This window comes from Leiobunum rupestre, chromosome 4 (genome assembly GCF_980474605.1).
Source record: "Leiobunum rupestre chromosome 4, qqLeiRupe1.1.hap1, whole genome shotgun sequence".
In the NCBI taxonomy this organism is placed as follows: Eukaryota; Metazoa; Arthropoda; class Arachnida; order Opiliones; family Sclerosomatidae; genus Leiobunum; species Leiobunum rupestre.
Genome location: NC_143387.1, coordinates 56,686,048 through 56,787,266, shown reverse-complemented (window position 1 = coordinate 56,787,266; position 101,219 = coordinate 56,686,048). Strand labels below are relative to the sequence as shown.

The window sequence follows — 101,219 nt, the reverse complement described above, 5'->3', positions numbered from 1 at the left end:
TCGCCAAGATCATCGAGGACATTTAAGCGGTTATTGTGAACTTTAAAATTGTTATTATTATATAGTTGCTTGAATCATGACAGTGACAGTCTCAGACTCCTAACTTTTCAAAATACTTTTAAAAAAAATAGTACAGTGGAAGTTTGTTACTATATAGGAAAAATATGAGATTCTCTGAAAAGGTAAAAGTTGTTGATGGATACTTTCTTCTGTTGGAAGAGATAAATTACGTACATCTGTTACTATATAAAATATAGTTTTCAATGGCTTTTATAAATTTTATCAAAACTTCTTTAAAAAAGTTGTAGTATTTGTAAATATCATCATAAAAAATGTAATGCTTTGGTTTTCCAATAGATGGCGTGTTGGTATGGTAAGCTGATTTTTGTGACTAATTCTGGCGCGATATATAACATAAAACTAGAATCAAGGTACATAGAAAATGTCTCTTTCTAGAATGATTCTACGATGATTGTTCATCTAGACTATTTTAACTTGTATAGTATTTTGATTACTTTTTCCTTTTGTACTGTTTATTTACTCCATGGCTGCTTATAATGTTCATCTAGCCTAGTGGCTGTATATAGGTTTGTATTAATAATACTTTTTAGTATTAAAGCACTGAAATACTGCATTTTTCGTACTCTTTACAACATGACACAAGAATCTTGTTGTACAGTTGGAGGAGGACTCAAAACCTCCGCTGGAGGTTCTGTATAAACACCATCTAGCCAGATTCGTATAACATACAACCAGATTTCATTAGCATTACCTGGATTATAGGTATAACTCGTTTCAAGACCATGTTTCCGTTCTCCTCCTGTTCTCCATCTCATAGCTGCTGTTTCGCAGCTCAAAACTCTACCACCTGAGACAATTAAATTTATAATTTCATCAAGAAAAAACATTGTATTCCTTACCAGTAGCCCGAAGCCACTCTTCAATTCTCTGTTTATTTTTTGAAAAACTTTCATATTCATCACACCCCAATGTTTTAATTATGATCGTATAAGGCACAAAGTTTTTGCAACATAAATTCAATGAAGGAGCAACGCGGTCTCCAATTAGCGTTACGTAAGCAATACGTAAAATTCTAACGTAATAAGTGATTGCTTTTCCACGTTCCATATAAGTCATTCTCTGCGTATCCACTATACCTAGTAAAATATCAGAGTAATGGCACTTTAATATCATAGGACCTCAATAAAAATTAAACATAATTTATGTAACTGTCAATTTCAGAAAGGACCATAATACCATATATCATACCTGATTTCACTTTAACTTCAAAGGTTTGGGCGTTACAAAAACGAATCATGCGTTGTCCTGAGCACCAATGAGATGCGGCCCTAATAACATTTGAGAATGGTTCGTACGTTGCCATTCCAAATATACCACCATCATGGAGCATTGCGGGTTTGAAATCTGCAATACCTATTTCTTCTCGTCCTCTCTCCAATTTAAGATCAACGTGTTCAAAAAAAACACGAATGACCACTATAAAATGTATTGAATATTCTCCTCTTTGATACCAATACGTTTTGTCTGGGTCAAAGTTTTCAATACTACTAGCTTTCATTTCCTGAGTCTCAATAGTTATGATCCGACCTAAATGAAGAATTCAAAACTAAATTTGAAATGAACCATTTCTTATTAAAAAACCATACCAGGTAACGTATTTGGATTTTCTCTGGTTTTTTGATTTAACTCTTTCAATGTATTATCTAAGCTAGCAAACTGTGGCCAGCTGAATCCTTCATTACTTATTACTCTTGGCACTACATTAACATACCCTATTTGTTGCGGATGGTTTGCTTTACGGGGAACAAGCCATAATCTAAGGCCCCTGATGAAAGTGGTTCCGTACTTTCCATATTCTAAATACGACATTTTTTCTGGTTCAACAAAGGCACCAGCTTTACATTTAAATTCAATGCTCTCGCAAGTTTTAGCTTCCCAATATGGATTTTTCGCAAGAAATTGGTTAGCTCGAATTACTAAGACTCTGAAATAACAAAAATTGAATTAAATAATTTAAATTAAATTTGTGAAATAAAAAATGAAGTTTAAACTTACGAAAAAGTTTCAAATTTTGGGGAACTGAAAATACCCGGTTCTTTCAGCATTCCCGGTAAAAAATCTTGCACTTTCAAAAGGCCTCCAACAGATGAGTGTTCCGCAAACACTTCTTGATACTGTGGTGGAGCCTGTGGCAAATTGATTTTCAGCAAATATTTTCACACTTTGTACAAAAATTATTTTTTCACCACTTGGTGCTAGATCAATTTTGCCAATTGAGAAGTTGTAGAGCATCATCTGAAATATACGAATACCTTTGGTTCGATGGGAAAAACTTGAAAAATTGACAAGACGGGCTAAACTGGTTTGATAGCAAAGATTCGCACTCATTCGTGTATCATGGGAATCGACAAAAACCTCCAATTAAGGAATACCTGTACTAGTTTTAAAAAATGTAAATTTCACACACGCAGAATATTTTGCACGCTCAAAAACCGTATTCGGGTTTTATTAAAATAATACAATAATTTATTTCAAATACGCTAAATATTTGTTTACAAAGTGAGTTCATTTAAACCTTCATTCGCTGCAACGCGATCTTGAGCTCGGACAATCATATCAGCAAATGCACGCTCTATCATTTCTGGTGTTACTTCTTGACAAGCAATTTTAATTCTCCGGCGAAGTTCGGCTCTCGTTTCAATAGGAGTTGCGCTAACCCTTTCTTTCATAAATCCCACAGAAAAAGTTCAGAGGTATCAGATCGGGAGACCTTGCAGCAGGGACGTAGCCAGGCTAGGGCTTCTAACGATTATCTGAATAAGGCAAACTGATTACTATATCTCGTATCAGATATATATCCGATAAATAACCAGATTTCTATGGCTACCAGTATCCTTTTTTATCTGACCCGCGGCTATCGGTTTTTTTATTTGGTTAAATGTTTTTTATCCTTTAAAATTTTTGTATGGCAACAAAAAATTGGTTTAGTTCCACCAAGCCAATATAAAGATACACTAAAATAGTATATCCGCAGTTATCGCGGATTAAAGGTACAATTTAAAAAGCAGATCAACCCGTAAAAATCATTTAGGTTTGTCAGACAAGAGCAAAGCGTATCCGCGTACTGCCGTTAGAGTTACAAAATATGTTATCCGCTAAAGGTATCGGATTAAAAATAATCCAGTTAATCTTGGAAAGCAACAGATACCAGATCACCGTTAGAAGCCCTAAGCCAGGCTATATAGATGTTTCAGGAATTCAGTCACCTATCTGTGATAATGTGGTGGGACACCATCTTATTGAAACCAAATAGTAAAAAGTCCGACACTTAATTTTATAATTCTGAATTTATTAAAATATGTTTAATTTTTCTACATTCTTAACGTCACCATTGATTTCTTAAAACATAATAATAATAATCAGCTAGGCTAATACCCAAGGCACCACCTCAGGCCTAAGTCATCATGCTACTTTTCAAGCCATTAATTAATTATAGGAGGGTGGTGACAAGCCCTTCATGCCACGCGAGCCAACAGCTCCCTACACTAACTATTGCCGTTAACCAAAAAGGGGTACCACACGCGAACACGTGTCACCGGTTGTCACCAATTTCTACTACCGACTATCAACTACTAGCTTCCATCCATACAACTATACTTCGACCAATAACCTATCCACGTAACGCCTCTCACGGGCTTCCTTTGCCATTTCACCTTCGCCAATCATCAACCGAAGAATTAAGATCTTCCCAACTTAACCAGTGTTTCTTTCAGGCATCTCTCCGGGGGGGGGGCAAAGCCCCCCCGGTAAAAGTCTATCGCCCCCCCCCCCCCCCGGAGCTTCCCCTTTTTCCAACGCCACTGCCAGGCGTGCATGGAGTGCTACGCTCGCCACTGGATACCGGCACCCCGGATGTCTGGGAAACCCCCCCCCCGAAGAAAATTTTCTGAAAGAAACACTGAACTTAACTTAAACTTAAATTATTTCACGTGACATCCACGAAGAAATAAAAACCGAAGAGTTGATGAATTTGGAGTCAGAGAGTTCCTCGGGGTTACTGAGTGGAATCTAGGAGCAACAAACACAAGGAGAACGCAGCTAGCCTTTAAACACATGAACACAGTATTGTGTACAAATTTCATTGTACGAGCCTTTACGCTGAACGTTTTATGGGCAATTTCCGAATTTTCCCCTTCCGACAAGAAAACCCACGAGTTTTGACGGGTTGCGTTCTCCTTGTGTGTGTGGGGTGCTCCTAGGTGGAACTTGTAGGAAGGGTCCGGGTACGAGTAGTCCCGGGTTAAATACAAATGGCCGTGATTGTGAACAAAGAGTTCTGGCAGAGTTAGTAGAAGTTTAAATTATAAAAGACTTTAAAAAGCGAAGTAGATTCCGAGGCTCACGTACATCAGTCAACATGGCGGTACGAATCGAAGTCAGCTGGAGCCAGTCCATATCCACAGTCGCCATGCAACAAATTCCAGATCACCTGACACCGACCCAGCGATTATAGTGAACAGACTGTATTCATCTATGATCTTTGGTGAGCCAAAGAAAAGAAAGGCTTTAAATTCATTTTAGAGAGAGAGAGAGAGAGAGAGAGAGAGAGAGAGCCCGTGTAATGTCCCTTATATTTTATATAATATACGTTTGAATTACGCGCGCTCTTAAAAAATAACGCGAGATACCACGAGCACCGGTTGAGAAATTATGTCATTATTAAATATTAAAACTAAACCATGGAGGAAGCACGTGACTGATACTGCGTTCAGTCAATAGGAGCGGACATCTCCATAGAAGAGTTAGAAGAAACCACCTATGGACTGTGAGAAGGATGATAAAATACGCGAAAAAGTAGATTAGTCCATAATTAAAAGGGATAATATAGCTAAATCCTAAACAAATTTGAAGAAATTAAAAAACTTACTACTAACTCGTACCCAATAAGTCTTCGAGCAAAAAACGCGAAACTCGGATCAAATAGATCTTCGAGTAATCTATTTGATCCGAGTTTCGCGTTTTTTGCTCGAAGACTTATTGGGTACGAGTTAGTAGTAAGTTTTTTAATTTCTTCAAATTTGTTTAGGATTTAGCTATATTATCCCTTTTAATTATGGACTAATCTACTTTTTCGCGTATTTTATCATTCTCCATAGAAGAGGAGGGGTTCAAAAATCAAGTGGCTCTGCCGAACGGCGGAGACACCAACTGAGTCTAAGCGGACGAATTTTCGTGAAAATGGTTTTTTCTCCCTAATGCTTTTCCTACGGGAATTTGTTTTCCTAACTGTGTTGCAATTCGGAGACTTTTTAATAATTTTAGTGTTTGTACTCAACTTTGAATTTTTCATATGATTTTTAGTAAGTTTCCAGGTTTTATTTAAGACTACTTTCATAATTTTCCCTTAATTATTTCGCTCGTAATCTACTTTTAAAATCGACGAAAATTTTAAGGCGAGGAAATGAATTCCCCGCTTTGGGACCTGTATTTGTGCTAGGCCTCGGTATTGCGCAATGATTTTTAAATTCCAAACATTAAAACCGAGGCCTAGCACAAATACAGGTCCCAAAGGCAAACAAATATTTGGTTGCCAAACAAGCGCTCAACGACTACTTTTTACCAAAACGTAATGTAATAGTGGAAGAATACAAGTTCCGTCAATCGATCCAGTTAACGTACGAATCCATCGAAGAATATACTATCAGACTGAAGACGCTTGCATTGTCATGTGATTTTCATGACGCCAATAAAGAAATATTAGGTCACCGTATAAAAACATGTGTATCAGCGTCGTTACGACGAAAAGCCTTAAGAGAACCGAACATGTCTTTGGACGAATTCCTCACGGTGGCAAAGTCTTACGAATTAGCAGAAGAGCAAGCTAACTTAATGGTGCACAACAGCCTGACGTATATTTGGTTGCCAAACAAGCACTCAACGACTACTTTTTACCAAAACGTAATGTAATAGTGGAAGAATACAAGTTCCGTCAATCGATCCAGTTAACGTACGAATCCATCGAAGAATATACTATCAGACTGAAGACGCTTGCATTGTCATGTGATTTTCATGACGCCAATAAAGAAATATTAGGTCACCTTATAAAAACATGTGTATCAGCGTCGTTACGACGAAAAGCCTTAAGAGAACCGAACATGTCTTTGGACGAATTCCTCACGGTGGCAAAGTCTTACGAATTAGCAGAAGAGCAAGCTAACTTAATGGAGACTAAGGCAGAACTACTTGCAAATGCCATTCATCCGAAAACGGCTACCCAACCAACAACAACTACAACTAAACAACTGCCAAACCAACCACCAACTCAACAACAACCACTCCATTTTCCGACACCCCAACAACCATTACATCGCCCCCAACAATCTTTTCAATACCCTCAACAACCAACCAGTAGACAACAACCACAACGGTTTCAACAACACTATCCGACAACAACATCATTTTCACGACAATTCTTTCAGAATAATCCGTGAAACAATAATCGACGTACACCGAACATCCCTAACAATGCATATCATACATCAGCTCTCTGTTTCAACTGTGGAGGAAATTTCCCACATGCCCAAGGACAAAACAGTTGCCCCGCGAGAAACGAAATTTGCCCGTGGTGTGGCAAGCTTGGACATCGGGAAAGTATGTGCCGATCCAAAGCAAATGAATTGGGGCAAAACTCGGCCGCACTAGTAACAATGGATGAACCATACGAAGAATACGACAGAAACTATAACAATCAATCGGAACTAGAAGATTTTCACATTTGTACGCTGACATCAGAAAAGGAGACTATACCTCATATGTCCAACACAACTTGTAGCTTACCACCACCAATTCCAAACAAAATGGTGACGATATTCAATATTAGAAGTTTAGACATCCCCGCACTAAAGGATACCGGAGCAAGTATCAACATTTTGGATTACAAGACATACTCCAAAATGCTACCCACACCTAAGCTCGACGTCTCTACTGTCAGAGTATTTCCATATGCATCCAGGGAACCTTTACCGTTAATTGGACAGTTTAAGACAAGAATTCTATCAAACCACCATTCTATTGACGACGTTTTCACGTACTCCACCCAAGCAAGTCAGCATATAATATTATTGGGGCTCCTACTTTGGAAAAACTTAATATACTACCAAAAGCGCCCACAATTAACACCGTCACGAACAACAATATTGATGATGTACTCCAGAAATACACGGGTCTCACAAGTGGCTCTTATTACAATCAACTTGACCCTCCCACTTCTCAACCACCTCAAGTGACTTATCACACTAACCAACTCTCGATGAGCACTCTATACCCGCAACTCTCGTCTTCTGTTTCAAGCGGGTACAATCACATGACCTCGCACTCGCACTCTTACTTGGGTCAGCAACAATCCCAGCAACCACAGACTATGCCACCATCTCAAAGTCATCAGATACACCCTACTGTTATAAACCAAACAAGGGGTCCCAGTGGGTCTCTGTTAGTGCCAAATTCTCAGTCCCACTCTATATCAGGTGCATTTTTGGCAACTGGATCCATCACTCAAATGGACAATGCCATGGGTTCAAATTCAGTTTCTACAATGCCATATAGTAACAACTCAACAGGTTCAATCAGCAACAATAAAAATCCAAGTGGACACAGAGTGACTAACTCTTCACAAATGGGATCAAACTTCTTACAAAGCCGACCGCCATCCATTGGCTCCACAACACCTCAGACTCAACATTATCCTAATAATACCATATCCGCTTATCAAAATCGAGGTGTGAATTATGTACCATACAGCAGTCACATGCAATATTCACATATTCAGTATCCAGTAACTAGGATTCAATCTGCTGACAAAAAGTTGCCAAGTGAAACACCCTATAGAACGCAAGCACTGCATCCACAGGCATCTTCATCTTATGCTGTAAATAATTCAAGAACAGTGCAACCAACACTTAGTACTGACATTTATCAGATGAACTCCCACCATCAGAATCATTATCCAGCAAGTCGTGTTCCAACACCTGCTACAACGCAATCTGATATTGGTGGACCTCAAAACTTTGAGGAAGAGACGCAGGAAGAAACAAATCAGGAACCCGTTTACGCAGAACTTCAACCTGCTACCCAGTATCATCCACCTCCAAAAATTGAAATTCAACCTGTCTCTTCATGTCCCTATATACCAACTTCTCCCGCTTGTCAAAATCAGCTCCAAGGGATGATGGGACCTAATAGCGCTCCATCTACTACCCGACTTTTGGATGGCCCCAACTCACTTCCACCACCATCTTTGGACATAAATGATCCAATGTCTGGTTTATCAGGCATGCCGGATTATATGGATCAATCTCCGTATCAGTTTGTACCACCACTGTCAGTGGCTCCACCTGCTTTGATGCCAAAAGAACCAGCACCACCACCAACTAAAGGCAAAAAAGCAAAAGGTCCTCCTAAACCAAAGAAACCGAAAAATGCCAAGAATGTTCTACTGCCACCTTTACCAATTTCTCCTCTGTCTCAAATGCATCCTTCACCAATGTCCACGCCACCACATGATCTCGAAGTAAGAAACCCAGCAAACCCCCAAAGGAATCCAGATCAACAAAATATCAACTGTATGAACCAAAACCTGGCAAACCCCCAAAGGAATTCAGTTCAACAGAATATCAACCGTGTGAACGCAAAACCATCCTCAATTACTGCTAAAAACAGACGACGAAAAAAAAAACTCAAGAGTCCTCGACTGCGAAGAAACCAACATACATAGAAAGTTACGATAAAACATAAAAGCCCCTAAACGATACACTGATATTTGAAGCAGGTTACATCCATTATCAGCTACAGTTACTGTGGTAACAAACATAAATACACTCTAACATTTTTTTTCAAAATTTTTCTTGGTTAAGGGAGAAATGTAATGTCCCTTATATTTTATATAATATACGTTTGAATTACGCGCGCTCTTAAAAAATGACGCGAGATACGACGAGCGCCGGTTGAGAAATTATGTCATTATTAAATATTAAAATTAAACGGACGTTTTATTTCAAACCGCTAAAATCTAATTAAGCCTAACGTATTGAAAACATGAAAGCCCGCGTTACTCCCCACGAATTTAATTTGCAGGCCCAGTTTATTTTAGTGTCGTGTATATTTCATTTAAGTGCTTTTATTTTTATTCAAGTGTATTTGTTACCATTGGTTTTTATATTATATTACTTGGACACCCGACATCCGCGTACTTATTAATGTGACGTATAATCATACCTCTCGACATTGTTATATCCGGAATAGTATTGAACGGCCAAAACGAGAATCCTTCTTGCTTTTGCTGACGCTAGAATTCGAGCCCAAACAGCGCTGGAACTGAGCATTGTGATGATTTTCGTATCCCCTGTCGGGGTTTTCATCCTGCCATAGATGATTATTTTGATGGTTGAAAGGTCCATCTCTAGAAAAAGAACATTCGTCATAACGTCTTTGAAAATCCCCATCAATCAGTCTTTGTGGTATCTATATTTGCGTAAAATTTTCCAAGCAACCTAAATCGACACTAGCGGTCGCCCAACTTCCTCGAGGGTATGCGGCAAAATATGGAAGAAGTCGAAATTAGACTGACTCAATCAGCGGCAGCCAGTGGCGTAGCGAGGGGGGGGGCGGAGGGGCGGACCACCCTGGGCGCCACCATTAGAAGGGCGGCAAAATTGCCCCTTTTTACAAGGATGATTTTGGCGCGTTCATCCCTTCTACTTCGCCTCTCTTCCTATCCTCCTTGGACTTATGATTCCGCCCCGGGCGACAATAGCCCACGCTACGCCACTGGCGGCGGCGGAAGGTTTTTTTTTGGGGGGGAAGGGGGGTACAAAGAATCGAAAATGGGTGTTTGGGCGGTAGCCGATAGCGCTAGTTTTTTTTGTCGAGATATTTAATGCATATTTCCAGTTTCCAGTTTTTTTAACTTATAAGTTACCGATTTTAATCTAATTAAACAACTGGTTTATTAACTAAGTTAGAATCAAACGAGCTAGGAAGTCCGACTAAATCGGTTAACAGAATCGAACTAGCCAAAAATAATTACACAGAATATTCACACAAATTTTATTTTAACTCTCTTTATGAATGAAATCTGTAACTACCTCATTCATATCAATTTGATCTAGTTCATCTTGATACGCGTGTAGTATGCAGAGACTATTTAAGCGGTATTGTGTCATCGTATTTCTTAGGAACAGCCTGGTAAAGGTATGCAAATACCATTTTTAGAAGATCGAATCGAATATCAAATATGTTTTTTCGAGGCACGTCAAATACCAAATCGAATATTTAAAATGTCAAATAATTTGGTCGAATAATTTTGGGCAAAAATCCAAGCCAGTTAACTGATGAAATACCAAATATTATTTCGAATATCAAATAATTCAAGGTATTTGGTTTTCAAATAACCAAATAGTTTGCATATTTGTCAAAAAAAATAAAAAAATAATTGAAATAACGGGAGTATTTGCATATTTCTCCAAAAATATTTAAAAAATAATTGAAATCACTTGACGTTTTACTTGCAAATGGCAAAATAATAAAATAATTTCATTTAGGCCTTTGGATAAAATTATTGGCTTCTTAACCGTAACCTACAATAATAGAGTACATTTTAGTATCTTTTGTAAAATTTTAACTCAGTAATTTAATAAATTCTTGACTTAATATTCAAATAAGTTCAAAATGTTACACAAAATGCCGTTTTTTAACCACAAAGTTATTTATTATTAAATTGTTTTTGACTTGGTTTTAGTTTTACTTTGTTATTCCAGAAAATTAAAAAACAGAAAACAGTTCACGCCAATAATTTAGCTTTGTCTGGAGCAACAAACACAGCAGCCCACACAAGGAGAACGCAACCCGTCAAAAGTCGTGCATTTTCTTGCGTACATTTTCCATTGGTTAGACGCTTTAGCGTCTTCTGCCGTCAGAAGGGGAAAAAAACAAAATTGTCTTCCCCCCGCCCGTAAAACATTAAGCATAAAGGCTCGTCCAATGAAGTTTGTACACAACACTGCGTTAGCGTGTTTAAAGGCTAGCTGCGTTCTCCTAGTGTTTGTTGCTCTTAGGTGGCATAAAGAGGTGACAGAAAGAAGGACTACTTCAGAATTTTCATTGCGTTTTCCTTTGAAGGCCTTGAAACTCAACAAATTAGAAAAAGACCCGCGGTTATTCGAAGGGTTTGCAAACTATTTGAAAATACCAAATACTTTTTCCCTCCCTTTTCGAATTAAAAATTCATTTAGTAGAGAAGATATTGTCAAGAATGAAGTTATTTTAAATATAAAATTTGGGGGGGGGGGGGTACACATAAATACTTTGCAACAATTTTTCTAATTAGAGGTTTCAAAATCCTTTTCCAAGATTTTTAAAGTACCTGGCGACATATCAGCCCAGTTCACAAAAATAGAAATTCTTGAAAAATGGCTGATCCCATAAATCTGAAGTTATACTCGGTTTTTGGGAAGTCCTACCCTGAAAGCCAAAATGAACTCAACTATCTTCTCTACGTGGAAAACTTTGTTATACTAATTCGAACAAAACCTTTGGAGGTCCATTTTTACTCTACCGCCATCTATTTTAATTTCTAGTGATAGAGTTCCTTTAAAGGCCGACTACATAAATCTTCGGTTTACTCTGTCTTTCACTGGAACTAGGCTGACTGCATGGCACATGTGTATTGCAGTCAGCCGACTTCCAGTGACAGACAGAGTAAACCGAAGATTTATGTAGTCGGCCTTTAAGCAAAGGGAACGGTTCTAAATTTTCAGTCCAACTCGATGCACAGCCCCCTAAAAGCCTAGATCCCTTTAAAAAAGGTACGTAGTTCTTAAAAATATTGTAACATTATCAGACGTGCGATACAATAATTTCAACGGCATACTATATATAATTCAGACTGACCGTACGATAATTTTAAAATTTTCCGGAAATCAGGTTCAAATTTTAACTTTTAATATGATCATATGTAAAGTATTACCCCTAAGTATGACCCTTACTACATCCTTTCTTCAAGAACGATAAATCAGAAAAACGACTAGCAGCTCAGTAACCCGGAAGTTAAACCCTCTTTGTGATTTCAATTTTTCTATTGGTCATCCAAGTCAGAGTTCATATTCTGACAATCATAAAGTACTCGAAAAAAATTTCGTCTGCTGTGTTGCCTTCGAGCACCCGGCGAAAACGAAATTAGTGCGGCTAAATACGCATTAAGCCTAAAAAGGGCGGTATTCAAAATCGTGTGCCAAATTCTTGGAATATCACGTCACCGGAAGTTGGGTTAGAATAGTTCATGGCACATAAATGTTTTTAGCGTAACTGAGAATGATGTAGTAAAATCATTTCCCTATGTCATACTTTAACACTTAGTGGAATTATGTTTTATTAGTAATTATTTTTCCATACGCCGAACTTGACTTTAATCGTAATTTAAATATTTGATTTATCATAAATATTATTCCGAGAAAAATCCAATCTACCACCAAAGTTAAAAGTACCAACTTTATTTACTCTTTCTTAATATAAACAGTTCAGAGAAAACGCATTTTCATTTAAGTACAGCTCCGAAATTTCGAAAAAAAATGTTTCTTCGCGGTAGTTACACTTACTGAAAACAAACCCCTTTAAAATCATAACAGTAAGCTTAAAACTCCAAAAACAAATTAAAAAACTTAATGAAATTGTGCTTTAGTATTTAATTCCTAATTCGCAATTATTAAAATACAAACAGAACAAACGGTACATTAAAAAGCCTTCCAATAGCATGGCATTTAAACCAGACACATATACCAATGTATACAATGCCAAAAGTGAAGCTAAAATAAACACCAATTTGGAATAATTACCACCGAAATTTCGGGATATATGAAATTAAAACGATAAAGGAAACAAATATTTCGGGCCTTCTTTTACCGAATCAAGAATGTATTTATTTATACCTATGGAGAATGTCTATGTCGAGACGGTTTTTAGCCTTTCTCTCAATCCACCCGTTGGTCCCCCCAGTACGCTCCTCCGCTTAAAATAAAACGAATAGTCCCGGTATTTCATTGGCTGCTTAAAATTTACGTCACCTAACGCGATGGAAATCAAACGCCGGTGACGTTTTGTCTCCCCCCCCCCCCCGCGCGAGACGGGGGAAAGGCGTTCAACGTGCCCGGCAATTGTCGCAACATAATCATTCTTCCTAAATATAAATAAATACCTTCTTGACCGAATATCACTCAACCTACGATTTCTCAGAAACTGAGAAAAGCAAAGGTAAAACAAGAAAAACTCTGCCACCACAACTCAGGGGGAAATCCACTGAACTACTGAAAGCAGTACTATTTCCACACATTTCATTATTCACCACAGCGAGGTGCGATTTAATGGCGCAAAATTCAAACACGAGTAAAATGCATGATGGACTTATAAGTTTCAAAATAATGATTATGTGAATGATATAATTTAGGTCTTTTAGTATATCTTTGAATAAGAATAAGGCTTTCATTGTATTCTTTTTAGTTGGAATTAGCCGATTTTATCAAAGAGGGTGGACAGATGGACTTTTTGTCACAGCTAATAACCTTTAATTTTTTGATTCCGATTAGATAAATCACTCAATTTCTCACTGTCAGATGTCATTATGTATAAAGTTCTTATTAAACTATTTACTGACTAACTTGTGCATAGTACTAAATTAAAAAATAGTCACACCACTGTTACTGTTATTATTTTTCAATTTAATTTATAAAGTTCTTTATTACAATACTGATTTTTGATCATAAAACATTAAAATACCACATTTTTGGAAACCTTTATGACATGACGCAAGAATCTTGTTCTACAGTTGGAGGAGGACTCAAAACCTTTGCAGGAGGTTCTGTATAAATACCATCTAGCCAGATTCGTATAACGTACAACCAGTATTCACTGACTTTTGCCAGATTATAGGTATAACTGGTTTCAACGCCATTCTGTCGTTCTCCTCCAGTCCTCCATCTTATACCAACTGTTTCGCAGCTCAAGACTCTTCCTCCTGAGATAATTCAATTTATTATTTTATCAAGAAAAGAAATACGCTTCTTACCCGTTGCTCGAAGCCACTCTTCAATTCTCTCTTTAGTTTTGGAAAAACTTTCATATTTGTCACAACCTATGGTTTTATTTTTGATAATATAAGGCACAAAGTTTTTGCAGCTTAAATTTAATGGAGCAGCAACACGATCTCCTGTTACTGTTACGTAACCAATTCGTAAAATTCTAACATAATAAGTGGTGTGGGTTACACGTTCCATATACGTCATTCTCTGTGTATCCACTGTATTCCCTAAAAGATATTAATATTAGATTTATTTGAATTAAAGGGGAACGGCCAAGCTTTTCCAAATATGGCCTTATTTCCGTATCAAAAGATTAACAAGACGTTCAATATACTAACACGTACCCTTTTTTGTCTCGAAAAAATAGCTTTTGGCCCAAAAGGTTGAAACGAAAAATAACGTCAGGTGTTTGGGTTTGAATTTTCGTCGCCATCTTAGGGGCTGCCGCCAGCGCCCCTAACCCCGTATGAATGATTTGCGAACTATCCTAACTTTTAAAATCGCGCGATTTAGGCTTAAGTCTCTTATAACTGGAACGCGCCGCGCGTGCAAAACCAATTTTTTGCGTCATCAGCAGCGCGCGCTTTTGCGTTGTTTTTCTGTCTAACCGACTTCTCACCAGGTGTCGCGGTGGACGCGCGCTTTTCGATTTCCCGAAATTTCTTTATTTTATTAAAAATTAACCACTCAATATTTTTTTTGCGGTTTTCGCCATAAATTTTAGTTTTTAATGGGCTATCTACCTGGTTAAAGCTTGACCGTTCCCCTTTAACTATATTTTTTTATTATTATCTTACCCGTTTTAACTTTAACTTCAAAGGTTTGGGCATTACAAAATCGAATCGTTTTTTGTCCAGAACACCACTGAGATGCCGCCATAATAACATTCGAAAATGGCTCATATTTTGTTCTTCCAAATATCCCACCATCATCCAGCATTGCAGGTTTGAAATCAGCCACACCAATTTCTTCTCGTTCTCTCTCCAATTTAGCATTCGCGATGTGTTCGAAAAAAATACGAATGACCACGATAAAGTGTTTTGAAACCTCTCCTCTTTCATGCCAATATGTTTTCTCAGGATCAAAGATTTGGATCGTATCAGCTTTCATTTCTTGAGTCTCGATAGTCACGATTCGACCTAGATAAAAAGGGGATGCAAAATCTCATTTAGAACTTCCATTTTATTTATTTAAAAAACTATACCAGGTAATGCATTTGGATTTTCTCTGGTTCTTTGATTAAATTCTTTTAATGTATCATCTAAGCTAGCAAACTCCGGCCACCCCAATGTGTTATTATTTATAGTTCTTGGAACTAGGTTGACATAGCCAATTTGTTGAGCATGGTGGTTCGCTTTCCTGGGAACAAGCCATAGTCTAAGGCCCCTGATATAAGTGTTTCCAGTTTGTCCATATTCTAAGTATGTCATTTCTTCTGGATCAATAGAAGTATCAGGTTTGCATTTAAATTCAATGCTCTCGCAAGTTTTAGCTTCCCAATAAGGATTTTGCGCGAGAAATTGGTTGGCTCGAATTACTAAGACGCTGAAATAACAAAAATGTTATCGAATAATTTAGATTATATAACGAAAAAATCAGAAGTAAAGGCTTACGAGAAAGGTTCAAATTTTGGGGAGGTGAAAATACCCGATTCTTTCAGCATTCCTGGTAAAAAATCTTGCACTGTCAAAAGGCCGCCAACAGATGAGTGTTCCGCAAATACTTCCTGGTATTGCGGTGGAGCCTGCGGTAGATCAACATCCTTCGAGTATGCCATTCCTTAAATTCAAAATAAAAGTATATGTTTATTGGATGAATAAACATTCAGTGTGATATTTATATCGACTACATTACCTCCTTCGGGTTTTTGTTTCTGCAGTTGCCTGTACTTAATGCTGTACAATATTACGAATATGAAGCCAGGGGTACCTCCTTTGGTTTTTCAACGTAAAATAAATCTAATACTGTAAAAGTACTTTGATAAAATCTAGAAAAATAGTCATAAAAGTTGCGTATGTTGTTTCAGTAAGTTAGAAACATGTGAGAATGACGGAGTATATTTGGTTAACGATATTTCCCTGTATCCCGAAACAAAAAAATTGCGGTGTACGGGCGCTTCAATGACATACTACTACCAAAACATTGCGTAATGATTATAAAGTACAGAAATCAAGGTAAAAATTCATTTTGCACGTAAATATGTGTTGCCATGAGGTAGTGTCGCGCGCAAAAAACGTAATTTTAAAAACGGTCACTTGAGCTATGCATGTATGAAAATTTAAATTATAATTTTTAATTCAGATTATTTATTTGACATAAAAAAGACATACAAGTTTGCATAACATTTATGAAACAGCTAAAGAAAAAGCTGATAAATTCAATATATTGAATATATAAATATCCTAGTTTGATACTCTTTTGGGACGTCTATGATTACATAAGTTTACTAAGCTTAGTAGTTGTATATTTACTTATAAATAAATGCATTTTATTATCACAACAGGCGCAAAATTCAAACCTTAGTACAGAGTTCATACAAATGTGGAAAATCGATTTTCCGATTATTCCGGATGCAAGAGCACGTATGGTTTTAACATAAAAAAAACTAGGCTATTTGGAAATATAGAAAAAAATATCACAAATTTTTAATTTTTGGCTCGGGTGTGATTTGTCGCTCTGTAGTGCATTTAAGCAAGAATGTATTTATTTATACTCAGGGAGACTATCCACGGACACGTTGAGCCCCTAACCCCGTCACGCTAAGGGGGGGGGGGAGGGAAAAAGGAGGCGGTCTTATTTTTTGCGTCCTCGCAGCAGCGTTAATCGCATCGAAAAACGTAATTTCTAAGAACCAATGAGATTGCAGTATTATTTGATTTTATTAAAGCGGAGGAGCATACCGGGGGGCCAAACGGGTGGAATTGGAGAAACGCTAAAAATAATCTCGACATATTCATTCTCCCTGAGTATAAATAAATACATCCTTGATTTAAGCCCACATGATGGAAAGGGCTGGGCTACCAGAAATTCGGGCCTTCAATGATTCTTTGGGCCTTTAAACAAGTTACTTAAAATTTCCTGACTTTTTTTGTGAAGAATAAAATTCCCAGTTTTGTGCGAATAAAATGAGTATGTATTATCAGGAATACATACCTCGAACTTGGAACGGTTATATAGGCCGATTTCAGTCTCTATCTAGGGGATCTTTCATTTGGATGTCAGAGCATACGTGGTTTTTCTTACGAGTTTCATTGGCTTAAAACTCTCCTACCAAAAATATCCGAGTATAGTCGACAAAAAAGCTACAGTTGTAAAAACGGGAGTTTAAAACTCCTAAAGAGGGGAGACTTGCGCGAGGAGGGGAATTTATTTTCTCATTCGCATCACCGAAAACTGTCCCCGGGATCTTACCATAAGGAATATGGCTGGATAACCATTCCTAGTTCGAAGTATGCATTCCTGGTATTATATATTATTATTATATTATATATATCATTGATAAAATTTAAGAGCTTATGTGATCTTTAAAATTATAAATTATACACTTTCGTTATGTAAAGAGAAACATAGCGCTTAATGTCTTTAAATACTTTGATCAAAAACAATCTTTGGCAGCTGGTACCTTGAGTATATATTATATATATATATATTTCACAACACTATGTAGGATAAATATTTAGCGTTAACTACAATGACTAAACTAGTGCTACCCTTCTGGCCCAAGAATGTACTTATTTACAGTTATTAATAATGTTAAGCAGGGCGGACTGGCCCGGTGCGCACTATCCCACGGGGCCGCTACCAAATTTCCTTTGGTGGCCGGTAAACCAAATCTAATAAAAGTACTTTTAATAAAAAATTAAAAAAAAATAATAAACCATAAATATGAAGTTTTTAACAAACAGTCTACCCTGGTATTCATTCTCTAAAAAAGGTACGTCACGAGTCCAGGCTTATATGAGCGTAAGAAATAAACTAGCATTCATAAATATGGCCCGTTATTATTTTATGTTGCAGCAGGGTGCACGACGACAATATAGTACGAACGGACTGTACTCTGAAGCGATTTTAGTTTCGCAGAAATATTCGTATATTCACTTCTTTCATCTTTGTCACAGCAGAGGAGAACGCAACCCGTCAAAAGTCATCTATTTTCTTGTGTCAATTTTCATTGGTTAGACGCTTTAGCTGCCGTTTGAAGGGGGAAATTGTTTTCCCCCCGCCCGTAAAACGTGCGACGTAAAGGATCGTCCAATTAAATTTGTACACAACACTGTGTTAACGTGTTTAAAGGCTAGCTGTATTATCCTTATGTAGGGTGCTGTGTTAGTTGCTCCTAGAATTTTGTATACCTACCTGGTGTATTACGATTTACGAAAGCTGAAAAACGATTGATTTACCAATCGTAACTTCCCGCCAAACCCTCTGCGGCGCTTTTTACCGACATTATATCATTTTTATGTTATTTTTTGCTGAAGAGTGAAGCGACAGAGTCTACATTTAATCTGTAACTTTGATAAGATTGTTGGACAATATTTAAACAAATGTTGGTAGGCCAGTTTTGGTTAAAGAGAAAGACCGTAAAATATAATTAGGAATTTTGGATATAAGGTATTTTGTGTATGATGGTGTATCTAAACGAAAGTTTGACCGCCGAGCAAGCTTGAATAGCGTTTTTGAGGGCCACAAGCCTACAGTGCCCACCCGACGAAAACTACGCCGGTCCGCCCCTGAATTGTTAAGGCGATTTTTAGCGTTGCTGTTAATCGCCCTCATACATGAAAAACACTCTTCTAACGCAAAGAGAATGAAATCAGATATACCATTGGTCCCCTAAATCTTCAACCACACCGGTGTAGGAACCGGCGACGGGGGGGAAATGCCCCCCTCCCCGCAAACAATTTTCTGGGAGAGGAAACTAATGCCTCCTAACTTTATGATCGGTTGTAAATTAAAATATAAACTAAAGAAATATCTTCTATTTTTCTTTTAATCACCAATTTAAATCATCTATAAAATTTTCAAATGCAAAAAATTGCAAATCTGGTCCGTTTTTGGGTTTCAATTTTTTTCTTTTCACCATGGGCCTTCCCCTATCCCAGACCACTGGGTTAAAGCTGCTCTTCTTTCCACCTCAACTTCTCAAGAGTTCCTACACCACTGTTCAACAATAATGCCTAAGTACAAATAAATACATTCTTGGTATTACACAATAATACAATCAATTGCTCATTGTATATTAAAAGATATTATTTTAAATTACTCTAAACTAATATTTTACTATGATTACTCTCTTTTGCACTGTTTATTTACTGAACAGCTGCAACAAGCTTCATCTAGACTAATGGCTGTATATAGGTTTTAAAAATAACATTTTGAAGATTAAACCACTAAAATACCATATTTTTGGTACTCTTTACAACATGACACAAGAATCTTCTTCTACATTTGGAGGGGGACTCAAAACCTCCGCAGGAGGTTCAGTATAAACACCATCTAACCAGATACGTATAATGTACAACCAGAATTCAGTAGCATTACCTGGATTATGGGTATAACTTGTTTCAAGGCCATGTTTCCGTTCTCCTCCTGTTCTCCATCTCATAGCTGCTGTTTCGCAGCTCAAAACTCTACCACCTAAGAAAATGAAAGTTATGATTTCATCAAGAAATAAACGTGGTATTCCTTACCAGTAGCCCGAAGCCACTCTTCAATTCTCTGTTTATTTTTTGAAAAACTTTCATATTCATCACACCCCAAAGTTTTAATTTTGATTATATAAGGCACAAAGTTTTTGCAACATAAATTAAATGGAGGAGCAACACGGCCTTCAGTTAACGTTACGTAAGCAATACGTAAAATTCTAACGTAATAAGTTATCGCTTTTCCACGTTCCATATAAGTTGTTCTTTGTGTATCCACTATATTACCTAGGAACATACTTACTTTAATTCAAAATATCTATTTTAATAGATGTTTTTGGATTTGATAGACCTTCAACAGCTTCATGTCTGCTATGTAAAATAATAATATCTATCTATCAGGTGCTAAAAATAATCTTTAAAATCAACTAGGTTCAAAACATATTATTCAAACAATATATTATTCAAACAATATATTATATTAAACACATTTGCTGTATTTTTATCAAAAGGGTTATATTTAAATAGTTTAAAATAAGAAATCTTTCTACACAAATTAGCCATTGTAGGTCTATATCAAATTCACACGTACATCAATTTATCATACCAGATTTAACTTTAACTTCAAAGGTTTGTGCGTTACAAAAACGAATCATCGGTTGTCCTGAACACCACTGAGATGCAGCCTTAATAACGTTTGAGAATGGCTCATATTTCGCTTCAGTAAATAATCCACCTTCATCAACCATGGCAGGTTTGAAATCAGCAATGCCTATTTCTTCTCGTTCTCTCCTTAAATATGGATCAATGGAGTGTTGAAAAAAAATACGAATAACCACAATAAAGTGAATTGAATGCTCCCCGCTTTGATACCAATACGTTTTATCAGGATCAAAGTTTTCAATACTACCAGCTTTCATTTCTTGAGTTTCAATAGTTACGATCCGACCTAAATAAAGAATTCAAAATGAAATTTGAAATGAACAAATTCTTGCTTAAAAACCATACCTGGTAATGTATTTGGATTTGATCTGGTTCTTTGATTAAACTCATTCAAAGTATCGGCTAAACTAGCAAATTCTGGCCAGCTGAATCCTTCGTTACTTATTACTCTTGGAACTACATCAATGTAGCCAATTTGTTGTGGATTGTTGGTTTTTCGGGGAACAAGCCATAATCTAAGGCCCCTGATGAAAGCGGTTGCACCCTTTCCATATTCTAAATAGGACATTTTTTCTGGTTCAACAAAAGCACCGGATTTGCATTTAAATTCAATGCTCTCGCACGTTTTAGCTTCCCAATATGGATTTTGTGCAAGAAATTGGTTGGCTCGAATTACAAGGATCCTGAAATATTGAAAATGTTATTAAATAATTTATATTTACAGAAAAAAAAGTTTAAACTTACGAAAAATTTTCAAATTTGGGGGAACTGAAAATACCTGGTTCTTTAAGTAATGCTGGTATAAAATCCTGCACTGTCAAAAGACCTCCAACAGATGAGTGTTCAGCAAAAACGTCCTGATACTGTGGTGGAGGAAAATCTTTGGAGCATGCCATGGCTTAAGTAAAATTAAATAAAATTAGCTAGGGCTTTTAAGAAGAATTAATTATTCTTAATATTTATATATCCTAAAATTAGTATAAATAATTATACTTTACCAACCTTCTTAAATCTAAATTTATTCTGCACAAAATAGTTGTACAAGTAGCGTACAGAAAAAGAACAGTTGGTAGTTATTCAAAATTGTGATTTTCAGTTTTCCAATGATATCGATTGACAAAAACCGAACGACCAATAAACGAGTCGCGCCAAATTCAAATCGAAAAAAAAAAGTTTTACGCAAAAATGTTTTGGGCGAGTTATTGTAAGATTTTTTTACCACTGTTTTACACGTTGAATATCAACTAACATAATGATAAAATTATTAATAAATTAATAAATATAAACGTCAAATTTAACAATACACAAATGTATTTTAAGTGTTTTGAGTTAGTTTCTCCTGTAAATAGGCTTTTGAGAGATATAAAATAAAAATTGCATAAATAAGCTCTACCGCCTATGTAATATCTACCAACTAAGCTGAAGCTTCGATAATAATTCATAAATCGGCGGTTTGGTTGATAGTGTTTTAAAATATGTTGATATTTGGACTGTTTGGCTCTAACACAAATATGCTACCAAAAACAAGACTCAGTTGCCACTTGAGCGAGAGGAACTGGGCTTAACGTTGAGGGTGGGGGTTCTTCGAAGGGACCATCGAGGAAAATGCGAATAACGTGTACCCAATGATGTGATCGTCGAGAACTATTGTAAGTGAAACTAGTTTCAATCCCGAGTTTCTTTTCGCCACCCGAAGCCCACCTCATAGCTACAGTCTCGCAACTGAATACTCGAGCACCTAAAAAAAAATTGGGAATTAAAATAAAGTAAAAAGTCCTACGAAGGTAACCTAAAATTAATTATATACCTGTTGCACCAAGCCACTCATCAACTCTTTCCATTGTTTTTGATAAGGTCTCATATTCATCAACCGAGCCGCTATTGGTCCTGAGAGGACAAGGCACAAAGTTCTTGCAATTTAAATTAAGTTGTTGAGCCGTTCTAACAGCACATAGTTTCACATAAGCAATTCTTAAGACCCGAGCAAAATACACGGTTGAATCACCCAAATCGGTGTATGACATTTTTTGAGATCCAACCCTTTCACCTGAAAATAAATTTAGTGAGAAGGAACAAATTTGTTTAAGCCTTTAATATAACAATACTTACCCATTTTAGCTTTGACTTCAAATGACTGGGCATTACAAAACTTAAAATCGTTTTGTTGCGTACACCACTTAGAAGCTCTTACAATTACATTTGAAAAAGGCTCAAATTGGGACATACTGTACGTTTCAACATCACCATTCATATTGGCGGGTATAAAATCCATTACCCCAATCTCTTGAATAGCTTTTTCACAATACTCATCGGAATATATGTCATAAAACACACGAAGAACAAATAAAAAATGTATATCTCCTCTGCCTCCTTCAATCCAGGTACTTTTGTTTGGCTCAAATTTTTCAATTTCTTTTATATACATTTTTTGGGTTTCAATCGTAAGCACTCGACCTAAAATATATAATTTAATTATTCTTGAAAGCAATAATAAGCTTGGAGCCTCACGAACCTGGTATTAAGTCAGGATCTTCCCTAATTTTATTGTTGAAAGTATCTATAGTTTCATCCAAACTTTGAAATTTTGGCCATGATAAAAAATAGCTTCCTAAGGCTTGCGGGACTACATTTATATAACCTATTTGCTGGGGTTTTTCAGCCTCTCGTCTTACAAGCCAAAGCCTATATCATTTAATAAGTTATTAGATAAAGAAAAATGTTAAAAAATACTTTTGAAAACCTCAGTCCTCTAACCAACACGTTGGTTATGTGCTGTCCATGTTCAAAATAGGTCATTTTTTCAGAATTGATAAGTTCCCCATTCTTGCACTTAAATTCAACACTTTCACACGTTTTGGTTTCCCACTGCGGTTGCTGCTGAAGAAACTGATTAGCTCTCTCAATCAAAACACTGAAATGGTACCTCGTTTAGAGATAAATGTACACGAAATTAATGAAGAAAATTACATACGGGAATGGTTCAAACTTTGGAATACTGAAAACGCCGCCACTCTCAATGCATAATGGTATAAAATCCTTAATAATGAATCTAGGCTCTTGTTTAGCCATATTGATTGTGATGAACCAGCGTAGTGAATTAAGCTACTTCTCAATGAGAAACCCAACTAACACCTAAGGTAAATATAATTTAAACCCACATCATTTAAGCTGTTAAAAACTGTCCTTCGAATTACGCCTTAATCATTCTTAAAATGCTTCTTTCCTTTGTAATTTAAAAATAAAATTTATATTGCTGCCATTTGGGGTTGCAAATTGAGCTACATAGAAGTAGATCCAAGCAGAGTCCAAGGCTTAAAAACGAAGAATTTCATTTTTCATTTCAAATGTTTTCAATACACAGTGCCATCTACATTTTTTACAATCAAACAGACAAAACTAAATAATTGATTTAAAGTTATAATATTTAATGTCAAAGAGATATTTGCATATGAGAATACACAATAAACACAAAATTTTGTAAAATAAAATAATTTCTTTACAAGAGTTACTTTTTGCCCAAAAAAGCACTCATTGGGTCTTCTGGTCGCTGGCGTTTTAGGAAGTAAGCTTCCATTTCTTCTTCTGTAGGACCTTTCACTTCAAACATGCTGTTGTATGGTCGTTTACGTTCATCCATAGACAACAGGCGATCAGCTTCACGTTGACTGGCTTCTTCATTATCCAAAGCCTAAATCGCAAAAAAAATAATTTAGTTAATTGCGCAAATTCAAACAGTCTAAACTGGATAAATAAATCTCTATAAAAAGAAGACCTTTTTCAGTTTGGTTTCATCATCATCAGACTCTTCAGATGCAGAGCTATCAGAACCAGAAGATCTGTCCTTCTTAGCTAACCTCTTCTTAACACGATTATCACGTTTCTTCTGTTTCTTTTTCTGATTTTTCGTTTGTTTGCAACGTTCCATTAAAGCTTCAACATGCTGTTCAAGCAAAGATTTCTGAGGTTGTTCTTTAACTGGAGGTTCGTGTTGTTGAGATGTTCCAGGCAATTCTAGCATATCATCCGTATCAGGCATTAAAAGTTCTGATGACTAAAATAAAATTAAAAGTTACGTTAATTAAAATTAATGAAATATTATATCTACAGGGTGTTAACTAAAACGATACAAGGGCAATAACTCCAAATGTATTTTAGCTAGGAATTTGAAACTTTCAGGATACATAGAAAATGCAGGGAGTCACTTGACAATGGAAATGTCCATGACCTTGAACCATGTCTTCAAAGTCATTTACATTCTTTTTCAGAACCATTAGAGATACAAAGTTGGTTTCAATTAAAAAGTGTTCCCCTTCACATTTAGGTGTACATAACTTTGATCCTTCCTTATTGACCAATAACAAGTCGAAAGAATTTAGACAAAAACATGAAGGTTGTGATGAAAATAATGTACCACAGACTTTTCTAATTGAAACCAACTTTGTATCTCTAATGGTTCTCAAGATTTATTTTCAAATGACCTTGAAGATATGGTTCAAGGTCATTTAACCCTCTATGTGTCCTGAAAGTTTCAAATTCCTAGCTAAAACAAATTTTGAGTTATTGGCCCTGTATTGTTTCTTAGTTAACACCCTGTATATCAGTAAACTCACTGGAACACTGGCATCTTTTCCGGCTTCTCCAGTGCAGTAAGACTGTTTGACGAACGAATGACAACATTTATATCCCCAACGACCATCTCTCCAATAAGATCCCCAAACACTCTGAAAATTTTCAAAGTAAATAAAATGGAATGCAATATGGTAAATACTATAGTAAATACAAATTTAGGATTTTAAATTTACAGCGTGATTTTGAATGTAAATATCCTCTTCATATTTGGACCTTATAACTGGTTTTTCATTTCCTTTCAAAATTTGTCCATCTCTCGCATACTCAATGTACTCTTCCTAAAGATCACAAATATTTTAATTAAAAAAATTTCATATAAAAATAATCAGTCTAAATCAGAGTTTTTAATTACCGTTTGAGCGTAGATGAGTTCTTTGGGTGGAGCTAGAAGATGTTCTTCACCGCCGTATCTTTCCAAAATACTCTCTTTCATTTCCATTTTAAATTCTTCCTTTTTTAAACCAAATTCTTGGTTTAGAAGTTCGGCTTTCGTTGGTTCAGCTTGCAAATGTACATCTACTCCTTTGTCATAGGCTTGCCAAGCAAATACTGTAAAGTTTCATGGAGTTAACAGGAATACAGTCATATTTTGATAAAATTTAAATTACATTGAGCTCTTGAGTGATTTAATGTGTCTCCGGTATATCGAACAAAGTTATCACCCGCAAAAACCAACCTAAATTAAAAATATCAATACTGTCGTTAGTTTTTGAAATTGAAAAAGTCTTATTTACTCTTCTGGTTTCTGAGCTGCTGTTTTATATGGGTTATCTCTCATGGATCGGGTTTTGGGATCGTAATAAGCTGAATTTGGATCCAAATTTCTCAGGTACTATAATAATTTAATAATTAGTCAAAAAAAAATTGAAATTCAAACCAAATTTAAAGCAAAAATAAAAGCTTACTTTAGCAACATCCTCCCGAATCCTTAAGTTTCTAACAGTAATCCGTTGTTTGCTGTCCACTTTGGTACCAGGCATGTCAGCATCATCCGCATATTTGTCTTCGTCATCTTCACTACCACCTTCACGATTGCTCTGAAAAGGATATAATTAGAAGTTTTGTAAATTTTCTTATGAAATTATGACGCTTACGTACTTCAGCTGCTGCAGCCACTAAATCTTCCTTTAATTTATCCTCTTTTAATTGACGTTTCGCTTCTTCAACCTTGGAAAACTCATCTACAATAGCCTGATATGCTTCGGGCAGAAAGCCATTCCACCTATCTCTTTTGCCATCATAGTCCAGCTTGAGATCTGGAAGTAAAGCCTCATCTGCGGCTATATCATCATTGGAATATTTTGCTCCTATTTTACGTGGTCTCTCAACACAATCTTTCTTTAAATGAGTCAAAGCCCCGCAATTTTCACAGGCACCCTTTCGAAACTTTGTTGCTCTGTTCGTTTTCACCCCTCTTTGATAATATCCATCAATTGAAGTAAAATCTGCTTGTTTTTCCGGTTGGGGCCTTTGATGCTTAAGCGTTGGTCCCCTAGCTCCAAAGTACCATGGAGCGGAAGCAATGTATTGAGGAATATGTGGGTTTATGTCCTTTCCTTCTTCATCAACAGCAGCTGGTGCTGTACCAGCCTTACGAGCTTCTTCAAGTTCCTTAGCTTTCCGCCAATCTTCCCTCGTCCTTTTTTTCGGTTCATCAACTTCATTGTTTTTCAGAATTTCCGAAACGGGTTTATTATTTGCATTCATTGTAAGTTTGATGAGTAGTTTTATAGAGCAAACCAAGGCCTAACTTGTTATTCTTAGTCTTAACTTCACTGAAAAATATTGAAAATGAATACTTGAACGATCAGAAGAATAATATACTACACAAATGATCCAAATAGCGAATAATATTAAAATCCAAAGCATTTACCATAATTTTTTACACACAAATTTGTATCCAGTAAAATATGAGACGCAATAAGGGAGTAGGGACAAGGAATGAATGATATAAAAGCAGAATAGCAGACGATTCCATACATCTATTCCAAAGTAAAATGATAGTTTCGGCACGACCCGCTAGAGGCTGTTTGCGTCGCGTCCGCTAGCGACCTCCAGCGGGCTGTGGCCGTGGGTTCGGGAACTTTCAATAAATAAAAAAAAATGGAATCGTGTATGAGCGTAGAGAAAGAAATTGACAAAGTTTTGCATAAATTCAATGTATTTAATGAGCATTCCAAAACAGTTCTTGTAGATTTAATTGACTATACAAATCGTTTGCAAGAGGAATTATCAGAAGGTAAAGATATTTTCAGTTTGAACTAGAAGAGTTAAGCCTTGGGGAACTTGCACCAGTAGCCTTGGGCAGTTGACAATAAAGATAATTTTTGTTTGAATTACGTAGTAGATTCATCTAGCGAAATCACAGCTGCTCAAGCTTTAATTCTAACGCAATGCATGAAAAAAATTCGAGACACAGCCAGTACATTGGCTTCCGAACACAGAGATCTTCACGGAACAGTTTCAAAAGTTGGGAAAGCTATTGATAAAGTAAGTTACTCTTAAAATTATATTTCCAAATGTGACAAATGTCATCGTTTCAGAATTTCATATCAGACTTCTCAACAACTAGCAATGAAGAGGTGTTTCAAGGATCAGTTAATAGTGGTTTATTAAATCATGTCCTCACAGAGCATTTCCTAAGACAAGGAATGTTAGACATAGCAGAAAGTTTAATTAAGGTTCATTAACACCAAAAAATAAATGAAAATTCACTTTTAATTTTTGACCTTTATTTCAGGAAGCAAAACTAAATATGGACAGTAACAGAAAAGAACCTTTCTCCGAATTAAACACTATACTAGATGCTCTCAAAAGAAAAAACCTTAAACCAGCTTTAGAATGGACCAAAGCGAATCGACAGTTGTTGCTTGAACAAAATAGCTCCTTAGAGTTCAAACTGCACAGACTACATTTTATAGATTTACTGCAGCAAGGCGTTAGTAAACAAGAGGAGGCAATTTACTATGCTAGATCTAATTTTCAAGGGTTAGCGGCACACCACGAAAGAGGTGCTTTACAATGAATTCTAGAATTTAACATCTTAACTAACTCAATTGGTTTTACAGAAATTCAAATCCTAATGGGTAGTCTTTTATTCCTACGTCACGGTTTGCACAATTCTCCGTACAACTTCTTACTTGACCCAGTTCACTGGGCGGAAATATGCGATGTCTTCACGAGAGATGCCTGTGCTCTTTTAGGCCTTTCAGTTGAAAGTCCATTGACAGTTTGCATAAATGCCGGTTGTATGTCCCTCCCAGCTTTGTTAAATATCAAACAGGTCATGATGCAGAGACAAGTTACCGGTGTTTGGAGCAGTAGAGATGAATTACCTGTAAATATTTAACATACAATTGTGGTACCTTAATTTAACTTGATATTTTTCTTTTGAAGATTGAGATAGATTTGGGCCAAAAATGTCGTTTCCATTCAATCTTCGCCTGTCCAATTTTGAGGCAGCAAAGCTCAGAAAACAATCCACCCATGAGGTTGGTTTGCGGACACGTAATCTCTAGAGACGCGCTGCATAAGCTGTCCAGTGGAAACAAGTGTGTAGTTTTTACATTTAGCTAGCTCGCAACCAAAAAACTTATTTTAAATTTTCAGGTTAAAGTGTCCGTACTGTCCGATGGATCAAAACCCGACAGATGCAAAGCAAATTTATTTTTAAAAAGAAAAATATTCCTCCATCTTCACATACTTGTCATATTACTGGTGAAATAAAAACCTTCGGTTTAACGTTTCTAATAGTGTTGGGCTAATGATAGCTGATCTTATTTCTTTCTCATTTTGAAATTGTCCTTTAGAAAATGTGCTTGTACTTAATGCTGCCATCAAAGGATATAATCTATTTAGAGATTAAAACACTGCCAAAAGCTATATCTATAATCACCCCAAGTATTGGTTAATTTGCATTTTTAGGTGTATTTTAATCTTTCAGTAGTAGATTCCGCCATTATTAGCGCAACACTAGTTAACATTTTTCCTGATTTTAAATGATTTTTTGTATAAATGAAAAAGTTATTTATCAAATCTTATATCGATTTGCATATTAAAAAATTATATCGTATTAATTTAAAAAAACTTATCTGATTTTTATATGCTTCATCATAGCTAAATATTGTTTGGGGTTCAAACCAATATTAATAAGTTTTACCGATAAACTGGTTTGTAGGGGTGTGCGAATATTAATTTTTAACTACCGAATACTGCTTAACGAGTTTTTATCCAGTTAAACCTTGGACAAATTTTAAATTCTTAACTTTTGAGAATTGATGGACAAAGTTTTTATTTGAGTTTCTAGTCTAGTACTCTAACTAACTCGATTTAAGCGAGTGCTCGCACACCCCTACTGGTTTGCTTCTAAAATACTGATTTTACCTACGGGGTAGATGGCGCAGCTAACTTTAAGGGTAGTTGAAAATGAATAATTATAAAATAATCAGCTAGGCTTATACCCAAGATTGTTGAGTTTGGGAATAAAGTACTTTTAGAACCACAATTTTTATCTGCTGTAGCTGAGGTCATGAGGAACACTTTCTTGAAATAATTAACGAACAGAAACAGTTATCATTTGTCGGTGGCGTCACCTATTTTTCAAAGGAATTATAATTTTTCAAATGTCGTCTGCTTATATGAACATCATTACCACCACCTGTGCTAATCTGCAACGTGCGGTGCATTGAAATTCTGTTCTGTTTATATTTGTTTTATTTTGTGTGATTCTACCATTTGTACTTGGTTCTTCGGGTTTCTTTTTTGTTATTTTTCATATTGCCCCGTTATATCAAAGATAATATATAACTACTTACCCTAGATTCGAAATCACGGCGTTTCTCGATAGCGCGTTTTCTGTTGAGGCTCTTACTGAGTTCGCGCCGGAAGTTCGGAAAAATCGGGCTCCATAGCAGGGTGGGAAATAAGGAATTTCAAGAGATAACCCAAGATTATATTACTCACCTTTAGTTTTCTTTCGTTTAGAAACATTTTTAGAGCTACAGGAATGATCCATTATTGTTTTAAAACCATATAACGCAAAAATATCTGGTATCTTGAAAACCGCGAGTCAAAAACGACGGCGCAATTTTCACTAAAACTTTACGTTTTAACTATATGTCGGTAGCCCTGCCAGCTCCATGGAGGCCATTTTTTCCGACTTTCGCCGGGAACTCAGTAAGAGCCTGCGTTACGTTCAAGGAGCTTGATTTCCAATCTAGGGTACGTAGTTATATTATCTTTGGTTATATACACCAAAAACTGGTAACCTTTATTTCTTTTTCTTTTTTTCAAAAATAAGAAATGCTTTATTGGTGTATATGGCAGCAAAGACCTTCACACCATGTGCATCATACAGAATTAGTCAACAAAAGCATATACAAACAGTCACTGGTTGGTTTGTTTATCTTCCTATCACTGTGATAGGAAGATAAACAAACAAACCAAAAACCAACACTAATGGACTCGGTAAAGTTATCGAATGCCAAAGGCGCGGAGCAGGATACACACGTCCGTAATAATCGGTAGTACACCTCGAGAAAAGGCCATACGGAGACCCGATACAGAATGAATAAAGTAAGCGACGCCAAAAACGAATGGCGGGGACCTCTAGCAGTCCGACATTTAAAAAGGTATGTGGTGAAGCGTCTCTATCGCCGCGCACTGTCCGGATCGACACACCGAAAATGTTCCCAAGCGAAAACGGAAAAGCACCGCAGCAGTTGGAAGCCGTTCACAGTTAATACGTGCTACTAACGGGTCTTGCCAACGTGGCAACCGAAGACCCGCAATACAGTCCCGTGACGGATCAGTCTTGTACCACCCGAAACAACGTGGTTCCATGCAACCTGCCAAGAGTCGGTAACCAGAACCGAAACCCGTGTTTTAAGGTAACTTTTGGTGCGAGGCAAAAAAACCATCGGCCGCTTAGGATGGTCGATAGCCGCTACTGTGGGACATTTGCCCGCCATCTCGTTCCCTGGGATACCGGCATGAGCCGGACACCAAGTGACCAACAATAGTTGAACACTCCCGGGGTAACCGTGACAGAGGCTCCGGAAACGTAGCACTTGAGGGTCGGGGCTGTCCCCCAAAGTCATAGCCAGGGCCGATTGTGAGTCGTAGCATACGACAATGTTCCCGAGACCTTCACTGCGATCGAAGGCCACCGCCTGATTAATGGCAAAGAGCTCCACCGTGTTAATCGGGTGGCCCGGATCCACAACGAACGGACGAGCGACATCGCGATCAGGAATGCAGAAGCTGGCGCCGGCACAGCTGGAGACGTCCTGGACTCGAGGAACCATCGGTATATATGACCACGGAATCGCCGGCCATTGCGTGGAGCTCGCCATTATTTCGACCCCTCGTTCACGCTAGTGGTAGATAGCGCCACTGGCTTAAATTATTTTCACCACTAGCTAGCAGTAGATGACGCCAACGACTAATGATAACTGTTTTGATTCGTACATGATTTCAAGAAAGTGCCCCCAGCTATCATATACAAATTTTGACTCTAGAAGTACTATATTCCCAACTCAATGCCCAAGACACCACCTTAGGCTGATTTGCTGTATCGGTTTAATAAGATATCGGCTATCACTAGCTCTTTAAACAAAGGTGGCACCACCCAATCAGAACTAAGAAATCTCCCGCCAAACTTAAAATTCTAAATTGCACGTGAAAATGCCTTCCATAAAAGAAATTAACATTTTATCACATTTCTTTAATAAAAAAGAAAACAATTACACAAATTACTTAAATATTCATTCTACTAACAAACAATTAGTTTAAAACCACTACTTGAAAAGGGGTATGGGGAGGTAGTATCAAGAATGATGAAGATGGTTTTTGCGAAAAATATTTTTTTTCGTCAGTAGTTAATTTACTGACTGTGATTATCACAGAGTAACCTTTAATTTTTTTAACTTTATACAACCACTCATAGCATTCTTTGTTTAAACTAAATGGGACTTTATGCAAAACATTGAATTTCGTCTTAGTTACGCATCAATTTCTTATTTACAGGCAATGATGATGAGGAAATGGCTAAAAGCTGCTTTACTTTTTTTTATAATTTCCTAATAAAATATTTATTTTTTGACAATCTACAATTGCGCTGGCCCCTTTTAGGTTTGAAGAATAGAATTTAAAATTGGTAAAACAGTAAAATTTTGGGCTTCAGTTACAAGGTTTTACGTTACCATAAAACAAACTGAGCTAAGGATATATTACAAAAATTTATAATATGGCCAGTTTGTTTAAATTATCATAAAATGGACTAGTAAAAAAATATGGTCCCACATCTGGTTGCATTTTGGTCTGAAGCGGAGAAAATATACGTCTAAAGCGTTATACGACAGTTGAACAAATTGTTAAAGTCCGATAAACTTATATCAGGCTTTTGATTAAATTAAAACTGCTAGTTCTCAACTGCAGTACAATGACATTTAATGAAAATAATTAACTAAACAATATTAAGCTTGAAACTATTTAGAGTAAGATTGATAATGTTGCATTTCTTTATACATCATAGGGTAAATGTGTGGGGCAAGAGCGTACGGTATCTGTCCCGAAAGCAAACCACGTTCCACTAGTTCGCTGTAAGCGGCTAAGTTTTCATTCGGTGACCGTGGACCAGTAGGTAAAGGGGCGCTGGCGCGATGAGGGGTGGGAAGATGAAGCATCGACTGGTTCAGGGGAGGCCAATTACCAGACTGGTAAGTTTGTCCCGCTTGCCCGTTAGTGTACTGTTGGTAAGCCGCGTACTCACTGGCCTTTCTTTGCAATTGTCTCTGATGCTGGGCTATCAGTTCCGACTCTAAAGCGTACGGAGTTCTGGTTTCGTTCAAGGGTATCAGCAAGGGCGGTGAACGGTTTTCACTCCTGCGTACAGCGTTATTGGCTTGAGCTTTCTCCCCATTCACCGATCTGGTTAAATTAAGACTAGTAATTGGCGTTTTGAGAGGGGTTAATATGGTCATTCTCTCCGTCAACATGGGTTCGGTGGTGATTCCGCCACCGGGAGACGGCGGGGTGACGTTTTCAATCCCCCTAGCTTCGTCGCTAAGGGTCGTTAACGGCAGGGTTTCCACCTTTCGTTTCTTGACGCTCAAATCCAAACATTCGCCTTCGGTCACGGGTAAGGCTTCGTAAGTAGGCCATTCGCGCTCCATCGACGTCAAATTGGAAGATTTTCTCTTAACACTCAAGTCCAAAACCTCGGCCTCGCACGGATTCGTATCAGGTACTTTGTTAGCGTTGGAGGCTCTCGGGTAAATCGGCCTGGCTGGAGCCAGGGCCGTTGGTACTTGTATCGGTCTTTGGTAGTTTGGCAAACTATTAACAACTGGTAGACTATCTTGTCGCCTGGGGTACGCGCCAGAGTCCCGATTAGTTTGTGGAGCTCTTTCTTTAGGGTACGGCAATGGCTTGCTCATATTTTTACTCGATGGCTGCGGCTGTTGTTGGAAAAAACTATCGGGTAGGGCTCGAATGGGTAACAAACTGGGCATTTCTTTACGCGGTGTGACCGGTAACGATTCGGTTTTGGCGTAAATATCGGGGGCCTTGAGTTGGGAAGCTCCGGAGCGACTGGACGCGGAACTAGTTCTGAGTGACGCGATATCGTAACGATTTTTTGACGAGCCGTGATGGACACTACGAGATCTGGAAGATGAAGGAAGGTGGGGTTGTTGAATCCCCCGCGGCGGGATGGACTTGCTGCTGGACATATGGGCTGGCAATGGTTGAGAGCCCCCTGGCGGAGGCGATTGTATCTTCTCAGTGTGCTGGATGACGGAAGGTCTCGGTTGATTGCTGAGGGGGGAAAGTGACCGCGAAGAGATACGACCATTCGGATGAGGCTGTTCTTTGGCATGCTGCTGCTGCTGCTGCTGATGATGATAGGGAGATAATCGGTAAGTATTCTTGTCCGGAACTGGTTGACTATGGTGATAATTGACTTTGGTCGAATGCTGTTTGTTGACTGACGACTGTGGTTGGTTGGTAGTATTGCCAAAGGAAGGGCTGCAACAGTTGGGGTTGCGAATCCCGCACGTGATGTAGCCGCATCCGGCCGGAGAAACGCTGGCGATCGGCAACGGCTTCGAAGACTCGAGTTGGTTCAATGACGACGGTAAATGTCGCGGAATCGCGTGTCTGGACGCGCCGTGAACGTTCGCCGGCGCCGGAGAGAGAGACGGCGCTTTGCCCAATGACGGTTGCGCTGGCGCCGGTTTATGGTGCGCGTAATGCGCCGGTAAGTGACCCGGAAGATGGTGATGGTTGTTTTGTAATGGCATCTGAGAGTAGCCCAACTTGGCCTGCTCCAGATTGCAGTTGGCACAGTCGCCCGGTTGATCCGGGATGGTTGAAGGACCAAAGTGACGATGATTCTATACGACAAAAAAACTCAATTACCTCGTGAAATAGAAGATATTATCGCGAGTAAATCAATTACCGGTAATGGCGAAGTCGAAGCGCTCTTGCTGCCTTTCTTAATCCAAGTCCTGGCCATGGCGTTCTTCCTCCTAATTTCGTTCCAGCGTCGTTCTTTCTCGGAAAAGACATTGTCCCGAACGCGTTGCTGTAAAAAAACAAACAAACGTGATCTCTCAATCCTACATACACTCGCGCAATCATTCCGGGTCCCAGGGTTTTTTACAGGATGGCCAATTTTCGAGTGGGGTTTTCCAAATAGTCGGGTTTCCTGTATACGAGTTCATATTCTTTCGAAAATAGAAAATTTTATAACGCCAAAGAAATCGTCGCGTTCATTTTATTAAGTTAAGCTTCGTGCGTATATTAAATTTTCGTTACAAGCCTACCGACTGAGTTTTAAATTGAATACATGAAAGCTGTCTGCTCGTTCAAAATTCTCTTCACAACAGCTGACAATTTCAACCGGAAAACATGTAGCGTTTTCCATTTGACTGCTCTCGAGCGCTCTAGATCGCTCTAATCAACATATGTTCCATTTGTGTGCTCGGATCTGCTCCAATCAAGAATACCGTGTTCCATTTACTGCTCTCGGGTACTCCGAGATTGCCCAAAATCGATCTGCCGATTTCGACCGATCAACGGATCGAGATCCAGATTGGAACAAATTTTTGCGTGTTCCTTTTAGTTTTTACTTTTTTTGGCAAAAATGGCAGACCAAGGGCCTGTTGCAAAAGCCCTAGCCAAAGTGCTAGCCCATTGAATTTAACACGTGTGATTCTAGCAAAGCAGACTTTTGCAACAGGCCCAAAGACGCGGAAATTCAAATTACTAGCAGACGAAAAACCAAAAAGCGCGGGAATATGTTCATGGAATGTTCCATTTGCGGTTTTACTCTAGTCGATCGGGGTGAGATCTATGACGTCAGAGACAGATTCGGAGCGAATCTCGAGCAATCAAATGGAAAACGCTAATAGAAATTCAAAAGCCGTCTGCTATTTCTTCACATATTTAGTTGAAGGATATTAAGGCAGATGTTAGTTAGTTTTATCTTTCAGGAGGCGCGTGCGAAATTGACGCTTCAATAAAAGATACTCGGTTTCTACTCCCCTCTCCAAATTCCTCTCGGAAGGAGCTATTTCCGGTCGGTCGGTTAAACGGTTAGAATGGCTAGCCACAAAGTCATATTTAAGCCAATTGGAGACGCGTTTTTGCCCTCATGAGAATTTTGCGTCAGATAAGAAACGCGTCGGCTCACGTGTATAAGGAACATACTAATGTTTATTTTCGATAATATATTTTAAGGTAACATATATAATGTTTTTAAAACTAAGTATAAGAAGATAATATTATTATTATTATCATCCTCTTATGGTATAAATAATTAAAATTATATGCAATATTTTTATAATACCAGGCAATTTTAAAGCTTCTCATGGAGGCAGAGTTAATTCATTTCGTATAAAATTATCTTTTGGAAAAAGATGAAAACTCATTCCTTTAGAACTAAACATATTACTTTTGCGGTACGGTATGCAACAAGTGTTTCCTTTTAACCAGGTAACTTTTTTGGCATGTTAAGGCTTAGCAAAAAACTGATGCTACGTTCGAGAAAGTTTCCAGCTTTCTATTCACCAAGCACTATATAAATAATAACTTATGAGTCCTGGCTGTCGGAAATATTACTTCTTGGCAATTTCTGGGAAGATGTTTTATTTAAGCGCCTATTGAACGAGCCCTTCTGCATTGAAATATTAAGCAGCGCGCTTTAAAATATAACGCTTTTACAAGTATGTCTTGGTTCTCTGTATTACTACTTCTAGGCACATCGCTGAACAGGTTTTATTTAAGCGTCTATTGCCGCCGTTTGTCCGCGCATCCCCGTTGGCAAGACCCGGGCTATCCCCTAAATTTAAAATGAGTCTTGCTTACATGCCTCCGCCCCTATTGTATAATTAATTTATATTTTATAAAACGTTTTGAAGTTAAAAATATTTAAGTAGTCTAATTTATTAAAATATAATTTATTAGCTCTTTTAAAAAATAATTTATAGTAAACACCGACCCGACCAGGGTTTTCGAGTTTTTTTCTCTTTCCACCCGAACCGTAACCCGACCCCGACTAATATCTCAACCCGTACGATCCCCCCAAAAAGCGAAATAAAGCTTAGTACTAACCTTCTTTTGACCCACAATTTGACTAGCGAGGGATTCGGCCACTTTCTGCTCCTCCGCTTCCTTAGCTTCCAAAATTTCAACCTCCGAGTCTTGTTGTCCGCCTTGAGAGCAAGAATTCTCCAGCTTGGGCGCGCTGGTGACTGCCAGTTCCGCTTTACACAGTTCTTTCAAATTATGAACCTTTGGTAGGAAAGCCAAGGGTATATTGCCTTCGTCGTCACTTCCGGCCGATTCGTCGATGGAAAGCTCGGGCATATTTTCCTTCTTCATTTCGGGAACTTCCATCTTTACTGGCAACACCGCTACACTGGATTCCTTAATTTCCACGATTTCTACACTGTCCTCTTTGACACCGAGCGTCAATTCTACTATTTGCGGTATTTTTAGTTCGTCGTCCACTTCCGGTTCCGTTTTAACAACGAGGGACTCCGGGTTTTCAGGAGTATCAAACGCGTCTCCGTCGCCGCTCAAACTGCCTTCGATATCGTCGTCATCTTCGTCGTCCATTAAATCGTCGTTGGAGCCGTCCAAATCTTTCTTAGAGCGTTTCTTTGGTAATGGAGTCTTGTAGTCCTCGCCATTCAAGTGATTTTCGAATGGTAAAAGTAACCTTTAAATAGAAAACAACTTTGAATATTTCTAAGGCCTCACGAGGTGCAGTAAGCTATGGACTCATTAATACAGGTATTTTGAAGCTTCACTAAATACTACAAACGATTATAAACATCCCTCTACCGGCAAAAAATGAGCAAGGAGGATAGGAAGGGAGGCGAAGTAGGAGGGATGAACGCGCCAGCATTTTTGTAAGAAGTTTAGCGCGCGCTCGGCGGGAAAATTTCGGAAAAATGGCGGCAAGATTGCGGCCGCTACGCTACGTGTTGCCGCCATTTTTCCGGAATTTTCCCGTCGAGCACGCGCTAAACTTCTTACAAGAATGCTAGCGCGTTCATCCCTCCTACTTAGCCTCCCTTCCTATCCTACTTGAAATGAGTAATTTACTCTGCGCATGCGTTACGGCATCGCGATCCCGAAAGGTTGCCTTTGAAAAGTTTTTGCGTCCTCTTTTTGAATTCAAAATTGTGATATCGTTAAGAGCCGTAAGGTGACGTAACTTACGTTATTTTTAAACATGGCCGATAGTTGCGATACCTACGCACACGCGCAGTAACTGTTATGCCAATTTATGCCGGTAGAGGGATGGGAATAAGCGTTTGCCCGTTTGTTAGAGAAATTCAGTGGCACCCAGACGTTCCTGTATCTATTAGTAGAAGCGTGACTCGCCAAGGCCTAAAATATCGGACGTTACCTCTCGTAATGTCTTCGGGTACAAGTTGCGGCGCTCGTGCTACCTGGATTTCCTCCCATTTCATCGTAAACGTGTTTCCACATTTTGTTACAGGTAATCTTTGTACGTTTAGAAAAAAAAGGTTAGAACTCCAATTGTTTTGTCGAATAAAGGCGGGAAATCGTTAAAAATATGAATATTACTTTGTGGTATCCGCCCAATCTTTGGGCGTATTTGTAGAAAAAGAAAAGGTCAACTGTAAAAGAAAACAATGAAAAATCGTTTTAGTATAAATGTTTCGTAGGCGGAAGACATAAGGGGGGGGAGATACTATTTAAAGGAAAACTATTTATATTTAAAAAGTTTAATAAAAGTTAGATATGCGAGGTCAAATAATGGTTTACGCCCTTTTAAAAAACGATATTTTCAAGATAATATTCAGTTAAATACCAATATTCATCTTGGAGAAAAGCTAATTAACTCTTAATTGAAATATTTTTTCTAGAATCTAAGCTAGGAAGGCGCAAAAACTGGCGCTTCGTGCGTAATTTAAATTTTGGTCAGAAGTATCAGTATCGCCGCCTACCGACCGAGTTAAATAAATAAGAATTTTTTCAAGAGCAGACAGCTCTCGCACATTTTAAGTTCAGCCTAGCTCAGACCACTTCTATTCAACACAACTAGTAATCTTATTATAGTATGTTGCCATTGAGAAAAATTCTCATCGTAGTTTTGTAAAAGACGAGTGATGTGACATCTGTTGTCTGTTTCTATAAGCTCCGAAGGTTCTTATTAAATTAATGTTTACTTTAAATACTTAATATTTTAATGTTTACTTTAAATACTTAATATTTTAATGTTTACTTTAAATACTTAATATTTTAATGTTTACTTTAAATACTTAATATTTTAATGTTTACTTTAAATACTTAATATTTTAATGTTTACTTTAAATACTTAATATTTTAATGTTTACTTTAAATACTTAATATTTTAATGTTTACTTAAGTTATGAAATATTTTGTTTAGTTAAAATATTAAATATTTGATGTTTACTTAAAATATTAAATATTTGATGTTTACTTAAAATATTAAATATTTGATGTTTACTTAAAATATTAAATATTTGATGTTTACTTAAAATATTAAATATAACTAATTATAACGAATAATTATATTTAAAAGGCACCTTATAAGTTTAAATTAACAGACAAATGGTGGCGCCACCAATATATATTAACTGTCGTAAGGTGACGTTACGAGTCCCGTTGAATATGTAAGTGGTTTGGGATCCTAGAAGCATTTCAAATTTAAAAGTCGTCTGCTATTTCATAAAAACATATAGTTGACGGTTATTAAACCAGATGGCGCTATTTTTCTTCCATAAAAATCGGGAAATAAATCGTACTTTGTTTGAATCCTAAATGGGGAACCCTGTGAATCGGCGTGTCTCTCTCTTGCATGAACTTGAAAAGCTTATCCAGGAAGTCCTTCTCCTCTTCGGACATGTGCTTCTTGACGTTGTTGCCTTCGCCGTTGGACGGCAATTCCGAAGAAATCATCTTGGGGGAAGATTTGATTTCCTCTGACGTAGTGGACTCCGAGCCCGGTGATTGGCTCCTGGCCGACACAGCCGGCACGATATTCTTCAAGCGTTTCTTTTTCGCTCGATTTTTAACGCTGGGCGCTACAGAAAGTTAATACAAAAAAGTGTTACGTTAAAAAATGTTTATTGGACCATAAGCGTTTTTCTTTCGGATGGGCCTACTTGACAAAATTCAAGGCGGTTAAACGATACGATCGGTTCAGATATAACTAGGTTAAAACTTTACAATATAGGGGACCCGTTCGAAAGAATGAGAATTATCGATTACGAATAATCGACCGAAATATCGATTAATCGAAAGGGAACGCGTATTTCAGAAACAATACTTTCGGGTAATTATCGTTGAACGCGAAATAATGATAGGATTGAAAATGTGGCTAAATTTCCTTATAGCATTATTCCAGGTTTGAATTCGTTTCTGTCAAGAGTCAAGGAATTTTCTTGGGGCGAGAAATTCTTTCCAAGTACAGGTACATTGTCAATTAATTAATACTTTTCAATCCACTTTTCGTCCATTACGAATTAAAAGGGTACAAAATAAGCTATTGGTAAAAATATATTTCACACATTTTTCTATTTGATTCACATAAGGATTACACCTAAATTAAAATTTATTAAATTTATATTTTATTAAATTTATTGTAAACAAATAATTATTAATCGCAAATTTAATTGATTACTATAAAAACGCGAATAACATTTTATAAGAAATCGTTAATCGACCGTTCCAAATTAACTTTTTTCTAGTTAATCGATATTTTTATAATAATAAAAGAATTCCATATTTTTATAATAATAAAAGAATTCCATATTTTTATAATAATAAAAGAATTCCATATTTTTATAATAATAAAATAATTCCATATTTTTATAATAATAAAAGAATTCCATATTTTTATAATAATAAAAGAATTCCATATTTTTATAATAATAAAAGAATTCCATATTTTTATAATAATAAAAGAATTCCATATTTTTATAATAATAAAAGAATTCCATATTTTTAATATAATAAAAATTCCATATTTTTAATATAATAAAAATTCCATATTTTTAATATAATAAAAATTCCATATTTTTAATATAATAAAAATTCCATATTTTTAATATAATAAAAATTCCATATTTTTAATATAATAAAAATTCCATATTTTTAATATAATAAAAATTCCATATTTTTAATATAATAAAAATTCCATATTTTTAATATAATAAAAATTCCATATTTTTAATATAATAAAAATTCCATATTTTTAATATAATAAAAATTCCATATTTTCATTATAATAAAAATTCCATATTTTCATTATAATAAAAATTCCATATTTTCATTATAATAAAAATTCCATGTTTTCATTATAAAAGAATTCCATATTTTTATTATAAAAGAATTCCATATTTTTATTCTAATGAAATTCCATATTTTTAAAATAAAAGAATTCCATATTTTTATTATAATAAAAGAATTCCATATTTTTATTATAATAAAAGAATTCCATATTTTTATTATAATAAAAGAATTCCATATTTTTATTATAATAAAAGAATTCCATATTTTTATTATAATAAAAGAATTCCATATTTTTATTATAATAAAAGAATTCCATATTTTTATTATAATAAAAGAATTCCATATTTTTATTATAATAAAAGAATTCCATATTTTTATTATAATAAAAGAATTCCATATTTTTATTATAATAAAAGAATTCCATATTTTTATATATAAAAAAAATTCGAAATTTTATTTATTATAATAAAAGGATTCGATATTTTTATTTATCATGAAAGAATTCGATATTTTTATTTATCATAATAAAAGGATTCGATATTTCTATTTATTATAATAAAAGGATTCGATATTTATTTATTATAATAAATGAAATCGATATTTTTATTTATAATAAAATGAACCGATATTTTTATTTATAGTAAAATGAACCGATATTTTTATTTATAATAAACTTAGCAAAAACATTAAATCTAGTAAACATTTTATTATATTATATATAAGCTTAATTCGTTCCAAAGCTATGTACGGGTCATTAACCTGGGGAGGTTGCAGTAATTATCTGTTACTAAACATGGAAAAAATTCAACGTAAATTTGTAGATCAACTATATTATTTCTTTCTTCGAAAACACTGCAGATATAATTACAAAAATATACTTAAAGACATTGGATTAAATACCCTTTCCACCATTCGTGAGCAAACTGAGCTAATATTTATGTTTAAACTAACAAATAACATTACACTATGCTCAAATCTATTACCCTATATCAATCTATGTGTGCCTAATTATAAAACAAGAAATTTTAATTTGTATAAAACCGAAAAAAGCCAATTAAATCCAATTAATAGAGTACTAAACACTGTAAATAAATATAGTGGCAAAATTTATATTTATAATTGCAGAATTGCCCATTTAAAACAAGTAGAATATTAAACCTCTCATTTATATACTCAAAATACACTCAAAATACACTCAAAATTGTTTAAATTGTTTTGAAATTTTCCTTTTTTTTTATTCCACAAGTAACATGTATAATTTTGTAACTGTGTGTTAACTTGCTGATACAACCCTGTATTGTTTTAATGCACATTAAACCACTTTTTCATTTCATTTCATATTTTTATTTATTACGAAAAATATATTTCGCTTAATGATAACATTAGACTTACTATAAAAATATTTAATTTTTCAATATTACTTTTATTAATTTATAAATATGAAAAATATAAGTCGTTTAACGATTAATATCACAACTTAAACACTAAAATTAAACTTTCTATAAATAAATAATTTAAAATTGTGTTCTTTAATAATTACGTTGTAAATACGGGGAAATAAAGGTAGTAGTAAATCTATCGCGAGCAGTTCAAATGACGCGGCAATTTAAGCGAGAATGTAAATCGCGCGGGTCCAGGTCGTTCACATACTTGAAAGGCCGAGAGAGAAGCTTCACCCAAAAAGAGGCACAAACAATGCCACCGAGAAAACAACGCGCATATTTTTCAGGACTCAACAAAACACGCGCGATTTGGGGCTAAAATATTCGGAGCAGCTGTATTTAGAAATGTATCATTATTAAGAATAAAGTGGGCGAAAGCTGGCTATACGGTTTCCCTACAAGCCCCGGAATAAAAATTCATTCAACCCGAGTGCAATTTATCTTCATCAAGTCGCGAACCGATTTTCTCTCTTTCGCCGGTGGTCATTTATCCTTGACCGAAAGAAATTAAGCGCGTGTGTTGGAAGGGTTTTAGGCGATCCCAAACGGATACTAACACTTTGCGCTGTGGGAAATTAAGGGCTGGGTAGAAAATACCTTCGTCTAATCGTTGCGCGAAGTGTACCGGAATTACCCAGCTCGTATATTTATAGGGATTGAATGTAGCGCGATTGTTGCGTGTTCACGCGAAAATTCAATATTTCAATAAGAATTTAACTCCGTCTATGCGGAAGATGGCGCCACGCAAGATTAGGTTACGGACCATCCCTCGCTTTTATTAACGGCGCGCGACGCATTCTCGGTACCATGTTCTCGCGCCGTTATTAAATAGAAGCTGCCTCCTATTGTCGCGTGGCGCCATCTTCGACACAGACGGAGTAAAGTTCTTCCCCATTATCCTAACGAGGATGTCAATCAAGATTTAAAATAATTTTATTTAAATCGTATAGAGTATTTCAATTTAGAAATAACAAATGACGAAAAATACACATTTTAAAACACTTACTATACAAAATTAAAAGAAAACTAGGCCGTTGAATAGTAATTTATTTTACTTGAGATGTAATTTAATTTTATAATATATATTTGATAAAATATACCCATTATATTTAGACTGGAGAAAAAGCTATTGTTAAAAAAGTTTCTTCATTTTTATTAATATTAATTATTAATGAAAACCTAATAAGTGACAACCCTGTGAATCACACTCAAGCTCTTTGAAAACCGTATTGAAAAAAGGACAGTTGGGTGTGGAAATTCTAGGTAATCACTTAAATGTCCACCGAATAGTTGGAAAAACTCTGGCCAAATTTCAGTTAGCTCCTCCCCATCCATCATGCGACTCACGAATTCCTTCCCACTTCACAAAACAAGTGATTCTGTAGCCCCCCCCCCTGTAAAACTAACTTTCAATTCAGAGAAAATGCAATTAAATTTCATTATTAATAATTTAATAGAGATAAATTTACGTTATCGCTGACAGTCAAATTATTTAACAATTTGTCAAGAAAAACAGGCATTAAACTTCAAAAAAACCAACAACCCTGGTTTATACTTCCTCCAAACAGTAAACTCTAATCATAAATAAAAAATTTAATTTCCATGGGTTATGTTAATATAATTGTTTATTTACTAAAAGACAAATAAAACTTGGCATTGAAACAATAATGTACTTTATAATTAATCAAGTTTAATAAGTACCTAGATAATTACGTTTTAAATAGTAATTTATTTTAATAAACTGACTTTAAAATGGCATATATCGAGTGGTGAAAAAGATTGTCGAACTTACCAAGATGGTCGCAATTGTTGAGGTCATTGAAGAGAGCTTCGTGGTGGAAGGTTTCTCGGGAGAAGAGGACGCGGGTGTTCTTGGAGGTGACGGCGAAGCCCCCCAGAGCCTCGATCAACGAATTGGCCACCCATTTCTCCAATTGACGACCTCCCAGTCGCAGCATCAACGCTCGATAACGGCAGTAATGAGGGTACGACAGCACAATTACCGACGCCGAATCCATCCCGGCCGTATCGTCGTCCTTCATCGGACCTGCGAAAAACAATCGGACACTTCCGTAAATATATTGCTTTGAAATTCCCTTCGCAACTATCAAAATTAAATATCATAAATGAATGTAAATATTTTAACTTTAATCGTAGCTACCAGGTTTAACAGAAGCTAGGGGCAGAGTCGGGGGAAAACCAAAATCACAACCAGGGGGTTTTTTTGGTTTAAACTAAATAAACCTGATTTAAACCGGGTTTATTTAACAGGGTTCGTACAAAATTTCCGGAATAAAATTCCCTGGCATTTCCAGGTTTTCCCTGACTAAATTGCCAAATTTCCCTGACCATTTTTGTAGAATAAATTTATGTTTTGAGGTAAAATCTTGAAAAATGTTAATTATGTATTTTTAAGACATTTTTCAAAAATTTATTTTCCGGATTTATTTTTGGGGTAATTTTAAAATTCCCTTACTATTTCGGACCATTTTAAATTTCCCTGACTATTCCCTGACCATTGGGAATCATTTTCAGATTCTCTGATTTTTCCAGGTTTTCCAGGTATTCCAGGTCGTGTACTAACCCAGTTTAATATAGGCTGATAATATCAGCCGATATCAACAAAGTTATCTATCATAACTGTAATGTATGGGTATATGATAAAATAATTGTAAAAGACTTCAGTACACTGTCATACCATTTTATTCTAAATTTTCATGAAAAAGGTTTGCAAGAGCATATCCGAATGTGTTTATTTTCATTTTACGTGATACATATTTTCTATCACAAATCAAATATCGTTGTTTCTTATTTGTTTACACTCGTAACCCCCGGTCTAAAAAAGGTGTGATCTAGCTTCTGAAGTCTGGCGTACGAGGCACGGCGAATCAAATAAAATATTATTATGAGAATTTTCTTATTTTTAAATGTTTTTCTGAAAATATTTTACTAATACCGGTATCGGCCAATATCGGCTTCGCTTAAGCCGATATTGGCCGATATCGATATTAGAAAAATAGGCCGATATATCGTTGCATCCCTAGTTTAAATGTATTGTCTTAAATGCGTATTGTTAGGTTTGACCTGATACCAGGTATTTTAAATTAGCATTTAACTGAAAACAGTCGTGTACTATCCACGAAAAGCAATAATGCGTTAAAACTAATCGATTTTACGTACTGACAGAAATTGGTAAAAATAAACTGTAATAATGGTAAATCCTTTAAAGTCACTAAAAATGGCTAGTAAAAAAATCCCCAATTTAAAAAATAAAATATTGCTCCGCGGACCGGGCGGCACGGATAATCAATCGACAATAATCGAACCTTTCCCCCTCCCAAAAAGAACGTATTTATTGAACGATTATCTGACAAAGAATATTCGGGGTTTCGAGGGCTAATTTATTCCTTACGGCAAAGGCCCAAATTTGTTTTTGCTTTCTTTAAAGAGAACTTCTTTCAATTAATTCCTCGCACGTATTTTGGGCGGGTACCGACGGGGGGAGATTTTAAAATTCACCTAGTATCGTGGTCGAAGGTATGGCTACCTTCTACCCTACTTTAGCTCCGCTGTCGGCTGACGTCTGCGAGAGTTAATAATGATGGAAATGTTACCAAGTTAAATTACTGGTTTCCTTCCATGATTTTAAAAGGATTTTCGGAGCATATATAAATACATATATATAGGTTTTTTTAATATGAGTCGTTATTCAATATAGGCAAATGGCTACGAATATATTTTTGAGGAAAGAAAAAAAGTCCTTTTCACTTTTTGAAGGTTAATTATTTCATTAAAAAAGTTCTAAATGAGGAATGTTTAAAAAAATATTTTCTTTAATCGTTTTCCCGTTTTTAAGAATAATATTTTCCGTTTTTAGGAATAATTTCGCAGAAATATAGCCGCTTATATAATTTGACTTTTGCAAAGTTTTAATATTATTATTGCTTTCGTTAATTTTGAGCCTTTTGTCAAAAATTATGTTAAATTTCGGTATAGAAGGTTTTGAATAATTTATATATTATATATATATTATAATTAAAATGTTTAATTTAACAATTTGAATTTGCCTATTTTGCATTATTTGGTATAAGATTTTTAATACTTATAATCGTAAGAAAAATATAATATTTATTTTATGTTATAATTTATTCATTACGATTACAAATAATTAAAACGTTCCAATTGATATTTACAATCGTTAAAACGAAAAACTATAATTAAATTAAAGTCAACCTTAATACCTTAATACTGTTTTAAACGCAATTTTAACAACGAAAACATTTCAAAGTAACGATAATTAACGCTAATAGACTTAATTCTCGTTTGCAAATTGTTATGACTTCGCGAATAACAATTTGTGGAAAATAATAAATACAGGGTGATTACTGAAAAAACCTCAAAACATTTATGGGAATATAGGAGAATATAGGAGTATTATCTTTGATAATATAGGAAAATTTGCATAAATAAAATTGAAATTTGTTTTAATATAAAAGGAAGCGGACGACGATATTCTTAATTCCGATCAGTGCAGTTCTTTGGAGAAGCACTTTACATTTTATCTGCATGCATGATTTTTAAAACCTTGACATTTTATCAAAAGGATTTGGTACATCTGTATTACGAAAAGCGAACTAGGCACGAGGGAAATTCGAAAAAACCGCGCGAAATACAAATAATATCTAATTATCGGAAAATATAGGAAAAATTGTTTAATAACAGGAAAATAAAGGAAAGCATTGAAAAATTATAAAATAAAGGCAGAATGGTCACCCTGAAAATATATATTGTACATTATTCCCAGAAAAGAAGTCGTCTGCAAAATATAGTTTAAACTATCTGCCGCGAGGAAGCGCTACCGTCGTCGCCCAATCGATACGGAACGAATTTTTGAAACTAGATAGTGGTGCCGCCGAGCGGTTATTTGGGGAAACTAGTTATTGGTCGCGGAGAGGACTAGAAAAATAAGCTTTTTAAAACACGAGCTCAAAATTTGGATGAAAAGAAAAAGTAATAAATACAAACGGTACTCTTAATTTATAATTAAAGGAAACTTTTAGGGCTTGTTTCGTCGAAACATCAAAGAGCCATCTTTCAAATAAACATTTTAATTCCTCAAACCCGAAATATACATGTAAGCGTACGTCCGTAGGAACGTAAGCTACTTAACGGATAAGTATGACACGTCTTATTCTTATGATAGTTAAATGAAACTGCGTATAAATCATTATATGGCTAAGGACTGACAACCGTTCCGTTCGCTAGTTAGTCTTTAAAATAACGCTTGCTTTGGCAAAATAATGATTAATTAAAAAAAGGAAAGTTAAATCAGGGTTGACTGATTTAAAATCATTATTTAAATCGTGATTTATTTGAAAAAATATTAATTTGAATCCGAGGGGCAGGTCACTTACATTTTGGGTGCGTCTTAATCATAGTAAAATTATTAAATCACTCTAATCGTGATTAAATCAGGATCATTTGAAATGTATTTAATCATTTGAAATGTATTTAATCATTTGAAATGTATTTAATCATTTGAAATGTATTTAATCATTTGAAATGTATTTAATCATTTGAAATGTATTTAATCATTTGAAATGTATTTAATCATTTGAAATGTATTTAATCATTTGAAATGTATTTAATCATTTGAAATGTATTTAATCATTTGAAATGTATTTAATCATTTGAAATGTATTTAATCATTTGAAATGTATTTAATCATTTGAAATGTATTTAATCATTTGAAATGTATTTAATCATTTGAAATGTATTTAATCATTTGAAATGTATTTAATCATTTGAAATGTATTTAATCATTTGAAATGTATTTAATCATTTGAAATGTATTTAATCATTTGAAATGTATTTAATCATTTGAAATGTATTTAATCATTTGAAATGTATTTAATCATTTGAAATGTATTTAATCATTTGAAATGTATTTAATCATTTGAAATGTATTTAATCATTTGAAATGTATTTAATCATTTGAAATGTATTTAATCATTTGAAATGTATTTAATCATTTGAAATGTATTTAATCATTTGAAATGTATTTAATCATTTGAAATGTATTTAATCATTTGAAATGTATTTAATCATTTGAAATGTATTTAATCATTTGAAATGTATTTAATCATTTGAAATGTATTTAATCATTTGAAATGTATTTAATCATTTGAAATGTATTTAATCATTTGAAATGTATTTAATCATTTGAAATGTATTTAATCATTTGAAATGTATTTAATCATTTGAAATGTATTTAATCATTTGAAATGTATTTAATCATTTGAAATGTATTTAATCATTTGAAATGTATTTAATCATTTGAAATGTATTTAATCATTTGAAATGTATTTAATCATTTGAAATGTATTTAATCATTTGAAATGTATTTAATCATTTGAAATGTATTTAATCATTTGAAATGTATTTAATCATTTGAAATGTATTTAATCATTTGAAATGTATTTAATCATTTGAAATGTATTTAATCATTTGAAATGTATTTAATCATTTGAAATGTATTTAATCATTTGAAATGTATTTAATCATTTGAAATGTATTTAATCATTTGAAATGTATTTAATCATTTGAAATGTATTTAATCATTTAAAATGTATTTAATCATTTAAAATGTATTTAATCATTTAAAATGTATTTAATCATTTAAAATGTATTTAATCATTTAAAATGTATTTAATCATTTAAAATGTATTTAATCATTTAAAATGTATTTAATCATTTAAAATGTATTTAATCATTTAAAATGTATTTAATCATTTAAAATGTATTTAATCATTTAAAATGTATTTAATCATTTAAAATGTATTTAATCATTTAAAATGTATTTAATCATTTAAAATGTATTTAATCATTTAAAATGTATTTAATCATTTAAAATGTATTTAATCATTTAAAATGTATTTAATCATTTAAAATGTATTTAATCATTTAAAATGTATTTAATCATTTAAAATGTATTTAATCATTTAAAATGTATTTAATCATTTAAAATGTATTTAATCATTTAAAATGTATTTAATCATTTAAAATGTATTTAATCATTTAAAATGTATTTAATCATTTAAAATGTATTTAATCATTTAAAATGTATTTAATCATTTAAAATGTATTTAATCATTTAAAATGTATTTAATCATTTAAAATGTATTTAATCATTTAAAATGTATTTAATCATTTAAAATGTATTTAATCATTTAAAATGTATTTAATCATTTAAAATGTATTTAATCATTTAAAATGTATTTAATCATTTAAAATGTATTTAATCATTTAAAATGTATTTAATCATTTAAAATGTATTTAATCATTTAAAATGTATTTAATCATTTAAAATGTATTTAATCATTTAAAATGTATTTAATCATTTAACATGTATTTAATCATTTAACATGTATTTAATCATTTAACATGTATTTAATCATTTAAAATGTATTTAATCATTTAAAATGTATTTAATCATTTAAAATGTATTTAATCATTTAAAATGTATTTAATCATTTAAAATGTATTTAATCATTTAAAATGTATTTAATCATTTAAAATGTATTTAATCATTTAAAATGTATTTAATCATTTAAAATGTATTTAATCATTTAAAATGTATTTAATCATTTAAAATGTATTTAATCATTTAAAATGTATTTAATCATTTAAAATGTATTTAATCATTTAAAATGTATTTAATCATTTAAAATGTATTTAATCATTTAAAATGTATTTAATCATTTAAAATGTATTTAATCATTTAAAATGTATTTAATCATTTAAAATGTATTTAATCATTTAAAATGTATTTAATCATTTAAAATGTATTTAATCATTTAAAATGTATTTAATCATTTAAAATGTATTTAATCATTTAAAATGTATTTAATCATTTAAAATGTATTTAATCATTTAAAATGTATTTAATCATTTAAAATGTATTTAATCATTTAAAATGTATTTAATCATTTAAAATGTATTTAATCATTTAAAATGTATTTAATCATTTAAAATGTATTTAATCATTTAAAATGTATTTAATCATTTAAAATGTATTTAATCATTTAAAATGTATTTAATCATTTAAAATGTATTTAATCATTTAAAATGTATTTAATCATTTAAAATGTATTTAATCATTTAAAATGTATTTAATCATTTAAAATGTATTTAATCATTTAAAATGTATTTAATCATTTAAAATGTATTTAATCATTTAAAATGTATTTAATCATTTAAAATGTATTTAATCATTTAAAATGTATTTAATCATTTAAAATGTATTTAATCATTTAAAATGTATTTAATCATTTAAAATGTATTTAATCATTTAAAATGTATTTAATCATTTAAAATGTATTTAATCATTTAAAATGTATTTAATCATTTAAAATGTATTTAATCATTTAAAATGTATTTAATCATTTAAAATGTATTTAATCATTTAAAATGTATTTAATCATTTAAAATGTATTTAATCATTTAAAATGTATTTAATCATTTAAAATGTATTTAATCATTTAAAATGTATTTAATCATTTAAAATGTATTTAATCATTTAAAATGTATTTAATCATTTAAAATGTATTTAATCATTTAAAATGTATTTAATCATTTAAAATGTATTTAATCATTTAAAATGTATTTAATCATTTAAAATGTATTTAATCATTTAAAATGTATTTAATCATTTAAAATGTATTTAATCATTTAAAATGTATTTAATCATTTAAAATGTATTTAATCATTTAAAATGTATTTAATCATTTAAAATGTATTTAATCATTTTAATCACGATTTAATAAATAAAATCGGTCGAATCGAGATTTTATCGAGCGCGGTAAATACGAAATAATAATTCTTATCTCGTTCTAATTTCTAATCGCGATTTATCATACTAATCACGATTTAAACGTTTCAATCAGGATTCAATCATTGTAATCAGATTCAATCAGATTCAAACAATTATTTATTAAACGTGATTTAATCAACATAATCTTGATTAAATTGAATTTAATCTTTCGAGGGGTGCGTCGTTAATCAAGGAAGTGACCTGCCCCTCGTTTAAATCACACATGGAGGATTAAAAAATGGCCAAAAATAGGTTCCTAAAAAATTAAAATACATAGAAAATCTGAGCAAACTAAAATATTAAATAATAATTAAATTTAATTAAGATTTTATTTAATTCAAGATTAGCTAACTGATAAAAGTAAAATATCCGTTAATTATTCAGGAAAAAGAGCCATTAATTGTATAAAAATCAATAAAATAAAAAAATCCGATTTAAATCAAAGAAATCGATTGATTTGATGTTTATTAAAAAAAATTAAAACAGTGCCAATAAATAATTGTTTTGATTTTTTAACAATTATTTAGTATTATTAACACTCGCTTGGATCAAAGATGATTATTTTCTAAAATGAGACTTATTTAAGACTTATTTATCGCCATCAAACTAACCCGGTATTAATTACTTATGTTACTTATGATACGGATAATTTAGCAGCGAGAAAAAGGTACTTTGCCAGGGAACAATAAAAGCTGGTTCCTTTTGAATTATACGTGTATTATCACGGCTGAACATCGTTTAAACGTAACGCAGAACGCTAAACACCTTTTTGATAGGTTTTTTAAACGCAGGTGCAGAGATATATTAAAAGATATAGAGCCCTTTCAAATTAACGTGTAGCGAAAACGTGTACTCAAATCATAATTGTGTACTGAAGTCCTCTCTTACAGGTTTTATTGTAAGAGATTAATAACTATTAAAACAATGAATACAAATTTCGTAATTGTAGGGTAGAAGGTACGTTTTTGGTGCATTGCGCGAAAAATGAAACGAGGAAAATATAAATAATTGAAAACTAAATTAAACATAATTGAAAATTTCAAAATACGCGATTAAAAACGAAAAATTGTCGTTTCAAAACCAAATTTCAATTACGGTAGTTACTTGTTTTTCGATTTATTAAAAAGGTTCCGATTTCCGAGAAAATATAAATTAAATTATAATTATAAAAGTTATTTTAAAGCTTTAAAGGATCGACCGTCTAATTTGATATAATGCAAAACCAAAATTCTGAAAAATTAAATGTTGAAAAAAATCTAACGTCTAATTTGGTTTAAATCAAAATCATCAAAATAAATCTTAAAAATTATTAATCGTCTAATTTGGTTTAATGCAAAGCCAAATTCATTGAAAACTAAATCTTTAAAAAATACCAAACGTCTTATTTGTTATAACCTAAAAGCGGAATCCAATTTTAAGAAAAAATATAAAGCGTATATAACAAAAATATGATTGAAAAACGAGTAAAAATTTTATCGTTCAAAATGAGGGCCTCTTATACCGGAGCTCTGACCTTCAACAGCTAAAACCTAATCCAACAATAACCATTTATATTAATATAATAAAGATATATCAGGGACTACACTTATGGGGGAGAGAAAGAGTTCCCAAAATCGTTTTGATTCAACAATACAGATATCCCCGATAGGCAACGTTACATTTCCACAAGAACGAATGCCGAGACCAAAAATAACAAATAGGAAACGTTAAAAGAAATACTAGTCGTAATAATGGTACACGGGCAAGAAAAATATATTATATATAATAGTTTTCGCTAGAGCAAAATAATATAAAAGCAAACAGCGTTTGAAACAATAAAGGACGTAAGAAAATAACAATTTTTTCACTAAGTATTACCCTTAAAAAGTTTAAGCTAAAACTAGTGCTCGGTATTCGATTAATTTTTATCCATGAATAAATTAAGTTCGGCGATATTTAAATAACCAATAGTTGAATACAAATTGTAAAATGTTTAAACAATCGAAAGTTAATAAGCCTATTATTTAAATAAAACAAACAATTATATAAATAAATGCCACTTTTATTCAAATAAATGCTTGGTTGTGTAAAAAACATAATTAAATAAGTTAAAATGATATTCATTTTACCAACGTTTTTTAAATAAATCGGAAAATTTGTGGATAGTGAATAAACAATTCCGAGCACTAGCTAAAACTAAAAACTTTCGGTGGAAAAATAGGGCCCTAAAAACAAATATGAATCCACTCGTGGGAAGATAGTCTCCAAAATGCACGAGATTAAAATTAAAACCAGAAATTCTATCCGAATTTGGGTTAAATGAAAATTAGCGTAGGTCATTCTAAGGTATTGATTTTCGGCAGGAATCGCGATTATTGACCCACTATAGAGTTGCGTGGATGCCAAATTGTAACTGAATTTTAATTATGCAAATTACGGAATATATTCGTCGAGTTAACAGTTTACGTTGATAAATAATAAAAATGTATTTCTGCGGAATAACGTTAATTAAGGAAGATTTATTAATAGAGAACTAAAAGTTTCGTTTACACAAATTGAAAGGCGATGTTTTGAATTTTTGGTCTAGTGCCAAAATCTACCGTTCCTGATATTTAAATTTTAAACAAACTATTTTTCCCCTTGACACAAATGGACAAGTTTTAATTTAACTAAACTAATTTAAAAAAGGCCCCAAAAATGTAATAACGAATTCTACAACGTACTTAAATTATAGAAAATACTTGGTTTTAACGTAATTAGCGCCCGTAGTACCATATTTACGGATCACCATTAATTACAAACATTATATTTTATCGCTTAATTTAAATTTCGGTATTAAAATAATTTTACAGGAAAAACAAAATTACAAATATTATAAAATTAAACCGAAATAAATAATACTATAATAAAAGCTTTGTAATAACTAATCCAATAAGCGTACACTTACATAAAATTAAATGTCGGAATTAAATTTAAATAATTAAAGAAGATTAACTTAAATTTTGGGGTTTTACGAAACCTATTTCCAATAATATACCTTCTCCCTAAATTAATTTTAATTTCGGTATTCAAATAATTTAACCGGAAAAATAAATATAATATTATAAAATCAAACTGAAAAATGTAATACAATAATAATAGCATTGTAATAAGTAATCCAATAATAGCACACTTACATTAAATTAACAATGAAATTGGTCTTAATTATATTGAAATAATTAACAATGAGGGGCAACACTTCAAAAGCGCATCTATTATTGACTATATTTGATCAAATTCCCATCCTCCGCCCCTTATTCATTTCCTCCAAGATATCGAATCGCGCTTCCCTTCGATGCTCACGAATAATACGGAGAAGCTGGCCCCGTCGTTTGCCGGTGCGCTGGCCAGCAAAGAGTGATTTACAGGGGCCTCCTCTGTCGATCGACACCGCGAAAAAGAATTAGATTTGGCGGCCGACTATTTTCCAGATATATTCAGTTATACGCCGAATTACACTGCTATGTAAAGCAGACGAACTTAAAGAGAAACCGAAGCATTATTTATTCTCGGAAAAAAAGCTATACACAGATTCTTTGAATTATATTGCTTACAATATTTTTTTGAAAGGGAGAAAAATTATCTTCTGAGAAATTTAATAATAAGATTTCAATACATTAATTAGGATTTATCAGCGGGGGGGGGGCTGAATGTGTGGATATTTAATTAAAAGTGTAATATTATTAATATTGATTTTTGCTATTGATATGAATTTATAAATATTAAAAGATTTTAACATATCCATGGAAATTGTTTAACTAATTTTTTTTCTATTAACAGAGAGACAAGCATGGATTTTTTCAAAAATATTATTTAATCAATAATTGTGGGCTCTTTACACCCCAATTATTGATTAAATAAATATTTTTTGAAAAAATCCATGCGTGTCTCTGTTAATAAAAAAATTTTAGATATGAATTTACAGGTATATATTAAAGGGATAATAAACTTCAATATTTACGATGGATCAACAAACTTCGCATTGGCGCCACCAAGTTTAACAGAAGCTTGAAATGATTAGCTTTACCTAAAAACACGTAGTAGCACGTGTAATTTAGTTTCTACTCCCTTTAAATTAAATATCGTATCTATGATATTGCGCGATAAATTGGACACGAATTATATATTCATATATCTATTGTGGCAATCGAATTGTTCTTAAAATATTGGGCCATAAAGAAAATTAAAACAAAAAACATTTGTTTCTATATTTCCGAAATGTAGATAGCTTCATTAAACCGGTTCAAACCGAATTATTTGCGTAAAATTATTGGAATTTTCCACAACGAAATGTTTCCTTGTAGAGATAAATTTATTCAACGTAACAGCAAATACAGAATTTTAAACGTATTAAGAATAATTTGCCTTGGGTCAGCTGAAACGTTTCGCTTCGCTTTTACGGAAATTATTCAAGTTTCAACTCCTAGATTAAGATACGATTAGACGACGGTAAATCAGCTTATTTCATTCATTAAACAGCATCCTAGCACTGCCTTCTATAATTAAGTATTATAGAAGGCAGTGATCCTAGTTACGAGTTTAAATAATACTATCATAACATTATCTTTTTATTCCATTAGCGTTATAAGATAATTCTCATACGATTATATTTTACGTTGTACAAAAATATTATGAAAATCATTATTATTAATAAAATTATTTTTTTTGCTACCCATTTTTTATATTTCATTAATATTGTTACGATTATAATATCGTAATATTTAAAAAATGTCCAAAAAATGAAATATTAATTTAATGTTATAAGAAGTACTAGGGTTCTCACACAGTTTTTTTTCAGATTCAAATTCCTTGAGTTTTACAGGTATTCCCTGACTTCATTTGTGCCAGGGTTGGCACTGATTTTTTTTTAATAAAAATTAAATCAATAAATTTTTTTATTTTATTGGATTTATGGATGTTTATACAATTGATTGCTCTTTCATTGTATAATTAACTTATATTTTACTTTTATCAGTTAGCTAAAATTGAATTAAATGAAATCTTAATTAAATTTAATAACTATTTAATATTGTAGTTTGTTCAGATTTTCAATTTCTTAAGAACCAATTTTTTGCCCATTTCTAGTCCCCCATTGAAATACAACGTGTGATTTAATTCCACGATTTAAAAAATCACTTGGTTTTAATCGGGATTTAAATCAATTTGAGAAATAATATACTCTTGATACCAGCAATTTAATATTATATATATATATATATATATATATATTATTATCATCGTATAAGGGTCAATAATAATTAAATATAAAATACCGGTAGCATTCAAGATAATTAATAATTATTTTTATAACCGTATAAGAGTCAATAATAATAAAAAATATAAAATTGTTTGCATTAGAAATGTCATATTTTATTAATAATTAACGACTTTCCTAATATATTAATATTTAATAACGTTCGCATATCGCCAAGAATACGCGCCGTAAAAATTATTTATAGTTAAAAAACTAAAAGGAAATTGCACGAAAGTTTGAAAACAATCCTCAACAAATACAACGTTAAATTATAATGTCTACCCCCGAAAAAACCGACCAAGTTAAAGCATTCCTAAGCCCCCATTTCATAATAAAAGTATAATAAAGTCGTAGACAATCCTAGCTAGCAATGTAAAAATAGGCTACAGTACCGATTAATAATTCACTGCCAGGTTCGGCTGACCCCACGCGGTTGAACATATTGATTTTGCGAGTCTAGGACAAGTTTTCCACGAAGGGAGGGGGGGGGGTGTGCAGGGCATTAGGGGAAAGGCACGTTGGAAAGGGGGGGGGGCTGAAAAGGTAAAGGGATGTGGGGGGGGGGGGGTTCTCTTTACATTGTTTAAAAATAATTTGAACGAGACACGAATTTTCTACGAGAGTTTGACAAGAAACGAAATTTTGTTGTTTTCGGGGGTTTTTTTTGTTGTTAAACGGGCTGATATTTGGGAATAAAATACTTCAGTGGATTCGTAATTTGGTACCAAATAAAAAGTATCGCGGTTGTATGGATAAAAAATACGTGTTTTTGATTTAATCTTTTTTTTCTAATATCTAAAAATATTTATTTTTGGATTGTATTATTAAATTTACGACTCGTGTTTTTATTTTAATAGCGCGTTTTTGTTAATACGAAATATTGAGCGTTATAAAAGAAAACGGATTTGATATATATTTTTTGGTCGTTTTATTTTGTTTCTGTTTATAGAAGTGTATCGAACATCTGGGTCTATACAAACTGGGTTAGTTCTATGTGCTTACAGAACAAGATTTCGTATTGGTGAGTTTTTTTGGAAGCAGATTGCGAATATTTCGTCCTGGGTTTAAACTTGGATTGGGTGAAATTTGAAGGCCAAATTGAGAAACTTCGTCCGGGTTGTTGACTAGGCTTTGCTTACTTTAATAAAATCGAAAAATCAATATATTTCATTTAATTCTGATTTTTTTATTGATTTTTTTAATTTTATTGATTTGTAAACTACGTCACTTTCTCCCCGTCAAATTGATTAATAATTTGGGTGTATTCATAACATAAACTAAAATTTAAATGTAATTAAGATGATTAATTTAATTAGTACTTGTAATTTAATTTGACCTTATAATTGACAATGCTACAATATCTATTTTTCTATAATATAATAAGGAAGTATAATATTATCTATTTTCTACAGTTTCATAAATAAAGAAGCATAATAGGCGATTTAAATCAATGCTTTTTTAAATAATTTAAATCAAATTTATTTTAACTTCGCATTCATTAGATTTAAATGAAAATGTAGGGCGATATTAAATACTTTGTACAACATTTTGATAAATTTTGAGGCGCAGATTTTTGCATTTAATTTTGGGTTTGGCGGTAGTTTTGTCATTTTGAATAATAATCGGGATTTTGGCCGTTAAACAACAATAGGGCACTTTTAGCTTTTTTCCAGGAGTGACAAGAAGCTAAAACGAGAAGCGCTTTTGGAAAATGCGCGATAAATCAGTATTGACATGTTGACAACTTTCAGGGAAGAGACGACAATTTCCGAGGTACAATAGTCAGCTCAACCCCCAAGGTCGAACCAATTCCGAAACATCACAAGATCTAAAGCCGACACACGTATATTAAAGAGGGGGGGGGGGTCCCTTTTTTACAGTTTACAATTAAAGATACCAAGTAACAGATGAGTCTGTACTTTCGTGGAAAACGACCCTACGTGACGTTTTATGTTAAATCAATTTTTGTGCAGTTTGGTTTTTGGTAATAGTTATTTTTTAAATAAAAATGTATCATCGAATTTGTTCAGAGCAATATTTGGATTGGTTTTGATTTTAATAAAATCGTACACTTGATGAAGCAACTCAAAACTGTACATTTTAAACATTTTGTAAATAAATGTTTTATGAGAATGGCGTAAGATAATTGGATTGCAAGTTCTCTCTCTCTCTCCACTTGTTTAAACGGTTTTCCCCCGAGTTCTTCGGTTTCCCCTTCCATAAAACTTGCGGAGGTTAACGGTAATAGTTAGTGTAGGGAGAGGTTGGCTCGCGTGGCGCGAAGGACTTGCCACCACCCTCCTACGCATTGTAACCCTGAATTAATGGCTTCAAAAGTCGCTTGATGACCTAGGCCTAAGGTGGTGTCTTAGGTATTAGCCTAGCTGATTATTATTTTTATTATTTATGAGGTTTGATACATTTTGTTAAATAGGTAATTACAAAAGACTATGTAAGCTGTAGCGATAACTTAAATTCTCGTGACGTCATCATCGCTGTAGTAATATAATCTAGCGTATTCGAAATAGTATAAGCTATATAATATAATCAAGCGTATTCGAAATGGCATAAACTATATAATATAATCAAATTTATTCGAAATGGTATAAACTATATAATATATTCAAGCGTATTACCTTAGAGCAATGGTCGCCATCTTCTCGTGAATACCACCTATTTTTTAATAAAAATAAAAGAGTTTCCACTATTGTACAATTAATAATATTTATTTATATGTTTAGTGTTTGTAAATAAATATTTTTAATTGTACAATAGTGGAAACTCTTATTTTTATTTTTATTGTATGTACAAGCGAGCCGGTAACAATTCTTTTAAATATTTTTAATTATTTAAAATAGTCGTTTTAAGTTGGAAGTTTTTTTAATTATTTATTACAGTTTCAACGCTTCAAAAAACTGATTTTTTAATTTGCATATTCTGCGATCGAGATGTGAATTAATTAAAATATGACGTTTAGCTGCGTGCAGGTTCTTACTCGCCTTGGGTTAAAGACTAATTATTTTGGGCCGTTTCTAATCAATACAGTACGATGCGGAGGAATTCCTTACCCCCTCTGGTAGCGAGAAACGTTACTAAACATTCGTAGAGTCCGAACTAAAATAAAATAAATCCCACGATAGTTACTTGTTACAGGGAGGAAACGAGGTTTACAGCCTTTGTACTTTTGGTGGCTTTTAGAATTAATTTCGGCATCTACTAAAAGAAGACATTAATTAAACCCAATCACACTCGTAAACATTGAAATTACCGTCCAATAATTGGCTAAAATGTCTTTTAAAATAAACGCTACTAATTATAGCCAAAGGCTATGGGAAAAAAAACATTCTTTCTCCATTTAAGTTCCACTGTCCGTAAAATTTAAATTAACGATAAAATATTTTTTTAAGAAACGTATAATTCGATCATAACCGCGAGGTGCAAAGCCCTGTAAACGAGTTTTTACATTTAAAAAAAATCACCAGATGGCGATAAGAGCGAAAGAAAAAAACTAACAATGTCAATGGTATTTAACAATATTATTATTAAATATTATATACAAGAAACGGCCTAAGAACTAAATCTAGTAAAACCTATTTTTAGATAAATATTTTAAATAGCGTATTATGATAAATATTTTTTCTATATAATTTAATACCAATATAATATTCTGTTTGAAAAGTTTTTTTCATACTGAAAATACTGCCCTCTAAATAAGGTAAATACCATTAGAAAAAAAAACAGGTTTTAGCCGAAACTAAAAATTACATTTTCGATTCTGCCCTTGACTTCAATATGAGGAGGAAAAAAGGTGGAATAAAAATTAAATAACTTCAAGATAGAGAAAAATAAGAAAAGTAATTACACCTTAAAACCTACTTTGTTTTCGATTAGATATTAAAATATTTAGGACGTTAAAAGTTCGTAAAGTCGCGGCCGTCCTAATTGCAATATTTAATAAAATTTAATAAATATTTAACGCAATTTTCTCCACGCTGTTATTTGGGATTTTTAAAGTGGTTTAACCTTGTTGAGAGCGTAAATTATAAATATAAACTAAAATATATTGTGTATATTTCTGCTGTAGGTTCAAACGTAATAATAAGCACTGATAAATATTTCCTCGAACTACATTTTACACGTACCGTATTGCAACTGAGCTCTAGCCTGAACTTTACATTTACTAAATAAGGATTTTGCACGTTCAATATCATTTTCAAGGTTTTCAGAAATAATAAATTACCATATAAGTTTGCACACTTATTAATGAATAGTAGAATTTGTACCCAAAATTATTAAAAATTGTTCAAAATATTATTGAGCAGTCGTAATTTTTCATCACATTTATTTCAACACTTCAATTTCAACCTTTAATAGGTGGTATTCACGAGAAGATGGCGACCTTTGCTCTAAGGTAGATAGTTATGGGGGAAAGGCGGATGACACTAGCCTTCCACTACAGCGATGATGACGTCACGAGAATACATCCTATAGGTACGTGGAAAAATTTAAGAACAAAACTAACGTTTCCCTCAATAACCCCCAAAAAAACATGCAAAATGAAATAACAGAATAAATATTTATAAAATTTATGAAATAATGAAACTAAAATCATTTAAATACCTCTACGTATCAAAAATAAAATTTCCACAAAAACTCGCTTTGCGTATTTATTTAGCCCTTCAAAATAGCTTCCTAACATAAAAAAGCAAAACATTTCCAAAACGATATTTACTTTATAGACGGTCCCCCGCCAACTATTTATTATGGACATAACGTCATTTCTCTTAGCTATATATAATATAAGGTCTATTTTTTTTAATACAATGTAATTATGAATAGCGCCGGCCAAAGGGGGCAAGGCATAAAGGGTAATAATAGGGGGGGGGGGGCTAGATATTCGGAAATGGGTAAAAGGGGGGGAGCACACCGTGAGGGTGGAATTTCCCTTAACAATAGGCACGGCAATAACGTCTATAGCGTTCGCCCCCTTTTTAATGCATAATGTATGAGTAAGACTCGAGTTTCGGGCAAAGGGGGGGGGGGAGAAACTGCAGCGCGTGAGTGGGGGGGGGGGGTGTTTGAGGGGGGGGGGGGCGAAAAAGCGCGCCAGGAGCAGGAAATAGACTTTTCTAACGGAGAGTTGTGTGTGGAGAATCTCCGGTTGATATATGGTAAATTCTGGCACTTTTCCTAACGTTTCATATCAGTGAAACTTTAATTTTTCTCGCCTTTTTTTAAGCCCTTTTCCGTTAAATTTCCACGAAAAAAATACGTTTTATCGGGTAACTTAAAATATTATTTTAACCTTTTTATTTTTTCTATTTATTAGGAATTCGCAGAATAGATTTCCTATTCCCGATTTATGATAAATTCTAAGACTAAATTTAATTTAATTTAAGCGAAAATGAATAATGAGACACAAAAAATTGATTTAAATTTTTACCAGTTTTGTTTCCTGTCACAAATAAGCTTCTTAGTTGATAAATTTCATTTAAATGGATTACAAATTAAAGCTTATTAAACATATTAAAATTATTTAATTTTAACGAAATATAGTCCTTAAAAGTAAACTATTTTAAGTTTGATTTTAATTATTTCGTTAAATTTAATGTAATATTTCAATAGACCGCCCTGAATGTTTATATGTTGAATATTTCAAATATAGTACCAATTTCGCTTACCAGAGGGCGCCAACGTAGCAAGTCGAGTGGGGGGGAAATAAGGATAAGAAGGTGGTCGAATTTAAAGTCGATTTAGCTCGAGCTTCTCGGACGGGGGAGGGGGGGGGGGGATAAGGATAGGCGCATCTAAGGCCTCTGTTATGTAAATTGAATCCGATAAAATGGAACAAAACGTTTTAGGCGAGAAAACACTTCGCATTCATTCGCGTGAACTTCAAAATTGCAATTTTACTGTTAGAGGCCAGTGCTTTCAAATCTGCCTAAGATCTTTCGCGACAATGAAGGGTTGGATATATTTCAAATTCGCTGGTATATTAGTTTATATTATATCGAATAACTATATAGCTTATGCTACTTCGAATATTCTAGATTTATATTATATAGCTTATACTACTTCGAATACGCTTGAATATATTATATAGTTTATACCATTTCGAATAAGCTTGATTATATTATATAGTTTATACCATTTCGAATACGCTTGATTATATTGTATAGTTTATACTATTTTGAATACGCTAAATTATATAGTATACTTTAGTTTGTAATATATCGAATACGCTAAATTATATAGCATACTTTAGTTTGTAATATATCGAATACGCTAAATTATATAGCATACTTTAGTTTGTAATATATCGAATACTATTACATAGCATACGTTTATAGCATATAGCATACGCTAGTTTATATTATATGGTTAATATTATATAGCATACGCTAGTTTATATTATATGGTTAATATTATATAGCATACGCTAGTTAACATAATAAAGTTAATATTATTTAGCATACGCTAGTTAACATAATAAAGTTAATATTATAGCATACGCTAGTTAACATAATAAAGTTAATATTATAGCATACGCTAGTTAACATAATAAAGTTAATATTATAGCATACGCTAGTTAACATAATAAAGTTAATATTATATAGCATACGCTAGTTAACATAATAAAGTTAATATTATAGCATACGCTAGTTAACATAATAAAGTTAATATTATAGCATACGCTAGTTAACATAATAAAGTTAATATTATAGCATACGCTAGTTAACATAATAAAGTTAATATTATATAGCATAAGCTAGTTAACATAATAAAGTTAATATTATATAGCATACGCTAGTTAACATAATAAAGTTAATATTATATAGCATAAGCTAGTTAACATAATAAAGTTAATATTATATAGCATAAGCTAGTTCAATATAATAAAGTTAATATTTTATAAAATATGCCAGACTATATTAATTTTAGATAAATATGCCAGACTATATCAATAGTTTATATTATATAAATATGCCAGACTATATTAATAGTTAATATTATATAAATATGCCAGACTATATTAATAGTTAATATTATATAACATACGTTAGTTAATATTATATGGCAGTTTTTATTTAATTAGTTTGGTTCCCAAAATAAAGATTTTTTGAGTAATTAACCTAAAAGCTAAACGATGGTTCGTTCTTGGTTTTGACTTCGACTGACTCGACATTAAATTATTAATATGACGGGTAATTATTAGTCAAACACTTTTACCGACAAAATATTTCAAGACGATTTTGAAAATTTGGTTTAACATCACATTAAATGCAGAATGAGACTATTCCTATAATTCAAAAAATGAGGGTAACACTTATTCAAACTTATTGATTTCCGTCCGAGACTACCAGCTTCATAAATAATTCATCGTATACGTAATTTTGTCCTTGTAAAAAGTGCCACAAAAACCGTCGCCAAAACCATATTCGAATTAGCTAATAAATAGACGTTTTTAGCCGTAATTTAGTCAATATTCCGAGCAATATTTCGAAGGGAATAATAAAAAGAAAACGCTTAATTTGAATTTTGAGCGGGCCAACCCAGCAGGTGACGTCTAACTTGGATTCTATTGTAATTATCGCTAGGGAAAAGCGAAGCTTACCATTGATATGATAAAGGCATAGGGGCGAGGAAATAGGGGCCAACTAAAACCCCCATATGTCTCTCGGGAGTCGGGAGACTCCAAATCAGCGTTGCCAGACGTACGATAATTATCGCACAGTGCGATAATTTAATCAAAATTTTTAGGGCGTACTATAATTTTCATGGCGTACGATATCGTACCTTTATTTCGATAATTCTGCCTCAACGTACTATAATGTACGATAATCTTTAGATTTTTTTTAAAAACCTACGAACGATTTATATTTTATTATTAATTTATATAACTTTTCTACTTAAAAATGAATGATATACATTTTCTGTACGCGTAGTCCAGAGTGTGAGTTTATTACTCCTAGCTATTACCGCATTTTTTTAAACATTTTTAAACATATTAAGTTCAGTTAATAATGATAATAGACATTTTGTTTATTTCCCTGAAATAAAACTCCTGTAGTGCTTTAAAAAATCATCTAAATTCAACGCATTTATGTATGAATTAAAATTTTTCGCCAAAAAGAAATGTACGATAATTTTCCAGGAAAATCGATAATTTTTTGGCCTAGATACGATAATTTCAGATTTTCGATCTGGCAACGCTGCTCCAAATATTGCCCAAAAAAAGCCGAAAGTCTAGCAAACCTGGTAGCGAAGCGTGGTTTGTCGACGCCGAGAAAGTTAAGGTACCACTTTTTCTTTCGTATTTAGAAATTTAAAACTCGTATAAAGTCGCGCGCATACATTTTTTTTTACTTATCTTTGTAAAAAAAGGCGTTTGTAGCGCCGACTGACGGAGAATCTGGGAATGTCAGAAAGTGTAAGATGGTACGAAAAAGAACCTTAGGGGGGGTCTAAGAAGTGAAAGCAGTTTTTAAACCTGTTTTTGGGAAGGCGAAAGCTTTATTATATGGCTCGCTACGAGAAGAGCAGCTGATGGATTTTTAGCCGAGTAAAAAAAACACTAAAATTCCGTTCCGATTTTTCATAAGCCGGGGAAATAGGTCATTATAACAATTACTACGTTATAGAGATCGCTTAAAACACCAGCATTTTTCGATCACTTTATTATTAGCTTTATTCTAATTGAATCTCTCCGGAGCCCCTATTGACGAAAAATAAAGGGACCAAGGTTTGCATCAATTCAAACTTTAATTAACTATTAAAATTGATGGATTCGCTACCAAGCGTTTCGAGTTTATCTACTCGATTAACGAAATTAATGAGACTGAACAAAACGGTTTAAATATCGAAATATTATTTATAAATTCACCATTCAAATTCCCTGAACAAAACTGTTTAAATATCGAAATATTATTTATAAATTCACTATTCAAATTCAACAAAACGGTTAAATATCGAAATATTATTTATTTATAATTTCACCTTTCAAATTCAACAAAACGGTTAAATATCGAAACATTATTTATTTATAATTTCACCTTTCAAATTCAACAAAACGGTTAAATATCGAAATATTATTTATTTATAATTTCACCTTTCAAATTCCCTGACAATTTCTACAGATTTTAACTGAAATTATTTGTAACGTTAAAAAATGACAAGATCCTTAAAAGAATTAAATAGTAATCACATCACATAACTATAGTAAAATTATCTTTTAATTTAAATTAAATTCCCAGACGTTTTACAAATATTTTAAATTCCCTTAATTTGTAGGACTTTTTAGATATTCCACGACTTTCCCTGACCCTTGGCAACCCTGAAAAAGGAGGAACCGTTCTCACGAAACATTAAGATTATTTTAAAAATTTATATTGTGAATTTAAACCGTTTCGTTAATTTTGTGTTGTTCACAGTGTTCCATTTAGAATTAAAACTAAGCGCAATATCTAGAAATATCGATATTCTGAGTTAATTAAAATGCCGTTACGCCATTTATTTCGTTATAATTGTAGTATTACCATGAATGTATTAATTTCAACCATGAATATCGAACTGCATTAGGTAGTCTGAGCTCAGTCGCTAGGATGGGAGGGGCTTAGCTATCATGACGTCGGTCACGCGCCGCCGCTCAAAAATTGTATTGAAGGGCAACGTTTTGAAACTTGACTAACTTTCAGTGCCAAGGCTTAGCGTTAAATTTTGTTTCTAAAATTTTAATACACATCTTTTTGATTGAACGAAAATAGGTAAGAATATGAATAACATATTCCTTTATTTATGATTATCAATTGATTTTGTAGTAGTAGAGGTATTTTTCTAAGAATCACTAGTCATTTTCTTCGCCGGTTAAATCGCGCAATCCCGGAAACGTTTTGTGGATCGAGACAATGACAAATGTCTGTCTCCTGATTGGCTCAAATGATGACGTAAAGCGCAGAAAGGCACCGCCCATTTGAGCCCCAGATGGTAGATAGGGTAATGATATAGTTCGATATTCATGGTGGAAATTAATACATTCGTGGTATTACTTGAAAATTATAAATTCTTAAGACAACAATATTAAAAAATATTGGTTTAATAAAATATTGCATTATTTGTTATTAGTACTGAATGAGTGATAATTAAAAATATTCATTAGTTACCGATAATAAAAACTAAATTTAAATTATTAATGGGCGAGATTGAGAATTATTTGTTAAAAATTCTATAAAAACCTTAAACATTAAAATGAATTACTTTCACAACCGCAAATATTTACGTAAATACTACTTTGAAAACGGTTCTTAGTTTTTATTGCTCATATGAATAACTCAACTACCTTTTTGGCACACCGGATTTTTTAATTGGAAGTTCGTGAAATGTAAAAGTATAATTTTCCTGGTTCTTTAACTATATAGTTTAGAGTCAGTGATATTTCTCAGATCCGAAAGGCCCCGAAATATTCGAAACAAATCCATCAAAATAGCGTGTTAAGCCCAACCTTCAAGATATACTTCAATGATGGCGAATGTAAACGAAAAAAGGCGCCAGAAATAGAACCAATTCATTATTTTTTGGGAAATTAAGAGGTCTGCGCGGGTCGTCAGTTTTGCGTTAAATGATATGTCGCGGTAAATACGAATAGCGCTTTATTAACTAGTGTTTCACACGTTACTTAAATTGCTTCAAAATTAAAATATCGCGATCGTTCGATAAATCTTAAAATTTAATTCATCATATCAGCGAAAAGCATTAAAATTTATATTTTTTAATATTCAACAGTTATTAGGTTTTACGACTGTTTTTCTCGACAAATTGATAAATAATTTGACTGTAGCCATAACGTAAACTATAATTTAAATTAATCTTTATGAAATTTAATTATTAATTAATAATAACATTTAATTGCATTTACTCTGAATTGAAATTTATAAAGAACCTACTTTTGAATATTTGATTTATAAAAAACATCACCTGATTAAAATCGCTATTTAAATTAAATTGATTTAAATCAGACAACCCTGATTATTATAATTAGGTAAAGTAATTAATTACATTAATGAGCTCTCTATAAATCTTAAAATATAAATTAAGGTTTTTAAATTGTACCCGGGATTTCCGAGACTTAAATCCACCAGAATATATGACTCCAAATTTCCATATTTTTATTACTGTACAACTACTCTAATTAGGTAAATTAATTACATTAATGAGCTCTCGTATACGAAAAGTTAAAAATAAATTATTTTTTTTTAATTGTACGCGAGATTTTAATGATAAATTCAGTACATCAGTGAAAGGCTCCGAACTTAAAAACTTCAGGGTTCATACAACAGTTGGAAAATTAATTTCCCTGATATTTCCAGGTTTTCTCCAGGAAGTTTCCCTGATATTTCCAGGTGCTAAAGCGCCGTATGTTTTCGTTTAAGCGAAAAAAATTATATATAATTATTGAGGCGCTTCCAGACTCAAACGGATTTCCCTGATATATCCAGGTTTTGGTTAAATATTTAAAATTTCCCTGATATCTACCTGATTTTTAGGAAAGAATCAGTTTCACTGATATTTCCAGGTTTTCCAGGTTCTCCAGGTTTGTATGAACCCTGAACTTTTAATACTGAACCACAATTATTAATTAATTAATATTAATAGATTTCGGGAAACAATCTTAAAAAGAAGTAAACTTGGACCCATCTAGATATTAAATCCTATAAGACAATAAAATGAAATTACGCGTAACCGGAAACGGGTTCCGTGATATGACGAGCAAACAATAAAAATAATGGAACTAAAACAATCGGGACACCTTTCATATCCTTTCTTTTGGAATAACATTAGCGCATTCGCAATTCCCCTTCTACATTTATAAAATTATGACGACTGTTGCGACATTCAACATTGTTAAGAAAATTGAAGGCTTGACAAGAGTAAACGCACGCGACCTCGACCGACCCCAACGAGATATATTAGATAAAACTTCGCGAGGGGAAAAGTGTAATAATAATAAAGGTGTTGCCTCTCCTTGATGTGGAATATTAAATAAAATAAGTTTATTATATATCTCTATATTTGTCGTTAGATTCGCGACTCAGATATTGAAAACGCTGTCTAATAACTTTTCGTGACGTTTTAAGGGTAGACGCCATTATATTACTACGCTAGAGCTAAAAGTCAATTTAAATAAACGTAAGAATGATATTAGTGACGCTCTGATTGTTCTAACGCCCCCCCCTCCCCTCACGGACCTAATTCAAGCATAAAATTAGACTTACGGTATCTCTCAGTAATAGAGAAAGATTTCTCTTATCATCGCGACATTTCCTGTCTATTATTGAATTTTTTAATGGAAGTTTTTAAAAAAAACATTCACATTTACTTTTAACGCTAGTAGTAATATTGAATCATTCAAAATTAGAATGTCGAAATTGATGTTTAAATATTCATTTCAATATTAAAATAATTACTATAAAAGGGCCCCCACTCTAAATTTTTGTAGGAAAAATAGGATTCTATTTCTAAAAATATAGGACTTTATAGGACTATTTTTACAAAATTATAGGATTTTATAGGACTATGTATGCTATTTAATTTACCAACTTTATGCATTTAAAAACAAAATCTATATTTAGATAAATAAATCTTTACTTCAAAAATAGATACTATATAACCATTTTATCACAAAAATATACTAGTAGCTAACCATGTTAACAATAACAAAAGTATAGACTAGAATGACTTGGTATAGGAATTTATCCTATAGCTAAATCTAGCAATTTCACTGCGTGGTTGGATTTGAAATGAGCAAAATATAAAAATTATAGGATTTTATAGGACTTTTGGGGGATTTTGCTAAAAATATAGGATGTTATAGGACATTTTTGAAAATATAGGATTTTATAGGAATTATAGGATCTCTGGGGGCCCTGCTATAATTAAAATTGGAAAAATAATTAATATATATTGTAATCATTCAGCTTTATATGTCGCAACAGGCAATACGAATTACTAGACAAGTCAAAAAGTATTAGTTAATTCGTTATCATAAGCGCTAAAGCCGTATTAACCCCGAAAGCTAATAAAATTATTACGGCAAAAGGTTAACTGATGACATTTATTATCTTCATTAAAATATTAAGGCAATAAAAACAATCTCAATACGAAAATGCCACAAAATTATAACGCAGCCCCTATAATCACCCAAACAAAACGACAATAAGATCAACAAAGATTTAAGTTTAGTCATATTGGCGGCCGGGGGGAGGGATAAAAGGGGGATGCGGCAGCGACAATATATCACTAGTATTTTTATACCTACGAATCTCCCCTCCAGCGAGATGAAGGGGGGACGAGAACAACTCGCAACAGCCCCCCCCCGCGCTCTTCCTAGCAATTTATCTACAGAAGCTAAATTGCAAAAGCTCCCCCCCTATACCGTATAAGACTAACTGTGGAGGGGGGCGAGGAAATTGAAGGGGTATAAACCCCTCAGACCCCGCCTCGTTCTCCTTCTTGGCTGCCCCCCTCCATCCACTAGATCAATAAGAGCTGAGATGTACAGCGATTGGGGGGGGGGGGGGGGGGGGGGACGACGAAGGTGAATAATATTGACAACGAATAGCTATAGCCATATTCCCAAAACCCCAGCTTTCAAGTCCAGCAGAATGACATCGAGTAAAAATATATAAATAAAAAAAATATGAATACATTTATTTCTATCAAAGCCGAAATAATAAATATATATATATATATTTAATTCTTTTATCCCCTTACATATATTGTCCTAGAAAACAATTGATTTATTTTGCCCGCCAGGGAGGGAAATGGGTGGGGTTTTTCATACCGCATTCTATGCAAATTCTTGGCGTCGAGAATCAATAAAATAAGGAATATTATTTTGGGTTAAATATCGAATTTTCGATTTGTTTTCAATTTGGGATTTGAATAAATCTTATTAGCGATCCCACTAATAGTTATCGAGATTACTTCCACTAATAAATAAATATCCCTAATATACCTACACAGTTTAATGCGGTAATTATAAAATGCAAATACGAGATGGCTTGCACAAATTTGTAAAAGTTAGCTATATAAATGCAGTATTTATAAAATGCAAATATAATATTTCAAAATAATTTTAAGCAAAGGTTTCGTCTATTTAAATGTAAAACAAAATTTGTCTAATAAACTTAAAAGTTTTAAATTATTAAATTCACAAAAGCATAAAACGTCTTGGCAATTTTTTTTAATACGGGCATTACAAATATTTTTCAGGTAACAAAGCTAAATTAGCATAAAGTTTCGTTAATAAAAAGAATAAACATTATGATTTTATATTCCTGCGTAATAATAAAATAAAAATTATCTCTATATTATGATTTTATACTTGATAAAATAAACCAATATTTATGCGTAGATAAAGTTCGCCTGTTTATTCAAAAAAAGAACAACGTTTTCAGGAATATATCAGGCAACAATATACTATTTTTTTCGTACAGACCCTAATCGAATTTATATAGAGGTCATCAGCTTTGAATCATCCAACCGTAAAAAGCGTTATTTTTCATACGGACTTCGCCAAAAAAAAGCAATATAACTACCGTAGTTACCGAATCCACCGCTAGATGGAAGCACGCGTTCGTGGACGAAAACAACGTGTGGGGGGGGGGGTGTATAATATAAATGGGGCATCTTGTTTACGTTTCTTCCCCCTTTTACTCTCTCTCTCTCTCTCTCTAGCTGGCTCTCTAGTTCGCTATTATAGGCTAAAGATAAAACTAAAAATAGTTCCGTTTCAGATTGACTGAATTAGTAAACAAAAGCTACTCTTAGAGAGGCACAAACTAATGGAAATTATGCCAAATAATCTTAAGCCTCGTCGACCAACAAACTTTTCGAATTTCATTTTTCACTTCGACAATAAAATATAATCAAACGTATAAAACGCCTCGTAATATTTAACGCGCTCTAGTAAACTATCTTTACCCTTCAATTATTCGCCCCCTTTTTTCAGCGTAATTATTTGCGCAATGTGTTACAATAGCGCCTTACGTTTGTTTCCTCACTAGTATTAAAGTATTTTTGTCATATTTGGCCAGTTAAATATTCGTTTTTAAAAACAGGCTTGCAAAATTTATTTTTTTCGGTATATAGTTGAAATATAAATAGGGTGTTATAATTTATTTATTCGTTTCATTATTGTTTTGGTCCTACCCTTATATCTAAAGAATTTAGTCAAAGAAATAAAATAAAAACCATGGAATCGACTTCTTTAAGTTTTAAAATGGTTTTCTATTTTGAGGTTTCATATTTTTTGCTTTTCTAGCGAGTTGGGAAGACTAAGCTTTTAGCAAAGAAGTCTAAATGGAATGGTTTAAAAATTACCTCAGTAAACACAAAAAAATTCTTTTTAGTTTATTACGCGAAAGATAACTTTTCGTTGTATCGTTAAAAATATTGTGTAATGGAATTTTAATTCCACTTGAGATAATTTTAGATTTTTCCTCCGTTAAAAAAGCGGTACTTCATATTAGAATATTTAAAAAGAAACGTTTTTAGTCAGTTTTGACCTGAATATTTTTTTTAGTTTATTGAACATTTATGAGACGAATATTTATCTCCTGTCGGTAGTTTCAATTATTTTTGTTTACTGTAATATTCCGGTATTACTACCTCATTAGCCTTTTCGTTTTTACTTTTAGGGTATGCATGAACAATATTATAATGCGCTAAATTATCACGATTAACTAAAGCCAAATAGGTTGTACAAAGGCAGTGGCGTAGCCAGGATTTCGTTTCGGGGGGGGGGGGCACACCATTGAAAAAAGTAAAAAAATAAAAATATTTGTACGTAGGACCATACGTTCCGGGGGGGGATGTGCCCCCTGAGCCCCCCCTGGCTACGCCACTGTACAAAGGTAAAACACTCTAAAAGGACTTCATACCAAAATGCATGTTTAATTTCAATCTTATGAAATCCACTTAAAAATAAACATTAATTATACCCAAATATTATAGTTAAATGTACTTTTAAAACATTTCTTCCTTTTGCTATGTAATTAAATAAATTTTCGAAACCCAATAAGTAACTCGTAAATAAGTAAATTAAATATTAGACAGGTTACAACACCCCTTGAAAACGCCTACACTCATAAATTTCCACTTAACTGTTATATTCTTAAAAATATTAAATAGTCTAATTGCAATTGGTTTTGAATTGGTTAGGTTTTACTGTTTAACCAAGACTTGCACGTCTAACAAAATAAAAATTGTTTTAGTTTAAAATTTAATTTATAAGTAAATATGAAATCACGAAATAATAAAACTAAGTGCGATTAGACCAATATTAGCCAAATTCGCGTATAATAACAACCAAATTCTTTTAAAATACTAACCAAATTCTTTTAAAATACTAACCAAATTCTTTTATAATACTAACCAAATTCTTTTAAAATACTAACCAAATTCTTTTAAAATACTAACCAAATTCTTTTAAAATACTAACCAAATTCTTTTAAAATACTAACCAAATTCTTTTATAATACTAACCAAATTCTTTTAAAATACTAACCAAATTCTTTTAAAATACTAACCAAATACTTTTAAAATACTAACCAAATTCTTTTAAAATACTAACCAAATTCTTTTAAAATACTAACCAAATTCTTTTAAAATACTAACCAAATTCTTTTAAAATACTAACCAAATTATTTTATAATACTAACCAAATTATTTTATAATACTAACCAAATTATTTTATAATACTAACCAAATTATTTTATAATACTAACCAAATTATTTTATAATACTAACCAAATTATTTTATAATACTAACCAAATTCTTTTATAATACTAAACAAATTCTTTTATAATACTAACCAAATTCTTATATAAAACTAACCAAATTCTTTTATAAAAATAACCAAATTCTTTTATAAAAATAACCAAATTCTTTTATAAAAATAACCAAATTCTTTAATATTACTAAATAAATTCTTTTATATTACTAACCAAATTCATAATAAATAATATAATACAAATATACAGGAGCCTAATTTCCCAAATTAATATTTCAAAATACTAAAATTGGGCAACACTAATAAAACCACATAATAAACCCAATATTTTTAACACCCGAAGAGCCAAAACTAGAAAAACATCTACATAAAAAGAATGTAGAATATTTAGAGCCTACAAAATATCTCGCAATATTTTTTGTTTTTTAAAAGAAGTCCCCGAAAAAGGAGGAGCGAACATTTTATTATTCTTCCAAATATTTTTGTAGGCAGCAGAAATTATCACAACGTGTTTATAGGGCTCCGGAGAAGGCGGGGGGTCGCCGAAAGAGGGAGGGACGACAATCTCTCGTTTCCAAGGATACCAATCGAGGGGGGAAAGAAGGGAGACGGAGCGGGCGCATTTTCTATTAATGGGGGTAAAGCGATTTAGGAATACAATACGGCACGTAGGCTCGCGGAGGGGGGCGCCGGGGACCGGGGGGTGAGGAAGCTCGCGAGGCAAAGCAATATTAATCTTTATTAGGAAACCAAAACCCAACTCCCCAACTTTTATTCTAAATAGCGAAAGGCCCAGAAATAAGATGTAATTTAGGATTAATATACAAGTACGAAGCGCTTTTGCCCAAATTAAATTAATTCGATGTTGGGCCAGGGTTTAGTAATTTACCGGGGTTAACAAAAAAAAACAAACGTAATAAGTTCTTTTAAATTATTTCCCGATAAATTATTTATTATTTGAATTATTATCGCGACAAGCGAGCTGTTTAAGGCGTTCGGGTTTCCGTATGCCTGATAAGAAGAAAGCTTAGAACTCGTACACACTCGGGAAAAGGCTTTTTTTCATTGGGAAAAATAGGTTGTGATTACATTATCGCTCATTTGAGTTTTTATCCAAACGTTTATGAGTGTTAAAATGATAAAAAGATGGAGGGGGAATGAAACGAAATTTTTGTACAGGTTTTTTCGTATTATTGAAAAATAAAAAGCTTTTAAATATTATTCACCATAGATATTTTATTACAGTTTTGTTTCGGTGTAAAGGTAGTACACGTGTTATTTTAGGTTGATTTTGCAATCGAAAATGTAATACGTTATTTTACTCAACTACATTTTATTATTTTTATTGAAAATGTAATTTTTCAACATTATATTTTTAAATTAATTCGGTTACGAGATACATCTGATAATTATTAAAAAAATAGCTAATGACTTAAGTTCAGCTTAATTAAATATCGTGATAAATAAAAATAATCACAATAATTAATATTAATTAGTATTTATTACCAATATCATTAATATAACTTAATTCTATTTTATTGTATTTTATTTTCAGCGAATTATATTGAATATTACATAATAGAATTTTGTAAAATAATTTATACTTTTAAATATCTAATTTATGTTCTTTTAATTTTCTTCAATGGTAAAATAATTAAATTAATTCGAAACCTTATAGACAAAATAATTTTCAAGGTATACCGGTTTTTATATTAACGAAATTGGCAATTTCAAATTCCTCGCGAATAATTTGTCTATAATATTACACAGATGACGCCAAAAATTTCTCGTAACAAAGTGGGACACGTAATTTAATAACGACATTTAAATTTATTGAATTGTTTACCCTCAAATTTTTATTTAAAGTAAATTCCGTGAAAAGAATAAAAAATGTATATAAACCGATTTTCATTAGTCGCTCAAGGCAATAATGTTTTTGTCCTCTTTAGCGTTCACCAGCAATAGCAAGCGTAGCGCGAGGGCTAAGTTTCAGCCCCCCCCGCTCAGCCCCCTCCAAGACGAAAGGAGAAGTACCCCCCTGGATACAACCCCCCCCCCCTTTTCCCGCCCAGGCTTAAAACAGCCTGCTTCGTATATTTTTTCCCTCCGATTCTCCCCAATAGATGGAGCCATATAACGCCGGGACATCATTATCCACTAACTCGCCGCGAAACGAAAGGTTTCGTCAACGTAGCCTTTACCATTCGAACTAACTTCGACGGTAATATCGGGTTAGAGTGTCGAAAAGTCGTCGGTGGGTGTCGCTCGAGTCGCCTTCAATTGATTTACAGGAGAGTAACCCGTAACATGTAAAAGAAGAAATTTTTCTATCTCTTTGGACGACGTATAGGAATCTGTTGGAGGCTGTTGAAAATATATTATATCGTCATTTTGTAGAAAAGCTCCTTTGATTTACTTTCAATATTTTCTTTCCATTGATGAAGAATTTTGGCCACGGAAACAAGTTTACCAAAATATATTAAATAGCACTAAGCCATTAACGACCTTTAAAAATGGCGTCGCCATTTTAACAATTTAACGTACTTTATTAATTCTTCGCGCCAATGATTTAACCATAGCAACCGTTTCCCCATTATATTAAAACGTTCAAATACGTTTTGTTCAGAGATAACATTTTTTTAGATTATTACGAGGAATACATTTAAATTTTATTTATCCCTCGCTATTTCCAGATAAAATACTGGTTTAATCTCGCAATTGCAAAAGAGTAATATTAATAATATTTAATTAAAAATATGGAAATATTGAATATAGTTTTAAATATATAACTTTGCTTAATATTATAATATAATAACCAAACAATTATTATTTTATCTACAGTGAAATAATAATATATTAACTACGAGTCAAAATTCAGTTGAATTAATGATTGTAATTATATAAATATTGACTTAAAGAGTCTTTAATTACGGGCACCTTCTTAAGTCTACTCAATAAATAAATTTAAGTTGTAAAGTCGTTTGAAAACTCGTTTAAATTATGACACAAGTATCGAAACCATTTGCATATTATTATCGTAAAATAACACCCCGAATTGATAATTTATAAATGATAATTTCGACGAAATATATCTAACAGGAAAAGCCAATAAATAAAAATCTACATCTACATCAAAAATTACAAAACAAAAAATTCGCGGAAACAAAATTATTATATACAAATCTCAAATATCAATCTCCAATTAAAAAAATGTACAGACTGACGTCATTGAGATATTTTATCGCCACTCCAGTGAAGAAAAAATGCAACAATTAAATTGAATATCCAAATATGTTTTTGTTAATTCGAAATAAGATAAGATAAAATGTCCCGCGCAACAACGAAACAATCTTTTCCTGTCGCCATATTTCGCGACCCGCCAATTAATAGGCTTAGCTGAATAATTTTTAAAAGACACGTGAATAAATTTAATTTGGTGTCTGTCGCTAAAAAAAATAGGCGTTATGGGATAATAACGTTAAAAAAAGCTTGTAAAAAATGGCAGGCGACGAATCAGATTGCGTGTAAAACTTCTCTCGGCTGACTCAAGGCCAAAGCATATTGAACTTGTGGAAATCTACAAAACTTCAAGCAAATGCTCTACGTCGCCTGCCCCCCTCCGCCACTGCACTCCCTCCCTCTCTCAAAAATAACGTTAAATTAACAAGAGGTATTTAATAATACGGGGGACGTTCAGACAGATTTTGGGTTTAAATTAAAACAACGGGGGCGGTCTATTAAGTTTCCTAATGACATTTTTGGGATATTTCAGGATAGTTTTAAGGGGGAAATGTAGTACAATATATTTAACTACATATATATAAATATATTGTAATAAATTCATATTTAAGCTACATAAAAATGTATTACAATATATTTAACTACATATTTATAAATATATTGTAATAAATTCATATTTAAGCTACATAAAAATGTATTACAATATATTTAACTACATAAATATATAAATATATTGTAATAAATTTAACTACATAAATATATAAATATATTGTAATAAATTTAACTACATAAATATATAAATATATTGTAATAAATTTAACTACATAAATATATAAATATATTGTAATAAATTTAACTACATAAATATATAAATATATTGTAATAAATTTAACTACATAAATATATAAATATATTGTAATAAATTTAACTACATAAATATATAAATATATTGTAATAAATTTAACTACATAAATATATAAATATATTGTAATAAATTTAACTACATAAATATAATATATTGTAATAAATTTAACTACATAAATTTATTACAATATATTTATATATTTATGTAGTTAAATTTATTAAAATATATTATATTTATGTAGTTAAATTTATTACAATATATTATATTTGTGTAGTTAAATTTATTACAATATATTTATATATTTAACTACATAAATATAATATATTGTAATAAATTTAACTACATAAATATAATATATTGTAATAAATTTAACTACATAAATATAATATATTGTAATTAATTTAACTACATAAATATAATATATTGTAATAAATTTAACTACATAAATATAATATATTGTAATAAATTTAACTACATAAATATAATATATTGTAATAAATTTAACTACATAAATATAATATATTGTAATAAATTTAACTACATAAATATAATATATTGTAATAAATTTAACTACATAAATATAATATATTGTAATAAATTTAACTACATAAATATAATATATTGTAATAAATTTAACTACATAAATATAATATATTGTAATAAATTTAACTACATAAATATAATATATTGTAATAAATTTAACTACATAAATATAATATATTGTAATAAATTTAACTACATAAATATATATTTTAAAACTATTTATAAATATATTTTAAAGCTATATAAATTCTACGTTGTTATCTTTGTAAATTTGATTCGAATGTTTACTGTACAAAAACTTAAAAATTACGGACGAATAAATATATTTGGGACACGGGAAATATGAATTCATTAATTACGGTAAAAATATGGTTAATATTAAACTATTCAAGTCTAATATTAATTAAAATTTGTAAAACAAATTTAATATTAAGCAAAATTAACTATAATATAATAAAAAATTAAATTTAATATTAAGCAAATTTAACTATAATATAATAAAAATAAAATTTAATATTAAGCAAATTTAACTATTTAATAAAAATAAAATTTAATATTAAGCAAATTTAACTATAAAATATAATAATATAAAAAGGCAGTTATTTAAAAAACCACTAATACTGAGATTTTTAAAAATGTAACTATATAATAAAAATTATTTAAAAGGTCGTTAATTTATATAAACACTTAATTTCAAACATTAGTGAATAAGATAAATATATTACATTAATAAAAAGTTTAATATTTAATAAATTTAAATAGAATATAATATACTAAAAATAAATTAAAGACGTCGTTAGTTAAAATTATAATATAATATTAATTAAAATTAATTAACATTAAATTAATAAAATATTAAAGTGATTGTTAAAAAATCTCAACATTTAATATACATAAATAATTTTAGACGTCAGTAATTAAAATTACCGCTAATTTCGAAACATAACTGAATTAGATTAAATTATATATTATATTTAAAAGACACCAAATCCGTAAATAAAACTGATTTTCCTAAAAACGGTAGATCAAAAACCAAATACATGGAAATGAAAACACCGTTGTAGAACAAGCGGAATTATTTGGTCAAAAGGAATCTTCGAAGCGAGGGCTTGCCAAGAAGAGAGCTAGCAAAAGGACTATCAAATTATATAAGGAGAGAGAGAGAGAGAGAGAGAGAGAGAGAGAGAGAGAGTGGGGAGGAGGGGGGTGCAAAGCGCGCGTGAGATATAGCGCGGGGAAATAACGTCTAGGGGGCCCTCTGGGAGGCGAATCGAAAAACAGCTCGCCTGAAAATAGATTTTATCGATTGTAGAAAAAGAGACCTAGGAAGGTTGCATTGCGGGAAAGACCCCCCGTTTGTTTATACTCGGGAGGGCCGTGCCCCACCGAAAACACAGCCTCCCCCCGCGCGCAGCTGCTATTGGGTATGCTCTAGTTCATTTTCAAGAAAACATTTCGTCGTCATCTTCCCAATAAAATTGGTTTATTCAGAAGAAATTTTTGAGGCTAAATATACAAATTTTGGCGTGTTGCTATTTTTTTCTTAAAAGGGCTGACGTCTAATCAAGCCGGTCTTAATTGGAATTTTCGTGCCACCCCACCCCTCCCGGTAATTAGTGGATTTCTCCCGTGTTTCTAGAATAAAAATGGGACGCCTGAATTTTTAAATCGAGTAGTCATTTCTTGGCAGCTATTTCGAAAAAACACGCGCAAATAATGAAATAATGATGAGAAAAAAAACGAACATTTTAATGTTTTTAAAGGAGTTCTATTTGCGGCTGACGTAATTTGAATGAGAACACAGCGAAGTTTTATTATTTATAAATTGCCTTTAATTTGAACTTTACTTTCATGTTACGTTATTTTTACATTATACTATATCAATATAAATATAATTTAATCAAATAAATTAAATTATATTGTATAATGGGTATAATATTCCTAATTCTAATGGATTTTTCACGTACTTCAGATTATTTTTAAACATAAAAAACTAAATTCAATCAAATCAATTATAATTATATTGTATAATGTGTATATCTTTCAACCTAATTTTTTATAATAAACGTTTAATATTTTTTTATACATCATATAACATTTGTACTATAAACAAAAAATTATAAATAAAAATCTAAATTTAAGAAAAATTATGTTGTATAATGGGTTATGTTTACTTTCATGTGACGTTATACGGCATAATTAAAATATAATTATAACACTATAAAAGTCTAAACTTAATTTAAAAACATAATCATGTGTTACATGTATATTTGGCCAAATATCCCTATTCTTAATTAACGAAATTAGCTAATTTCAAAGGTACATTACGTAAACCATATTAAAATACAACCGGAAATGAATTATTTAGAGTGTGCAGATAAAAATAGACCCTTGAAAGGAGGCGAGCGATTCAACTATTGTAAACCACTTTTGCGAATGAACGGTAAACAATTTTACTGCCCAAATATTCTTATAAGTAATTATTCTCTAACTCCCTTAAATTAATAATTAATCAATTAAATTACTTATTCTCTAACTCCCTTAAATTAATCATTAATCAATTAAATTACTTATTCTCTAACTCCCTTAAATTAATCATTAATCAATTAAATTACTTATTCTCTAACTCCCTTAAATTAATCAATTAACTTAATCATTTAAACGAATCTTAAGAAAATTGCTCAAAATAACGTTTAATCCACATACTAATTACACATTTAAATAGCGTTTAATCCACATACTAATTAAACATTTAAATAGCGTTTAATCCACATACTAATTAAACATTTAAATAGCGTTTATTCCACATACTAATTAAACATTTAAATAGCGTTTATTCCACATACTAATTAAACATTTAAATAGCGTTTATTCCACATACTAATTAAACATTTAAATAGCGTTTATTCCACATACTAATTAAACATTTAAATAGCGTTTAATCCACATACTAATTAAACATTTAAATAGCGTTTAATCCACATACTAATTAAACATTTAAATAGCGTTTAATCCACATACTAATTAATCATTTAACTAGCGTTTAATCCAAATACTAATTAAACATTTAAATAGCGTTTAATCCACATACTAATTAAACATTTAAATAGCGTTTAATCCACATACTAATTAAACATTTAAATAGCGTTTAATCCACATACTAATTAAACATTTAAATAGCGTTTAATCCACATACTAATTAAACATTTAAATAGCGTTTAATCCACATACTAATTAAACATTTAAATAGCGTTTAATCCACATACTAATTAAACATTTAAATAGCGTTTAATCCACATACTAATTAAACATTTAAATAGCGTTTAATCCACATACTAATTAAACATTTAAATAGCGTTTAATCCACATACTAATTAAACATTTAAATAGCGTTTAATCCAAGTAGGTATTTCTCAATTAAATAATTTCCATCCACGTAGTTTTTTCCCCATTTAAATAATTTTAATATTTATAAGTAAGGGAGGTTTAATACACGTAGTATTTAACATTTATAAATAATTTTTAACCTACGTACTAATTTAATAACATTTATAAATAATTTTTAACCTACGTACTAATTATCATTTAAAATCATTTTTAAACCCAAGAACTAATTTAATGTCATTTAAAATCATTTTTAAACCCAAGTACTAATTTAATGTCATTTAAAATCATTTTTAAACCCAAGTACTAATTTCTCATTTTTAAGCCCGTTTAAAGTTACCTCTAATTAAACGTCTTAAATAATAATTTAAACCCGTGCCTACGAGTTAAATATTTCAATTTAATAAATTAATTTGCAACTCTTTAAACAGAATTATACACGCGAGAGCTACAAAATTTCGAAGGAGAAAAATAGCAAAATCGTTTATAAATAATACGCAGTTGATTTTATTTCGACCGAAATGAGATAACAAGAACAGGTACACTGATAAATGGAAAACTTCAAAGATCTGATCAGACCAATTCCAAATTCCACAAATAAATATCTTTGCTCGAATAGCAGGGTTGTTAATTTCTTTAAATTTAGAAAAAGTCGATTTGATTTTTATTGCGTTTTTATTTTGATTTTATTTATCTTTAAACATTTTATACTTCTTTTTTAATAATTTGCTAAGAGCGATAATTTTAACTATAATTTAAATTTAATTTAATTACTACTTGAAGTTGGGTTTGCTCCGAATAACCATTGCTAAACATACTATTTTAGCACATTTTTAAAAATACATTAACGTATAATGAACGATTTCAAATAATTTATTTTCTTTAAAAAGTTTATTTAAATCAGGATTGTTGATTTTTTTTTTTAAAATAGACCATTTGATTTATATTGGATTTTAAATGATATTATTATTATTATTGATTTTTCATTTACATTGAAGTACAATAGGCGATTTAAATCAATGATTATTTTTAAATGTAATTTCATTTAAATCAAGCAACCCTGCTGAGTGGTACTATATTATTTTGGTTCCCTTTCTAAGTTTGTAACCGAGTATAGAAAACCGTAAACAATTCGAAGTGAAGGAACATTTTAAATACATTATATTAAATCGCCAAGGCTTAAGCGAAAACCGCGAACAAAGAGAGTACAAACCCGTCTCCAAACAAAATAAACCCCGCGTAAAAGAAGCAACCCAAAAAAACCTCGCTTCGTTCGAACATAAAAAAAAAAGACTAAATCAATAAAACTGACTAGAAAACCTCTTTTGCTTCGGAAATAAATATCGAAATTTCCTCAAAATTTAAAACTACGTAATTAACAAATTAAAAATAAACTAAGGACGTTGGGGGGCGGGGGGGTTAAAGAGTTTTCAAGCATTAATTGTTCTTTACTTTAAGCCCCCCCCCCCCCCCAATACTGTTTATGCAAAAGAGCTCCCCAAATATATATATAAACGTGGAGAGGGGAGGGGAGGGGGGTGTGTTTCCATGACTACAATATTCGGCCAGACCTGTTTGACTACAGATATTGATCAGAAAATTCACTCTATTAAAATACGAGAATGTAAGTCCCCCCAATACAGAAAAAAAATAGAAGTCGGAAAGTAAAATTCAAGGAATAATAATGTATATATTTTTTGCCGCGATAGAATTTTACAGGTATTCTGATTATCCCATTACTTTAAATTTTAAATGTTCATTCTTGCAAAAGGAATATTAGCATTTTTATTATAATGGTAAATCGGGGTCTTACGAACATTATATTTATATCGTTTTAAGGTTTATTTAAATTTCATTTCGAAAAGTTTATTTTGCAGTTAGAATTAATTATTCGAACGTTTGTATTGTACGCGAACCACGCATTTTTCGTAATGGTTTCGTTAAAAGTCGAAGCTAGTGTGAACAAAGCCTAAGCTAATTTACACGGACAAAAAGTCATAAAATACGACTATGGACATAAGTAACGTAATAATCATAAGTATGACACTTTACATTTTTTTTAATCGACACCGACACTATCGCGTCGCTACGACTGGGACTCGCAACCGAACTGAGTGGATTCAGTAAAATAATATCATCCTTCAGCGTTGCCACAAAATTTTCAGATTCAAATTCTCTGACTATTCCCCGTTTTCCCTGACCATGTTAAGAGATTTTCCCTGACTTCTTAAGGCCATTTTTATTTTTATATTTTACTTTTATCAAAAGTTAATAAATTTAAATGGACTTATATTCCAGTAAAAAGGTTATTGCAATGTTGAAAAAATTTGCCCAACTTTCAAGGAAATAAATGATAATCATAGAATTGGTCATAGATCTAGAGTAAAATCACCTTCAAAAATTGAATTCCCTGAATCTTTACAAATTCTTAAAATTCCCTGACATTTCCCTGACTTCTTAGGCCCATTTTGAAATTCCCCGACTTTTCCATGATTTCCCTGACGTGTGGCAACCCTGTCCCTGGTAGTAGTATATTTTGCTTTGGGCAGATTTACACACTAGGGAGCTCTGTGCTGGGAAATAAACCATGATTGCGCAATATCTCTGAAATTCAGTTCAGTGATAATTTCGGATAATTTATTATTATTACGTCTATATTAAAAGGCGGATAAAAATGCAAACCCACCCAGCAAAATTTGGAATTGATATGAAAGACCAATAAGAAACTGCGATTTCGTGACACGTCGTCTGAAACGCGGACGATTTTAAACCTAAAACACGAAACGCGAGACAGGAAATTCGTCTCCATACAAATTCAAATTTCGTAGGGTGGGTCGACATTTTAATCCACCTTTCAATATAGGCGTAAACGTTACTTAAAGGGAATATAACCTGCAAGGCAATCTTTATGGAAGACCCCTTCAATTTTTCCAATTACCCGGTACAGTGGCGCCAAACATTTCTAAAACCAAAGGCAAGAGCGGTCAGAGCTGCAAACGTTGGTGTTCCACACTAAATACCTGAGGTTATATTCCCTTTAATAGGATTCAATTAAGAAACAAAATTGTCCTGTTAAGCTACAATTTGTAAACGTGTGAGCTTGTAGGAGTATATTTTGTACGCAATAAAGCTACGTCTACCCTCACAAGGAGAGTACCAGTGGCGGCTTAAGAAGGCTGGGTCCCCGGGGCGGCGGCAGTGTTTTGTGACACCCCCCAGGACCGTGCAGAAGTTTTCACGTCCGTCTTCTTCAAGTTTATTCGTTCTGATTTGCACCCCCCCCCCTCGAGCTTCTCCGATGGCACCCCTGGCTACCCTGGTACCCGGGGCGGACCGCCCCCCTCGCCCCCCCCCCCTTAGGCCGCCACTGGAGAGTACCCGAGGTGTTTATGGCCGATTTTGTTCCAAGTCGGGCGTAATGTAGACCTATACGAGATATGAAATTTCCCAAAAGGAGACGTTGCACCACCCATTCGATTTGCTATGGCAACCGAAAATGTTTTTGACCACTTAAAACAAAAAATTCTCCATTTAAAAAAGCATGGGATTTTCTCGGTTTCACAGCTACGAATTTTTTTTTAAATTTTAAAATCACGAAATGGGTAATTCGGACCACATTTAGGTAAATTTCATCAAGTTTGGGTAAATTAGAAATTTTTGGGGTAAAATAAGGAAAAAATCTTATTTTTGTTTTAAGTCGTGAAAAACATTTTTGGTTGCCATGGCAAATCGAATGGGTAGTGCAACGTCTCCTTTTGGGAAATTTCATATCTCGTATAGGTCTACATTACGCCCGACTTTGAACAGAATCGGCAATAAACACCTCGGGTACTCTCCTTGTCAGCTACAAGTTTCCACGTTGACGTTTTCGAGGGGTGACTTAACCTCTCTTAATCGGTCGATTCCTACCGTAACATTAAGCGTAACGTTCGACAGTCATTAGTTAAAATATAAACACGAGTCAAAGTCGCGTGATTAGAAACTTCGTAATCTCGGCGATTTCATCCGCTGGGAATAAGAATTAAACGCCCCCTAGCGAGTAAAATATCAACTAAAATCCCTTCGCTACTTTGTTACTTTTCGATGGATATAAACAGGCGTAAAAGGGCAAATTAAAGAGAAAGAAGCGAAGCTCACCGATTCGTTGATCCGGTTGGGAGACTTCCGGTTTGGAGACGCCGTTCAACGCGGATTGTTTGTAACAGGTTTCCGCTTGCTGACCGCTATTGCCGTTGACCAGTCCGTTAGGACCGTTGCTCTCCCATCCGGAGTGACCATTCTCGATTTTGTTGGACGATTTGTCGGCCAACAAATCGGACGAAGTGATTAAGGGGGCCAGGAGTCCGTGCGTCCACTCGACCTGATCCGTGATCCATTGGCCCAGCACTTCCAAACGAAGCGACACTTTCTCCGATGCGAGCAAAACCTCGTGCTGGAAAAAATATTATTTATTCATTTGGAGTATATTTAAATATTATTTTCTTGGTGTTTGCCTCCATTGCAGGGTGAGCGCAGAATATTTTAAAATCCTTTAAAGGAATTATAGGAAATTTATCAGTGAAATATATAGGAAATTTATCAGTGAAATATATAGGAAATTTATCAGTGAAATATATAGGAAATTTATCAGTGAAATATATAGGAAATTTATCAGTGAAATATATAGGAAATTTATCAGTGAAATATATAGGAAATTTATCAGCGAAATATATAGGAAACTTATCAGCGAAATATATAGGAAACTTATCAGCGAAATATATAGGAAACTTATCAGCGAAATATATAGGAAACTTATCAGCGAAATATATAGGAAACTTATCAGCGAAATATATAGGAAACTTATCAGCGAAATATATAGGAAACTTATCAGCGAAATATATAGGAAACTTATCAGCGAAATATATAGGAAACTTATCAGCGAAATATATAGGAAACTTATCAGCGAAATATATAGGAAACTTATCAGCGAAATATATAGGAAACTTATCAGCGAAATATATAGGAAACTTATCAGCGAAATATATAGGAAACTTATCAGCGAAATATATAGGAAACTTATCAGTGAAATATATAGGAAACTTATCAGTGAAATATATAGGAAACTTATCAGTGAAATATAGGAAAATATAGGAAGAAAATTGGGGGGAAAGGGAAAACTTAATTATCAGGGTTGGCTCGTTTAAACCACACTGGTTTAAATTCTTTTGTCCCATTGGGTCGATTCTCATTCAACCGACATTTTGTTTGCTCACAAGTGACAGCATGAAACCTAACCTAACCTAACGAAATAAACAATTTCAATTTTATATTGCTTTCTTTATTGACCTTCGATTTGGATAGGTAAAAATATTCTATAAACTTTTTCGAATAAATGGGATTCGATCCAATGGGATTGCAAAATTAGAATCAATTGGGAAAGTATATTTTTTGATTCCATCCATTGGGAATTCGACCCAATAGGAATCTATCCAACGGGAATATACCGTTTAAATCATGGTTTAAACTAAGTGATTTAAAAAAAAATTAATTAACTAAAAATTATTCCAAAATGTTTGTACATTTTCTTACCGAAATGATATAATTTCTAAATCATTTACAAGGTGACCACATTTCCTATATTTTCAATACCTTCTCCTTACGTTTTCGCATGTAGTATATAATATCGTCGTGTACCCTTCTTCATCCTATATTTCACTTTATTTTATCTACCGTTTTTCTATAAGAATCCTTATTTTTTATGGGTTTTCCTATATTCTCCTTGAAATTTTAATACTTTTTCTATAAAATTTTCGAGGCATTATCCTGATCACCCTGCATTTATACAAAATTAAAAATTAAAATAAAACTTCGTTCTGGTGAGACTTGTAAAAAACGAAACTAAAACTAAAACTTTGTTCCGATCACGTGTAATAATACCCATTAATTTTTAGTTGGTTGGTAATATGTATGCACGGTTAAACAAAAGCGAAAATCAGATTAAAAGTAAAATAAAGCAGTGTTTAATAAAAAACCTGATTTAAACCATCAAAACCTAATTAAACCAAATAAACCGGTTTTTTGGGGTTTTATTTTAAGTTTTTTTTTAAACCTGTTAATTATTCAATAAGAGAAAACGGTTGTTAAAATTGTTTAAAGTGGGTATAAACTTGTCGGCGAACAGCGTTGGAAATAAGCATCTTTAAAATCTAGGACTAAGGACTTCTAAGGGTAAAATATCAACTATTTTAATTTCTTCAGACTTTTGAGATAAAATATAGGGTGTTATAGGAAATTTAATTATAGAAAATAATAGGAAATATAGGAACTGTGGTCACCCTGCTATTGTATTACAATAATTTTTTTACGAAAATTTTACATATTTAATTCAGTACAGCGTAAGTTACATAATAATTAGTATGGAAAAGAATTATTTATTTTTCTACTGTCGAGAGAATGACATTAAAGTCGTATTTGCTAACCCCCCCCCCCCCCCTGCGCGAGAGGGTGGGAAGACGGTCAGGTTTTAGGGAACCAATGAGATTTAGTTAGGGGGGGGAGGAACTTGCAATATTTGAGCGTGAGGCAGAATCGGAGCAGCGCTAAAAATATTATCAAAGAAATAGAAATAAAGAATTCTGGGCATTACATTTAACCCGGACATTAGTGAAGATATTAGTGGAAATAATTATCTTTGTAATTAGGGAGTAAAATTAATAAACAGGCTAAGCCCGATAAATTTTAGTTCAATACAGCATAAGTATAATCAAGGATACTGTATAGTATCCTTGGTATAATTACAAAAATAAACTAGACAATTTTCTACAATTATCAGCGAACTGATTTTCAGAGTTATTGCGTAATCATGGTTTAGTTCTTAGAACAGAGCCCCCTAGTGTGTAAATCGGCCCAAGGACGATAACATAATACTCAGTTCAGTTCCGAGTCAAATTACCTTTAAAACAATAGTTTATACTTATTGGTATTACGTTACTTACGGTAAAGAATGCAATTTCGGTAAGTTGCTCTATATATTTAAATTATTTCCACAGACCAAACATAGTTTCAATAAAAACAATTTTCGAATGGCCTATTTTGGCAAAATAGTAAAGAATTTTCGTTTTAACAAATCATAACTTTGGGAATTTTTCGGTAACTAAATAATCAAATTAGCCCATTCTCTTTAGATAAATCACTATTATTTCTAAACTATCGTAATGTATAAAAAATATCAGTAAAATATCTTTATGGTTATCGGAAAATCAGTAAAACTATACATACACGGTTTGATAAAGGCAACAAAAATCGATAATACCCGAGGAAAAATAATACGTTTATAAATGAAATTTAAAATTCGTTATTTCCAGGATCAAGACTATACGACCTACCCAATCTTCATATAATTATTCCCGCCCAAAAGCAAAAAAAAACAATCAACCTAATTGTATAAAAGAAATCAAAACGAATACACCCAACAACGCAAATAAAACCCAAAAATCCAATTACCATCCAAACACATCCACGAAGAAAAAAAGAAAAATAACGCATTCATTATTGGGTGGCCTTAGGAACATCTGAGAAAAAGATATTTCTACAATACTTAGCAGCCACAGCGCATAAATTTACGGGAAAAATAACACATAATTTTTTTTCCTGTTTAAAATAAAACCGTACGCCTACGCCGAATATATTATAAAGGGGGGGGGGGGCGGAGATATCGCAACAGATTATTTTAAGGGGGAAGGCAGCTCGAAATAAAATGAAAGAGCAAAAAAAAAATAAGTCGAAATCAACTTTTTAAATAATAAATTTTAGGATAACTGATTTGCAAAAACCGCCGAAAGAAAAAAATATTTTCCCATATTTAAGCTTTTGACCTTATTAGAAGAGAGATGTACAGCAAAGGCTTTCCAAAACGGGGGGTAGGGAACCGTTCTAGGTGGGGGCGGCTCGGAAAGCAGCTCCGAGAGGAGATGACGCCATTTCAATACGAAATCAATAGAAAGCCCGATTTATCTCGTGTCGCCCCCCCCCCCCACCCGGCTGTAGCCTATCAGTTCTCTCCCCCCCCCCCTTCTCCGGTGCTGCTCTTGGCAATAGCAAAGGCCTATCTCTGGATACAATAAACGTCCTCTTGTGTTATTTGCGAAATATAAACTTTGTCTTTATCTACTTTTATATAAAAGGAACGACTGTTAAATTTAACAGACCTTCTTGCCCCCCCCCCCCTCCTGCCAGTGTAAATGAGCGATTTGATAGTTATTACAGATTATATTCTATTCTTTAATTAATGGAGGTGTAATTTAAGGGTCGAGCTAACGGTAATTACCGAATAATAACGGCTTTTAATCTAATTAGCGGTATTTTTGGTATTTTGCGTTGGATATTATGGTTAATTTAATTATACAATTACCGTATTAAAAAGTGTGAACAAAATGACGAACGAAATTACTTCAAATAAATTATAGCCCTATTTCTTTTTTTAATTATTGTTAAACCGTTGTTAAAAATTACGATTTTATATAAATTTATTTAAAATTTAAGTTAAAGACTTTAATTTCAAATTATTTTAATTTCACATGACCCAAAAGTGTAATCTTTTAGATTATCATAAATTAACAATTTACTTTATGAAAACTGTATCGAATTCTTAAAAGATTAAAAAAAACCTTGTAAATGTATTTTACGAAAATATTCTCCTACGCAGTGCACCTTCAAATTTTGTATTTATTTATATTTAGGGGGAATTACTATTAATCCACGGGCTTACCCTTCGAGCGTATGGGAGCGATAAATTAATTCTTGCCTTAGAAAGAATAATACACAATATAATTAAATCAAAAAGGTAAAACAATTTAATTTGCAATTCCCGAGCCAAATAAATTTCCGAAGGTAACAATGAAAATAAGATTTAAAATTCTTCCAATTTATCTTAACCTTTTAAAAAATATATATACCGATCGTAATACGTTTTCGTTAAAATTAATTAAGGAAAAATTGGGCGAAAAATAAGGTGCTATAAGAAATAAATTATTTCCAAACGAGGCAGATATTACACGCGTCAAGGTCGAGCCAATTTAGCGTTTTTAATGCGTCTCTCTCCTGTTGCAAAGCATCGAGAATAAAAATCCCTTAAATAGGAGAGGCAAATAATCACTCTCCCCCCGCGCGCAAAATTCGGATTATTGCGAAGAGTTTCGGTCGCAGAAACCGGTTCCCAATGACTCGGGTGTTTTAGCCAAAAAGCCATATTAGAAACAATATAATAAAATTCAAGACCGAAAATAAAAAACACTATATCGCCCCCCCCCCCCCCCGCTTAACTCGATCGGAAATTCCTTAATATACATTTTACAAATAAAACGCATAACGGAAATGACGTCACAGGAAAACAACCGAACACCATTCTTAATGACATCACTCCACAAGTTCGCTATCCGAGGGGAAATTTTAATATTCGTAAATTTAGTGTGCAGTTGTTTTGGGGGGTTTATTTTCTGTACTTTTGTTGCTAATATTTTTGTACTTTTTCTGCTAATATATTTTGTATATTTGTTTCTAATATTTTTGTACTTTTTCTGCTAATATATTTTGTATATTTGTTTCTAATATTTTTTGTATATTTGCTGATATCTTTTTGTACTTTTTCTGCTAATATTTTTGTATTTTTTCTGCTAATATTTTTCGTATATTTGTTGCTAATAGTTTTTCGTTTATTTTCTGCCAACATTTTTGTATATTTTCTGGCCACATTTTTGTACAATTCTTACTAGCATTTAAAACTATAAAACAAATATTATCAACACTGTTTCGTTTATAGAGATTAACAATTACATAATTTATTGGAAAATCTTATTTTTTCCACGAAAAATGTTTAGTTATAAAATACTAATTTGTAATTTTCATAATAATCACCTTAGAATATAATATTTATTCAATTAAACATAATTTTATAAATACCTCCGAAGAAAACTAATCAAATACAAACGTAATAAATCCACATGACTATACAATAAAAAACCTTTTAAAATCCAACCGCAAGCCAACACACAACCGCAAATATTCAATTTGGTTTGAAATTAGAGGCATCAATTATTCAGGACTAAATACGATTGAAATAAACAATGAAAATAATCTATGTAAAAAAATCTCGAATACATTTAGGGCACAACCCCCTTTTTTCTAGTTCCCGGAGTGTGTAGTGTATTGTTTAGCGTTTTCCGAGAGAGAAAAAAATATTTAGGTTTTTCGCTTCAGTTTTATTTTTTTTAGGAGGTCACCGCTTAAATTACGTAAAATATTTCTTTTTCCACGAGTGTACGTGTCTTTTTCGCCGGAGAGTTTCGCGGAGGCGCGAGCTTTATTGGCGAATTATTATCAAAACTAGGAGACAGAAAATAAAAGCTCGATAAGATTATCAAAATGAGCTCCATGACTTTTCAGATTTTTGCCTATTTTTCTTGCATTTCCAATCTCGTAAAAACGGCATTTCGTATTAATTGCAATAAAAGACTCAAAAGAGAGATGCTATCAGCAAATATTATCGAATACAATTAAAATAATATAAATAACGATGACGTAATTGTTTATACAGATTAATTAATTGCGTTCGATATTTATTTTACGATGACGATAATTATTAATTAACGCTTAGAACGATACATATACATTTAGTGATCGATGAATCAAGTTTGGATTGAAATTATAATTTATTTTCCGATAAAAATATTCCAATATTGGGAAATAAATATTTTAAGGTTACGAAATTTTCTTTTAATAATCATTATTAAGGTATTTTTAAAGTAAAATTGATTTAAGGTAATAAATCAAAATACGCTTAAAGTAATTTTAGCATAAAAAAGATAACATATATGAATCATTCAAATAAAACATATATGAATCATTCAAATAAAACATATATGAATCATTCAAATAAAACATATATGAATCATTCAAATAAAACATATATGAATCATTCAAATAAAACATATATGAATCATTCAAATAAAACATATATGAATCATTCAAATAAAACATATATGAATCATTCAAATAAAACATATATGAATCATTCAAATAAAACATATATGAATCATTCAAATAAAACATATATGAATCATTCAAATAAAACATATATGAATCATTCAAATAAAACATATGAACCATTCCAATCCTTTATTCGAATGGTTCATGTATATTTTATTCGAATGGTTCATGTATATTTTATTCGAATGGTTCATGTATATTTTATTCGAATGGTTCATGTATATTTTATTCGAATGGTTCATGTATATTTTATTCGAATGGTTCATGTATATTTTATTCGAATGGTTCAAGAATATTTTATTAGAATGGTTCAAGAATATTTTATTAGAATGGTTCATGTATATTTTATTAGAATGGTTCATGTATATTTTATTTGAATGGTTCATATAGGTTTTATTTGAATGGTTCATATAGGTTTTATTTGAATGGTTCATATAGGTTTTATTTGAATGGTTCATATAGGTTTTATTTGAATGGTTCATATACGTTTTATTTTGATTATTCATGTTTATTTAAATTATTTTTATGTTTTATTTAAATTATTCTTGTTTTATTTAAATTATTCTTGTTTTATTTAAATTATTCTTATGTTTTAATTAAATTATTCTTAGGTTTTATTTAAATTACTAACATGTTTTATTTGAATTATTCTTATGTTTATTATGTTTTATTTGAATTATTCTTATGTTTATAATGTTTTATTTGAATTATTCTTATGTTTATAATGTTTTATTTGAATTATTCTTATGTTTATAATGTTTTATTTGAATTATTCTTATGTTTTATTTGAATTGTTCTTATGTTTTATTTGAATTGTTCTTATGTTTTATTTGAATTGTTCTTATGTTTTATTTGAATTGTTCTTATGTTTTATTTGAATTGTTCTTATGTTTTATTTGAATTGTTCTTATGTTTTATTTGAATTGTTCTTATGTTTTATTTGAATTGTTCTTATGTTTTATTTGAATTGTTCTTATGTTTTATTTGAATTGTTCTTATGTTTTATTTGAATTGTTCTTATGTTTTATTTGAATTGTTCTTATGTTTTATTTGAATTGTTCTTATGTTTTATTTGAATTGTTCTTACGTTTTATTTGAATTGTTCTTACGTTTTATTTGAATTGTTCTTACCTTTTATTTGAATTGTTCTTACCTTTTATTTGAATTGTTCTTACCTTTTATTTGAATTGTTCTTACGTTTTATTTGAATTGTTCTTACGTTTTATTTGAATTGTTCTTACGTTTTATTTGAATTGTTCTTACGTTTTATTTGAATTGTTCTTACGTTTTATTTGAATTGTTCTTACGTTTTATTTGAATTGTTCTTACGTTTTATTTGAATTGTTCTTACGTTTTATTTGAATTGTTCTTACGTTTTATTTGAATTGTTCTTACGTTTTATTTGAATTGTTCTTACGTTTTATTTGAATTGTTCTTACGTTTTATTTGAATTGTTCTTACGTTTTATTTGAATTGTTCTTACGTTTTATTTGAATTGTTCTTACGTTTTATTTGAATTGTTCTTACGTTTTACTTGAATTGTTCTTACGTTTTATTTGAATTGTTCTTACGTTTTATTTGAATTGTTCTTACGTTTTATTTGAATTGTTCAATGAACAATAAAACATGTCCATTTAAACCAAAGTATAATAAAGAATAAATTTCAAAATTAAATAAAAATTCCCTTAGCTAATTATTTTAATAAGGAATTCTCAAACCCCCGGTCCCGAATTTCAGGAATTATGCATAGTTTTAGTTCACAAATCGCCAACGATAAATATTTCTACATTTTCTCGGGAAATGACGTGGCTTATTTAAATTACTTAACATTGCGACATACCAAAAATAAAAAATGAAACCAGAGATAAAATATCTAAGAGCTCAGTGAATAAAAAACCATTCCGCTAAAAGAAATCGAATTAAAGTAAATTTGAATATTTATCGTTAAAAAGAACACTTAAAAAATCGTTAATTAGAGAAAAATAAACAAAAAACTTGGCAAAGTATCTTCTAAAGATATCTAAAATTAGAAAAAGGGTCTTAAAAAAATCCCTTGCAAAATTTCTAAAGTCGAACCAACGGGTAAAAAAAATACATTTCGACACATAAAAACTAAACCTTTTTTATCTAAGTCAAAAATACCATCGTGAATTGAGAGATAATCGTGAAAGGACTGTAGGGCGGAAAAAAACCTATACATCTACATGAAGATAAAATAATTAAAATCTAAAATATTCAATCTACTGAAATAATTAAGCAAAAAAAAACCCTGAATATTTAATTAATAAAATAGGTCTTATCCGCGTATACATGATAAAACTTGTGACCTATTTATAAGTAAACATAATATTAACGCCCCCCCCCCCTGTCGCGAGAGGGGGGGGGGGTTAGATAATGACGTCACGCCCGCAGTATTTTTTTTGAGGCCTAATATTCGAAGCTCATAAAATGTACATACAATCGAGAAAAACTCCCCTGCGTCGTTGGAAATGAGTCTGACCCCTATATAAAAAAATTCGGGCTGGGAGGGGCGAGATAGTTCTGTTCCGAGCGCGTTTCAGAAAGGGGAGAAATTATTCAAATTAACTGTTTGAGCTTTTAAAAGTAACTGCGGAGGGGGAAGCCTAAGATACGCGGGGGGGATATATTTTCCTTGCCCCAACTTTTCGTCTCGCGAGATACCCACGCGTTCGGTTACGTAGAGAAAACTAAGAATCTATATATCAATAAAATGGTTTTTCTCTTTTTTAAATAATTGAAAATAACTTGACGCTTCAGTTATTTCGTGGTAAATTTACAGAAGTTATAGATGCCATTTAAATTATAAATTTATCTAATCTCTAAAATGGGTCTATGGTCAATGGACTTGGTCTATATAAGAGCTTTTAGAAAATCGAATTAAATTATGGAGGTTTTTAGGCTTAGGAACGTAATTAGAATTTCTGCTAAATTATGTCCTTCGCGGAGCAGAAATAAAATTATAATTATGTTTATGAAGCTTCATATTTTGAAGAAAAAAAATTTAATACCAAAAATTGTTTATTTACATATTATTTTTAAGGGTTTCATATTTTTATTAAATTAATCACGCAAAATTTCTGTTAAAACGGGAAAAACCTTAATTTCTTTGTGGACCGAACAAGATTACGTAACAAGATAACCGAATTCCGTATGAAGTTGTTTACACAACGCGCAGGGGCATTTGGAGACTATTTACATAATTTAAGGAAAATCCAGTGTTTCTGTGACGTAATATTCACAGAAAAAAATGAGCAATTTTCAATAGCAAGCCAAAAGCGGGAATTTTTAAATAATTAGGCGTTGACGGAATATATTAGAAAACCTTTTTTTAGGTAGAAATATATTATTAATATTAGTATGTACATCCGTATCCGCCGTAATGTAAAGCCATATTGCTTAAGGTAGGGAGGGGGTTCCCCGAAAGGAGGGTCAAATTAGCGGATTACCGTCGTCGTGATTGGTGGAAATTAATTTACGGAGGGGAAGAGCAAATCACCTTCGCTTCGATTGGACGAAGCAAATGTAACTTGTTAAAAGTCATAGTGTTTTAAATTAAAGAGATGTTTAAACCAACGCTTAGCGGGAGGGGGGATAACGCGTTTCCAACCCCCTCAACGCATCACAAGACGAGAAATTATATTGATTTTTACGTGAGGCTGGGAAACTATGTTAAAGCCTTAAAGGGGGGCAGATTTCTAACACGTTTAAGCCTATTTATCCCGATTGAATTACGCGTTGTAGTAAATTAATTAAAGTAATTTATAGCGTATAATAAAAGGCTTACCTCTCCGTGATGACTTTTGCGTCCATCGGGGGTTTGTTCCGGTAAAAAATAAAGCCGAACACTGGCCAACGACTGGTTAGTTTGATTGTCATGCCATAAAAGTTGCAATTCCCCGATACACGGGTCATCGGCGGGGGACGTACGGACGAAAAACGATTGCCCAATATGCAAAATACGACTCGATTTGATACTCCCTTGACTTTTACCGTTCAAAATTTCGTTGGCGAGTTGCTCCGGTTGACAAAATTTGAAGGATCTGAAGAAACAACACTGACCGTTTTGTCCAACCGCGGGACCCACGAGTTGAACACACTTCATAATCGGACGCCGATAATCCTTATTCGCTGGCGTCAAATTCACCTCGATACCGCGAATAATCCATAGTCGCCAGTTTCCAAGACGCGAAAGTCCTTCACTCAATCGCGCAAAAAAAGGCCGTTCACGCACGCGGGACTAATTTCGTCCGCGCGTCCGATGCCAGCCGCGGATGACGCGAAAAATAATAATATTCGAGCACGTGCGACGCGGGACTCGTTAGGGTCCGGGAAAACCACGCGCTTCGAGCCGCGGGGTAACGGTGAAAGATCCGCGCGCGAATTTTCGCGATAAAGCGTCGAAATTTTCTTCTTGGGGCTGTAAACTCGTACCCGCTTCGCTAGCGCGGAGATGAGCCTTTTCTGAACCGCTTTCGGGGGGAGAAACGTTTTCGCGGCAATTTTTCTCCATTCCGTGCCGTTAGCCAATCACGTCGCCGAAACAAAAGGGAGGGGGGCAACGAACCGAGTTTACCGGAATATGTAGCCCCCCTTCTTTGCTCTCGGGGAAATAATAATATCGGGCTAAAGTCGATGACGACCAAATTAACTCGAGACATCTGGAAATAAAAATACGAAACTTCGCTCTCATTTAATCGATCGTTGTTTATTTGCATTATGTTAAATTATTTATCTTAAATCGACTAGACTGTCTAATATTACGTTGCTATAAGGAGATATTGATGATTCGTAATTATTCGGTTTTAATTACTAGATTAATTAAATAAACATAGACATACTTTGTAGATTTTATAACTTTTGTATTAGCATTGTATGTGAACAGGATTTGTTTAAAATTATTTAATGATATTAGAACGAAGGGCAGATCACTAGCTTTATTATTCGGGTGTCCTCTGAAGATGTAGTATTTAATCAGGACGAAATTGATTAAATCGCGATTAAATGGACTAAATCGTGAGGAAATAATTAAATTATTATTTAAATTATTAAATCCTGATTGAAATAATTAAATAGCGAACGAAATTTTAAATAATTATAAAAATTATTAAATCCTGAATTTAATTGTAAATAACAATATTAAATAATTATTGAAATTGAAATGATTAAACATTATTAAAATTATTCAAATGATTAAACATTATTCAAATTATTCAAATTATTTAAATGATTAAACATTATTCAAATTATTCAAATTATTTAAATGATTAAACATTATTAAAATTATTCAAATAAGTAAACATTATTCAAATGATTAAATCCTTAATTATTGAAATGATTAAACATTATTAAAATTATTGAAATGATTAAACATTATTAAAATTATTGAAATGATTAAACATTATTCAAATTATTCAAATGATTAAACATTATTAAAATTATTGAAATGATTAAACATTATTAAAATTATTGAAATGCTTAAACATTATTAAAATTATTGAAATGATTAAACATTATTAAAATTATTGAAATGATTAAACATTATTAAAATTATTGAAATTATTAAACATTATTCAAATTATTCAAATGATTAAACATTATTAAAATTATTGAAATGATTAAACATTATTCAAATTATTGAAATGCTTAAACATTATTAAAATTATTGAAATGATTAAACATTAAAATTATTGAAATGATTAAACATTATTAAAATTATTGAAATTATTAAACATTATTTAAATTATTGAAATGATTAAACATTATTTAAATTATTGAAATGATTAAATCCTGAATTTAATCGTAATTAAAATATTAAATAATTATTAAAAATACTCAATCTTGAATTTAATCGTAAATAAAAATATTAAATAATTATAAAAATTATTAAATCCTAATTTAATGGTAATTAAAAATATTAAAAAATTATTAAAATTATTAAATCCTGAATTTAATCGTAAATAAAAATATTAAATAATTATAAAAATACTAAATCTTGAATTTAATCGTAAATAAAAATAATAAATAATTATGAACATTATTTAATCATGATTATAAGCGTAAATAAAATATTAAATAATTACTAAAATGATTAAAAATTATTCAAACAATGAAATTTATATTGAAATTATTTTTTTATTTAAATTATTTAGCCCTGATTTGAAATTTTTTATCCCAATTTCAATTATTTAGTCATTTCCTTTTTTTAATAGTATAATAATGATTGTCCGGCCTTGGTAATTAAACACGTGAAGCCGGGGGTAAAAACGGGCGCCGATTTTATTGCTGGCGGCGCGAAGGGCTAAAAATTATTCCACAGACCGAAAATCGATTTCTTTCTTTCGAAATATTTTTGAGAAAATTTAAGTTACTTAAAAAAACGTCAAAAATCTTTCAGTGAAAGCAGCGGTATTTTTCGGCGGCGGCATACCGAAAAGTGAAAGGCTCGCCGCTAGAGAAAATATCAGCGGCGGCGGCGCTATGCCCTCCGTCCTACAGGCAATTAGTCAAGTTAACGTGACAGTGCTGTCAAAACAGTCTGAAGTTCCCTTTAAAACCCCTGGAGATCCACTGCGTCGACAAGGTGAACAAATTACAATACGAAGGTTTAGCAGCAATATTGTTATCATCGTCTATCTTAAGTAAATTTTGTGAAAGCCTAAAAAAGTCCACATAAAAAAGAACAAAAATAATAAAATTATATGACGTAATTTTCTATAAAATGAATTATTCGCAAAAACATCGATGAAAAAATCAAATCTCTTGGAGCGCCACTATCGCCATCTACTATTTATCAGACGACAGATAACTCAATTGCACAAATAATTTATTAATAAAATGATTAAAAAAGGAAAAATGAGTTTAAGTAAACCTTACTTTAATATAAAGTCTAAAAAATAAATATTACTTCATTTTAGATTACATTTGGGACCATTTCGACTTTTCGATGCACTATCGCCATCTATGGTGAAAATATAAAACTCGCGTTTTGTTGGTTTTATATCCCGGCTATTAATGTTAACGTCGGTCAACCTCCAAGGCGCTTGGTTATTTGCTCGGATTTCAAAAGCGCTCTGACGCAGGGTCACGCAGCTCCACTCTCGTTCTACGGACCCGGTGGTCACCACCATTCACGACCTTTGTGAGGGATACCAGTGGCCCATAACTCTCCTGTGGTGTCCGGCTCATGTTGGAGTTCCGGGAAATGAAATGGTGGACCGTCTATACGCCCTCCAAACGTGGACTTCCCCCATCCTTGCATCCTCGCGGAGCTAAATGTCGCCTGTCGAAGGGCAATCTCATCGGCATGGACTCAAGAGTGGTCGGCCACTAGGACACAATGGCCTCTTCTGGACGCGAAGCCTTTTAAAATAACCGCGGCGGGATGACACGCTACTCACGCGTCTCGGATGTGGCAAACTTCCCACTAGGGCGGTTCTCCATCGCTTTAATTTGTGTCCGGCAGTGGCGTAGACAAGGGGAGGGTTTCCGTGTCGAACCCCCCCCCCTTCGGTGTAACTTCTTAACCCCTCTCACTATTCTTTAGTTTTGGCCGCCATTTTGGATTTTTAATTAATTTAAATGTGCATTAATGTTATTTTTAACTTCAAATTCGTACTGAAATTAAAATCAATCCAATCAGACAACAATAATAGAATGGAATGCTTATCCTGGCGTATCGCGTATGGTAAGATCACTCTGACGGCTTTGGCCCCGCCTACGAGAGAAAAAAATCGCCTCTGCGCGCTCCCCTCTCACGTTGTTGTTTGTTAAGTTAACATAGTGACGTCAAAGAAACCGTCAGCCACATCGAGACGAAAATCTGCCGCGATAAGCATTCCAAGTAAAGGTATGGATTCCTGTGGAAAATGGATAATTTCGGCCGCCTTCTTGTATTTCAGGGGCTCATAGGTAAAATTCGAAGTGGCTCAATTTCTTATATTTTTTTATGGTATTCCTAGCAATCATGTAAAATTTCATGCTTTTATACGAAAGTGTCCGATCAGTTTGCTATGCCGCTGGACTGAAAGTGTTGCGAAATGCCGGTTATTTCGTTTGAAATACACAGAAAAATTACCAGCTTTCGCTTCCCCTCCAAAAGTGCACGTAGGAAATATTTTTCGTCGTAGTAGATCCTGGTAGTCACTGCGCTTATAGAGATACGAAACTCTCTAAACCCCACCAAAGTTTTTGCACCTTTTCGCTGCCTTCAGCTCCGCCTGTATGCTGAAATTAATCGTTTTCGCATCTTTTTTATGGTTTACATACTTTTGAGGGCCAACGCCAACGAAGAAGAAACCAAATTGAAACTAAGTATTTTTTAATACCAATTAGTGTATTTAACATTTAATTTAAATAAAAGTCATCTAAGGCTCTATCAACTTTAACGAAGGGGATTACCCGGAATTGGGTAAAATTTCCGGCTTGTTTCGTTCAATAAAAATACTTAAAACTTCTGTTACGTAAGTTGTACCCAAAGTGCGGTATTTCTAAGTTTGCAATTTTCTTCTAAAGATGACGTTAGTAGTCGAGGGTTACGTTAAGTAGATGCTGTTTGGAGAATATAGCTGACCTCGATAATCTTTTATTTGTCTATGATTTTATATCAAGATGATTTTGGAAAGTGAAATAAGATATACACTGTTTTTCTTTAAAAGTGTTAACAGTAAAATGCTGAACAATAACTTCCGGGAATTTTAAAACTACTTTAAAGAATTAAACTCTAATTAAACATTTATTTCAGCGACGAAAACGCGTTTAAATATTTTTGCGTCTAAAATCCTCAGTTCGAAACGCTCACTTCTTTCCGGCCGCATGGCGTCGCTGATGCTTGTTCTGGTCGTGTTTTCGGTGGAGTTTTGCTTTGCCTAAGCACGGCCAACTTTGATCTCT

The 101,219-nt window shown here is 32.4% G+C and overlaps 7 protein-coding genes across 12 annotated transcripts; 1 reads left to right on the top strand and 6 right to left on the bottom strand.

The window, feature by feature from the left end:
• Positions 1–503: 503 nt before the first annotated feature.
• On the bottom strand, positions 504–2,215 carry LOC149948400 (uncharacterized). The gene is made up of 6 exons (XM_090173407.1): positions 2,077–2,215; positions 1,668–2,005; positions 1,270–1,608; positions 921–1,157; positions 773–868; positions 504–712 (listed from the first exon to the last, which is right to left on the bottom strand). The coding sequence occupies exons 1-6, from the start codon at positions 2,124–2,126 to the stop codon at positions 648–650; spliced, it is 1,125 nt and encodes a 374-aa protein (XP_090029533.1). The 5' UTR covers positions 2,127–2,215; the 3' UTR covers positions 504–647.
• Positions 2,216–13,759: 11,544 nt separating this feature from the next.
• Positions 13,760–16,304, bottom strand: LOC149948399 (uncharacterized). Of its 2 annotated transcripts, XM_090173397.1 has the most exons (7): positions 16,002–16,304; positions 15,761–15,926; positions 15,352–15,692; positions 14,945–15,286; positions 14,135–14,374; positions 13,983–14,083; positions 13,760–13,913 (listed from the first exon to the last, which is right to left on the bottom strand). In XM_090173397.1, the coding sequence occupies exons 2-7, from the start codon at positions 15,922–15,924 to the stop codon at positions 13,863–13,865; spliced, it is 1,239 nt and encodes a 412-aa protein (XP_090029523.1). In that variant the 5' UTR covers positions 15,925–15,926; positions 16,002–16,304; the 3' UTR covers positions 13,760–13,862. The 2 variants fall into 2 exon arrangements, with proteins under 2 accessions (XP_090029523.1, XP_090029522.1); XM_090173396.1 differs by having other exon boundaries at positions 13,761–14,083.
• A 2,931-nt stretch (positions 16,305–19,235) lies between these two features.
• Positions 19,236–21,581, bottom strand: LOC149948398 (uncharacterized). 3 transcript variants are annotated; one of them, XM_090173403.1, is made up of 7 exons: positions 21,455–21,581; positions 21,197–21,350; positions 20,798–21,135; positions 20,397–20,738; positions 19,838–20,077; positions 19,689–19,784; positions 19,236–19,324 (listed from the first exon to the last, which is right to left on the bottom strand). In XM_090173403.1, the coding sequence occupies exons 2-7, from the start codon at positions 21,346–21,348 to the stop codon at positions 19,290–19,292; spliced, it is 1,203 nt and encodes a 400-aa protein (XP_090029529.1). In that variant the 5' UTR covers positions 21,349–21,350; positions 21,455–21,581; the 3' UTR covers positions 19,236–19,289. The 3 variants fall into 3 exon arrangements, with proteins under 3 accessions (XP_090029529.1, XP_090029528.1, XP_090029530.1); XM_090173402.1 differs by lacking the exon at positions 19,236–19,324 and having other exon boundaries at positions 19,501–19,784; XM_090173404.1 differs by lacking the exons at positions 19,236–19,324; positions 21,455–21,581 and having other exon boundaries at positions 19,501–19,784; positions 21,231–21,316.
• Positions 21,582–21,644: 63 nt separating this feature from the next.
• Positions 21,645–23,750, bottom strand: LOC149948397 (uncharacterized). Of its 2 annotated transcripts, XM_090173406.1 has the most exons (7): positions 23,647–23,737; positions 23,424–23,584; positions 23,193–23,363; positions 22,965–23,134; positions 22,562–22,906; positions 22,260–22,499; positions 21,645–22,190 (listed from the first exon to the last, which is right to left on the bottom strand). In XM_090173406.1, exons 2-7 carry the CDS (start codon positions 23,519–23,521, stop codon positions 21,967–21,969), a joined length of 1,248 nt encoding a protein of 415 aa, XP_090029532.1. In that variant the 5' UTR covers positions 23,522–23,584; positions 23,647–23,737; the 3' UTR covers positions 21,645–21,966. The 2 variants fall into 2 exon arrangements, with proteins under 2 accessions (XP_090029532.1, XP_090029531.1); XM_090173405.1 differs by having other exon boundaries at positions 23,424–23,750.
• A 106-nt stretch (positions 23,751–23,856) lies between these two features.
• On the bottom strand, positions 23,857–27,029 carry Slu7 (Pre-mRNA-splicing factor Slu7). The gene is made up of 10 exons (XM_090173394.1): positions 26,955–27,029; positions 26,180–26,856; positions 25,987–26,118; positions 25,816–25,913; positions 25,690–25,757; positions 25,434–25,630; positions 25,255–25,359; positions 25,063–25,173; positions 24,225–24,503; positions 23,857–24,140 (listed from the first exon to the last, which is right to left on the bottom strand). The coding sequence occupies exons 2-10, from the start codon at positions 26,786–26,788 to the stop codon at positions 23,958–23,960; spliced, it is 1,782 nt and encodes a 593-aa protein (XP_090029520.1). The 5' UTR covers positions 26,789–26,856; positions 26,955–27,029; the 3' UTR covers positions 23,857–23,957.
• Positions 27,030–27,102: 73 nt separating this feature from the next.
• On the top strand, positions 27,103–28,826 carry Sou (required for meiotic nuclear division 5 protein souji). Of its 2 annotated transcripts, none has more exons than XM_090171915.1 (7): positions 27,103–27,320; positions 27,429–27,571; positions 27,625–27,762; positions 27,822–28,092; positions 28,150–28,418; positions 28,478–28,632; positions 28,691–28,826. In XM_090171915.1, the coding sequence occupies exons 1-7, from the start codon at positions 27,185–27,187 to the stop codon at positions 28,752–28,754; spliced, it is 1,176 nt and encodes a 391-aa protein (XP_090028041.1). In that variant the 5' UTR covers positions 27,103–27,184; the 3' UTR covers positions 28,755–28,826. The 2 variants fall into 2 exon arrangements, with proteins under 2 accessions (XP_090028041.1, XP_090028040.1); XM_090171914.1 differs by having other exon boundaries at positions 27,105–27,320; positions 27,426–27,571.
• Positions 28,827–31,835: 3,009 nt separating this feature from the next.
• LOC149948394 (uncharacterized) lies at positions 31,836–96,785 on the bottom strand. Its single transcript, XM_090173393.1, has 9 exons — positions 96,115–96,785; positions 85,425–85,719; positions 44,114–44,368; positions 39,391–39,669; positions 38,186–38,238; positions 38,004–38,101; positions 36,698–37,307; positions 34,542–34,667; positions 31,836–34,476 (listed from the first exon to the last, which is right to left on the bottom strand). Exons 1-9 carry the CDS (start codon positions 96,430–96,432, stop codon positions 32,569–32,571), a joined length of 3,942 nt encoding a protein of 1,313 aa, XP_090029519.1. The 5' UTR covers positions 96,433–96,785; the 3' UTR covers positions 31,836–32,568.
• Between the last annotated feature and the right edge of the window lie 4,434 nt (positions 96,786–101,219).

Coding starts and splice junctions, on each gene's coding strand:
- Slu7 (XM_090173394.1), bottom strand. CDS start 26,788: ATGAATGCAAATAATAAACCCGTTTCGGAAATTCTGAAAAACAATGAA. Junction 26,119..26,179: donor TAGTGGCTGCAGCAGCTGAA/GTACGTAAGCGT, acceptor TATCCTTTTCAG/AGCAATCGTGAAGGTGGTAG. Junction 24,141..24,224: donor ATGAAACCAAACTGAAAAAG/GTCTTCTTTTTA, acceptor TTTGCGATTTAG/GCTTTGGATAATGAAGAAGC.
- LOC149948397 (XM_090173405.1), bottom strand. CDS start 23,521: ATGGCTAAACAAGAGCCTAGATTCATTATTAAGGATTTTATACCATTA. Junction 22,907..22,964: donor AGATCCTGACTTAATACCAG/GTTCGTGAGGCT, acceptor TATATATTTTAG/GTCGAGTGCTTACGATTGAA. Junction 22,191..22,259: donor TGAGTGGCTTGGTGCAACAG/GTATATAATTAA, acceptor ATTTTTTTTTAG/GTGCTCGAGTATTCAGTTGC.
- LOC149948394 (XM_090173393.1), bottom strand. CDS start 96,432: ATGAAGTGTGTTCAACTCGTGGGTCCCGCGGTTGGACAAAACGGTCAG. Junction 44,369..85,424: donor CCAACCGGATCAACGAATCG/GTGAGCTTCGCT, acceptor TGTTTTTCGCAG/GTCCGATGAAGGACGACGAT. Junction 34,477..34,541: donor CTTCGACTTCGCCATTACCG/GTAATTGATTTA, acceptor TTTGTCGTATAG/AATCATCGTCACTTTGGTCC.
- LOC149948399 (XM_090173396.1), bottom strand. CDS start 15,924: ATGGCATACTCGAAGGATGTTGATCTACCGCAGGCTCCACCGCAATAC. Junction 15,287..15,351: donor AAATCCAAATGCATTACCTG/GTATAGTTTTTT, acceptor CTTTTTATCTAG/GTCGAATCGTGACTATCGAG. Junction 14,375..14,944: donor TGAAGTTAAAGTTAAAACGG/GTAAGATAATAA, acceptor AATATCTTTTAG/GGAATACAGTGGATACACAG.
- Sou (XM_090171914.1), top strand. CDS start 27,185: ATGGAATCGTGTATGAGCGTAGAGAAAGAAATTGACAAAGTTTTGCAT. Junction 28,093..28,149: donor AGCGGCACACCACGAAAGAG/GTGCTTTACAAT, acceptor TTGGTTTTACAG/AAATTCAAATCCTAATGGGT. Junction 28,633..28,690: donor AAGCTGTCCAGTGGAAACAA/GTGTGTAGTTTT, acceptor TTAAATTTTCAG/GTTAAAGTGTCCGTACTGTC.
- LOC149948398 (XM_090173402.1), bottom strand. CDS start 21,348: ATGGCATGCTCCAAAGATTTTCCTCCACCACAGTATCAGGACGTTTTT. Junction 21,136..21,196: donor CCCAAATTTGAAAATTTTTC/GTAAGTTTAAAC, acceptor TCAATATTTCAG/GATCCTTGTAATTCGAGCCA. Junction 20,078..20,396: donor TGAAGTTAAAGTTAAATCTG/GTATGATAAATT, acceptor GTATGTTCCTAG/GTAATATAGTGGATACACAA.
- LOC149948400 (XM_090173407.1), bottom strand. CDS start 2,126: ATGCTGAAAGAACCGGGTATTTTCAGTTCCCCAAAATTTGAAACTTTT. Junction 2,006..2,076: donor CCAAAATTTGAAACTTTTTC/GTAAGTTTAAAC, acceptor TTGTTATTTCAG/AGTCTTAGTAATTCGAGCTA. Junction 1,609..1,667: donor AAATCCAAATACGTTACCTG/GTATGGTTTTTT, acceptor TTCTTCATTTAG/GTCGGATCATAACTATTGAG.